The sequence below is a fragment of the Esox lucius genome, chromosome 2, assembly GCF_011004845.1.
Source record: "Esox lucius isolate fEsoLuc1 chromosome 2, fEsoLuc1.pri, whole genome shotgun sequence".
In the NCBI taxonomy this organism is placed as follows: domain Eukaryota; kingdom Metazoa; phylum Chordata; class Actinopteri; order Esociformes; family Esocidae; genus Esox; species Esox lucius.
Genome location: NC_047570.1, coordinates 8,673,938 through 8,791,799, shown reverse-complemented (window position 1 = coordinate 8,791,799; position 117,862 = coordinate 8,673,938). Strand labels below are relative to the sequence as shown.

The following is a 117,862-nucleotide window of genomic DNA, read 5'->3' as shown; positions in this document are numbered from 1 at the left end:
ATCTCCCCAGCCAGTCGCGGAGCCGTTGTCTCAGGCATAACAGAGACGTGATAGCTAAGCAGCTGTGGGTGACGGAAAAGCAGACGCAAGGTACTACACGAGCACCCACATTTCATACAGTGGGTCGCAGCGCAGCCCCCTGGGTCTAGCGGGCTGTGATGTAGTCTGTACGGCAGGATAGGCACGCATTCAGAGGGAGAACACTGACTCGTGTGAGCATGTCTAACAAACAAGCCAAGAAAGGGCACAACACGCTACTGCAGTACATTGCATTAGTCGAGTGTTCAATCCAGTGAATAACACCACAACTGACTGTAGTTAGTATTCTTCTTTTGTCTGTTTCAAGACATCTTTTCAAGTTTATTTCTTTCTTTGCAATTTCTAACCTGGAGCAACACGGAATTGTTTTAGGCTGGTCACACCATAGATGTCTTCAGAATTTTCTTTCCTGGCATGCCATTTATGCACTAATACATTGCATACCTTTACAAGGAAACCAAACCTTACCTGCACTGTACAGCAACACCACAACTATTTGTGTGTTCCAGAGTCTACTGACTCTACTGATGTATTTATTAGTTGGTAGTTCCAACCATCAGAATGTATTGTCTGCTTTTGGGACATGACACGTTTAGGAAAAAGGCATTACTGGACCTAAAACAATTTTAATGGTAATGCCTCTCAATTTGTATTTAAGAATCACACGAATTGTGTTCACTAGACTATGTCCTTTTTTAATATATAACCAACATAAAACTAATAGGTAGCTGATAAATGTGGGGTATTACAAATGTTTTTGCGACTTGTTTTTTCCGGAATGTTTTACTCACTCGAACGGACATTCTATAAAGCAAATTCATTGCCACATATTAATTCCTTATACTGGATAATTTTGAATAGTGGACATGGTAAAAAACAAAAAGACCAACAAAGACACAATGACGTCATGCTGTCTCATGGGTGAGACTTATGGACTTTTAAAAAAAAAAAAAAAAAAAAAACACAGCAAAGAAAAAGAAGCAAAAGAAATTGGCTACAAGAGAAGGACTTTCAGGGCCTTTCTAGGGCCTGTTTCCCCATCAAATGAATGAGTGTTTGACAAGGGCATTTATATGTGTTACACAACATCCGACAAGGTCCTGAGTGCTCTATACCCTCCTAACATAAATCACATCCTGTAAAAGACAAAGCCTACTTACCTCTTTTAGCTCCCTCATGTCCGCTAAAACCACTCCTCTAACAAATGGCAGAGGTGGACAATGACATTAAGGTACTGGATGCGTATTAGGACCTTTTGCCACATTTACTTTGCATAAGACATTATTACCATGTTCTGTATGGTGAGGGAGGGAATCAACAAAGGGGCCAGTGATTATTTCTCATCAGTGTCTGATTAATTCTGGACCACACCCCTCCTCGTAGTTATGGATGGACTGCATTAAACTGGCAAAGCCGAGGGAGAGGCAGACTTGCTGTGTGGTCGCTGCCTGTGGAAATAAAAGGGATGCTCGCTGCATAGAGAAACACTTTGCCTGTAAGCAATGCACCTGGGCAGTATGAGGAGACAATGATCATAAAGACATTGGAGAGAGTTACTGAGGAACATTGTTATGTGCATACTAAGAAGACGTGTTGGTGCATTAGTTACTGTATACCTAAGAATGCACATAAACCGACAATGGTGCATTTAGACCTTCTCTCCTTAATATTGAATTCTCTCATTTCTATAGGTTTTCAGAGCACACCACACTGACATCCGACACACAGCCATCAGCGTTGTGGAAGACAGGCAATCCAATCTGGCCCCAGTTCATTTACGTAATTATAATTTATGAACAAAAACACTTAGCAAAAACCTAGTTTGGATGCAGCAAGAATGATATAACGGTCAGTGACAAAATGCTGTAGCAAAAGGTAGCCAAAGCAGTTTTACTGGTTGAAAAGGATAATGCAGTTGACTTGAGATGATTACAACCGTTATGCTAAGCAAAACATTCACAGAAGCTAATTTATTAGTACAAGCTCGTAAAAATAGGTGAACAAAATCATTTTAATTGAAGGCGCTCTATGGAAACTCATTGTGTTCTGCTACCGACATGGTGTACAACATGACATTTGCAAACACAGAAGGTTGGGATTATTTAACTCTGGTCCTCAAGGGCTGAAACATCATTTGTTTTCATCCTCTCCTATCAATAAGGGACTGACAGTCTCGAGACAGCAGGTGTGTGCTATTAACTACCAGAAACAAAAAGTCAGTGCTAGGGACCTCCAGGACCGAGGATGGCCTGCTAAAAGGCGTATATTCGGGAACAGCATAGTTCAGTCCCTCACTGCTGGGTATTCTTGATTACCATGATTGTAAATGCAGTGAGATTTGTAAAGGGTTAAATTAGACATAGTTTCACTATTATACAGATTTTGTGACCAATGAAATCTGATGGGCCACATTCAAAACTGTCAGAAAAATGCTTCAGAAGGTTCTAACATTCGCCGTGATCACAAAGAGTTCTAGACATACACATCTACTGCAGAATTGGGACTACTGTGTTCAGTATCTGGTCGGTAATGCAGAGGGTAAAGACATGTCAAATGTGTATTATTTAAAAGGTACAGGAATAATGAGATAGATAAAGACCTCAGAATGCTGCCTGGGGCATTACATACACTTTTTCTCTTTTCTTTTTTCTAGACAGCTCTCAGATTTATCAGTGACCAAAGAGCATACAGACACAGATACAGCAGCAGAGGAAACAATAGAATCCTGATCACACTTTTACTGCAGTGCGCGCGCGTGTGTGTGTGTGTTTTTTTGAAGCTCTACGTACATGGCGATCCTTCATCTCAAACAGTCGACATCACCAGAGATGACGCATCCTCGCTCTGTCCCTCTGCGATAAAGCCGGGAGTTAAATAAACGGCGCTGTCGACGGTGACAGAAGCACAGCGGAAGCGTAGCCATAAACAAAACCTTTAAACCGTCATGTGAGGCAGCGACCTCCACGGCCTGCCTCAGTAAAAAAAATATATATACTGGTCAAATTGACACAGCCGTATCAGCGCCAACCACCTTAGAGCAGCGTCCGTGCCAGAACAGACCGTGATGGAACCTGACACCGGCCCGGGAGCTGGCCTGCACGTCTACCCACTACACTGATTCTCCGGGCTAAGCAGGCCAAAGAAATGGACAACTATGAAGACCAGTGGACCACAGGTGCTGCCCTTTGCTTATGTAGAATATTCTCATTGGCTGGAAACCTGACCAACATGAGTTTTTACTGTATTGGGACCAGTGTTGGGGAACGTTTCTTGTGAATGTAACTAATTACAATACCAGCTGTAGTCTGACACTGTACACTGTTAAACATTCCTTGTCAAAAGGAGAACTTCAGGCACATTGCAGCATGCAATTTGTGGTCATGGACCACAGCTAATAACCATCACAGCCGACACAAAAAATTAAGAAAATGAAATTCAAGATTGAAATGCCTATTCAAAATTGTTGTGCTAAAAATGTTATAATGTTACCCATCAGTTTGGTTAAAAAAAGTCACCTTAAGTCTTTTCTTAAGTCTTTTAGGCTTTCTTTAGGCTTAATTAAGTATTTAAAAGCCAAAAGCGTATTTTCTCGCCACCAAAAACGATGACAGTATCTCAGTAGGAGCGGTCTCTCGAAACGTCTGTCTGAGAGTCGTTGTCTCTTCGGAGTGAGGACGAGATCCCCAAGGCTTAAACGCCTCTTCATAGGCCCACTGGATGGAAATGAAGTACTATACTCAAAACGTATCTGCTTGATCCCAGAGGAACGAGTTTAGCCAATCCTTCTCTGGAACCAACCTCTGTGTCCGCTGTGAAACTGTCAGTTGTGTCCCCCTCAAATGCAAAAAAACCTCGCAGTTTCTGCCGGCGGTGCTCGTAACACTGGGGAATTTGAATGGTCCTGTTCTGTGGGGAGCGTGCGAACCTCCGCAATAAGCAAAGTCTTGATGTGATCATTTCTGCCCTCCTCTTTCACCCAGCGTCGCTTAAATTTTAGATGGGCCACAGCAGCCAACAAGGCCTCGGGAACTGTCCAGTTGAGAACCCTGTTTTGATGGCCTGCAGAGTGCAAGATGCTATATTAGCTGGATGAAAAAATGAATAAGTGCTGAAGCTGTCCAAGTTGATTCATTAGACCAGGGTGTCACAGGCCTTACATTTCTCCCCTGAAATTACCACAACAACTGGCAGCATCTATTTGTATCTCATGTATATCTAAGTAGATGGCTGCTGGTGTATGATCCCGTAGTTCTACCATCTCCTATCATATGTAAAATGGAATGGCTCAGAGGCTTAAGAAAAACACACTAATGGATAAAAAAAAATGAACGACGTTGATCATTTTAAATGAATCGCAGGCAATAACACGGTAACTTTGACAGCCCCAAATGCATTATCATTTCAAGGTTGAACAGCTGAATAGGGTGAATGTTAGATATTTAATATGGCAAGAGGAGGCACAACATTAGACCAAGAAGAAAAAGGCATAATCGGCCTAATGCATACCTGGACAATGACATCTGCAAGGTCAGCTGTCGCCCGGGTGAGCATGTCCTTCAGTGCCATAGTTTTGGGTAGAGAGTTCCATAGTTTTCGGAGGAGGGTGCCGTGGAAACAATTGTCTTCTACCTGATGAATGACCAAGGCCATAGTGAGTGGTTAGGGTGGGAGAAATATTCTTTAGGAAAATATTATTTACGCTCAGTTGGGCGCAGAGACTGTTTAAGTCTGCCATGGGGATATCAGTGACCCCAACCAGGGCATCAATGACCCCAACCAGGGCATCAGTGACCCCAACCAGGGCATCAGTGACCCCAACCAGGGCATCACAGAAAGAGTTCAATCTCTTAGACGTGGGGACCAAAAGTTACGCCTGGTGACCTCTACATACTCTGATTTCGCTGCACATCTGTGACAATCGGGCCATCGTTGTCGACATGAGGATCCTTACGGAGACTGTCAACTAGGCATTTCAATGCCTCCCATTCATTTTCAGTAGAGTCAGGTGAAAGTGTGTGCGGGGCTTCGTGGGATATCTGGCAGTGCGAGGCTGGCATGCTATAGCTACATGAGCTGTTAAATGTAAACATCCTGTGTAGATAACAAAACAACCAACTTTTATCAAACAGCCAAACATGCATACCCACAAGTGGCTAGCAACTAGTGAACAAAGCGTAGGCACATGAAAAGCAAAAATGTGAATGGACAATAGCCAGTTTTTCACCAATTTCATGGCGCTTTGTTTGCTCTCCAGATGCTTTGTGAGATTTGCTGTTGTGTTCTTAGTGGTTAATGGGCACTTCTCCCCACAGCACAAATGTCCTTTTACTGATGTGCTCCTGTCATGTTCACGGACAAACTCAAAGTAGTGGGAATACATCCACCCAAAAATGTTTATGTGTGGAGGCTTAGGAGGGGGATCTGGGACTGCCATCTTTTCGTCTTTTGTTGCCACAAGATACTGGAGAAAAAGGAATACTACATAAAAGCTATAGTTGTGCTCTTAAGTTAGCATACCCTGGCAGAAATTGTGAAATTTTGGCATTGACTTTGAAAATATGACTGATCATGCAAAAACATAATCTTTCATTTAAGGATAGTGATCATATGAAGACATTTATTATCACATAGTTGTTTGGCTCCTTTTTAAATCATAATGATAAGAGAAATCACCCAAATGGCCCTGATCAAAAGTTTACATACCCTTGAATGTTTGGCCTTGTTACAGACACACAAGGTGACACACACAGGTGAAAATGGCAATTAAAGGTGAATTTCCCAGACCTGTGGCTTTTTAAATTGCAATTAGTGTCTGTGTATAAATAGTCAATGGGTTTGTTAGCTCTCAGTGGTTACTGAGAAGCTAACAAACCAAGCTAACAAACCATGAGCCATGGGAAGCATAAAAAAACTATCAAAAGACCTGCGTAACAAGGTCATGGAACTTTATAAAGATGGAAAAGGATATAAAAAGATATCAAAAGCCATCACAGTCTCCTGACCTTAATAGCATCGAGCCACTCTGGGGAGATGGTACATATGGTACATATATTACCAATTCTCCAAGGGTATGCAAACTTTTGAGCACAACTGTGTAGTCATCCGACTACTTGTACAGATTGATTAACAAAATGTTTTGGAATACTGAACTAGTAAGTGATTACCTAGATTGAATAACTAACGCTTTGCGTTACTTGTTACCTAAAAAAGTCATCTGACTACTGGTACATGTCAGTCCCAACACTGATAGGTACATCCCTCCTATATCCTACGCGTCAGTCCCAACACTGATAGGAACATCCCTCCTATATTGTACGCGTCAGTCCCAACACTGATAGGTACATCCCTCCTATATCCTACGCGTCAGTCCCAACACTGATAGGAACATCCCTCCTATATCCTACGCGTCAGTCCCAACACTGATAGGTACATCCCTCCTATATCCTACGCGTCAGTCCCAACACTGATAGGAACATCCCTCCTATATCCTACGCGTCAGTCCCAACACTGATAGGAACATCCCTCCTATATCGTACGCGTCAGTCCCAACACTGATAGGTACATCCCTCCTATATCCTACGCGTCAGTCCCAACACTGATAGGAACATCCCTCCTATATCGTACGCGTCAGTCCCAACACTGATAGGGACATCCCTCCTATATCGTACGCGTCAGTCCCAACACTGATAGGGACATCCCTCCTATATCGTACGCGTCAGTCCCAACACTTATAGGGACATCCCTCCTTGTCGTTGAGGAGAATTACTGAGCAGATTTTGTTGTTTTACTGAAAGAGTTGCTGTTGTCACTACGCTTGTGACGTGGCGACCTCTTTAGGATGTAGAGGATGAGAGACACTTGTTTTTCAGTGACGGAGGAATGTTGGAGGGTTGTGGATCAGGGGGTTTAGTGCACACAGGCTGATATCACTGAACATCTGGCAGCACAGACCAACAGGGAGCTGGTGACATTGAATGACAGATCGCTGACTACAGCTCCTCAAGCTGATTGGATTGCAGCAGGTTGAACAGGAACAGAGGGTTGAATCGCAATGGTTCAACAGTTTCTCACTGACGATAAAATGAACAGTATTGGCCAGAGCGTAAGGCTTATGATTTTCACTGAATTTTCTTTGAGTTTTTTTCTCTGGTCACTCAGGGCACACTGTATTTGAAAGCTCTGCCGCACTGTGTAAATAAGTATTACATGTAAATAATTAACATAATTATTTTGCACTGAAAGAGAACAGCAAATGAGTGACTAATCATCCAGTGATGACACCTCCCCCTCTCCAAACACATGCACACACTGAGTAGGACGTTTGGACAGTTTGCATTCAGAGTAGGTAGGTTCATTTTAAAACAATTCTTGATGTAAAACAGTTGACTAATTCAATTTGAGTCATTGAAAATGACTTAATTCCTTACATTCTCTTTCTCCTCCAAACCCAGACATTTTGGAATAAATCATCCAGTGTGCTCTGGGAGCACGGGAGCAACATTCTGTAATTAATTTCAAACCTGCAGGATTTCTGGAGAACTCATTTGCACTTGTGATTACACATGACATTGGGCTAGTGGAGATTATGAACGTCCTTCTTAGGAAGAGACAGGAGGCTTAAGCCTGATGCATGGTGTGTAGGACTTTTTTTTATCACGGGTAGCTCAGTGGAATTATTTTTCATTATTTGATTATTTACCTTCTCTAGCTCAATGCCCAAATCACATAAATGTGTCCTGAAATCTATTGTGGGACTATTTCAGCCAGAACCAAGTGAAACAGATCCCTGAACAATTTTGATAAGTATTAAAAAATCGTTTGGAGACTAATTCTGAATCTATTTCAATGCAAGTGTGTGGCACCACATACTTAAACCCAGAAGGTCTGGGGTATATGGCCAATTTACCACAGATACGGTCTGTTCTTAGACACGACACAACGTCATAACCGTGGTATATGGTCTTAAAAACAACTGCTTCAGCCAATCAGCTTTCGAAGCTCGAACCATTCAGTTAATACATTATGTTAATACATAGTGCTCTGAGTACTGGGCATTTTTAATGTATTTCCAATATTCCAGAGGTTTATGGGTGTTGATGAGCTGCCCATCGTCCGGCACCAGTTTCTGGACTGCAACAGCGTCTTTTCATTGTCCATTGCCTGACAAGGGGAGAAAAATAAGAAATGTTTAAGTGTGCATACAGCCATATCCAGTTTCTCCTACCGCAACCTCAGGTGTACAATATTGGCCATACGGGCTTGTCTATAGACTCAAGCAATGAGGGTTACACCTCATTTCCACTGCTCAAATGTATAAAAAAGAAAAGAAAAAAGGATTCACTCACCCCATTCAGAGGCTGATACATTAAATGCTGTAAAGTAAGCGACTTTGTCACGATTTTGAGAGATTTGAAACCTCTCTAGAAACTTTCATTGGTAAAAGAGTATTTTGACAAATTCAGCTTAGTTTTAAGGCTGCCCTCATTTCAGCTTCTTTGTTAGGACTTGTGGGAACTGTTTGAGCACAGGGCCCTCATCTTTAGGCTGCAGCTTGTGTGATCACCAGTCACTTGGGCCCCATCTCACGCCTCTCTCCGTTTCCAGCCTCCCGGCCTCCTCCGCACAGGCAGAGAACAGAATTTGCCAATAGCGTTTGTTTACAGCAAACAACGCCTCACACTGTTTAAGTGACAGAGAGCTGTGTCTTGGCAGCTGAAATTAGATTTTTTTTTCCCAAAAGCAAATAATAATAAAAAATGTGGCTACTCCTACTCATGTCATTCCACCCACAGTTAATCCACGTAATATTTCAGAACCCTTGTCCCTCTTTAGCCTACTTGGTTATAGCTATCGGCCCACAATTACAGGATCTGTAGGGAAAGCTCCCGGTCCACAGGTGCTGCGGTGAGTGGATATTAAACAAAAGGAAATCCGTTGCTCAATTTGTAAAAACTAATTAGAAAAACTAAACGCAAAAATAACTACTATAGCTTGACGAAGTAACTGGCTTGCCTCAAACTATTCAAGTCCCCCAGCCAAACTGATGTGCTCTCGTCTGCTTTTAAAGTGAGGCTTGAGTACCGCCCAGAACATCTAGAAGGGAATGAGATTCCCTCCCTTCATGAGAATGGAGATTCTTTGCAAGGTACCTATCCGTCACAAATTTAAAAGGCAGGGTTGTACCATTAGGATCTAAAAATAGCTCAGTTTACTCCTAGAATACCAAAATGTATTACTTATTTTTTTTTTTACGATGTAAAGGGAAGAATTTTCGTCCAAAAGAAAAGTCTTATGCTTGGGACTAACAGGAAACAATACATTACTGTATCAAGCTCATGTGCATGCTTGTTTGTTTTAACCCAGAGCCCGAGACAGCTAACTGCAGTGACTAATCAATAATTAACTGTATGATAGAATTAAAAAGATGCAGTCAGGGACTCCAACAATTAACAATATATATATATTTTTGACTCCCATTTCAGGCTGGATGAATATGTTGTTTATATAAAAAATCTGAACTGGAAAAAAAAGAACTGATTTTACTAAAAAAGAAATCGATTGTATCGATTGTAATAAATAAGAAGAACTGATTGTAATTAAAAAGAATATTGCAATAAAAACATCAAATCAATATATATTTTTTAAATATATATGTCCAATTGTTTCACATCTTTCTGCGGGGGGGAGGGGTGTTCTTCTGTCTCCTCTCACCACAGCTCGTGGCCGAGCCAGCATTTACCGCAGTGCCAGTTCCCCTCTGGCACCGCGTTCAACTCCAGGAAATGAAGATGAAACCACAGTTCACAGAGCTAGCAGCACACCCACTCACACATCTCCCCATTGTTGCCTGGCTGGATGTTCCGGCGGATCACACGGTGACCTGCGTTGAGCTCTGCCACGCCGGCCGATTACGCTCCCTCTTCCTCTGTAGCTCTTTATGCCTCGGGGGACTTCGCCGCTTCCTTCTCTCTCTCGCCCCCCCAACCCCTTCCCGCTGGATAACCATTTCACTGAAGTCATCCAAAGTGATGGCACTAGCAGGCGGGGGAAGGCGACCGCGTCACACGGGTGGTGCCCGCTGGCACCGCCACCACCTCCGCCGCGTTGTCCCCACTGAACCCGACCACCTCTCTAGACACCGGGGTCTCCTGCTGATCCGTGATCGGAAGAAGCAGCCGCTCAGCGGGGCACTCTTTGGCGAAGAAGGCCTGCCACTTCAGGAAGAGCTGGACGTCCATGTACCCCTCAGGATAGGCTCCACGGGGAGTAGGTAGGGCTGGGGAGGCAGCGGGGATGATGACAAAGGAGGGGGTGCCGTCATCTGATGCGCTCCACGGCGCTGTTCCGCTGCCCGTAGGTGTTTTTCTGAACCCTTTGGCATGGACATCACTTTGTCTTGGGCCCAAACCGGGTCCCATCGCAATTAAAAACTAGTTTGGGTTTGTCTCCAGAACCGTGTTTCTTATTAGACGGGTGAGGGGTTCGTAGATGCCGAAGGACCCATCTAATGCCTTCGTCGGAGTCTCCACGGACCCTAGTGGGCTCGAGGCTTGGCGGAATCCAGCTTGACAGTTCAGGGCGGCGACTCCTGAACTGAGACCACCCGTTGTCACTCAGACTGTGATGCATGTTGACAACCGTGGGTCATCCGCTCTCGTTGATGACCGCTAAAGCGAGCAGCTAAATAACCACTCTTGACAGAGGGAACGCATGGTCTGCCATCCACTTAATGCCATCCCACCAGCTTGCCTTCCTCTTCAGGTGTAAAGGCAAGGTTTGGATGAGGGGTTGGGCGTACGTTTTTATTGGATTTTTCCTCCAAAGTGGTGCAGGGGATTACAAACCCACCAGCCCCCTCAGGCTCCTTCCTGCATCAATTTCTTTCAAAGCGCTGTCCAGGTGCCCGGGGGGTGGGGGTAGTGGGGGTAGCATTTCTTTCTAACTCTGGGCTTTTTCTATTAAGATGAAATACTTTTTGGGGGTTTCATGAAACATCATTTGTCAAGATTGTTCCAAGGACATTGACCTTGTCTTGCAAATCGGCTTACTGAATGTCAGTACCGTATGTCTTAACGTTTCTTAATGTGTGTAACTCGTGTTTATCCTTATTAATGTGTAACCTATGCGAAGTACTGTAACGTGTGAGCTCATTGATGTCAGACAGTAAATAGTTAACTTTAGCATTAACACTGTGAGCCATCGTGACGGACATCTTAAAGTGAGTTATTTATATTAAAGGTTTGACCATTTGGGGGAGCTGGATGAAGAGTTAAGTATACCGACACAGTCTCCATCGCTCAGTACCCTTTCCTTCCCCCTCTGCCATTTTAAAACGCAACTGGTGGCCCTCCTTCACTTGAATCTTCCAGGGATTGTTCAACTGTACAGAACACTGTGAAAGCACTGTATACATTTGTTTTGTGAAAGCCATTTCTTCAGCAGTTGTTAGAAAGTGCCAGTGTTGAAAGGTGCATTCTCCATCAACCCCCCCACTCCAGTCCGGGATGCCAGAGCACATTTATTCACACACAAATATGTAGGCACACAGTCAGGGACACACACACTGGGCCCAAATGCCTGTCATATTAAGTGGCCAAACCCAGACAAATCTCACCACTAAAGAGGGCTAGGTCATGAATATCAATCTCCAGCACAAATGTCTTTCCCTGAATGTATGTTTATGCAGCGCCTTGTCTCTGTTCAGTCGAGCACATCATCTGTGGCAGGTGTGTGGAGTTTCACGTGGTTTAAAATGCAACCCTTGTCTACTACACCCAAGTTCAAGGCTAAAGTCAAATGCTTGCGAATGGACAAAAAAACTTTTACAAAAAAAAAAAAAAGCATGGCCTTCTCTATATTTTACCCTAGAGCCCTATTTTAACTAAGTGATCATAAAAAATACCGTATATGCGTAGATATAATGACGATCTATGTTAACCCATTAATTGGTTGTTAAGGATCTACTGTTATTACTCGATCGTTACATCAGAAGGCTTTTAGAGCTCCCCATCTCTCGCTGTGTGATGTTTTTACCTAAAGCACGTTGGTGATTTATGAGGCAAATCCCAGAGAAGCGGCAGAACAGATGAGAGAGAGGAGAGAGAGGGTAAACCATGAAGGAGCTCGATGGAGTGATTGAGAGTGGCAGGTGAAGCATAGCTACAGGACACACTTTACACTCCTGAGCTCTTAAACATAACAGGTCTTTTTATTGTTTGGGGACAAAGTACAGAAGTGAATAGTAAAGTGCATGCATTTCCATAAACTTGACTACTGAGGAAACAATTATTTATTTTTTTAGTAGGCTATAAGAAGACTTTGTGGACCTACAACAAAATGAAAGCTTTTGAGCGATTCTTTTAGAAGACTGTTAAAGAAAACAAAGGTGGTGTCTGTTGTCCAAGTGGAAGTCAAAGAGAATAAGATCTGTCTGGGTTTGCAAAAGACACAACAGTTCCTGGCTGAAGGGTAAATGTACCTTGGATGCTCTGAAAGCACACCTCTTGAATGCAGCCATCGTATGGCTGCCATCATACGGACGCAGGTCAAGGGAAAACACAGAGGAGGAGGACGACGGATGAGGACGCAAGAGGAGGACGAGAGGCAGCACATTTGGAGCAGAGGAGCAAGGTGCGGATGCCAAGAGGAGCACTAGGAGGGATCAGGGTGAAGACGTGCCACTGAAGGACGTTGGTGTCATTGCAGCACCTGGGGCAGGTTCCAACATGAATCCCTATTAGCTCTGTTCCCAGGGACAAGGCTGTCTCACAGCAAAGTTGTCTCAGTCCAGACTGTTCCAGGTGTTCTCGCCCCTTCTTTTCCCTCTCTAAGGAAACGTCTTCGACCACTTCCACTATGAGACTACAGTGCCCAGTGGCTTCATGGGGTTTGCCATCATCCCAGGGCCCCTGAAAACCCAGGTGACATTCAGACAACTCACACCTGGTCACACCATCCCAGTCCGGTATTGCCAGATGGGGTAGTTTCCAGTGTGTGGGCAAAAATTTATGGTTTACAGTCAATCAAATCTGGCAACACTGCCCTCGTCAACAAGTGCAAAAAATCTATGTGTATATAAAAAGATAGCTGCACGGCATTTGCTGTGTTTATCTCTCCCGTTTGGATGTACTTTTTAAACACTTAATTACCATCGTCCTCATTGTCGGCACCAGCTGAATAAAATCTTGGCATTCAGAAATATGAAGCAGAGACGTGGGCTACATCATCAGGTCAATCTGAGCCGTGTGGGAAACTCGAGAAGGGAGGGAGAAATTCAACAGCAGATGAGTGGGAAAAGTTAGTGGGGACTAGCTGAAATTAGCATAACTCCATAAAGAGCATATAGGGCATACATGCATGCATGATCTGCATTTGTGCAGAAGACTTTAGAAGATCTTTATTCTCTAATGTTCATTCAGATTAAATTGTCTGAGATAAAGGTCAGTTCTTGCTAAGCAGCATGCGCGTCATCACTTTTACATTTTGGAATTTTTTCCCCCTGTTTTACCGTTTAAAACCAGTGCATTGAATTTCATTGTATGAGGCCTGTCTGTGTTTTAAAGTAACCTTACCAAAATCTGACTACATATATTAGGGAATTATTTTATGAACACCGGCATGCCATCCAGAATGAATGTCTCTCATGTTTTAAGCTTTCTTTTACTGTCAGGAAAAAAATGGCATGATCAAAGTTGTATTAGCAACCCACAGTAGTTCTTTTATCTTTAGATCACTGCCCTTTCTACATTTTAAATGCATATGCTTATGTCAAATGAAACCACTCACATGTTTGCTATGCTTTGAAAAAGGTGTTTTCCCATCAGATGCAATACGCAACATTTGCAAGAAGACTACTGCTACAGTGGGGAGAACAAGTATTTGATACACTGCCGATTTTGAAGGTTTTCCCACTTACAAAGCATGTAGAAGTCTTTTTATCATAGTTACTCTTCAACTGTGAATGACGGAATCTAAAACAAAAATCTAGAAAATCACATTGTATGATTTTTAAGTAATTAATTTGCATTTTATTGCATGATATAAGTATTTGATACATCTGAAAAGCAGAACTTAATATTTGGTACAGAAACCTTTGTTTGCAATTACAGAGATCATACATTCCCTGTAGTTCTTGACCAGGTTTGCACACACTGCAGCAGGGATTTTGGCCCACTCCTCCATACAGACCTTCTCCAGATCCTTCAGGTTTCGGGGCTGTTGCTGGGCGATACATTCTTTCAGCTCCCTCCAAAGATTTTCTATTGGGTTCAGGTCTGGAGACTGGCTAGGCCAAAATTTAATACATTTTTTAAGATATTTTTCTCGTCCCCCCAGTGTAAGAGATCCCAAGTAAGATGGAAACAGATGTTTTCGTCCCACCTCTGCTACATGTTTCCCATGTGACTGGGCATCGCGACTGAAGCCTACATTTGAATAGTATCACAACTCATAACCGGTCACCTGTAAGTCCTCCACTCTCTTCAGATCCCACTACAGTCGTGTCAACATTTTTGGGAAGGAGAACAGAGGAACAATTCTAATATGCACTAGACTGGGTAACTTCCTAGTCATGTCATGGGGACAATATGTACAGTATTAGTAACACAGAAAATGAATTAAGGTGGTCAATTTCAGAGAGCCTATGAGAAGGCGGTGAAACACGCAGTCCATTTTTATGTCTTTAACACGTTGTCCTGCATACTAACTGGGCCTGGCTGTGCAGAGCAGACCGGGTTCCCAGCGGCACTCATCCACGCAGCCTATGATTAAAACGGAACCAGATTCTACTGGGACCGTAGAGCGCAACCCAATCTCAAACCTGTTAAAGGTTCATTAGAGCTCACTTATGTATTTTCCACTTTCCCATGTGCTTCTCCTTCATCAACTGGCCCTACTTTGTCTCTCTATCGCTGTTAGCCACAGCATGTCCTATTACCCTGTCTCTCTCCCTAGATTCACCACCATCTCAGAACTACATCTCACTGTCCTTTTATTCTGTCTGCAGGTGCTGCTTATCTAAAGAACCTGACGCCAGTCACCTTAAGCATTTAATGAGCTGCTTAATTAAGAGGTCATTCATTTGTTACAATTTTATGCATGTATTGAAATCCCAAGCTGCCCAAAGGCTTTGAACATATCCTGTTTTAATTTTATTTTGACCCGAAGTTGAGAGGGTTTCATCCAGCGAATAGAGTTGGCGCGGAGGAGACCCACTGTTTTGACTGTCCTCGTGTCATTAAAGAGCGGACCCCACGATGTCGGATACCTGAAGCACTATTAACATCTGCGTGGCAGTAGCGGGACCTCCCACAATCCGGTCTGATGTCTATGGATGCTGAACTCCAAAGGACAGCCGACCCATCAACGGTACTCCAATCCCCTCAGCCACTCGACTGGCACACCGTGTCGTGCAGACGGGGCATTTACCCACACATCAATTCACGCTCCATTTGTTCCTTCCATCTGGCAGCCGTAAAGCTTTGAATAATGCCACCGGTGCCTATTCACCCGCCCCCCGTCGGGCAGCCCTGGCATGAGTCGCTCCCCCACTGTGCCATATAAACATTCTGTTACAGGACAGTCGCTGCCCCTTTATTCTCAGAGAGAGAGGCAGAGAGAGACAGGGAAATACAGTGTCCGAGAGAGAAACAGAGAGACAGATAGAGGAGGCTAACTTATGTTTCTTTGATGCTACCGGCAAGCAATTTAAAAGCCCATTTGGCAAGAGTGCGCCGTCAATTCCATCCACAATTCTAATGATGGAGGCGTTTTAACTCCATAAACAGAGCTGTGTCATTGGGAGGCCACTACGCGCCCCACTAAGTGATAATTCTAATTCTGTTATTTCTTCTTGTTAGAGAACTGCCAGTGGAACAAACAGAGGAATTCAGCGATACCTGGCGATCGACGAGACCAGAATATTTGATTAGCTATAGGTTTGGTCTTTGCTGTGACAGGGCCGGTTGCTGAGCCATACAATTGCAGGTGCTAATTTAGTCAGTGTAATGTCCCCCCAATCACAAACCTGCTGTAGCTGCTGACACTCCATAACACTCATTGATTTTACGATGACTGAAATTTCTAATCGTTAAAGTTGCCCTTTTTCCCCCAAGCGAGATATGCTGTATAAATTCCTGGATCCATAACCTCAAGTGGGCCTTCCATAAGACCTGTATCATGGCTACCGTAAAAAGGCATATAGTACAATTACACCTACACATAGATTAGCATAACATGCAAGTGTATTTTTGTTTTGTTATGTAAATGTACTAGAATAATCTCCTTACCTACAATGACTTGATTTTCACACCCACAAAACACACGCACGCACAAACTCTCAAACAAATGAAAATCCACCCTTTATGCCCACATGCACCGCAGATTGATGGGAGAATTATCAATGCACTGAATAAAGAAAAACTTTGGTGGGAGATTTGCAGAACGGACAAACCTAACCGTCCCAGAGAGCCATTATCTGCTGAAATCATTAAGTGGTCCATTTCCAGTTGAATTGCTGTCAAGTACAACCAGAGCAAGGACTGTTCTGGACACTCTACCAAATTCTCCTGTCCTACATCACCTAAAGGTCAAGGAAAATAGACTTTCTTTTTTTTGGTAATGTTCATCACCTCAGTGTCAGTATAGGTCCTCACAGCATAGGATTGTGCAAGACAGTCACCTGAAAAAAGGAAGGTTTGTTCAAATATATTGCCTCTGTCTTCCATCTCTTTTTCCCATTTGTTTTGTGTCCAATCACTGCATTGAATTGCACCTATTCTGATTACATTGCATGTATTAATTCTCTATGACTAGGTCTAAGAGACAGTGATGTGATACTCATGGTCATAGGGCAATTGTGAATGCAGATAGAGATAAGAGGGAGTGGCTAATAGCTGGCTATTCAGATTGTAATCCTACTTCCTGTCATTACCCAGTAGTGCATGCCTGGAGTCTCTGGCCTCTGCAGGAATATAATCCCTTTAGCTCTGATTATCAAGCATCTTTATCTGGGCCTTTCACTAGCAGGTCCACTTTAGCAGCACTATCTGCATAGGGTCTCGCAGTTATAAGCCAAACACATCATGAATACATATCACCTAACAGGACTAGTTCAAATAGAGAATTTTACATTGTCTGTAATCAAACCCCTCCTTAAAAAGAAAATACTGATTAAAAACAGTGCTTGTATTAGTTACTGCACCTGCCTGACATTGTTAAGAATTTTACGTGCGGTCCGAATGAAAATTTAGCACAAGGATTTATTAATATGAATTGATAAGTCAAAATACATGAAATACACTGCAGCGGTCAAATATTTGCTCAACCCTCGAGCTTTCACAAAATATTTGCCCCGAATCAAGATCGAATATCGCTGTCCAATGAAGAAGGGCATGCTCTAACCTCTTCCCATTTGGGGTTATTCTCGGTCATAGATCAACAGGTTCTTGCATACAGGTGTGGAATCTTAACCAGGTTACAGTAATTTACATTCTGTTGTCCTAACCTAGATTAGAACATCAGGGGGCTGGAGACAGAAGGTCTCTTCGTGCTGTATAGGGGGCAGTTTCATTTGTATGTTAATTGTGGGGTTTTAATCCTGTCTCTCTATCTGAGCCAGGTGTGAAGTCTGAGTGAGTGTGGCTGAGTGTAATGTATGGAGTTCTAAACTTTTTATGGTTATTGTATTCAATCATATTTCCCTAACCTGGCTGCAGCATACAATTTAATAAAACAAAAACATAAGAATACATGGTTATTAAATCAGTATTATTTAAACTTAATTTAACTCAACACATACCCATGAAGTACCTTATCGTATGTGCATGTTTCCAGGACACTTTTAAAAACAAACATTTGCTATTTACAACATAAAAGAGTTCTTATTTCCACATAGAATAACCATTTGAAGACCCCTTTTTGGTAGAATTTGTTTTGTTTCATATAAAACCTGGTACCAACGATTCTTCCAGAACCATAAGCATTCTCCTACAGTGACATCTGGAAAAAAGATTTAGAAGTATGGTCTCATTAGTCTTCCCTCTATGTGTAGATCAAGTACCAAAGCTGCAAGTACCACAATTTGTGAACCACTGATCTATACTATCTAAAAAATTACAGGCCCTTCTCCTTTTACTATCCAAGATAGTAAAGAAAATTGTTGCTCAGCTGCTTCCCTGTTCAATATAAATAGTATGTTTGAAATCCTCCATTCTGGATTTCAACCATGTAATACAAGATTGCACCAATTAAAGGTATTACATAATACTCTCCTCTGACAGTTGCCATATCGCTCTTCTTGTTGTTTTAGACAGAAGCTCACATGAGATTCACAGCTACATGATGCCAGATTTGCAGATTCTGCATTTCTTAACAGTGTATAAAGGTGAACATCTAAACTGTTCATCGTTGCCTTCCAAGGTAACATGGAACACTAGCGTATTAAATATCAGTCTGCCAGCATGTTTTCATGACAATAGCTCCTTTTAATTAACTGTGCACATTGCAGCATTTGGTGGGAAGGGAATTTGTTAAAACACATGTAGACTAGCGAACTCAGCATCAGGGAGTGTCAAAGTAGTAAAAATATAAGCTTAAAATGTTAAGCGTCAAAGAACAACACAAGTACATGTATGTGTGCATTGAAATTGAGCCTGCTAAAGTGTTTTATCTCCATGCAATCACAATGAAAACAGCTGGAAAACATTTCTTTAAATTTTTATGATTGATTTAGAAATATGTGTGATTTTATATTTATTGAAATCAAGTGTAGTTTTGAAATGAAAATAACTGACCTAAACAAGCTAGCTATCCAAATATTGAGCACAAAAATCTCAAGACATTTTTGTAGATGATGATATAATTAGTGAAAGCATGAGGCACATCTTTCAGCAGATTCAGGACATGATCACAATGAACTGACAATGAACTGAAAAGGCACATGACCAACTCTACTAATGGCTGGTAAAATCCCAGCTAGTAAAATCCCATTAGCATATGCACAACTTTCGTATAGTTGGTCAGACAGACAAACCGAACAGTTAGCTTCAGCAAGCAGCTGGGGCAGTTTTCATATGAAATTAGAAACACAAGAAAACATCCAACTAGTTAGCTGACTACACAGCTAAACATTGCCACTACTCATTCCATTACGAGACAGAGCAAGCAAACATTTGAGCTCCACAGCTGATGTGCACGTTTCTCAAGTGATCGTGACAGGGTTGCTATTGTCATCTAGTAAAATATATTTCAAACAGTATCAAACATGGACAATAGTGAACATATCTGTTGTTTATTTGGGTTACTCACCTCAACATCATTAACCCAATGACGATTCCAACTCTGGATCACCAAACAGAAACAAAATTCTAACGAAAATCAAGTCTTAAATTAGATTTATACAAAACATTCAGAAAATAATATCAATACAACATTTTTGTTGCTGTGTGTTTGTTTTTTTTATGTATTCTTATCTCTCTTTTTGCTTCTTTTATACTTGCACTGTAAAAGACTGATGTGATTTGATCTGTAAAGTGAAAAGTGAAAACCAGCTGGCTATTTCCACCGGTCTCGAGGGAGGACACATCCAACTGTAAGCAAAGCCAGCGGTGACCAAATAACAACACCAGATGTGACCTGAGGCCTCATATCATTTTATTTTCAAGTGTTTGTCTGAAAGGAGATGGGCTGTCTTGGTACATAGATGGTGTAATAATAACAATTGCAGATTACCTTTTATTATACATTAACTGCACAATTTATCAGAAACTCTTGGTTTAGAGTATTTTGTGATCTAGGCCGACACTGCAACATAATGCTAAATGAACTCACACTGTCATTTCACTAACGATCCTTCTCTAGTTGTATAAGCACACCCACTAACTACCCATCTCCACACATCCCTTCTCTCCATCTATCTAAAGCGCCTGTGCACTCAGGAGGCATTATCGTGTTTGGCAAATTGAATTCACGTTTTGATGTTATTTATTGCCTGGTGTTTAGCATCCCAACGACACTTCTCATTTTCTTCAAAACATCCATTATGGTTTGGAGAAATCATCGACCCCACCCTCCCATCCTATTTCTGCCTCTTTGTGTTTGGATGTGCATAATCATATCTAGATGATTCGGTTGGGATGAGTGGAGGTACACCACAAAAGCATTATGGTTGGCCACGCACCTCCTGCTCAGACACTCAGTGACACAAGGAATTAGAGGGACCTCCACTCACTGGAGAGTTGGGGGGGGGGCTGTACATAGTATTAATTTCATTTTGACACCGTGATGCTTCTATAAAAAAATTACCAAAAATATAGAGCAGACCTTTCATTTTGTTTTGGCTCGGAGTCCTTACCATTTTCCTGTGGTCTCCAAATTGGATTTAGGAAAGTGAAATTGGAACAAAGTAATGGGTTGATTCAGTAAACCGCTATTATTTTTCTATGCATGTAAGCGGTGTGGCGGTTAAGATCCAGCCACTTTGCCCTGAGGGTGAAAGAGAGCAGGTCACTCCTAATGACATGGTCGGTGTTCGATCCGCGAGTGTGACTGTTCACATTGCCCGTTGCTTCTCCCCCTTGATCTCGATTCCACCACCAAGGCTGAGCTTTAGAGAGGGTGTCAGTGCAAAAAAAGGACGAAATCCTGGCATTTCGTGACAATTAAAAATGCCCCTGGTTGGTATTCCTTACTTTTTTTTAGATGGGCCCTTTTTGTGATGGCTTTGTAGGGCTCTGCGGCGGGGTTTAGCCCTAAGCCCACTCTACAAAGCCATTCGTTTGTCTGAAATATGGTAATCCGCAGACTTATCGGTGACTACATCAGGCACTCAAAAGCCCAGCTGGAGTGTTCAGTGTTGAGCTAAGAGTGTGCGACAGGTGCCCACTGCGCTGTGTAATTTAATCAACGTTATACAGACAAAACACAGTGTGAAGTGAAATGAAACACAGGTAGTCTGCATTGTGAGTGTGTGCCCGTGTGTGAAGACTGTGGGAGTTAATGTAGTTTGTAGTAGAGATAATATAGGGTGTAGATGTACACTTCTGGCTTTTGCTGTGTCATTTCAGTTGCAAATCAATGGAAAGGTATGGGCCTATTGTTTTACATGAAAGTCAAGGGCGAGTGGACACATCAAAATACACACAGTCAATTCATCCTGGCCAACAGGAGGTTTTTGCTCGCCCTTGAGGTTTGTTAGCAGCCTGTGTAGAACTCAGTATTGATTGTCAGCAACTCTAGCAGTGTTATGAATTATGCCAATTATCTGTTATTTATGATTATTTTTGTATTGTTTCTGGTCCTGAAACAAGTAAAGTTTTCCATCTCTGTGACTTATTTTGTTACACATTTCTCTGTTCACCTTCACATATAGACATGTAGACTGCCCAAATTATGCTATTAAGTTTGTTCCTGTGATTATACTAACAAGCAACTTCATTTACATGTTGCGATTGTCATTGCATGAACAGTAGTGACCACTGTTTGAGCACGTACAATGGGGTTTAGATGTCAGAACATGAACAGTAGTGACCACTGTTTGAGCACGTACAATGGGGTTCAGATGTCAGAACATGAACAGTAGTGACCACTGTTTGAGCACGTACAATGGGGTTCAGATGTCAGAACATGAACAGTAGTGACCACTGTTTGAGCACGTACAATGGGGTTCAGATGTCAGAACATGAACAGTAGTGACCACTGTTTGAGCACGTACAATGGGGTTCAGATGTCAGAACATGAACAGTAGTGACCACTGTTTGAGCACGTACAATGGGGTTCAGATGTCAGAACATGAACAGTAGTGACCACTGTTTGAGCACGTACAATGGGGTCCAGATGTCAGAACATGAACAGTAGTGACCACTGTTTGAGCACGTACAATGGGGTTCAGATGTCATTACATGAACAGTAGTGACCACTGTTTGAGCACGTACAATGGGGTTCAGATGTCAGAACATGAACAGTAGTGACCACTGTTTGAGCACGTACAATGGGGTTCAGATGTCAGAACATGAACAGTAGTGACCACTGTTTGAGCACGTACAGTGGGGTTCAGATGTCAGAACATGAACAGTAGTGACCACTGTTTGAGCACGTACAGTGAGGTTCAGATGTCAGAACATGGCACTTGCAAGGCCAGGATTGTGGGTTTGATTACATACACTCACGACTGTAAGTTGCTCCAGAAAAGAGCATCGGCTCCATGGCAAAACATAGAATATTAACATTACATTTGTAAACTATGCAAATCAAAAGTCAAGAAAACTACAGTAGGAAGTTCCCTGAAGCCACAACTTTTACTGCAGGGCCTTGCGCATTGCTTCATGAGCATTCGCTAAAGGCCCCCAAGCATCAATTTTCATAGGAACTTTTATTTTACACATATTTTCCATAACAGTTTGATGGAAGGCAAAAAACCTACTGCAGGGGTTCAAATTAATTTGTCAAATGGACCGAACAACACAGAAACATCCAGCACAATGAAATTCTTGTGACATGGCACCCAACAACTACCTAGTGAGAGTTAAGAAGAAGAGTATATAAGCAAAAATATACATAACACTGTACACTGTACAATAGCAGTTTAAAAAAGAGTACTGTAAACTAGCAGCAATCTGGGTAGTATTACTGATATAGCAGAAATCTGTGTTGTATTATTGAACATTCAGACATGGCAAGTATGACAGTAATATACAGAACAGTGTGAACTAGCAGCAGTTGGTAGAGTTATTGAATATTATAGATACATATGAGTGCAATAAGCTAATGAATGGTGGCATAGCACACTACAACTACGTAATGAGAAAAAATATAGCAAGAGGATAAAGCAATATTATACATAACACTGTGCATTGCAGCAGTTTAAAAAGAGTACTGTAAACTAGCAGCAATGTTGGTAGTAGTATTGAATATTGCAGATATGGCAAGTATGGCAGTAATATACAGCTGTGCTCAAAAGTTTGTATACCCTTGGAGAATTGGTAATATATGTACCATGAGTGAGCAGACAAAACTTATTTATTTTATTTCTTATGGGATTCATATTCAACTGTAGGTTATAACTGACAAACTCATTGACTATTTATACACAGACACAAATTGCAATTTAAAAAGCCACAGGCCTGGGAAATTGACCTTTAATTGCCATTTTAACCTGTGTGTGTTACCTTATGTGTCTGTTACAAGGCCAAACATTCAAGAGTATAGAAACTTTAGCTCAGGGCCATTTGGATGATTTCTATTCTATTATTATTATGATTTATAAAGGAGCCAAAACATTATGTGATAATAAACGGCTTCATATGATCACTATCCTTAAATAAACAACAATGATTTTGCATGATCAGTCATATTTTCAAAGTCAATGCCAAAATTCCACAATTTCTGCCAGGGTATGAAAACTTATGAGCACAAATGTACATAAAAAATTTAAAATAGCATACATTTTGAAAGAGTAGGACATTGAGTATTATAGATACAACTGAGTGTAATATGCTTATGAATGGTACATGCAAAGGAATCTTCTATTTCCCATTGAAAGTACCTAAAAGGACATCAGAGCATCTCAAATATTTGTGTTTGATCAGTATGATCATGGATCAGTGTTGCTGGTTGAGTAGCCTTATGGCCTGAGGGGGGGGGGGGGAATGTGTGCGTCTGGAAGTGCGTGCTCTGATGCTCCGGTAGCGTCTACCAGATGGCAGCAGTGTAAACAGACAATAGCCTGGGTGACTGTGATCTTTGATGATATTTTGTGCTTTCCTCAGTCATCGTGTATGGTAGATGCCTTGCACGGAGGGGAGATGGCAGCCAATGATGCACTCCATAGACTTTACCACCCTCTGGAGGGACTTGCGGTCTGCAGCTGCCGTACCAGGCAGTAATGCAGCCTAAGAGGATGCTTTCAATGGTGCACCTGTAGAAGTTGGTCAGGGTTTTTGAAGACATGCCAAATTTCTTGAGTCTCCTCGTGAAGTATAGATGTTTTGGGGCAGTTTTCACTGCTGAGTTTTCTTGTCTAGACCAAGTGAGGTCATCCTTGATGAACACACTGAGAAACCTGAACTCAGAGACTCTCTCCACTTCAGCTCCATCAATGTGTATGGGGACAATGGGTACTGGGATAAAAAAAAAAGAGACAACACAGACAGAAAATGCATAGCAACTGCAGAGTGCCTACAACAAAGACATTAAAAGTACATAGAAAGACATCCTAGCAGGAGACGATATAACACAATACAGCAGGACTCGTACGTGTTTAGACGATAAACAAAGACATCACCAGGACAACATAGCAAAACTACAATGAAGAGGCACATCGCATGAACCAGTTACAGGTGTCAGAGAATGTGTTAGATACTGTGCCTTTAAACGTGGCACTGGTGACAAAGGTAGTTTCATCTGCAAATCGAAAGGAGAAGAGGCCCAGAGATTTGTTTGCTTTAGGGATTTTTAACTTGATGTGAATAGTAGAGCGGGTGCTTTATGTGGAGGAGGGCTTAAGTAGACATCTCAGATAGGGGGGATTGAGGCCTAAGAAGGTTTTGTGAATAAACATTAAACAGTGGATTTTGCCTCAACTAAATAGTGATGGCCAGTTTATGAAGGTGTAGAGAGTGCAATGAGGTGTCTTGTAAGGAAAAGTGGGGGTAAATCTGATGGCTGAATGGTAGAGAACATCTAGCCGCTCAAGAACTGCCTTACCCACAGACCAATAAATTACATCTCCACAATCTAAGAGGGATAAGATGGTCATTTGAGTTGACAATAATAATTTTTGAATACATGACCATTTCACAATGTTTTCTATGATCAGGTTCTCTGATTATATCAGCCACTAACAGTGATTGAATAATGTCACGTCAGCTAAAATCATATAGCCTAGCCTGGATTGGCAAATTAGTGATAGAGAGATTACTGACAGTGTCTAGCTTAGGGCTCTCGCTAACCTGGTCTCGCTTAGGGCTCCCCGCCATAGCAGTATTATTAAGCTATTGAGTGGACACCAAGCTATACCAAGGGACGTAAAAATATGAATATCCACTTTCATCCTGGAGGCATGGTAATGCCTTCTTTCTGTACTCTACTGACACACATGCCATATTAAAGACAGTTCCAACTGAAATCCAATTATGTTGTATGGAAAAACCCCTACAAACCCTCTCAAATCCTTCCAACAGTGGATGACATCTGTGGTAAAATAAAAAAGAAATAACACATTAATATGATGATCTAGCTATGATGTTTCTATAACTCTCTTTGGCATTCTCCATATACAATTTCCAGATTTGTTACAACAAAACAAACGCAAACTTACTGTGCTGAAGATATTCACAGTAAACCAGCACACCTCATTTCTCACCAGCAAAGGGATGTGTAGATGTTAATGCAATCCTCCTCTCCAGGTGAGATCAGACTGCATTCACATTACAACGCTAGATTGGTTGGTGGAATTGTAATGAACCACGCACTCTCAGAAAAAAAAAATCCAACCAGGTTCTGTGGCTCTCCCTGTGAGGAAAGCCTTTTGAGTAACTATTTTTTGGGTTACAGCTAGAACCCTTTTAGTGCCAGGTAGAACGGTTAAACCCTTTCCACAAGTGGTTCTAAAACCACAAAAGGGTTTTACCGGCAAAAAAAAATGGTTTTCTAATGAGCACAGCTAAAGAACGCTTTGGGAAACACAAATATTTACTGATGTGTCCGTGTTCATGTATTCAATGTTTAGGTAAATTTAAGAACGTACCGTTCATGTATTCTATGTCTAGGTAGATTTAAGAACGTACCGTAAGCTCACATTAAAGTTAGCTTGAAATTTTGCTGAAGGGGCTATTGAGTAGGAACCCTTTGTACAGCTCATACAGTGGGCGGTCACACGTGTTTCAAACCAGAGGACCCTAGTTTGTGCCCTGTGGGAGACCATAGGAACTGTCAGAGGAGGAAGCTATACTGTTAGCAACAGTATGTTGATGTCGATTTCATAGACAGGCATGTGTCTGTGTTCTTGTGCCTGTGTTCATGAGTCTCTAGGTTGGGATAAAGGCAGAGTCGCATGAAGCAAATGCTCTACTTTATGTCAATGTGTCCATCTGCAAGGGCAACCTAAGGAGATAGAACCAACTGTCGTCTTAGAATGAGTGGATTTTGCCGTATGTCCTCAACCCTTTGATTGAAAACAGCATGAATCATTTCTGTACGCCTCAATTTGGAGTTCACCTTCCATTTCAATATATTTCTGCAATCAGTATGTGGCCTGAAAGAAAGCAAAATAAAAGTCAATGTTTTTACTTTCTTTTTAAAATTTTCCCCCCACCTCCAACTCCCCCCTTTTCTCTCCCTTCCACAATGTTGAGATATCCAGTTCTATCTATGACCCTGTGTCACTCTAACAACTCCCAATGGGTATGGGAGAGTTGAAGATCATGCTATATCTTCCTCCAAAGCATCTGCACCAATCTGTTTTTTCACGCAGTGCTCTGCATCTGCAACCAAAAACTCAGTAAGATCAGCAGATGTGAAGACACATTCACTTGACTAACAACAACTTTTTTACAGATTCCCAAACCAGCTGAAAGATTAGAGTGTATTGACTAGTAGAGTGCTGATCCTGTCATACTCATATCCGTGATGAACAGAGGTGTGCTAATCCCGTCATACTCGTATCTGTAATGAACAGAGGTGTGCTAATCCCGTCATACTCATATCTGTAATGAATAGAGGTGTGCTAATCATGTCATACTCGTATCTGTAATGAACAGAGGTGTGCTAATCCTGTCATACTCGTATCTGTAATGAATAGAGGTGTGCTAATCCCGTAAAACTCATATCTGTAATGAACAGAGGTGTGCTAATCATGTCATACTCGTATCTGTAATGAACAGAGGTGTGCTAATCCCGTCAAACTCCTATCTGTAATGAATAGAGGTGTGCTAATCCCGTCATACTTGTATCCGTAATAAATAGAGGTGTGCTAATCCCGTCATACTAGTATCCATAATGAGTAGGGGTAGGCTGATCCTGTCATTCTCATATCAATAATCGCATCCATCTGATCCTACTTCATACTTTCATATTTTGTCATGATTGGGAAATCCGGAATTTCACTTTGTATCAAGGTGAAGCTTGTAACTTTAGTGTGCATTACTGCGCTATCACTCAGAACGCATCTCGGAGGCTTGGAATACGTCCCTCTTCCTTCAAGTAATTACACGTTGTTCAACACAAATTAATGATCCATATATTCACTTAATTACAAAATATATTACCCTAAATAATGCATGGCTGGTTAATGGTGCCTTCATTTATTGCAGACAAAGATTAACACGTCTGCCCATGTTTGTCACTTCTGAGAGTTGCAATCCTAAACAACTATGCCACAACTTCTTTACAATCAAATTTAAATATCTACATTATTCACACAGTTTTTCCCTGATAGCTCTGTACCTATGCCTGGGCAAGCCTAAATTATTACACTTGCAAACAAGCGAGAGCTCAGCTCACACTATAACAAGATGTTAGCAGCAATATAATTACGACAGAGAAAGCAGGCAACTATCTGTAACTTCGAAAACAGGAAAAACAATGAAATGGCCTCAACAAAGTTGACAGAAAATACAACTAGATGGAGGGCAATAACTAGCCTACATGGAATTCACATTCACACAACTCGTTTTTGAGGGAGAAGGGGAGATATGCTTTCAGTGTGCCAACAGAGTGGAGCTGTGCGTGCGTGCCTGCGTGCAAGTGTGTGTGCGTGTGTCTTGGGGAGATGAGGGAGGGTTAATGCTACTTGTTCTAACCCAATTGTGGCAGCAGGCTTAACCCACATCCCAACCGTTTCTTTATAGACACCAAAACTGTCCAGTTTTTAGAGGTTTTAGAACGACAGTGACCTGCAGCAAAAAAAATGTCTATTGATCATGGATGATAAAAAAATATACATATCATTGTTGTGTTTCCAATAATAAAAAAAATTTTCTGAGTACTCGGCACACCTATAATGATGATTCAAGAACATTCCTGCTGACAGTGCTGCCCCTCATCATAGACGATGCTTGGCCATTATGCATCACCCCATTAAGATCCCAACCACTCTTCATGCGGCGTCACAGTAAAGGCTCAAACCTAGAGTGTGGTGGGGAGCTTGGCACTAATAAGCAATGCTTTAGACCGCTGCGCCACCTGGGAGCAAGGAGTTAATGTGTCTTAACAGAACTGGCACCAAGTGCATTTCAATAATTAAACTAGCGCCTACAGTCCTTTAGTAAAAGACATAAATCACTGAGTACATTTAATATCAACAATAACTGTAGCCAATAATCCTTTGGCTGGTTAGAGCTTTACAGACTGGAATACATTTCTTACAGTAAGATCTAGCAACCTTGCATGAAGACACATTTCCTACCTTGGAAATGTTATGAACTGTAAATGTGACCATGTGTTCACCAAGCCTCATAACCCTGAGCACTACTCCACTTATTGCCAAACAACAGAGTGGCTATTTTAACAATTACTGACCACAGAGGTTAGACTCTAAAACTTGCAGTCTTCTGTGAAGGAGAATTCTGTGAAGGTGTTTTCTGTGAAGGTGTATTCTTTGATGGAATATTCTCTGAAGGAGTATTCTGTGAAGGTGCATTATGGAAAGTGATCAATGTAATCAATCTAATCATTGCAGTAATGCCGATGCCAGGAAACAATTCTGCTCAACATGTATGACTTTGCTGAAGCCTGTCGCAATGTATTCATATTTCCACAGCATTTTAATTCATTTATTTTTTTCTCTGAAAGAGCAGTTGCTTTTAGCAATGTTATGTACTGGTATTTGGATTAACCTCAGAGGTCATTCTCTTCAGTGTGCCCTGCCCTGTGGATAACTCAGTAAGTTAACCCAGGCATGTGGAGGGAACGTGATGTTCCAAACATGAGGAGCTGTCAGTGCCAAGCACAGAAATACCCTCAGTGGCCCTGTAACCTTAGGACAGTCCAAAAACGCAACCGCAAATGCACTCTCGTGTTAAAACACGTTCAGAAAACATATGTGAGACTGACAACTAGATAGATTCAATCTACTCCGGTGGTTGGTAAAAGATGATAGACAAGTGACTCCTCTTGATTTCATCCGGTACTTCGAGCTGGCATCCGGTCACACGACATGCCAACGACTCTCACGCGCTTCTAGAGCCGCGCTTTTAACACACAGGTGATCACTCGAATGAACTGACGCAACGACAGCATGTTATCCTGCTGTCAGATATCCTCATCAACACTACTCATGGATGCAGTGCCTTGGGTTGCTAGACTGCACTACTGACATTATGGGGTTGGTCTGGCTTTATGCAATAGACAGTGGTCAATGTATACCAACCACACAGGTACAGAAAGGGCTAGCTTTTGTCATGTCCTGTAATCACATGGTTTTCTGGACAAAAGTGGACAGCAATTTTCAATTGCTCTCAAAGTTAATGTGTTCTGATGTAAAAGCGCTGTCCTCTCGAGCTGAGTGTGCTGATGTGTATAAGTGCACGGCTCTTCAAGCTAATGCGTGTTGATATATTGGCTGTTTGTGTATGCATGTGGGTTGGATGCGCATGTGGTCTTTAAATATCAGGCAGAGGGCATGTTCCTATAGTGTTTACTGCCCCACTGAGTCTGAGTTTGTTCCGACTAAGCACAGGCTGTCGGGCTGTTGGGCTGTCGGGCTGGCTACAAGCACTGCACAAGAGCCATTATCAGCCAGCCCCCGCACAGTGTGTGTGTGTCTGTGTTCTGTCTGTGTTTCTGTCTGTGTGTTTTCCTCTATCACACAGTGCCAGATATGTGCTTTGGAATAGAAAGGTTTCCATATTCTTTTCTTTTTTTAAATAAATACAAAATACAAATAAAAAAACAATGATTTCTTGATTCCATAACATTGGAAGATAGGTTTTGTTTGGCAAATATGACAGTGAAAGTGTTTACAGGTATGAATGCAGCTCTTTGGAAGAATATTGCAAACAGTGTGGGTTCTAACAATGAATCAATTACTACAATTCGATGTGTAATCCTTTAATAATGACACAAGTTTGTTTTCTGGTCCCTCTTTGCCTATCAAAAAAAATGTGCATCAAGTACCATGCATATTTCGGACATTATCGCATCCCTGCAAGAACGGACAGTCTAGCAAATGTGGTGTCAGGCTGCCCCCTGGAGGACAATCAGCAATAAATACAGAGCGACTTCGGGAAAAGATGCCTTCTATGCAGAAAGATAGCCAGAAAGAGAGCACATGAAGTAATGTGGGAAAATGCCACACATTGGAAACACTGTAGATTGTTATCTTGTCTTGTGAAACGGAAGCAAACAACCTCTTGTGTCTCGGATGGATCTCACACTTTATCCCATCTTCTGTCTCTTTTATGATATTGTCGTCACTTAAATTCAGGTCTCTGAAATTATTCAGTGGGAATTTTAATGGGAGCAAAAAGTTAACAGAACACTGTCTACTCGTTTCGTTTTTAAGTCCTCCAAGACAAAACCACAGATTTTTACAGCAGGCTATAAGGTTTTATTGTCGTTGTCAGGGAGATTTGTTCTGCTCATTCGTAATTTTTCTACTAGGCAAGTTTAACTGAGAACACATTCTCATTTACAGTAACAGCCGGCTGAGAAATGGAGTTCAATGCCTTGATCAGAGACAGAACAACTAATTCTTTCTGCAGTATCTTTCAGGTACAGGATAGATGCTCTAACCGCCAGGCTACCTGGCTGTCCAAGGTGGAGCAGAGTTAGGGACAAAGGCGAGGGGAGCGAGGCCAAACCACTTCTACAGGTCTTTACCGTTCACACATTCGGCACGCTCAATGGCATGAAAAAAGGCTGGCTAAAATTTCAGATGAAAGCTAAAAAAAAAATATTGTCTTTTTGCTGTATGGCTGAACAACCACATCACTTTTCAGCTGCTCTGGGCTGATTACGTCCCAAAACAAGGCAAAACAAATGGGACAGTGGTATTGTAGGCTTTTAAGTCAAATAAAGCGGTGCAACAATGGTATTAATCCGTCTCTCCAGATCAGGAATCTACAGTTAGGTCTGGGAATAACTGGAAACTGACCAAGGTTTTGTTATCTTGGCTGTTTACCAAAATATATTTCAGATACAGTTAAATAATGAATGTTTGCTTAAAGTGCAGTCTCTCAGCTTTCAAGAATTACTGCTCTTTAATATGTTGCCTCCTCTTTTTCAAGGAACCAAAAGTAATTGGACAATTGACTCAAAAGCTGTTTCATGGACTGGTGTGGGCTACTCCCTTGTCATTTCTTCATGAATTAAGGAGGTAAAAGGTCTGGAGTTGTTTCCAGGTGTGGAAGCTGTTGCTGTAAACCCACAACATGCAGTCAAAGGAGCTCGATGCTAGTGAAACAGGACATCTGTCAGAGAGATGGCAGGTGCATTAGGAGCGCCCACATCAACACTGTGGTACATTCTGAGAAAAACATGGTGAGCTCTGCAACACAAACAGGCCTGGACATCCATGGAAGACGCCAGTGGTGGATGATCGTAGGATCCTTTCCATGGTAAAGAAAAAACCCATCACAACATCCTGCCAAGTGAAGAACACTCTCCAGGAGATAGTCATATCATTATCCAAGTCTATCATAAAGAGAAAACTTCACAAGAGCAAATACCAAGGGTTCACCACAAGGTGCAAACCATTCATAAGCCTCAAGAATTTAAAGGCCAGAATAGACTTAGCCAAAAAACATCTAAAAAAGCCAGCCCAGTTCTGGAACAGCATTCTTTAGACAGATGAAACTAAGATCAATCTGAAGTGCATGGGGATTTTTAGTCTGCTTAGATTCAGCCCGATTTTGCGCAGTTGATTGGACAGCGCTTCACTTTACAGATGGACAATGACCCAAAACATACGGTGAAAGCAACACAGGGGTTTTTAAAGGCAAAGAAGTGGAATATTCTGAAATGGCTGAGTCAATCACCTGATCTCAACCCGATCAAGTATACATTTCACTAGCTGAAGACAATATTTAAGGTAGAAAGACCCACGAACAAACAACAACTGAAGACAGCTGCAATAAAGGCCTGGTAAAGCATCACAAAGGAGAAAACCCAGCGTTTGGTGATATCCATGCATTCCAGACTTCAAGCAATCATTGCCTGCAAAGGATTCTCGACAAATTATTAAAAATGAACATTTTATTCATGATTGTGTTAATTTGTCCAATTACATTTGAGCCCCTGAAATAAGGGGATTGTGCATGAAAATATATAATATTTCCAGACCTAACTGTATATTTATCCACTGCAAACGTTTCCATTCACCCTTCAAATGACGTTGTTTTCTCTTGAGTTCATAGTGTACTGAGTGCCTGTCCGTCACCTCCTACATCCATGAAGTCAGCATCCTATAAAATGTGTTTCTATACCACAGCAACACCCAGCGATGGTTCCGGGTGACTTAGAGGCCTGATCCGCTATGACAAACAGGAAGCCTAACAGCGTTCTACGATCTGTCCAGGAGATTCCAAGAGCAGGTATAGTCCCTTTAGTTCAGTCGAGAAACAGCTCAAATCAGGAATTAGGTCAGCCTAATTCACATGTATGGCCAGTTCTTGGCATAAGAGACACACACGGTTGCTTAGGGCCCCCCAAAATAAACGTTTGCTTTGCACACGTGCATAAAAAGATCTGGACCTTCAGCAAATATATATCACGATCCCGCTTTCCTCAAATATCCCTATCCATAATCCACACCTACCTCACATACTTTCCTCACACCTACCTCATACCCCAAGCACACAGCATGACGGTAGCAGACAGTTCATCTCAATGCGGTGCACATAGGGTACATTCAGCGCCATGCAGGAGTGGTTGTTGCACACAGCAAATCAGTATCGGGATCACTGACCTCGGAGAGCATAGGATTTTGCTACACTGTCAATATACTAATAGTAGTAATAAAAGTCATAAAAATATCACACTCTAAAGGATTTACCTCAGCATAAACATAGCAGCTAATCAGTGGAGCATAGATATGCTCATGACACACATGGAAATGGGGTCTAGGATGACTGTCGCAGAGACCATAGCAAAAATACAAGCTAATCAATGGGGAAACAAATCAAACTGATTTTGAATTGTTGTTGTGTCACCAATTCTCATGACAGTAAAACCAGGCTATAGACCTAGTACAAGCTTGTGAAAGAACATATACAATTTCAATGAAATGACTGTTCCATAGAATCCCTATTGAATATTGTGTCGCAACTGATACAACCTGCTTCAATTTGGGTCTCGAGGCAAAACTAGTGAATGGTAAATTGGTAAAACTGGTAAATGTATTTTTATACTTTTAGCAATTGTAGGATGTGATTAAAATTGTCAGTCATGGCAATATTTAATATGCAGTAATTGAGAGTTTGTTTAGCTTACAGTTATATTTTGCTCATATTTCTAACATTGTCCTTGAGATACTCTCTGTGTTTCTATTTTATATGTGAGCTTTCATGCTTTTTAGATAAATACTCCTCCAATAGATGTGCAGTCAGTACAGCAGTTTACTGCCCATTCAGTAAACAAACCCCAACTGGGTTATAATTAGAAGTCTGATCTAACAAACTGAGGTAACCTTGTGCTCCTGAAAATGTAAAAACCTGGAGGACAGAAAAAAACTAAGCGTAAATACAAATATGCCCAGCAGAGTTACAAAGGCTGAGGGCCAGTACATATCAGGTAAATTAAAACGGATCTGTGACCTTCAGAATGACACGTCAGAACACAACAGCATAGGAAAGGTCTAATCTCCCGGGCGTCCGTAGAGTACATGCTGTAGAGTGGAAGAAGGCAAAAAGGGACTAAACCTAATCATGCTATCATGAGTCAATTTGAGTTTTGAACACAATGAAATCAATAGATATATTGAGACTTAATTTGGACTTCCTATTAGTTCATGAGACCAATAAATTAGTCTTGAAGGTGAAAAAGAATCTGACACAAGAACACATGCAGTCGTCTAGAAAAAAAGGGTGCACACCTGATTCTAATCATTAATGCATTATGGAAAGTTTATCATTTCAATCACCTTTGGTGTGCTAGGGTGAAAACCAACGTATACCCGCTTGGGAATCCCACGACCAAGATTGAGAAACAAAAGGATAAATAATAAAAAAAATATTTAAATAGGATATTCCTGTCTATTATTTAATAAATTAACATTTGTTTTTGCTTTGTCATTATAAAGATATCGTGTGTAGATTGATCAGGACAAAAGCAATTTAATCCATTTTAGAATAAGGCTGTAATATAACAAAATGGTGATGTAGGGGTCTGAATACTTAATGCACTCAATATGGCATATAACACTATCAGTTAGGGTTCTCCAATTTTATGTTTTCTCTGTGAAAGAAAATGTGTTTTTCACATACATGTGTGCTATTTAACAAACGTCTATCAAATTGAGTCTGCTTAAACCCACTTTTACCTGTTTAATTAGAAATACTATATATTTTTAATGAGAAGATCGTGAACAATGACTTTGCAACGCACAAATAAACCAGTTCTATTGGCTTTTTTGACCAGGTTTTTCATTGTTTTGTTCCACAAATCTTTACTTCTCTTAAGTATTCTATTCCCCAGTCCATTTATGAGCAAGAAGCAGGGTTACGGTCCTTACAGAAGGGAAAGCACCGAGACTGTCATTAATGGTACACTTGAGAATCAAAGAAGTTAACAAAAAGAAAGCTTAAAAAATTGCAACACGAAGAAGTGCTTCCGAGCCTGTGGGGTAAAACGATTTGCCGGTCATTTTAAAAGAATGCATAGGTTTTAGTTAGATTTTTTTTTAAGTAGTCATGATCTAAATTTTGTATCCACTATGTTTCGGTTTTATATTTGTAATTAAACCCCGCACAGTAGGTGGCGGCAAACCACCCTTTTAACGAGGTTGTAGCCTGACAATAATATCCCAAGAAGAAGCTTGTGTTGCGAGCCTGTGTGACACATGTAGCCTACAAATCTAGCTAGTCAACGCGTAACGTGCCTACAACAAGAAATATGGAGGGTGAGTTTCCTTAGTCTAATATGTTTTTAATGTCTAAAGGAAACCGCTAGCTATACTTTTACTGAAATATATTACACATAATTAAAATACTAGCTTCTTAGCTACCATGTGGCTAAATGGCTAACCTACTGTAACCATGTAGTTGACTAAATTTGAGTCTGTGTTGTTCTTAGCTTACTACATCAATCACACTGTATTGGGCTAAGATGCTGACTGATAGAAGAACATTTGTTCTCTTCTAGGACTCCTACGAGCTAAAATACCTTCTGATCAGGGACACATTTTGGGTGTTGTGGTAGGTATTCAAATGATGTGATGTTTTCATGCTAAATAATCACCTTTTCGCTAAGTAGGCACATAACCAGAATTGTACATGGTGTCGCTAGTGGTAAACAACATAAAGGGTATGAATATTCTAAATCTATGCAAAGGTGTCATGCACTTATCTACAGTGGGTGGTGAGCTTGTATGAGAATGGGATAGGAGTGTTGAGAATAAACTACATTTTAATTTAGTAAGCCTGAAAGGGATGGTTTGTCCAAAAATCATATTTAGTATTATTAGCATCGTACAAATCAATGAATGAAAATGGTATGTACCGCTATTGCAAAGCTGCATTGCAAGAGAGAACCTGGGTCACAATCCATTTGAAAATGACTGCTCAGCAAAGGTCCCCATCCAACTCGTAGGAGCTCTAGCTATTTTGCAAAGAAGAATGGGCAAAAATTGTTGTGCAAGGCTTCGTATAGTCTTTTCCAAATAGACTGTAATTGCTGAAAATGATGCCTCTAACAAATATTGACTTAAGGGGTTTAATACATTTGCAACCAATTATTTTCTGTGTTGTGTTTATTTATTTGGGTTAGGGTTAAACTTTTGTGTTTATCTTTGCCAACATTCCTAATTAAATTAATTTTGATTACATATTGTAACACAATAAAATTTAGAAAAGTTAAATGGGCGTGAATACTTTTGAGACTCTTACAGATCATTAAGTTTACAGCTCATTGTAAATAAGAACGTAGCCCATTTCAGCTTCTGAAACTTGTCTTTGTCAGTCTAGCAATTAGAGCGCTGGGCGTGAAACCAAAAAACTTGCTTGTTTGGATCCCGAACTAGCAAGGTGAGAAACCTGTAATTAATGCCCTTGAGCAACCAACTTCGCCATAACTGCTCCATAGATGCTGTCAATGATGGCTAATCCCTTATCCATCAACTCACACACAACATTTTTAAGAAGAGTCAGTGCTTTGAGTGCATATGTTTGCAACCTAGCCAGTTGTGATATTTTGCTTAGATTGGTCTGTTCTGGTCCCCTTACAGTCTCAAAGTGAGAAGCACGCGGATAGGTTCACAAATGCCTTTCTGAAGAACAGCTTACCGGGTATGTGCAAGACAGAAATCGACAAGTTAATGCTTCACAAGGCTGTGATTCTGGACTACTGTAGAAAGAAGGAGAAGAAGACTAAGAAGAAGACCAAAGTTCTCAGTGCAAAACAGAGGAGGCAGATGAAGGTCTTTCAGCTGAAACCAGAGCATCAAAAGTTTGTACTACCATCTTTTGCTCTAAATCATAAAAGGTGCCCATATGCATTTTTTCTGTGTTTTTATTTGGGCATTTTTCATTTCCACAGATATGAGCTTTTCTTGCCATTGCATGAGCTATGGAAGCAATACATCAGAGATCTGTGCAATGGATTGAAGGCAGAGAGGTAACAGATGTTTGTCTTGACTTGCGTATGGCCATGTTTGGTTTTAGTTTGCTGCGTTCCCTTTGGTTTCTCTCAAATGGTAGATCCTAAGGAAATGACATCTGTGTTGCAGCAACCCACAGACAGTTCAGCAGAGGCTTTTGAAGGCCGACTTTCATGGTGCTGTTCTCACAGGTGCCGTTCTCACGCAACTGTCACTACTGAAGCTGGCATGTCAATGTGTTCTTTTAAGTTTTTCTCCACTTACAGTTGTGCTCATAAGTTTACATACCCAGGCAAAATGTTTGATATTTTGGCATTGATTTTGAAAACATGACTAATCATGCAATTTTTTAAAAATGTTATTTAAGTCTAGTGATCATATGAAGCCATTTATTATCACATAGTTGTTTGGCTCCTTTTTAAATCATAATGATAACAGAAATCACTCAAATGGCCCTGATCATAAGTTTACATACCCTTGAATGTTTGGCCTTGTTACAGACACACAAGGTGACACACACAGGTGAAAATGGCAATTAAAGCTTAATTTCCCAGACCTGTGGCTTTTTAAATTGCAATTAGTGTCTGTGTATAAATAGTCAATGGGTTTGTTATCTCTCACATGGATGCACTGAGCAGGCTAGATACTGAGCCATGGGGAGCAGAAAAGAACTGTCAAAAGACCTGCGTAAGAAGGTCTATACCATCTTTATTACTTTATAAAGATGGTAAAGAATATAAAAAGATATCCAAAGCCTTGCAAATGCCAGTCAGTACTGTTCAATCACTTAAGATTTGGAAAATTTGGGGGCCTCTTGATACCAAGCCAAGGTCATGTAGACAAAGAAAGATTTCAGCCAAAACTGCCAGAAGAATTGTTCAGGATACAAAGAAAAACCCACAGGTAACCTCAGGAGAAATACAGGCTGCTTTGGAAAAAGACTGTGTGGTTGTTTCAAGGAGCACAATACGATGATACTTGAACAAAAATGAGCGACATAGTCGATTTGCCAGAAAGAACCCTTTACTGCGCCAACGCCACAAAAAAGATTGGTGACAATATGCCCAACAACACGTTGACACGCCTCACAGCTCCTGGCACACTTTAATTTGGAGTGACGAGACCAAAGTAGAGCTCTAAGTCACAATCATAAGCGCTATGTTTGAAGAGGGGTCAACAAGGCCTATAGTGAACAGAATACCATCCCCACTGTGAGGCATAGTGAGGGCTTGCTAATGTTTTGGTGGTTTGTGAACTCTGAAGGCACGGGGAATCTTGTGATAATTGATGGCAAGATGAATGCAGCATGTTATCAGGAAATACTGGTAGACAATTTAGACATGGGACGCTCTTGGACTTTCCAGGACGACAATGACCCTAAGCACAAGGCCAAGTTGATCCTCCATTGGGTACAGGAGAAAACAGTTTTGGAGTGGCCATCACAGTCTCCTGACCTTAATATCATCAAGGCACTCTGGGGATATTTCAAACGTACGGTTCTTGCAAGACGACCAAAGACTCTGGATGACCTGAAGGCATTTTGCCAAGATGAATGGGCAACTAAACCACCTGCAAGAATTTGGGGCCTCATAGACAACTATAACAAAAGACTGTACGCTGCCATTGATGCTAAAGGGGGCAATACACAGTATTAAGAACTAAGGATATGCAGACTTTTGAACAGGGGTCAGTAAAAAAAAAAAAGACCAACATTTGAATGTGAATCCCATAAGATATAAAAGACATGTTTTGCCCGCTCACTCTTGTTTTCTTTACAAATGGTACGTATATTGCCAGTTCTCCAGGGGTCTGCAAACTTTTGAGCACAACTGTAGGTAGAGTAGGCCAATGGGGAAAATGTATATGGATTTTCACAAGTCGAAAGTAGGAATAGAAAAGGGGGGTGGGTGTTTGTATCCAATGTTTAAGCGGACATAGTTAGCACGTCGTTAGCACAATGTACATAATCAGGTCTGCTTTCTGTGTGAAACAGTGGCCAGGTCCAAATGCCCGTCGTACATTGGTGCCACGGGGATCCTGGTGCAGGAGATGAAACATGTGTTCAAGATCATAACTGCAGAGGACAAACTCAAGGGTCGGTACAGTACGACAAGTCTCGCTACCTTTTGTTAAGGCTACCAATCATTCTCCCTATTCTGACATCCTGTTTATTTATCTCTCTGTTTCTTGCAGTCATACCCAAGCGAAATAGCGTTTTTGCTGTTGAGATCGATGGCTTTGTCTCCCATATCTACGGTAGCAAGTTTGAACTCCGCTCAAGCGAACGCTCTGCCAAGAAATTTAAAGTCAAAGGAACCATAGACCTGTGATGATGCTGATTCTCTGGGGGCGGTAGTCTGGTGGCCAGAGCATCTGACCAGTAACTGAAAGATGGCTATATTGAATCCAATCTCGTGCTGGCGAGATGAAAAATCTGACTGTCTGTGCCTAAACGAGGCTGTTAACTAATCGTTCCCAGGTGTTTTTTGCTATAATACCAACTGTTTTTTCAGTAAACCTATCTGGTTCAATGAGGGTGAAAGAAAAGACAAAGGCACAGTAACCTATGCAAATGACTGATGAGCGATGACCTGCACATGGAACTGAGTTTATTTAATTATATGTTAACGATTGGATATTGTTTATGTACCACATAAAATGATAGTTCAGTTTTTTTGAAAAACACTACCCATGTCCACAAGGTGGCGCTAAATCAGTTTCCACTGAAACAAAAAATACACAGTGCTACAATTTCAAAGATATTACAGTTCATATAAGTAAATCAGTTAATTGAAATAGATTAATATGGCCTTAATCTATGAATGTCATATGGCTGAGAACACAGATGGAAAGTTACTGGGATGTTTTATTTCAGCTCTTGAGACATGGAACCAACACTTGTGTTTACGTTTCTGTTCAATGTACTTATGTGTACAGCCCTGGAAAATATTTCAGTAAAATAACAGATTAACACTGTCCTAAGTTTGCCCAGCTTATTAACACTGCTGGTGAACATATCCTGCTGCATTGGTTCAAATCCACCCCACTGCATTTTCAGCAAAAACTCTCCTCACTTTCCCCTCTGTCACAAAAATAATGAAAATGTCCCATATGTATATTTTATATATATGTATGTGTGTGTTTCTTTTTTATTAGTAAACATGTTTACAATCACTTTTGTAAGAGTGCAGTGGCAAGACAATACAAGTGTACTTTGGAAAATCTGAAAAATGTGCCTGTTCTGGTTGTAGAGTTAAACATCTTGTCAACATTTGGGACTTTCCAAGCTGGCCTACTTAATTTTAGAAGCAGCTGACGTAGTTTAATAGGTGAAGGTAGGTGAGTGGAGGTAAATTATTCACTATTGTGATGTTTGTATTTTAAGGTTGTTGACTTGAGACATTATATAGGTCAACCCTGAAATAGAATTGTTAAGTTTTGGAAAGCTTGATGTATATTTTTTGTGTAATCTTAGTTATTAAAGGGATTAATTTATCATTGCACAATACAACCAAGACAGCGCTGCCTATTGTAAAATGTTATTGTTGTGCTAATCACCCTTCACTGAATGTATGACGTCAATGGATGAATGTGCAATACTCCCAGATCAATGAAAATGTAATTAAGCTATTATATAAACATAATACAAATGATATAGGCTACTTACCACATGTGTTACTGTTTTTCAATAGGAGATTCAGCTTATTGTCTAGGGTAATTCATCAAATTTAAATCGAAAATGTATATCTACAATATTTTATTAGGGAAAGAGTAACTAAATCGCCCATAAATCCTATCGTCTCTCTTTGAATTTTCTCTGCTTATTTTACTGAAGATTAATATTTTACAAATGTATTAGGCTAAATAATTATTCACAAAATGAAATTCCAACGATATTTTGTTTCTATCTTTTTCTAATAACTCCTCTCCATTTGTCGATAATTTATTGATTTCAACTATAGAGAAATATTATATGCCTGTTATCTAGGAGACTAGAGCTATGCATTGGCATTGAGATCAACTCGATAGCACCACTCCAAACCGCGGTAGAGACCTGCGAAGATGCTGTTCACAGCCTATTCACAACCTAGTGTTTTTCTATTAGCTCATTTCGGCTTTTCGATAACGTTTTTATGTCACCTATAGAAAAATCCTGTATGCCAATAATCTAGAAGACTAGACCTAGGCAATAGCATTGAAATCAACCCGATAGCCCCAATATTGCGATTCACTGCCTATTCATTTCGGACCTCTTCTTTTTCTATGTATTTTTTTTTTGGTCGTTTTTTAGTATGAGACTTTCAATACAAACACATTCTTGTATTTTTGTCATTCATAGAATATTCTATATAGATCGATAACGACCTAGTAGATGAACTGATGCTCTGGCTGGATGGTGATGCTGTGGTGGAGAATGTCCATGCTAATAGGGACGATTCGTATGCTAATGACGCCAACCGGCGTTCGGCTCTGGCGGTTATAGAGGGTAAAAAAGGCCTGGCGGTTCTAGTGTTAATGTGCTTCTTCTTGAGCCACTCCTTTGTTGCCATGGCCGTGTGTTTTGGGTCATTGTCATGCTGGAATACCCATCCACAACCCACTTTCAATGCCCTGGCTGAGGGAAGGAGGTTCTCACCCCAGATTTGTACATAGCCCTTTCCATCGTCCCACTGATGCAGTGAAGTTGTCCTGTCTCCTTAGCAAAAAAACACCCCCAAAGCATGTTTCCACCTCCATGTTTGAGGGTGGGGATGGTCCTCCTCCAAACATGGCGAGTTGAGTTGATGCCAAAGAGCTTGATTTTGCTCTCATCTGACCACAACACTTTCACCCAGTTCTCCTCTGAATCATTCAGATGTTCTTTGGCAAACATCAGACGGGCCTGTACATGTGCTTTCTTGAGCAGGGGCACCTTGCGGGCGCTGCACGATTTCAGTCCTTCACAGCATAGTGTGTTACTAATAGTTTTCTTGGTGAGTATGGTCCCAGCTGCCTTGAGATCAATGACAAGATCCTCCTGTGTCATTCTGGGCTGATTCCTCACCGTTCTCATGATCATTGCAACTCCACGAGGTGAGATCTTGCATGGAGCCCCAGACCAAGGGAGATTGACAGTGCTTTTGTGTTTCTTCCATTTGCGAATAATCGCACCCACTGTTGTCACCTTCTCACCAAAATCAGCAGGGGGTCAAATAATCTTTCCCTCACTGTACATGCCAGTCTTGTCAACAATTGTGTTGCTCATTGCAACCATTCGGCCCAATGCTGTCAGGGACCACATCTCTGCACTGTGAGCCCTTTGCTCTGAGGATGGTCAAACTCTTCACAGGTGCTGGAGCTATTTCAAACAACAAGAAACAATAGATATGAATGATGTTCTTGCCAAGTAAGCCTACTCTGGAGTTTTGAGAAGTCTGGGGGAAATGTTAGTTATCCCACAAGATGCGGTTATCTCTATTTGCAACAGTGATCAAATAAGTGGGCCATAAAGATGGGCAACATGCAGGAAATTACAGATATCGAGTTAGGTTTGGTTTTCATGCCAATATAATCACTTAGCAGATGGTGCATTATTCATAATACAGAAGTCCTACATTTCAGAGATTGACATTGTCTCCCCACAGTATTTAGCGTGTTTTCTACTTGCATTCTAATAACCTCATGCTGTATACTCATTGTTTATATCATATTATACTGTATGCTCACAACCCATGCCAGATATACATTGGTGCCGTGTATTTTGTCTTCATAGTTTCTGACAGCAGAACATTTACACAATTTTTTTTTTCTCTAACTTGATCTGTCTTTTTGCCAGCAGGACATCAGTTATAGCCTATGTCCTAGGTAGTTCAAATGCATTAAAATCTTTCAATTTCTTTGAGGTTCATTTGAGTTGCACTGCCTGGGGGGAAAAAAACAAGTTTGTTGATACCGTGGGACACATTCAAACCCCTAAGTAGTATGTAGTCCATAGAGATTATCAGATCATAAGGGGTTTTATTGCCAAGTAAGTTTCACAACAAACAAGGAATTTGTTCTGGCTGTTGGTACGACAGTTAATTCAAAAGGAATAAGGGCAGTAACAACAAATAAGAACAGTGGACTGAGCATAAAAATAGTAGACTGCATTTATAAATTCCTAAAAAGTATATGTAAGGTGCAAGATTTTGTCCAGTTGAGGGTTGTATGTATGTGGGGAGGGGTAATAGATTTGTCCAGTTGAGGGTTGTGTGTATGTAGGGAGGGGTAATAGATTTGTCCAGTTGAGGGTTGTATGTATGTGGGGAGGGGTAATAGATTTGTCCAGTTGAGGGTTGTGTGTATGTAGGGAGGGGTAATAGATTTGTCCAGTTGAGGGTTGTATGTATGTAGGGAGGGGTAATAGATTTGTCCAGTTGTATGTAGGGAGGGGTAATAGATTTGTCCAGTTGAGGGTTGTGTGTATGTAGGGAGGGGTAATAGATTTGTCCAGTTGAGGGTTGTGTGTATGTAGGGAGGGGTAATAGATTTGTCCAGTTGAGGGTTGTATGTATGTGGGGAGGGGTAATAGATTTGTCCAGTTGAGGGTTGTATGTATGTGGGGAGGGGTAATAGATTTGTCCAGTTGAGGGTTGTGTGTATGTAGGGAGGGGTAATAGATTTGTCCAGTTGAGGGTTGTATGTATGTAGGGAGGGGTAATAGATTTGTCCAGTTGAGGGTTGTGTGTATGTAGGGAGGGGTAATAGATTTGTCCAGTTGAGGGTTGTATGTATGTAGGGAGGGGTAATAGATTTGTCCAGTTGAGGGTTGTGTGTATGTAGGGAGGGGTAATAGATTTGTCCAGTTGAGGGTTGTATGTATGTGGGGAGGGGTAATAGATTTGTCCAGTTGAGGGTTGTATGTATGTGGGGAGGGGTAATAGATTTGTCCAGTTGAGGGTTGTATGTATGTGGGGAGGGGTAATAGATTTGTCCAGTTGAGGGTTGTATGTATGTAGGGAGGGGTAATAGATTTGTCCAGTTGAGGGTTGTGTGTATGTAGGGAGGGGTAATAGATTTGTCCAGTTGAGGGTTGTGTGTATGTAGGGAGGGGTAATAGATTTGTCCAGTTGAGGGTTGTATGTATGTGGGGAGGGGTAATAGATTTGTCCAGTTGAGGGTTGTATGTATGTGGGGAGGGGTAATAGATTTGTCCAGTTGAGGGTTGTATGTATGTAGGGAGGGGTAATAGATTTGTCCAGTTGAGGGTTGTGTGTATGTAGGGAGGGGTAATAGATTTGTCCAGTTGAGGGTTGTATGTATGTGGGGAGGGGTAATAGATTTGTCCAGTTGAGGGTTGTATGTATGTGGGGAGGGGTAATAGATTTGTCCAGTTGAGGGTTGTATGTATGTGGGGAGGGGTAATAGATTTGTCCAGTTGAGGGTTGTATGTATGTAGGGAGGGGTAATAGATTTGTCCAGTTGAGGGTTGTGTGTATGTAGGGAGGGGTAATAGATTTGTCCAGTTGAGGGTTGTGTGTGTATGTAGGGAGGGGTAATAGATTTGTCCAGTTGAGGGTTGTATGTATGTGGGGAGGGGTAATAGATTTGTCCAGTTGAGGGTTGTATGTATGTGGGGAGGGGTAATAGATTTGTCCAGTTGAGGGTTGTATGTATGTGGGGAGGGGTAATAGATTTGTCCAGTTGAGGGTTGTATGTATGTAGGGAGGGGTAATAGATTTGTCCAGTTGAGGGTTGTATGTATGTGGGGAGGGGTAATAGATTTGTCCAGTTGAGGGTTGTGTGTATGTAGGGAGGGGTAATAGATTTGTCCAGTTGAGGGTTGTGTGTATGTAGGGAGGGGTAATAGATTTGTCCAGTTGAGGGTTGTGTGTGTTTGTGGGGGAGGGGTTATAGATTTGTCCAGTTGAGGGTTTTGTGTGTAATTGGGGAGTGGCCTATAGTCAATTTGGTCCTGCGGCATGTTCATGAGACCTACTGCTGCAGAAAAGAAACTGTTCTTGGCTCCCCAGTCAACTGTGTTGAATGTTGAGAAGATACATAAAGGCATGTGTAATGAAAAGGAATTCTGGCTGGGCCGAAACACATTTCTCATCAACAAAGGCACATGTAATGCCTTACTAAAGCAGAACCCCTGCAAAGCAGCAGGCCTGACAGTGTCTCCCCATCCACTCTAAAACTAGTGCAGATCAGCTTTCTGCTGTGTTTACTGACTCCATCATCACCCCAAGAATCACAGGACTTCACGACTACAGACCCGTCGCCCTGACCTCTGTGGTTATGAAGTCATTTGAGCACCTCATGCTGTTCCACCTCAAGACCATCACCGACCCTCTACTAGACCCACTGCAGTTTGCCTACAGAGCCAACAGGTCTATGGACAACGGAGAGAGAGAGAGAGAGAGAGAGAGAGAGAGAGAGAGAGAGAGAGAGAGAGAGAGAGAGAGAGAGAGAGAGAGAGAGAGAGAGAGAGAGAGAGAGAGAGAGAGAGAGAGAGAGAGAGAGAGAGAGAGAGAGAGAGAGAGAGAGAGAGAGAGAGAGAGAGAGAGAGAGAGAGAGAGAGAGAGAGAGAGAGAGAGAGAGAGAGAGAGAGAGAGAGAGAGAGAGAGAGAGAGAGAGGAGAGAGAGAGAGAGAGAGAGAGAGAGAGAGAGAGAGAGAGAGAGAGAGAGAGAGAGAGAGAGAGAGAGAGAGAGAGAGAGAGAGAAAAGTTGCCTACTGAGCAATACGCGAACAGCAATGAGCTCAACACCTGAAGGCCACAACGAGGCGGAAATACAACTTTTTAGGGATACTGATCCATTCTATGACAAAACCCTTAATAGATAACCATGGACACACTGACACTCGTCACCATCTATATCAATCGATCCAGCACAAAAATATGACCAATGCACGGACCAGCACCACAAAGGCAGGATGATGAAAAATGCTTTCACTCACCAAGGCTGAGGGCTCACTTGAAGAGAAAGGTGGAACGGCGGTTCTTCGTCCCATGGTATTGCGAGTGAAGGTTTTTACCCTCTGTAGATGACCACTAGCAGTGTTTTATTATGAGTATCCTGTTTTATACTGTTATTTCATGGGACTTTTATTTTGACATTATGCTATCTGCATGGGGGACTAATCTCTCCACGCTCTCGCACACACACAAAAAAATAAAATAAAAAAATAACAGGAAGGCATGGGAAGGCACGTTACAAGACGATGCACGTTCCAACCGCCAAGTTAAGTTAATGGCGGCAGCCTTCCCTGGATCACCACTCTTTAGCACCCTTTGATATGTGGAGCGAGGTATGTGTTTCATTGTAATGTACTATTTCATATAAATTAATTTCATACGTTCATTTCACATGATACCTGTTGCCTGCTATGCTGTTATCAATGTGATGCTAGCTTGCTAAAGTGCATTTGTCAAAGGAAGAGCGAGCTGTCAACCAGCTTGGCAGCAATCAGGTGGTCACATTGTGAAAACCTCTGCTCCACCTGGGAGATGACTGTGTCGCAAGCCTTCTTCATCACCGGCGCTGTGTTGGTTACTCGTCGGCCTGGCTCGTCTGTTCCATCGTGAACGGTGGCATATTCTGGACATTCTCCTTGAAACAGTTGAGCGAACTGCTTATACCAGATGCATCGATGCTCCGTTTTTGCAGTGTAGTATAAAACATTACATTCTGGCATAAGGAAGAAAAAAAATTCCACCAGTTGCAGAAAGGCTCGGTCCCGGAGTTATTTGGACAGACCGTATGCCTCACTTATAGTGGCCTCATCCCATCCCGGTTCTGTGCGTATGTCCTCCATACACAGATGCAGCGCAGCGCAGTTTTCCCAAACTGCATTGACAGTTCTATAACTCAATGACAGTTCCATCGTACAGCGGGTGGCCTTGGAAGGCGTCTCTGTGTTGCCTCAGCGTCACTGTGTTTGGTATCTCCTCCCAGTAGACTTCTATACAGTCTAACAGTTCGTTTTGTACAGATGTCCCTTTGAAGATGGGCTGAGCGTCATAGTGCCTGTGAAGTCTCGAATCGCCCTCACACACAGTCTCGAAAATGCATCTTCCAGGATTCAGGGAGTCCATCGGCAGTGCAGTTTCACATTTTCCACGCAGTTTAATACGTTATCATCCGACTGAGAACGTACCTGTTTTCCTCCACCTGTTTGTTATGCTGCTCAATGGAGCGCCTGTATGCACTGTCAACTTGGGCTGCGACATTTACCCTTCCAAGTAAGAACAATTTCACAGCATTTTCCAGATTACTCCCGTTTCAAATCTTTGTAACCCGTCCTCGACCAAATACCATCTCCAGAAGAGTGCCTTCTTTTGTATGCTAACCGTTAGCCACTTTTTCTTCAAAAACCACTCCATGTTCAACCCGCAGTTAGTTGTCCCAGGAGTTTGAGTGATTACAATATCCCGTGGCTGATGGGCACCAAGTCGCTTTACTTCAAGTTTTTACTCCAAATTAAGGGTTTCAAACCGGAGCTCGAGTATGAAATCCACTTAATTTTCTCAAGTTATCTGGCGTTTGTGAAGCTAACAAGCTAGTTAAAACAATCTACCCTCCTTGCTCTTCTTGCCAACTAATGTTGGCGCCAGACAGACAGACAACCAATCAGCGTAACGAAATTACGCTATAGTGGGGCTACCGGCTGTCAGCCCAACTTGGCATCAATTTTGTGTGATCTACAATGATAACACTAACATTCTGAGCATGTGTATTCATATTTTCACACGTACAATGTATATTGCATTGTGAGAGAGGGGCTAGCAAGGCAGGGACCAATGAACATGAAATAAAATCCTAACACAAATGATATGCTATATTCATAGATAATAAATTATAGGAAGTAATCTTTGAGAAATAAAAACAACTGCCCCTAATGACCAGTCGCCCCTGACCATGAGTATGAATTTGTCAGTAAACACATTGTGTTCTGTTACAATTACAGAGTTATTAACGTAATTCTTTCATTATTCTTGTAAAACAAAACACAGCTTATATTGTGAAACATTTCACAAAAGATCTTCCTAGTAAATATTGTTCTGAGTAGTTGTGATGCAACTTTATTTCCTGTTTTTTCACTCAGACTGTCAACATTTGTGTAAGTACGTGCTTTCCAACACTTACAGAGAAGCCAGAAAGTTCCTGATTCTCTGAAGCCTGTTTATATTTCCCATAAGAAGGTCCTGAAGGTCTTTGCAGGGGCAGGGCTGTCACTGCTGACTGCTCTCAGAAGGGTCTGGGAACCTGCCTACATGAATTTGGCAATATCAAGTCATGTCGCTGGCATCAAATTCAAAATGGGCATGTTCAAGAACAACACAATTTCTCAGTTTCAACATTTGATATGTTGTCTTTTTACTATTTTCAATTAAATATACGGATGAATGATTTGCACATCATTGCATTCTGTTTTTATTAGCGTTTTACGCAGCATCCCAACTTTTATGGAAACAGGGTTGTGCATTCCCAGCTGTAAATCAGCCATTCTCTGTCTCCAGCCCAGAGATGACCAGTGTAAACATACCAAAGTTGGTGTGGATTTAATTGCTTGAATGATGTAGGAGATGCTTGTCTTTCTACAATATTCGTCTTTTTCCCCATTCAAGTCTGCCACCTTTGTTTCACATTGAAACACATTGGGAGCTCTTTTAAATTTCTGCATCCTCTACCAGTGAGACACAGGGAACATACACATTGCAGGTGACAAAAACGACACAAATCGCTTTGCCCTATGCAGGTAGTGTGTCATCTTTCAGATGAGAATTTAGTTTGTCCTGATTACAATAATTAAAGATCCCATGGCACTCTGGCCCTCATATCGTCATGGACAACTACATCCTCAGCTTTTGTCTCATTCTTTGTCACACAAAAAGTATGTAATATTTTTAAAATACTAGAGGCAATAAATGTCTGCAAACATATACACCAATCAGCCATAACATTATGACCACCTGTTTAATATTGTTTAGGTCACCACTTTTTCCGCTAAACAGCCCTTACTTACCAAGGCATGGACTCCACTAGACGTCTGAAGGTGTGCTGTGGTATCTTGCACCAAGACATTAGTAGTAGATCCTTTAAGTCCTGTAAGTTGCAAGATGGGGCCTCCATGGACTGGTTTGTCCAGCACATCCCACAGATGCTCAATTTGATGGAGATCTAGGGAATTTGAATTTGAAGGCCAAGTCAACACCTTGAACTTGTTGTTGTGGTCCTCAAACTATTCCTGAACCATTTTTGTTGTGTGGCAGGTCTCATTATCCTGCTGAAAGAGGCCAATACCATCAGGCAATACTGTTGCCATGAAAGGGTGCACAATGCTCTACAACAATGCTCAGGTAGGTAGTAAGTGTTAATGTAACATGTACATGAATGGCAGGACCCAAGGTTTCCCAGCAGAACATTGCCCAAAGCATCACACTGCCTCCGTCAGCTTGCATTCTTCCCATAGTGCATCCTGGTGCCATGTGTTCCCCAGGTAAGTGACACACACGCACCCGGCGTGCATCATTTGACTGAAATAACCACTCGTTACAAACTTTCTATCAGTACCAGCATTAACCTTTTCAGCAGTTTGAGCTATAGTAGCTTGTCTGTTGGATCGGACCACGTGAGCCACCCTTTGTCCCCCACATGCAATGAGTCTTGGCCGCACATGACACTGTTACTGGTTCACCGCCATAGCAATTTGTCCCTTGTCAGTGTCGCTCAGATCCTTACACTTGCCCATTTGTACTGCTTCTAACACATCAACTTTAAAGACATAATGTTCACTTGCTGCTTAATATATCCCACCCACTGACAGGTGCCATGATAACAAGATTATCAGTGTTATTCACTTCACCTGTCAGTGGTCATAATGTTATGGCTGAGTAAGTTGCTCAGCTAAATTACAACAGGTACATGTAAAATGTATGTTTATTGGTTTCTCCCTGGAGTCTTGGCTCTCTATACTAAGGAATTTCCATACAGGGGCAGAAACAATTGCGATTTATAAGGGACATATATTTTCTCAAAAGTTTTAAACTTCCATAATCTCTGAATCTCATTTTCTGTCTTCCTAGAAGCCTTTAGCACATTATACAACACCCTTGAATTATTATCTCAATTTCATTTGTAATCTTCCTCTGCACACCTGTTTTATTTAAATCCTGCTGAACCAGATCCACAACACTGTGGCTGTTTTCAACACTGGCTGATGACAGTCAAAACATTTTCTATGAGAAAGTTGCCTGAGGGAACCCTGCTGAAGGAACTCATAATTGCATGAATGTAGATTTGATTGTTTTTAATGGTTTCCCATCAGTGGATTGGTCTTCATCTAGGTGTAAGTCAGGCACTGATTGAATACCGATACAACGAGAATAGAGAGATTAACCGAAGTGAATGGGGTGTGCTTGCCATCGTGTTTATGTAAAAAGTTAAAGAAATTTTTATTGGATCCCCTAAACGTGAAGAAGACTGGTCTCTCTAGCGATACTGTTTTACAGTTAATTAACACTAATTATGGACATTAGGCTAGTTTATATAATCATAGTTGTTAACTTTTTGACATTTTTATTTGGTAGATTTAATGGTTTAAATAGCTTATGGTATTTAAAAATGTCATAAACATTCAATAGATTTTCAATTGAACATGGCTTTAAAGTTGGTATTATAGCCTAATTGAACATGACCATTTTAAATGGAAACTACTGTATCCTTTTGTTGCTAATTCAAACCCATGTTAAAGTTTATACATTTTTAATGCTTACTGTAAGGTTTAGAAGTGAAGTTAATTCATATTTGAAAGTTGTAAGGCCCAGAATTTAATATAACTTGTATTTGAGTTAATTTACTAGAAATGTATTTACAATGTTTAGTCAGTTAATCATTTACATATTTGTTACACAATTATTAGTTACATACTTACATGTTTATATAAACTCACCTAAAGGATTATTAGGAACACCATACTAATACTGTGTTTGACCCCCTTTCGCCTTCAGAACTGCCTTAATTCTATGTGGCATTGATTCAACAAGGTGGTGAAAGCATTCTTTAGAAATGTTGGCCCATATTGATAGGATAGCATCTTGCAGTTGATGGAGATTTGTGGGATGCACATCCAGGGCACGAAGCTCCCGTTCCACCACATCCCAAAGATGCTCTATTGGGTTGAGATCTGGTGACTGTGGGGGCCATTTCAGTACAGTGAACTCATTCTCATGTTCAAGAAACCAATTCGAAATGATTCAAGCTTTGTGACATGGTGCATTATCTTGCTGGACGTAGCCATCAGAGGATGGGTACATGGTGGTCATAAAGGGATGGACATGGTCAGAAACAATGCTCAGGTAGGCCGTTGCATTTAAACAATGCCCTAAGTACCAAGACATAGTTAATAAACTTTGATAAGATGTGCCGATTCCTATCAACTTCCAGAAATAAAGCATGGTGGCCATCAAGCTGTGTTGCTGTGTTAATTTGCGAAAGCTTGAGTGTTGTGCTTGTATCATGTTTCTTCACCTCCAAATGGCTTTTGGTTTTCACAATGTTATTTATCCATGCCCACTAGCTAATGAACAGCTGATGAATGGAATAGACTGTTGGGGAAACACAGCATTCAGATTTGAGCAGCCACAGAGCCATGCTTTTTTAAATATCAGGTCACCAAGAATTAACATACTTGACTAGATTAAAGATGGATTCCAGGATTGTTGCCCAATATTAGTAACAGTAATGTCGGAAAAAAAAGGGTCCCAAACAATGTCATCAAAACTACTCACTTTCAGACAAGGAATTTCCTGGCTAACAGGTATGATAGTGATTATTCTAACAGATGATGCACTGGTACTGTAAATAATATATTTATCATCTAGCCCAAAATAGGAGATACAAAAATCTTCATGTTAATACTTGGTCAAATCATCTTTGGCACTAAGCTTCAGGGGTTTGTAGGGATAGGTGTCCACAAACTTTGCACACTTAGATATGGCAATATTAGACCACATTTTATATTGGATTTATGTTGAGACTTTAAGTGGGCCATTTCAATGCTGAGGCACTGACAACACTGCACACATTTGTGGATTTCATGATCCACATACTGATACTATAATTTTTATATTGTATGTTGTCAAAGTCAAGATCATTGAATTGTGTTTTAGTTTAAATAATTATTATTACTAACCATCATCATCTCTGTATTCCTAAAATGTATAGACATTTAGTTTTTAAATAGTTACTTTTTCTTTCTTTGACAGCCTAGTTTGGGAACTTCCCATAAACCCTGGCTAACTGGGCAAGCCTGTTTGTCCTTTTTCTCTTGTTCGTACTACTATTACTCACTGTCTCCTCTCTCTCTCATTCTTGAGTAAATTACCACACAAAGGGCTTCAACAGGAAATGTGACTTGCACATATAAAAGGACCTGTTGTGGAACCTCTCTCCAAACCGAAAAAACTATTCACACTACTGTATGTTTGTCAGACTGGAAAAGTTACTTCTACCTTAACAGACTGCTGGAGTATAAACAAGTTATAAATCACAAATAGCAACAGAGAGACTGAAAGGTAAATTCAACTTATATTTCTTACTATCCATTGATTTAATAGAAAACTGAAGATGGCAAGGGCACATTTCTGGCTTGAATCTTTTAGTATGTAGATCATTAGTAAAAATCCAGGTAATTTTGACAAAAATCTAGTTGTATTATGTTAATCATTCCTGACATACAATTTTGTGTTCATATGCATACACCTTAATATATCATTTTATTTATTTGGGAATTGTTTTAATATTTTTTTTAATCCAGCTCATCATGGTGGAACAACTGGCTTTCACTCAGGAGAACAAAGAGAGGATCCAGGCGGTAGAAAACTCTTTTGGACCCTCTGGGAAACCCCTGTTAAGACCAAATCGTTTTTTGGTAGGCGAAGGGCGACTGATGAAGCTGTGCCGACGCCGAACCCAGCCCAAAGTCTTTTACTTGTTCAATGACATCCTGGTGTATGGCAGCATCGTCCTCAATGGACGCTGGCACAAGAAACAGCAGGTGATCTCTCTGGAAGATATCCAACTGGAGGACCTGGAGGACGGGGTCATCATGAAGAACCAGTGGCTCATACGCACCCCGCGGAAGTCCTTTTACGTGGCGGCCGCTTCTGCTGAGGAGAAACGTGCCTGGATGGAGCACATCGAGGACTGCCGGTCCAAGCGGCTGCAGCTCGCCAGCTGCCAGCCCAGGAGCACCTTCGCCACCACCTGGATCCCCGACCAGGCGTCCGCCATCTGCATGCGCTGCTCTGTTGCGTTCACGGTCAACAGACGTCGGCACCACTGTCGCCGCTGTGGCTTTGTCGTGTGCAACGCCTGCTCCAAAGAGCGGGCCATTATTGAGCACATCTCTTCAAAGCCAGTCAGGGTATGCCGACCGTGCCTCCTCAGTCTGCAGAGCGAGGAGCAGCAGGCCATTCAGCAGGTGGAAGGGTGTTCACGTTGGGACAGTGATGGTACGAACTATTCTGACCAAGACATCCGCATTGTTTCTGAGTATAAGGAGCCCAGTGACAATGAGTCGGTAGAGGACCAGGCTCCAAAGTACTGGTGTGAGTCGCAGGAAAACACTTTGTCCCAATACGTCTATTTCAACCCAGAACATCAAAATCCCATGGTTTCGGGATTGTGAAGTCAATTGCCTTGACTTTTGGACACAGTGAGAGGACAATGTAGCCGATTAGTGAAGCGTGTGCCACATCAGAAACATGACTACACATAATCAGTTTTACAGAGTTTACGAAGATGAACACAAATCTCAACTATATGTTCTGGATCTTTATATTCCTGTTGATATACCTGTATGTGAATTAGGGGGCTGAATTGTTTTCCTTATTTGATGGTCAACTTGTAGTATGGATTGTAGACTGTGTCCATTATAAACAAAAACAGTCTGTTTACTTTATAAAACATTTTGCACAAAATACTTATGTTTTTTTTTTACAATATTTATCTTGGTACATTTATATTTATTTTCTATACCTGTAATTATTACCTGTAATTGTATTTAACTTTATTTAGCTCATTTATATCAGCCATGAATGTACACCTATGAAATAAAATACTTTAATAGCAACATTTGGTTGTCCTTGTCTTGGAGGACTGTAACTGGCTTTTCATCTTATTCAGAGTTGTACAAATCCCAAAGACCCAATATTGACTAGTGCTCTCTAGCCTTTTCACGCGTGAGTTTCAAATATTCCTTACCGACCCCCCAGCGTGAGTTTTTTTGCGCGTGACTTCAGTACTCCCTCCAGCATTTGAACAGTCACCTTGCTAGGTAAGGAACACTACATGCATTGCATTGCAAGCTTCTCTCGCTGACTCGAATTCTAAGAGCTGCAAAAGTTGGTTGATTTATAACTGTAGCTAGCTAGAAAACGTCAACTAACCGCTAGCAAACGTCAGCTACCCGCTAGCTAACAAATCGTGACCAGTAATTCAGTGCAGTGAAAATGAATAAACTATATAAAATGCATACAATGGGTAACGTAACTTCTACAAAGTTTTTGCAATGGTTTTGATCGGTAGTAGTCGCTAATATAATTTGTTTGTGTATTAGTGTTGGCTGTCTGTTGGTACGTAAGTAACCCTTCTTGTCCCGATTTGAATGCTTTCTACCTGGTTAATATCAGAGTATGGTCTTGAAACAATTACAATCAGGAAATAAAGTTATAAACACCGTTTGAGCTAAATGTGAGTAAATAATAGCGCGGTTTTACCAGCCATTGTTACGTTACTTGTAGCTAGGCATGCTAATGGTGCGTTCTAAACAAGACGTACTAATCACACCAGTGTGATCGTACGCTTCAGGGACCACTCTAGCCTGATCACACTGGTGTGACCGTACGCGTCAAACGGCTAGAATTATTGGCACCATGGGCAAATATGAACAAAATAGACTGTGAATATTACTTACGGTTTTAAATCAGCTTGATTTTACATAAACAAATACATCTGAACTTTTAATTAATCCCCCAAAAAATCAATCATAGAAATGATTAATTAATTTAAAAACAAGCATGCCACAAATATTGGAACCCTGCATTTAGTACTTTGTACACCCAACATTTGAAAAGATAACACCTCTTGAGCTGTCTTTTATAATGTTTGATGACGTGACAAACCAACATAGGAAAGGACTTTTTGTCAGACGGAGTAAGAAGAGCTGGCCAAGAAGAATGTCTCTTACGGAGTGACTGACTGACTGACTGACCCCTTGTTAAATAGCGTAGTGGTTAGAGATGCTGACTATGGAACAAGTCCTGTGTTTGTCACAGTCAAAGCTAATTATGCATTAGGATTTGTTCCATTAAGATAAAAACTTTGCTGGCTATAACCTTCAGTATCTGTTATAGTAAGTCTAAAATAAAACTGTTTGCAGTTATGATGCAACTATTTTTGGTGGATTTTCGAAGTCATCCACCAAAATGACTTCGGGTCAGGATAGACAAAAACTTTGCTGGCTACAATCTTCAGTAGCTAAGTTATAGTATGCCTAAAATAAAACTGTTCACAGTTATATTACGACTATTTCTGGTAGATTTTCGAATTACGCACCCGTGCATGCTTTTTGGGGTAATATAGGCTAGATCAAAACCCCTTGGGCAGTAAAAGAATAGGGGTTTCCACGATTCTCTTGTCTTTTCATTTGATGAAAAAGTCATTTATCGTCACCTATATTGATAGTAATTGTATCAATGTCATTAACGAATGAAAGAAAAACTAACACTTTTGCACCATGAAATAGCTTTGGCTGTGTTAAGTTCAAGTAGTAAAGTTAGATACTAGTAAGATTATTACTGGCTAATAAGCTGTTAAAACAGCCTGTGGCAAAAGCCATATATTACATAGATGCTATTTGTGGTGGTGGTAAATATAATGAAATATTCAAACTTGGCGCAATGTAAATGCTTGACAAAATGATCTAATCTCGAGATGCTATACCGACACTATCCAAATGTATATCCCTGTGGTGTAGTGGTTAAAGTCACTTAGGATACCTGGGTTTGAATCCTGCGAGAATACCAACATTTATCACTTTTAATTGCGGGCCAGCTGAACTAGGCTTGCCTGGTTTCTTTTTCTGGTTTTCTTACATAAACTCCAGAGTCCTTTGTCTTCGCTTTTTCACCCCACAGGGTTTCAAGGGATTTTGGTCATGATCTGTGATTGCAAAAGCTTGGAATTATGGTCAGTGAATCATTTTTTGTGTGAATTTGGAGGTATGCTTTGCATTTTGTCTTTATATAAAACATTGCCGACCCAAGAAATATATAATTCTGAACCACGCACCAACCCGGAGGCTGAAATAATGTTTTTATTCCACTCGCTCAATGTTTCAGTTGTGCGTCACCTGCAGGGAACTGCAGACAACCGACTAGGACTCTAATGCATAGCTAACTTTATATAGCCTTTGTCTGATTTGTGCAGGTCAATAATATTTTGTCTCATTTTATTTGTTTATTTGGCTTTTTAAATAATGATGGAGAATAAGGGAATTTAGCCTGTGTGTCACTTAAAATGTTTGTATCCCAGCGAAACAGGATGTCATTAGTTAAGATTAGATTCAGCTTTATTGTCATTGAACAGTACAAGTACAGTAAACGAAATGCAGTTAGCGTCTAACCAGAAGTGCAAATAGAGGGCAGAAAATGTACAGATATTTACATGTATATTACAAGTGGAATGTGCAGATGTGCAATGAAGGCAAATTCATTGCAAATGGCAATACTAAATGTGCAATTAAGACAAATAGAGGAGAGCTGAAAGTTCACAAGTTTTAGGTATAGTGAATGTTACTAGTTGGATAATAGTTGTTTGGGTACAAATGGTAGTTTCTAAATGGCATTCTAGATGTGCAAACGAGGCAAATGAAGGATTGCTGTAGTAGGGTAGGAAGAGCAACCGGGAGGCAGAGATGGCAGCACTAAGGTCCCCGAGGTAGGCGTGTGTATAACAACTGTAAAAAAATTTTTTTTTAAAGAACATGCTTGCACAATGGTTAGTATAAATGTGCAAAGAGGCAAATTGAATGTACAAGGTGCATGTGCCACTGAGATGCAGGGATAGAAGCGGTGAGGTTCTTGAGGTTGACACATACCTGTAACCACTGAAAAACTTCCATTATCAGGGTTGCAAGGCAGTGTCAGAGTAGTACTAGGGAGTAGTGCTACAAGGACCTGAGTGGCAGGGGCGTTGGTTCTGGTAAGCGATGGGTCAGAGAGTTCACAGAGTTCTATGAGTCACAGAGTTCAGCACAGTTACAGTCATGGATAAACACAAAGTAGTTTCTAAAAATATATAAACTTTAAAAAGTACAATCTTAATCGAAAATCATATTTTTTGAATTGAACTGTTTCCACTCAATTAATGGTTAGATTAAAAAAAGCAGATTATCAAGCTTGGCAGTGTCAGAGAAGTACAAGGGAGTTGTCTATTTCCTACTTTACATTTGGTCTTTGGCAATACTTAGTCAAACAGCCTGATAACCTTTTGATATTAACTTTGGCTGCACCATTAATATTTTAAAGGAATTTCAAATTAACTGCCTTTTTTATTTCAGAAGTTATACTAAGAAATTATACCAAACATTTGTTTTACAGTCCATACAACAAATCAAACTAAGGTGGTGATCAAATTCCATTATTTGAATTTAATCCATACAAGCAAGACTCTTAACAGCAATCTATCAGAAGCTGTTTACATAAAGGACTGATCTCAGTTTATTAATTTGATACCCAGTTCTTTTCTTTTTGTTTCTGTTTGTTATTTTCCATTATCTTGAATGTAGCTTTATGTCTTTTGTTATTTGTCCTACCTGTTTTACACACCTGTTCCCAATTAGCATTCCTTATTTAGTCTGTTCAGTTCTGTTCCCTCATTGTGAGGTATTGTTATTTGTGACTTGTCACTCAGTGCGCTAAGCCCGTCTAGATTTTTTAGTTTAGCCTTCATAGGGCTAGTTTCACAGACACTGATTAAGCCTAGTCTAGGACCAAAAAATCCAGTTCAATAGAAAACTCCATTGAGCTTGTTGTTTTAGTCCTGGACTAGACTTAATCTGTGTCTGCGAAACCAGCCCATAGCATACCGACATAGTATAGCTAACAGTTTGACTATTCTGCCGGCCTTGTATTTTTGCCTAACGTTTTTGACTCCCCGCCTGCCTAGTGTTTTTGGTACCTTTGCTTACCTGTATTGGATTACTGTGTTCTGACCAGCCTGACCAAGATTCCTGCCTGAACCCTTTATTAATTAAATCGGCCTGTTGCACTGCATCTGGGACCAAACACTTTTGCTTGTGCTCAGTGATTCATGACACCCAGACTAAAATAGTTAAGATACATGCATTTATTATATCTTTTAGGAGAGTTGTTTCTATTCCCTATGGCTATGGCAGGGGATGAAATTCCAATATTGCTCAGCGTTTAACATTTCTTTTTTTTCTTCATATATTTTTACATTTGCCAGGATATTCAGGTTGGGAAAGACAGGGCTTATGGTATGCGCAACATAGTACATTTGAGACCAAAGTACGACTGATGCTTTGTGTGGTATGACAGAGAAACAAGCCTCTAAACAGGGGGCTTGTTTGGGTCATTGCCCCCAAGTTAGAGATCAGAGATCATAGCCAGTTGTGTTGTTGTCAGATTGCGAGGACATCTCCTCTGCACAGGCCTCTTCAGATCACCCCACAGATGTTCACTTGGATTCAGGTCTGGGTTCTGGCTGGGCCATTCCGAACCGTTAATCTTCTTCCGGTGAAACTATGCTTTTGTGGATTTGGATGTGTGCTTTGTGTTGTTGTCGTGCTGAAAGGTGAACTTCATCCTCAGGCGTTTTTTTAACGGGCGTTTTTTTGCCAAAATTGCCTGGTATTTGGAACTGTTCATAATTCCCTCCACCCTGACTAAGGCCCCAGTTCCAGCTGAAGAAAAACATCCCCAAAGCATGATGCTGCCACCACCATGCTTCACTGTGGGTATGGGGTTCTTAGGATGATGTGCATTGTTGTTTTTGCGCCAAACACACCTTTTGGAATAATGGCCAAAACGTTCAACCTTGGTTTCATCAGACCATAACACATTTTCCCACATGCTTTTGGGAGACTTGATGTTAGTTTTTGCAAACTTTAGCCTGGCTTGGATGTTTTTCTTTGTAAGAAAAGGCTTCCATCTTGCCACCCTACCCCATAACCCATTCATATGAAGAATACGGAAGATTGTTGTCACATGTAGAACACGGCTAATACAGAAATTCCTGCAGTTCCTTTAATGTTGCTGTAGGCCTCTTGGAAGCCTCCCTGACCAGTTTTCTTTTCGTCTTTTCATCAATTTTGGAGGGACGTCCAGTTCTTTGTAATGTCTCTGTTGTGCCACATTTTCTCCACTTGATGATGACTGTCTTTACTGTGTTCATGGTATATATAATGCTTTGGAAATTATTTTGTACCGTTCTCCTGACTGATATCTTTCAAAAATTAGATCCCCCTGATGCTTTGGAAACTCTGCGGACCATGGCTTTTGCTCTGAGATGCAATTAAGAAAAGGTTGGGAAAATCCTACTAGAACAGCTGAGTCACTTTAAATGATGGCAGGTGTGTAATTACTTCTATTTAACATGAGTTTGAATGTGATAGGTTAATTCTGAACACAGCAACATCTTCAGTTATAAGAGGTTGTGCACACTTATGCAACCAGGTTATTGTATGGTTTTCATTTTTCCCTCTTGAAGATTTCAGTTTGTTTTTCAATCCAATTGTTCACATTATAGGTCACATTAAAAGTGGAAAAAGTTCTGACATGATTTATCTTTGTCTCATTCTTTTACATCACAAAAACCTGGCATTTTAACAGGGGTGTGTAGACTTTTTATATCCACTGTATGTAGGGGGGGGTTGTAGATTTGTCCAGTTGAGGGCTGTGTGTGTATGTGGGTAACGTCTATAGATCTGTCCAGTTGAGGGATATGTGTGTATACAGGTGCTGGTCATAAAATTATGAATATCATCAAAAAGTTTATTTATTTCAGTAATTCCATTCAAAAAGTGAAACTTGTATAATGTATACATTCATTCCACACAGACTGATATATTTCAAGTGTTTAATTTTGATGATTATAACTGACAACTAATGAAAAACCCAAATTCAATATCTCAGAAAATTAGAATATTGTGAAAAGGTTCAATATTGAAGACAACTGGTGCCACACTCTAATCAGCTAATTAACCCAAAACACCTGCAAAGGCCTTTTAAATGGTCTCTCAGTCTAGTTCTGTAGGCAACACAATCATGGGGAAGACTGCTGACTTGACAGCTGTCCAAACGACGACCATTGACACCTTGCACAAGGTGGGCAAGACACAAAAGATCATAGCTAAAGACGCTGGCTGTTCACAGAGCTGTGACCAAGCACAATAATAGAGAGGCGAAGGGAAGGAAAAGATGTGGTAGAAAAAAGTGTACAAGCAATAGGGATAACCACATCCTGGAGAGGATTGTGAAACAAAACCCATTCAAAAATGTGGTGTACAATTCATTGTCATGTTCAAGAAACAAGTGTGAGATGTGAGCTTTGTAACATAGTGCGTTATCCTGCCGAAGTAGCCATTAGAAGATGGATACACTGTGGTCATAAACAGATGGATAAACACCATGGATGTGCATTTGACTTATTTGCAGGAACTGTGTGATGCTGTAATGTCAATATGGACCTGAATCTCTGAGGAATGTTTCCAGCACATTGATGAATCTATGCCACAAAGAATTAAGGCAGTTCTGACGGCAAAAGGGGGTCCAACTTGATACTAGCAAGGTATACCCAATGAAGTGGCCGGTGAGTGTATATTCCAGTGTTAATTCAGACACTAAGGAAATTAATATTTAAACCAACATATGACAAGTCCATCTAATGTTTAATTATCTTTCTCTAATGTAAAAAAAATAATCCCTTTTGGTCCCTACAATATTTGACAGCCTCACACCCAGAGCTAGGGGGGTCCAAATGAACATATCCAACTCAAGGTTGTTAAACCGTAGATGGTGTAGTTTCTCACAAGTTTGTAAAAATCGGGCAGCAGAAGTTGGGAGCCAGAGTGAGGAGGTCCAGTTATTACCATCATGCTGCAGTGTTTTTCAGTATCCTGTATGGATTTTTGTGTGTTTGTCTATTAACCTTTTATAAAATATAGTAGCTGTTCAGTGATATTTTGCATCAAACCTTTCCACACTATTTGAAATAATCCTTTATATATTGTATTTCTAAGCAGAATGTATTACAATTAACAGGTTAAAAGTTAATTTGTGGAATTTCTTTCCTTAATGCATTTGAGCTGCAGAAGATTAGTTCATTTGAGTGACATCTCAAATGCAAAAAAGAGGAACTACGTAACTATTTCATTTCTATTGCTGAACTCTTGCATAGTGTTGTTTTTCTTCCCTAATACAGTGAAGTATGTGTTCTGGTAGCATTTTCATTACACTAGTGAATTAACCGGGGAAAAAATTCTAGTTAAATGACATCCTCACCATAACTTGAACAGCTGCATCATTTTAAAAAGGAAATGTTTTGATACTCTGGGCAAACCTAGATCTTCAAGGAAAAATATCAAAATGTATTGTAAAGGGCTGTTTACACCTGTTACCCAAAGAACCATATGAATGAACTACCCATTCACACATGTAACCCAAAAGGTTTTTCAAATGGTTCTTTCATAACCATTAAAAATGGGTTATTTAAATAACCCCTTCAAAGAGTTCTTGGAAGAACGTATATTGGTTCCTACACTGTTTCAGTATGAACTTCCAAGAACCTGCCCTTTTTAGAAACATTCTTGATAAACTGCCTGGCCCAGGTGTATGTGTGTTGATGAGGGGACACTCAGGGTGGACACAAAATGTACTATTCCTAAGGAAAAATGTAACCCTCCAGATAAAGTTAACAGTTCACTTGATTTTACCATCTTGGCTGTTGGGAATGCTTGGGCTAACTACTTAGGATAATGAGTTTTATGAATATTATTTGCTTTGTCACAAACACTTTTTAAGTAATATCTGTTTAAATCTTCCACACATATTTCAGAAAATAACTAACTTTTATTCAGATACTACCAATATGGTGGTGACATCAAATAATTTCAACTGGAAAAAGCAGCTGAGAAGCAACAATCTCTCAGAAAATGTTGACATTGCCATCCTATGGTATTCCCCTGATGTTATGCCAACCTGGAGTCGTAAAAAATGCAACCATGGGACAAATGCCAAAGTGCTTCAACATCTTACAACAATTCTATATAATACAAAGATAAACATTTCAGATGTTAAAAGAGGAAAAACATCGTTATTGCATGTATTGCTATAGCGATTACTGATGTCATTCTAAACCAGTGATGCATGTCTGTAGTTGGACATCCCTAACATTATTGGTGAAAGGCAATTAATCCTATTGTTCTAGCTAAATTATGTCATACTAAATAAATGACATAACACATTGAATGGCAGCATGATGAAGTTCTCTGTGAAGTGACTCTTCCAGGTGTTTCACAACCACCTCGTTTGGAACTTGAATTGTGTGTAGTTCACAGAGGTCTGTAACAGAGTTCCACACATGTTGTCTGGGCAGCGTGTAACCCTACTAAACAATAACTAGGCAAAATAGTTAAAAAAGTTGAACATAATGGATCACACTACTGTGGTTTTCACTACCCTCAGACCCAGACTTGAAAACATTACCCCAATGTAAATGGGGTGTACGCCGGCGCATGCATAAAGCACATTCACCTTTATTTCAATGACCTGGATTTTCATATGGGGTGGCTTTTTTGCCATCAATCTACACATAATACCACATAATCGCAAAGCAAAAATATGTGTTTTTAGAAATCTGTGACATTTTAGTGGAAATTAAAAAAATGAGTTAATAACTAAGTCTTCGATCCTGTTTATTATGAAGGAATTAATTTGTGATAAAATATTTATATAGCATGGATTTATTGCTGTCCCAGGCACACCTAAAGAAAAAGGGATCAGGTGCTTTTGTCATTGTCTTACAACATGATTTTATTATAATATTTCATGTGTACATTTCAGTTCGTAAATATTGGCAACAAACAATGAAATACACAGGTTGTACTCTTTTTAAAATGTACATCTTGGTGTATCTTACTGTATGAGAGAAACTGCCATCACACTGCCATATTCAGAAATAATAATGTAGGATCTAAAACAAAAATGTGTCCAGTGTGTAAGGGAAGGAAGTCATTCAGACATGATAAGACTAGGGAACATGAGAAGTCTGACACCATTCTCAACTGATCAACTTGCTTAACGTTGCAGGCGGACGGAATCTTTGTACCTCCATATTTTGTTGTTTTTATTTTTTACCGGACTGCGTGAGCGGAGCCGGCCAAAAAGACTGACAGATGGACCATAGTTAAGTAACGTAGTGGTTAGAGACAAGGACCTGCAACTAATAGGTCCCATGTTTGAATCTCATCACCGTCCAAGTAGATTATGCATTAGGATTTGCCCCATATAGATAAAAACTTTGCTGTCTATAACTTTCAGTCTCTATGTTATAGTAAGCCTAAAATAAAACTTCACGGTTTTATTGCACATTTTTCTGGTGGATTTTCAAATTACGCATCTTTGCATTATTTTTGCGGTAATATAGGCTAGATCAAAACCCCTTAGGCAGTAAAAAAGTAGGGGTTTCCACGATTCTCTCGTCATTTCACTTGACGAAAAGGTCAGTTATGGTCACCTATGTTGATAGTTGTTGTATCAATGTCATTAACAAATGAAAGAAAAACTAACACTTTTGCACCATGAAATAGCTTTGGCTGTGTTAAGTTCAAGTAGTAAAGAGTAGTAAGATTATTACTGGCTAGTAAGCTGTTAAAACAGCCTGTGGCAAAAGCCATATATTACATAGATGCTATTTGTGGTGGAGGTAAACTTAATAAGAAATGAAATATTCAAACTTGGTGCAATGTAAATGCTTGACAAAATGATCTAATGTCGAGATGCTATATCAACATCTAACAACCATATAGCACTGTGGTATAGTGGTTAAAGACCCAACCAATCACTTAGGAGGCCGGGGTTCAAATCCAGTCAGGGTGGTAACCACTTCTAACACATTTAGCTGAACTAGGCTTCCCTGGTTCCAACGAGAAGTATTTAACCAATGAAAAGTATTAAAAAGAGCTTGTGACTAAACTTCATAACTCCATTGGACCCTAAAACTGTCTGCCTCCATATTGAATGAGAGGTTCTGCATACAGCAGAGTTGAAGGTAAACAGTGACGAGGTGGTTTTGACCCACTTCATCTAAGGTGCAGCATCATTTAACTTTATTATGGACTACATGTTTTATATCTATGTATTTATTTTATTTATATATAAATGCATATGCATGCATATAAATAACTATTGTTAGATAGTTGATTAAACCTGTGAGTATTTTGTATATTTAGCAAGGCTAAATAAAGAACTGGTTGTTTGAATAAGTACAGCATTTCCTTTACTAAAGAAACACAAAGTCTGTAAAGGCTAATATTTTATGTATTTGATGCCTGAAATCTGGGAGTGGAGAAGAGTGTACGGTAGGTTGGACTGGAGTACAGTTTAGTCTAGCATTTGCCGTCAAGTCATAGCCTGTCTTCAATAGTCTGTTCAAAGCACAGATTTTGGCCAAATGTATTCAATAACAGGAAAAACTGAGAGCTCACATAGCTACAATAAAATTTGTAACCTGTAAGTTGATGATAACGTAATGGGGTGATCTAACTGCCTCAGAGGCAAACATTCTAGTCAATGATGGAAAAAACACATATCTCGCCATTCGCTATTTAAAAACCTCTTAAATTCATTTGAGCTCTGTTTTGATTAAATATTAATTATATAATGAAACTTGAAAGCATCTGACCATACATAAAGAAACAATAACAATTAGTTTTTTTCCATTTCCTGAAAAGGAACGTTTTGGACAGGTTTCAGCTCGACAGCGACGGCAAGGCCTTGCTCAAAGAACCTACAGTGATCTAAGTCTCAGAAAACAAGCTCTGAAACGCAGTACAAAAATCTTTATTTTTTTTAAGTGATTTTCCTTCCCAAGGTAGCCTGTGTGTGGATTCTAAAGAAATCCTTCATCGAAAGTCAGTCTTTGTAAGATCAGTCTCCGTATCTAATTTGTGCATTCAGCTCCTTTGTGATGTAACCCAGCAGAGCGGCTGTGACCTGCTGCTGGAGAGTAGCGTTCCCCATGACCAGGGCGGTCAGCTGGGCAAGGTCTGTCCAGTCCAGTGAGCCCAAAATGGCCATGACGTCAGTGTAGAGCCTCTGCTGCTGCTGGGGAGGCAGCTCCATGATGATCTGAGGGAGGGGTCTGAACTCTCCACTGGTCATCCACCACCCCAAAAGACCGCCAACAGCACCACCTAACGGGGGCCACACAAACGAGGTCTGTGTCACCTCATGAGATGACAACGGAGGATTGTTCTACCCTGAGTCCCTCATGGGCTCTATGCAGTGTAAACAAATCGAAAATCTCATAGCATGGCACAATTGGTTTGAGAGATGGTAAATAGCGCCACCATGTGGTTGAAGATTGTAGGCTCCTTACCAACAGCAATCCCCGGTGGACCGCCCAGTAGACCTCCTAAAAATGCAGCCCCTCCTGCCACAGCCGATCCTTTGCCAGAATTGTTCACTGCTGCTTTTATCTGCTGATTTGCGGACAGGTCACAGCACAGTCGCATGACATCATCCATATGAGGAGCCATTGACTGCGTTCCCTGTTGGGAGGATAATAGTGGTACATTGTTACTGCTGTTATACATATCACATATCGATCTGTAGTGGGGAGTGTGTAGTTGGGATAGAAAAACTGAAGCCCATTATTTAACCAAGACAACATATCCATCTGTAGTGTGTAGATCTGTATGTATACGTAAATAGTAACTCCTGCTTTTAAACTAGATGTAGAATTTTTGTAAAATAGCTTATTTGGCCAGTGGAACTTCATGGCAAGATCAAACAGGGGCCCGTGTTTTTAAATCGATTAAACATCTTAACTCAATACAGCTGTCTGTTCATAAATTTTTTTAATGTACTTACATATTTCACTCCCATTGGCTCTGACTGCCTACTTTCCTAGGTTATGCCCACTCGCTTTCACGAAAGCTGCGGGCTATCTTGGTTTATTTGTTAAGAGTTTAGGCTACACTGTAGTATGCCATCTTTCAACAATGAACGTCATCACGCTGCTGAGTATAGCCAAGCTTTTTTTTGTTACACGTATTCAAAATGGAGACTCAAGTCAAATTATATAGTATTTATTAGCAATTCAGTAATATATAACGATTCAGACTATGATTGCATCAGTAATAACGACCGCATGCATTAGAACAACGTTAAATGGCAAAACAGTGTTCAATAACATTTGCATGACATTATATCGGTATCACAACAATCGCATTCAGACGTTTGCCTGAAAACCTGGTTGCGAATCCTACCGTCTGATATCGGACTTCGATGATAAGTTGTCCTCTAACCTGTGTATTATGTTTAAGTAAAATTACGAGCGATGTGAATCATGTGACATTCGTTTAGGACAAGCCATTTCCGGTAAAACCACACAATGTTTTGAAGCTCTTCAGCCAAGAGCACAACGTGTGTCTGAAAATAGTGTGCCAGAGAGAAGCAGAGAGTGGGAGGATCCAGGCCAATGTTAGGACAATATCTTTTTGAATTTTAACCCTTGTGCACCCCTCAAATGTACTACCCTTTGGACACCTTCGTGGACAAAAATGTACACGTACAATAAACTGACATAAAATATTCATACATTAATATTTTTTCCAGCTTTTTTTTCCATAAATCTCTTAAACTTGAAACCTGCTCAAAACAACCAAACATTAAATCATTTTCAGGATTTTAACCCTTTAAATGCCAGCATGATTGTTTGAATTACCTCATTATTTATTACAAAAAATCATTAAAAACATTATATTTTCCATATAATTGCTCACCCTTTCCGTTTCATTTTAAATTCCAACCCACTGTTATGCATTTGGCCTGTTATTTTGTTATATGGACTATTTGAAACACAGTTGATTCAAAACATAATTATGTCGTAAGGGACGATACTTTTATTAATTAGACAGGTTCGGTTTAGTTGACAAACAAGCTAGGCTAGCTCATGCTGTGTCCATAACTAAAATTAATAACATGCAACTAGGGATATTAACTTAAAAGTTCCTTCAACGAGTAGAAAAGCCTTCCACGAGTCGAGACTGTAAAAACGACTATCTGAGGGTAGTTAATAATTACTACATAACTTTGTAAATGGTAATAGGTTATTTTCAAGCAGTCCCCTGACTTTAACTTGATAACAGAATGTTTCTGCAATACAATGCAATAACAAAATATATATTCATAAAAAACAAGCGATTCATGGCGAATGCATACTTGGCCAGTGTTTTTCAAACTCAACGTATGTGAATGTATTTCGAACTTTATTATCACTTAACAGCGGGTAATTTCTCAACTGCCACTTTACAATGAACGTAGCAATAAGGAAGGAAGACGCGTTTTCGGATTCTCAGGTTTTTTCAATTGTATTTCCCAAAATGGTACATTCCCACTTCCCATTTGGTAACGAACGCATAATTGCGCAACTGAGGCTCCGCCTTCGTTCGAGGTGGTATTTGTTTACGTATTACCGACAAAAACAAGGGAGTTGATGTTATTCATAAACAACTATCAGAACAGTTACATATCAGTTTGGTTTTTTGATAACCATCTACAACCCAAATATACACATTTTCTCATACTGCAGGTAAGAAAATAGACATAGCAGTCTTCGCTGTGCGAGTGCTCGTAGACTATTCGTGAGAGCTTTTGTGCTTGTATAGCATGACAATAATGTACTTAGCCTACTAGATCAATTACGATGTTTCTACCGATTTCTGTTTCTGTTTTCAAAATGTATTTTTCTTATAAAATAATGTGATTCCGACATGTTGCATTGTGTACGTACGTGGTTTGGTCTTCTGTCAGTTCAGTGCTTATTATACTATTTAAGTTTAACCTCAATGTTTACCATATAAAATTATCCCAAGTAGGTCCTAACGTCACACCTGAAATTGTTTCTATTACACATTCATTAAATATTGAACAGGACAAAAGTACCTTGTAGGGTTAGATGTAATTAGTACCGTGCGGGTTTTGTCTGGGCATCTACCCTTGTTGGCAGGCTGTGATGTAGCTATTTATTGACCCTATAGGCAGACAAGTGACAAGTCCACCAAGGTATACAAAGACCGTGGCTGTCTGGAAAGTTCAGTCTAACTGGGTTGTTTCGTGTTCCGTTCAATCTACTACACTGCAATCTATAAAACAGCTACATGTATAATTTTCAAAGCGCTATTTCACCATTGAATCAATTCAGGAAAAGATTTACATTAGAAATATCATGTCCTGATTTTTTGTAGAAAAAAATAAATCATCAAAATCTATCCAATTGGTTTCATTTTATCTCAAAATCGTTTATTTTAAACAAATATTTAAGTTCAGATATAGGCTTGAAATGTGCTTGATGGTTAGAAAGGACACCATTTTCTATCAGCCAGTAGATGGCGTCCAAGGGGCATGTTGTGACTTATGGTCATTAAGGTCAGACGAGAAAAGGTCATAATGTAATGCAGTCTGCTTTCCAGAAGAACTTAAGATCTCATTTCTGTTCATACAGATCTTAAAATACCCAAACATTTTCTGGTGCTTTATCCTGCATCAACTTCATTATGGCAGTACACAGTATAAACTTATATTAACACTTTTTTTTTTTTTTTGCAGACTGCAAAAAGCAGATCAGGTGAGGAAAAAAATAACATATACACAATGATTGGAAAGATATTTGCCCATTTTCTTGGTAGCACAGAAGTAGATTTTCCTGCAGAAGACAATGAAACCTACAAGGAGCTCATCGAGGTTGAGAAGGGAGGATGGGTAATCATCAACATTCAAGGTAAACTGATACAATTCTGGTACCTAACTGTCGAAATCAAAGGTTAATTAAACTGATATGAACATTGTTGTCTGCCGTTGTTTTTTTCTCTCCAGTGTTAACTATCAGAAGTTTTTAAAGTTTTTTCTGCTTCGCACTCGGTTTGGTAAATTAATATGGTCTGATGTTTCCAGAGAACAACCTCCTGATTGAAGACCCTTTTGAGAACCGGCTGATTGAGAACCCCAGTATGTCAGTGTATCAGGTCAGATGCCTTGCCAGCGGTGAGGAAGACCAGAGTTCTGATGAAGAAGAGTCGCCGCCTGGGTTTGTTTTGTTCATCCAGTCAATCCCTCGAGTCAGTGTGATAATAAAACTCTTATCCTAGGGAAAGAAGCCTCACTTGACATTTAAATATTCCTCTCTGTGTAGGTTTTTGCCAGTCAAACATTACATGTCTCGGAGGCTAGCAGCCTGGGGCAGCTCCCTTCCGTCCAACGCCCACCTACTTGCAGTGCAGCGAGCCAGAACCCACAGGGAGCGCAAGACCAGGAGTGCTCTACATAAGCAGAGTCTTGCCAAGATGCGCTTCCCCCCCTCTGACAGACGATATGGTCACTTTAAACAACCCTGCCAGCGTGTCTATAACTACTGAGTGTCTGCAGAGTAACCACTCACTGTCTAAAGTCACTGAACACACAGCTCGGATATTGTTACCATGTCATTCCCTTCACCAGATCAAGGAAGTGTAACAACTGCTTACAAAGAGTTCTCCCTTATCAGAGTATGTTATTAACATATTGTACCAAGCCCAGTTTTACAGTGAATGCATCAAATGTGAAAAGTCTGATAACTGGCTTATTTTTACTTTCAACATTATAATAGCTCTGATGGAAACTACTACTAGGAGCTGTCAATGGGCTAAATTAGTTGGATAGATTTGTTTTAATTGGATTTGGATATTACCTACTTTTTTCAACTTTGTGTGCCTTAATACACCCCTCACATTTTAGCAAATATTTGATTATGTCTTTTCATGAGGTGAAAAGATATATATGCCATGAGGTGCCATGTTGAACTTCCAGTGACCAGTATGAGGGAGTGTGAGAGCGATAATATCAAATTTAACACACCTGCTCCCCATTCACACCTGAGACCTGAGGAGGGAAAATGGCTAATTGGGCCCAATTTGGACATTTTCACTTAGGGGTGTACTCACTTTTGTTGCCAGCGATGTAGGCATTAATGGCTGTGTGTTGTGTTATTTTGAGGGGACAGAAAATTTACACGGTTATACAATCTGTACACTCACTACTTTACATTGTAGCAAAGTGTCATTTCTTCAGTGTTGTCACATGAAAAGATATAATCAAATATTTGCAAACATCTGAGGGGTGTACTCACTTTTGTGAGATACTGTATATTACTTTAAAGATTTGATAAATTTCATACCTTTGTGTTTTGTGATGAATGAAAGAAATCACTTGAGTTATTGGACAGTGTATATTTCTCTACATTTTAAGAACAATTACAATATATGCACAGAACCAAATAATTGTTAACCATTTTCAATGTACTGTATGTTTTGTATTGAGTGATTCCCTTCAGACCTTTTTTTACCGTCTTTCTAGTATGTTCTTCTACTGTCACAAGCCTTGTTTTTAAATGTAAAGATTTTTGGTATTTTGGGGTATTCGTATAGATGTCAAGGGATTGAGTAAAGCTCTTGATTAAATATAAGATGCATTAAATTACATAGCATTATACATTTATCAGTAATGACATAACACAGCCACATCTGTTTAATTGTTCTACATTTAATGTTTTGAACAGCAATTGTGGATTTCATTTTCGAAGTGCATGCACCTTTCCCATGAACCTTTTCACTCTCTCTGCATCAACAGCATTTGCCCAAACGCCTCCTTTTTTAAAATGAGAGCCAATTATCATTGCACTAGCATCAAGGTATTGTTCCACATTGTCGCTGGTCACTCCTGAGCCAATCAGTACTGGCAATCTCACCGACTCTGCGACATCTGCAAACAGACAAAAAGGATTTCTGATGAAAATATTTTGCTGATGCTATATTATGTTTAAACAGAAAATCATAATAGAAAGCTGTGCAAAACGTCATCTAAACACATACGGCGAAATGGCTGGATTCGAAAATGCATTGCGTTGAGTGTCAAACATTCTCTCTTATAAGTCGATGGTAATTGCATGTGTGGAGATGAGATGAGGACAAACACGAGGAAAGAGATAAATCCAGACGCTGGCAGTTCCACGTACCATCTGACATCAGAGCCGGCCCAATGGAACCGTACAGAGAAACCACAGGCACACCTCCAAACTAGGCAGCAGGGTTGTCTGGCCTGGGCCTGCCTGTGTTCATAGCCTTGTGTGTGAGTCAGCCATCTGGAGGCCCCGCTTAAAAATAGCAGACCATGTTGGTGTCTACTGTATATTAGCCAAACGGCTGTGGCAGGCAGGCAAGAGCAGGACTGGGATACAAGCCAATGGTCAGCAGGATCCAGACTGGGAGGGGGACTGTGAGGCTGCCATGCTCTCCCCAGACGAGGATGCTCTTTCTAAGGCCAGCAGCAAGGCTTCGCAGGCTTTAGGAAAGCTTAACCTCTGAGCTACTTATAAAAAAAAGAAACTACAGGAGCTATCTGAGAATGTGGTATGCAGTGGGAGTGGTGTGGGATGGAGGTGACTATACATACTTTTGTTAGAATTTGCGATTGTGCATGAGATTAAGGCCACTCCCTTATGGGCCTAGACCATAAAGGTGTGTGGAGGAAAATAAATAGGGAAAGGAAAGTACAGTAAGATGTATGCTGAGTAGTCTTTAAAAGATACACAGTCCATTATGCCTCAAATGTGTAATGGAAATGATGTGTCCGTTGCCCTCTGATCTGAAAATAAAGCCACATTTCTCTAGCAGGGGCCACAATCAAAATTGCCAGCAATGATTTACTGTGTTGCGAAGTGTGACTACTATTGTCAGTAAATTAATGTGGTAATATCAAAGGGACAGAAAACATTATCTCAGGTCAGTCTTTAAATGCTTTGCTCATCTGGATTGTTTTCCATAATTATTTCCCAAAATCTTCTTTGGGATCGTGGTTGGACATCAATTTTCAACAAAGTCTTACCAAACATTTTAAAACATGTCAAAACTGTAACCTGGCCAGTCTGAAACATTAACTGTATTCTTGGTAAACCACTCCGATATTTTGCCTTATGTTGTTGGTTGTAGTTTGACTGAGGTGAATTTCTCTCCCAGACTCTGATGTAAAGTAGATTAAAGCAGGTTTTTCCTTTAGGATTGTGCCTGTGTTTATCTGCATACCATTTCTTCTCATCTTAGAAATCTCCCAATCTTTGTAGATGTCAAACATACCATTGCCATGACACAGCCACTAACATGCTTGAGAATAAGATGAGAGTTATTCTGTAATGTGTGGATCATTTGGATTTGTCCCAAATTAACAATGTACAAAAGTAATCATATTTAGTTTTTGGTTGCATATCCCAAATGTCTATGAGTCTGCAATCCATAGATATCATCAGACGCTAAGTATCTTCCCCAGTGGTGCTTTGCCAGGCCTGTACTGCAGCCATCTCTACTTCCTGCTGCTTTTAGGGCATTTCTTCCTCTAGTCTTGTCTTTAGCATTTGAGAAGCCAGTCAACAACCTTCTACTTTTTGGCCCAGAAGGTAGCTAAGGCAGTGTGTTTGGCATCACAGTTCTGCTGTAAGATGAGGGGCTGTCAAAGGAGTTTAAATTAGTTTTATCTAATTTAGCATTTAGTTTTATCTGAGCAGACATGTTTCTTTACACTTCATAAACAATCCTGCTGCCATCAGCTGTATCATTATCAATGAAGATGAAGTTGGCTAGTTCCAGTGGCCAACAAAAACACCAGCATAATAAGAAACATCTATTTGTGTAAACATTTCTGGTGCAAAATTTCAAAACTGTTAATCCAATATTGATGAAAATACCCGGAAATTGGCGATCTTACTTTACTAACTCTGAATTCATTGTAACCTTTCCATTCTTCCTCTCACTGTAATTTAGGTCATTATTGTAGACTCAATAAAGAGTATGCACAGCTGTCACCAAGGCAAAGGATGGCTACTTTGAAGAATCTAAAATGTTAATGCATTTTGATTTGTTTAACACTTTTGGTTACTAAATGAATCCATGTGTGTTATTTCATAGTTTTTATATTTTCACTATTCTACAAGGTGGAAAATACAAAAAAATTAAGAAATATCTTGACTGAGTACTGCATCTGTATCCAAAGTTTTGACTGGTACTGTTTGTTAATGTGTTATACCATATATGTTATGTGATGTACAACTGTTACCAAAAAAGTTGGGCCTCTGTGTAAAATGCAAATAAAAACAGAAGGCAATGATGTGCACATCATTAAACAAAAGATAACATATCAAATGTTGAAACTGAAAAAAATTATTGTTTTAGGAAAAATACATGCCCATTTAGAATTTGATGCCAGCAACACGTTTAAAAAAAAGTTGGGACAGGGGCATGTTTACCACTGTGTTGCATCACCTCTTCTTTTAACAATACTCTGTAAGCGTTTGGGAACTGAGGAGACCAATTGTTGTAGTTCTGAAAGTGAAAAGTTGTCCCATTCTTGCATTATATAGGATTTCAGCTGCTCAAAAGTTTGTGGTCTCTTTTGTCATTTTTTGTGTTTCATTATGCGCCAAATGTTTTCAATGGGTGACAGGTCTGGACTGCAGGCAGGCCAGTTTAGCACCCGGACCCTTTTACTATGGAGACGTTGTTGAAATATGTGCACAATGTGGTTTGGCAACGTCTTGCTGATATAAGCAATTGTCTGGATGGCAGCATATGTTCCTCCAAACGTGTATATACAGTAATATATGTACCATTTGTAAAAAACAAACAAAACATGAGTATGAGTGAGTCTTTTATTTCTTTCAACTGTAGGTCATAACATAATGGCACAATCATTAATCAATGAACCGCAGAGTGGCTCGATGATATCAAAGTCAGGAGACTGTGATGGCCACTCCAGAACCTTCACCTTTTTCTGCGGTAACCACTGGAGGGTCAACTTGGCCTTGTGCTTAGGGTCATTTTCATGCTGGAAAGTCCAAGATTGTCCCATGCACAGCTTTCGTACAGAAGAACGCAACATGCTGCATTCATCTAGCCATCAATTCTCACAAGATTCCCTGTGCCTTTAGAGCTCACACACCCACGAAACATCAGTGAGCCACCACCATGCTTCACAGTGGGGATGGTATTCTGTTCACTATAGGCCTTGTTGACCCCTCTCCAAACATAGTGCTTATGGTTGTGACCATAAAGCTCTACTTCGGTCTCGTCACTTCAAATTACAGTGTGCCAGAAGCTGTGAGGCGTGTCAAGGTGTTCTCAGGCATATTTTAACCAGGCTCTTTTGTAACACTGGTGCAGAAAGGCATCTTTCTGGCTACACGACCATGGAGCTCATTTTTGTTCATCGTATTGTGCTCTGTGAAACAACCACACCATATTTTTCCAGAGCAAGCCTGTATTTCTCCTGAGATTACCTGTGGGTATTTCTTTGTATCCCGAACAATTCTTTTGGGAGTTTTGGATGAAATATTTCTTTGTCTACCTGACCTTGGTTTGGTGTCAAGAGATCCCAGAATTTTCAATTTTTAATAAGTGATTGAACAGTACTAACTGGCATTTGCAAGGCTTTGGATATCTTTTTATATCCTTTTCCATCTTTATAAAGTTCCATTACCTTGTTACGCAGGTCGTTTGACAGTTATTTTCTACTCCCCATGGCTCAGTATCTAGCCTGCTCAGTGCATCCACGTGAGAGCTAACAAACTCATTGACTATTGATACACAGACACTAATTGCTCATTAAAAAGCCACAGGTGTGGGAAATTCACCTGAAACTGTCATTTTCACCTGTGTGTTTCACCTTCTGGGTGACTTTTTTTTTCCTTTTAAGGGTATGTAAACATTTGCTCAGGGCCATTTGGGTGATTTCTCTTATCATTATGATTTAAAAAGGAGCCAAACAACTATGTGATAATGAATGGCTTCATATGATCACTATCCTTAAATAAAATATTTATTTTTTTGCATGATCAGTCATATTTTCAAAATCAATGCAAAAATGTAACATTCTGCCAGGGTATGCTAACTTATCAGCACAACTGTATTGTTCAGCATTTATGGTGCCTTCACAGATGTGCGAATCACCCATGTCATGTGCACTAATGCCCTCCCTACCATCATGGATGCTGGCTTTGGAACGGTACGCTGATAAGCTGGATAGTCCCTCTCCTCTTCATTCTGGAGGATGCGGTGTCCATGATTCCCAAAGATTATTTCAAATTTAGATTTTTCAGACCATAAGACAGTTTTCCACTTAAATGAGCTGGGGCCCAGAGAAGTTGGCAGCGGTTCTGGATCAGTGTTTATATACGATTTAATCTTTGTATGGTAGAGTTTTAAATTGTGTATGCAGCGACGTCTTCACAGACAATGGTATTCGTAAAGGTTAATGCAGTGCTGCCTGAGGGCACGAAGATCCCGGCCATCCAATATTGTTTTTTTTAATTAGAGTCTTTTAATTACATCATGTACCATAGATGATGCCATCTCCAAATTCTTTGCAATTGTATATTTTTAGAAACGTTATTCTTAAATGGCTGCACTATTTGCCCACGCTGTCTTTCAGAGTGGTGAACCCCTCCCCATCCCCACTTCTGACAGACCCATTCTCTCTGGAATGATCTTTTAATATCCAGTCATGCTATTGCCAAGTGACCTAATTAATTATCTGATATTCCACCAGGCTTAGTTTTTCCATCCTTATGCTGCCTCTGTCACAACATTTTTGTGATGCTTTGCCAGGCCTTTACTGGAGCTGTCTTCAGTTGTTGGTTTGTCGGTCTTTCTGCCTTAAATTTTATCTTCAGCAAGTGAAATGCATGCTTTTTCTGGTTGAGATCAGGTGATTTGGCCATTGCAGAATATTCCACTTCTTTGCTTTAAAAAACACCTGGGTTGCTTTCGCAGTATGTTTTTGGTCATTGTCCATCTGTAAACTGAAGGGCCATCCAATCAACTTCACAGAATTTGGCTGAATCTGAGCAGACAATAAATCCCTATACACTTCAGAATTTTTATGGCTGCTTCTGTCTTCTGTCACATCATCAATAAACACTAGTGACCACATGCCATTGGAAGCCATGCATGCCCATGCCATTACAATGCCTCCACTGTGTTTTACAGATGATGTGCTATGTTTCAGATCATGAGCCATTCCAAGCCTTCTCCATACTCCTCCCATCATTCTGGTACAGGTTGATCTTAGTTTCACCAGTCCAAAGAATGCTGTTCCAGAACTGGGCTGGCTTTTTTTAGATGTTTAATCTGGCCTTTCTATTCTTGAGGCTTATGAATGGTTTGCACGTTGTGGTGAACCCTTGGTTTTTGCTTTTGTGAAGTCTTCTCTATATAGTAGACTTGGATATTGATATGCCTACCTCCTGGAGAGTGGTTTTCACTTGGCTGGATGTTGTGAAGGGGTTTTTCTTGGAAAGGATCTAATTATCATCCACCACTGGTGCCCTCCGTCCCTTTTTGTGTTGCAGAGCTCACCAGTGCGATCTTTTTTTCTCAGATTTTACCAAACTGTTGATTTGGCCACTCCTAATGTTCCTGCTATCTTTCTGATGAATTATTTTTAGCAGCCTGAAGATGGCCTGTTCCACTTGCATTGAGAGCTCCTTTGACCGCATGTTGCAGTCAAAGGAACAGCATCCAAATGCAAATGACACACCTGGAATCAACTCCAAACCTTTTACCTGCATAATTAAAGAAGAAATAATGAAGGAATAGCCCACACCTGTCCATGAAACAACTTGTGAGTCAATTGTCCAATTAATTTTGGTCCCTAGAAAAAGATGGGCCTACATATTAAAGAGCTGTAATTTAAGCCCATATTCATTATTTACCTGTAACTTGAATATATTTTGGTTAACAGCTAGAATAACAAAACTTGTGTCAGTGTACAATTATTTCCGGACCTAACTGTATTTTTCAAGAAACAATTTAATGTCTCAGTTTCAACATTTCATATGTATAATTGTATATGTATAATCTTCTATTGAATATAGAGATTAAATGATTAGCACTTCTTTGCATTCTGTTTTTATTCACATTTCACGCAGAGTCACAACTTTTTGGGAAACAGGGTTGTAAATTAAACTTTGAAAGTTGATGCTAACAGTTCCTACAGGCGTCCCAGCTTTTGTTGATTACTTACACAACCTCTGTCTGCAGTGTTGGAACAAACTGTGTTACTGTACCCTCTTAATGATTATTTGGACACTACTGTACTGCAGGAAGCAGTATATTGCTATCATAATGGGGGGGGGGGGGCAATTAACAAAGGAAGACAGTTTCCTATACCATCAAAAGGCACTTGGAAACTGGCGAAAACTCTGACAGGAAGAGGTCTGGCATACCCAAAGCCACAACAGAATCAGAAGTGAAGTTTCTGAGGGTCAATGGCTTGTGTGATAGGCAGATCACAGGACAACGTCTTCTAGAAAAGCTAAACACTGGTTGAAGTAAGCAAGTCTTAGTTTCAACTGTGAAGAAAATATTTTGAAATAATAATATAATAAGAAAGCTGTTGCTAAGATGGCAAAATATGAAAAAAGGGCTTGCCTGGGCCATGATGCATCGCCAGGGGACTACTGAAGACTGGAAGGTCTTATGGATCAATTAATCAAAGTTCGAATTCTTCGGTTCATTCTGAAGGGTTTTTGTACGCCGTCGATTAGGTGAAAGGATGGTTCCTCAGTGTGTGATACCAAATGTCAAACATGGAGGAGGAAGCATGATAGTCTGGGGCTCTTTTACTGGATCCAAAGTCGTCAGCTGACACAGAGTGAGTGGCACCCTTAACCAAAACTGCTACCACAGCATTTTGCAGCGCCATGCCAAACCCTCTTGTGTACGCCTCATTTGTTAGGGGTTCAAACTACAGTAACAAAATGACCCAAAACATACCTCCAGGCAATGGAAGAACTACCTTATTAGAAAACAAGAACAAGACGGGAGGATTCAAATCATGCAATGGCCAGCCAAGCATCCAGCACTAAACCCCATCAAGCTGGTTTGGGATGAACTGGGCAGAAGGGTGTAAGCAAAGCAACCTGCAAGTGCAACACATTTGTGGGAACTTCTGCAACAGTGTTGGAGAGAACTTTCTGAACAATGTCTGATTTACACAGTAGAAAGAATCACAGTAGAAAGAAGTTTCTTTGGCTGATATATCTGCAAAAGGTGGCTACTTTGATGAGTCAAATGTTTTGATTAAATTAAACAAAACTATTCGGTGATTAATATTTGTATTATTAATTATATATCTTATTTATTTGTTCTATGTTTTAATTTCAGAGTACATTAAGACATTAAAAGTGTGTCAATGTCAATGGAAAAAATGTGGTGTTCTAAAACTTTTGACCTGCAGTATATGTCTGTATGTGTTTGTGTTATATTAAACATATCTGTAAGTGTTATTGCTATATTATACATGTCTGTACGTGTTTGTGTTATATTAAACATATTGGTAAGTGTTATTGCAATATTATACATGTCTGTATGTGTTATATTATACATATCTGTAAGTGTTATTGCAATATTATACATGTCAGTATGTGTCTGACACACCTCTGAGTTCCTTAGGATCTGCTTGAACCCCTGTGGCCGTTCCAGTGATGACGAGCCCATCAGAGAGGAAGAACTCAGCTGCTCTGGCTGACTCCACGATGCTGACATCTGAAGTCAGAGCATGTGAGCTGGGAAGACAGACATCCCCACAAAAAACATCTAATTACACATATGGCAATGATCAGAATAATTACTTTCATGTCTCCATGCAGTTCTGTTTACTGGTACCTGTAAAACGTATGTTCAGAACCTACTGAAATGCCATTGTCTAGAGGATTTAGCCAGCTGGGTCGTCTGACTGGAGTATTTTGAAACAAATGCTCACCTATGCTTCTTTTTGATATCGGTGAAGATCTGCACGTGTTCTGCATTTATTTGCTTGCGATACCGCAAAAGGTCTCCAGCACATGCATTTAAAAGGCCTTCATCAGCAATATGTGAGAAGACATATCCTTCTGCTCTGATAAAATCCATACCTTTGAATAGAAGAAAAAAAAGAATACAGAAACATGACAGGTAGCTAACCATGTGCTTCTCTGAACCGAGTAATATGGATTGTGCATCTTATCAGAGATTCCAGAGGAATGTATACCCTCATTAACCATGCACGCATTAATTAGTTATTGACTAGCAAGCTATTTCCACCTGAAGCTAGCGCAACAGCAAGCGCAGAGCTGTTTGCTGCAGAAAGGATCTGAACACCCATAGGCAGAGACGGACAGACGCCTCTCACAGCTGTACACACAGCTGTCATGGAGGCACACACCTCTGGTCCAACTGAGAATGTGTACGGAATGTCATGCATGTTCTCAACTATTAGCCCATCCTGTAAAATAAAAAAAGCATTCAGAAGCCACAGCAACAGAGTTAGTGTGTCCAAGTAGGCATTGTGTTCTTATACTTACAATTCCAGCATTACGGTATAGTTCTGCTTCACCACATGCCTCCTCAATAATCTGAGGAATGGCCATGCGGTGTAACGGTGTACCTGAAAAACATGAATCAATGTTGAAAAAGAATGAGTAAATAAGTGCTAAATAAAAGTTGCCAATAATCTTTACCCGGTAAGGCTTGAACATGGATCATTCCAATAACCACAGATTTAACACGTCCAAAAAGACCAACAAACTTCATGTTCAGGCTGTTTAAAACGAGTGGCCCAGTGGCTGCTGGGAGAGAAGACTAGTTGCAATGCAGCTGCCACTAGCTTGATCACGTGTCTGGTCAAAGTGTACGTTTACGAACTAGAACCCTGATGGTCACCCACAGCAGTTTTTTGTTGTTGCTGTGATGTATGAAACATATTAAAACACTAGTTTTGGAGAAATACGCATTTGATGAAGTCTGATGCATAAAATCCCCGAATGGATTTTACTGAGAAAAGGTACATAAGGCGAAGATCAGTCTCATTGTTTCCATTCATAATTTACAGTGATCAGAATTTGTTATTAATTAAAATATTGATTCATTAGATGATGAAGACAGGAGGAAGGAAGAGGAAGTAAGCCACTGTTTGGGTCCCAATGGCTGGGCGCCATCACCATTCTCGTTCAGCTCAATGCGCGGCATTTATTTATTAATCTCGGAAAATAACATACCTCTTGAATTATGAACAATGACAGTCCGCTCATTCGGTTTGATAGAGAAATATAATCAAAATGTTCCTGAAAAAATCGACATAACAACCCAAAATGCCAATTTTTGAGAGCGACATATTATTTGTTTACATCTGTCTTCCCTAGCCACGCGGTAGTTTGTGGTTCCGGATTCTAATCGCCGCCCCCGACCTGTCACTGCACCAGCCACGCCTCCATTTCTGCCTGTAAAATAGTATTTGGAATACACAAGTACTAGATACATATTTATCAAACTACATAACATTTGGCTTAATGTCATTTTCACGTATTAATAGTTAATGACTTATAATAAAGTCATTTGAAATCTCGCAGCAAATTATTTCAGAACTTCCTCGTTACCGCGAACTTTTTAAATCACCCGCTTGGACCGCCCCTGCAGTTTATAAGCCAAGGCGCAAAACTCACCGCGCCAGCAGAACGAGACCAATCCAGTGCAGTCATATAACCTACATCTTTGGTACCAACAAAGGCCACACATGTACAAATAGCGTAAATTGTAGTTATGATGTCCACTTCAGAGCATTAATAACTAAATCGTTGTTACATCCTGTTATCCAAGAGTGGACTGACCGGGCAATCTTTTGTGGTAAGATAGCAGCAAATGGAAACATCTCTTGTTAGCTAGATAATTGTAGCTATACAGCTAGCAGTCTTGCAACTTGTTGAGGTGCTAGCTAACTTTTCAACCAAACTTCAGTTTTTTCGTTCATGTTGTTCGACTTGACCCGTAACACAGTAAATACTCAGGTTAAAGAGAAGGACAAGGTCGGATGGCTAGTGAATATAACAGTTTGTACGCGTTTTTAAGGCTTGTTGAACCGGGTGAATGGTAAATCAGGAATACTTCATGGCTCGGCCATTTTCTCACCAACTTCTCTCTCATTTAAAAAAAATTAACCAGTGCCCAGTCATTTTATATTTCACTGTTTAGTTCAGTTGAAAGTATGGAATCTGGCGTCTGTGTGTGTGCTTTTTGCGACCATTGTTGCAGCATTTCTCATTGTTTGTCGTCCTTTAACGTTGTGTCCCACTTCATTTCCCCGCGCCCAGATACTTTCCGAGCTGGCTTACGTGGGGGGTTGGGTGTGGGGGTTATTGCCTAAATGTGATCAAATTAAATAAAATGTTTGCATTTCGTGTTAACAGGCAAATCTATTGAAGGGATAAACGTGGGATATAATGCCAAGAAAAGCAGGGTGAGTTTCAACATCGCAGAAATTGACCATGTCTTGTCATTCAATGTTGCTAGTTGGCTACTAGCTATCTTTGTGACGAAAAAAGTTGTCACGTTAACTGTTATCATAGCTACTTAGCTTAAGCGGTAACAGCTGCTTAGATTATTTATGATTAACACGTTTTTCAGTTCTGACAGGTTGCATGTTAAAATGCATTGTTTATGTAGTTACAGGCAAAACGTGGAATCCAAGACAACTGACCATGCCATGCCCAAGGAAACTGCAGTAAGGTCCAGAAAAAGAAAAGCAGATGTTGCCATTGTAAGTTATTCCTATCTACACTTCTGTTGTACAGTTCTGTGGTGGCTGAATATATCTTATAGCGGTTTTTCCATCTTAAATCCTCAGCATTTGCAAGACCCGGATGAAGAATTGGCAGAGATGACGAAAAAGAAGTCATGTGGATCTCTGGTAGCTAGATTGCATTCACCATTAGTATATTCAATTGTAGCACATTAAAATGTTTCTGGTCTGATTTGTTCAGCACACACAAGTGGTGTTACATTGTGTTATCAGTCAGTAACCTTTTTCCCCTACCTCTCCTGCTCTTCTTATCGCTGTCTCCTGTTCAGAACTGCTGGAATCAGGACACAGGTTTTACAAGCTTGTGTAGACGCATCCCCTCGCCTGACCACGGAGTCGATCGACCGGTTGCTTTGAGTGCCACTGGGTTTGCTGCTCAGTACACTTTCAAAAACATATTTTTCACGCCCACCCGGTCCTCCCCTCTTCCCGTGCTATGGTAAGTCACAGCGGGTAACTGGGTTGATGTGGTCAATGTGCAGTGACACTGCTCGATTACACCTGTGGTTGCTAGCCATGCTAACGCTCAGTGCTTTTCATTCAGAGAATGTGAATCTGAAGTGAACGCTACGTAGTCGGTCTACGTTGACCGATAGTCTGTGTGGTTCTTAGGACTATTGCCAGTCAGAGTTGGTTGGGGTGTTGCCTGAACAATGCCATGTGTCCCCCTGGGGCCTCTTGAACTACGTAATATTAATCTCCTTTTGGTTTATATTTAGTCCTGCTTCTGCACGCTGAATGTGGAGTTAAGGGGCGCTTGATTGTTACCTCAAATTAGTTATGCAAATTAACCCTGTGCTAACCTTAACTTTATTTTATAGCTGGGCGAGCAAAGATGATGTATGGAACAACCTGTTGAAGAAAGACAAGACATATTCCCGAGACATCCACATGATGGAGAAACACCCACACCTCCAGCCCAAGATGAGGGCTATTCTTCTGGACTGGCTAATGGAGGTTTGTGGCTTTCACCTTCATCAAAGCCCCGGGACCTTATCAAGATTAATTTGTGTGTAAACCATGCGTGCCACCATTTCTCCCAGTGTTGGACTTGTTTGCTTGAGTGTTTGTAAATGTACCAATGTTGTTTGGGAATGTGGAATCGTTTCTACGTGAAATTGATAAGAGGCCTGTGGACTCTCCCATCTGTGGCTTTCATCCGAATCCTCATGTTTCCTTGTGCGACCGATGCGGTCTTTATCATAGTCTTCTGGTCCTGTGTACCACTATTGACTCTGTCTCAATGTTTTCTCTCAGGTGTGTGAGGTTTACAAGCTACACAGGGAGACGTTCTACCTGGCTCAGGATTACATTGACCGGTTCTTGGCCACCCAGGCCAACGTGTTCAAGTCAACACTACAGCTCATCGGCATCGCTGCTCTGTTCATAGCGGCCAAGGTGGAGGTATGTCGAAGCCTCTTGAGCCTGAATTTAAGTCAAAATTCAATGACCCGTAATGACAGTGGGAGCAGAGGTTCTGTACACGTTTGCTCTCCCCTTTTCAGGAGATCTACCCTCCGAAGGTGCACCAGTTTGCCTACGTCACTGATGGCGCCTGCACCGAGGATGAGATCTTAAGCATGGAGCTGATCGTTATGAAGGTAGGCTTCTCCTGCACTTTCGGCATGCTACCGTTTTTTTACGGTATGGTTGCGCGGGGCCCTGGCTTGCTGTGAATGAGCTTTTCTTGAACCGGCCGACGCTCCCCGAAGTGTGTTTGAAATTGTGGCTTGTCTTTATCCTTCATCCAGGAGCTGAACTGGAGCCTGTGTCCCCTGACGCCGGTGTCCTGGCTCAACATCTACATGCAGGTGGCCTACCTGAAAGAGTCTGACCAGGTGCTCGTCCCACAGTACCCGCAAGCTACGTTTGTGCAGATTGCAGAGGTGCGTGTAAAACCATGTGCAGTTCCCGTGATCGATTTCACAATGGTGCGGTTTCTGGATGACTGCGCCATCGCTTGTATGAGATTAGCGAGACGGAATAACCCTTGCTGTTTTCGTCCGTAGCTCCTGGACCTGTGCATGTTGGATGTGAAATGCTTGGAGTTCCCGTACGGGGTGCTGGCCGCCTCAGCCCTCTTCCATTTCTCCTCGTTGGAGCTGGTGGCCAAGGTTTCAGGTAATGTTGTTTTCTTTGTGCTAATTCCGGTCTGTGCATCTAACCCCCCCCCCCCCCCCCCAGGGCTCTCTGGTGCTTTGACTTGCCTGCAACCAGTGAGATCTGTATGCTGTGCTGTTTTAAGCCTTAACACCCCCCCCCCCCCCCCCCCCCTTGATCTGCAGCTCTGAAGTGGTCCGACGTTGAGGAGTGTGTGAGGTGGATGGTGCCCTACGCCATGTCCATCAGGGAAGTGGGCAGCTCCGCCCTGAAGACCTTCAAAGGGGTCACAGCTGACGATGCCCACAACATCCAGACCCACGCCGCCTACCTTGACTGGATGGTGAGAGCCGTGTTGGTTATTTGTGTAGCTTTTAACCGCTGCTTCCCGTAACCTTCATCAGACTGTGTCGATATGCATATTTTTTGTCGTGGCTTGATTTGAGACCGCTCCTCCTGTGTTCTTTAGGTCAAGGCGGGCTCCTACCCACAAGAGGATGTCGATCGTAGCCGGAGTTCCCCTGTGCCATCCGGGGTGCTCACACCACCCCCCAGTAGCGAGAAACCGGAGGCCTCCGTGTCCTGATCTTCCCCCTGTGGGTTAGTATGGGTACCGGCTGGAGAAATTGCAAGTCTGGACGAAAACATGGCAACTTGGGAGAGTACATCGGCATTACACCCACCAGTGCTGTCAGTAATTTTGTATGCGTGCAGGGTTTATTCCATGGCTCTTTTTTGTGCTGAATTGGATGTTTCTTTTGGTATCTCTGCGTTTTGAGTGACAGTTTTAATTGGGATTATGCCAAGCTGAACCACCTGCCAAAAACCCAGAGCTGTCAGTGGTTCTGAGTGCTGCTAAAGATGGTGGACTTGGATTGACGCAGGAACCGAGGACTGATATGGGAGTGTGCAGCTCACTCATGCCATTTTGAGAGAGTGAATACTGCCAGGTTTGTTTTCCGGACTGGTAGCTCAGCTGCCAAAATGGACAAGTGGAACTGCCTGCTTCAGAAGCTGAAAATGGATTGTATTTAAAATTTTAACTCAACTTTATTTGTTCTATCCCGAGATGAGGGAGGGGGGGTGGTCTTACCAAAATGAATGATTTGTTTTGAGATCAGATGCTGCTACTTCATATCTTATTTTTTAAATAAAGTCACTGTCCCAGACAGCTTTTATGTTTTACAATGAGCTCTGCTTTGTTCAAGGATGTTTGCCTGTTTGAATCTTCCTGGTTGCTTTTTTCACATGGTTTTTATTTTCGCATCCATTTCATGTGACTAAATAGTCCCCCCCCAAGTCATTTTAACTTAAAGGATTTGTCCATTTCTATCTGAATGATAGTGGCCCTACTCTTAATCTGTGTGTAAGTTTCATGCTAAGCCAAAGTTTATGCTTACTGTGCATGGGAGAGGTAAGCGACCCTGTCTAGAAAATTTGTATATTAGACACTACCTAAAATTCAGCAATAATGTGGAAGGTGAAAGGATTGGTCAAAGATGACTAAAGTGGTTTCCAAATCTTTGTTACAGTCTGAACTGGTTCACTGGCATAATGAAAGACTTCAGGAAATTGAACGTGGTGTGTGTGGCACTTAATTTTACTGTCAGACTTTATACATTCCCCTTAATGGCATATCAGGGATAATATATCTAATCTGAACAAAAACAAAATGGAGCATTGGACGGCCTCTAATGGCTGTCTCTTTCATGCATTTGCTGATAGACAGTGCCCTCTGCTTGCAGTCTAGGAGTTTGTTCTTGAAGATGCACAGTGCTGATCCACTAGATGTCAGTATGCGGCTTTCACTGTCAAGGCTTCCCTTGTTAATTGTCAAGGCTTCCCTTGTTAATTGCCAAGGACGACCACTCCGCCGAAGAGGAGTATTCGTGTGTGTGTAGTTCTCCAGTCCTGGACTTCACCCTGTGTCCCACCGGATCGCCATTGTCCCCAGTGGGTTGTTTTTATTACGACTGCTGAAGTGAACATCTCTAATGGTTGTCTTGTGTCTTTTAATGGGACACTCAACCTACTTATCAAAAACCGACTTAAGCGCTGATGGCAGGTATACTGTGTGTACCAAACATGGTCTCAGGTCAAGCTGTGTATTTTGTCTGTTTCAGATGGAGGGAACATCAACTTTTCCTTTTCTTCCGTGGTATTCTAACCGGCCACTGATTGTTCTTCATTGTTTTATTGTTGAATGCGGCAGCGGCGTCCCTTTCTGTCTCTTTAAAGGTGGGGGTGGAGCTCCCCCTCCAGACAGACCCTTGGTGCACGGGGCCCTCAGGCAGCCAGGCAGGCAACAGCTGTTACGCGCTCAATGGCCCCTTTGTTCTCACGGCTCACACGCTTGTGGCGGCAGCAGGTGCCCATTGGCTGAGCCACCAGTCGCCACCCGAGGTCACGTCTTGATAGGAGGGTACAGTAAGATCCTACGGTCATAGGTCAGGGTTTCTGCCTTAATGGCAATGCGTCCTTAAGCACTTTAATTAATTTGACTGCAGGGGATAACATTTGTAAATCTGGAATATTCCGTGGAGGGGCTTCCTGGCACTTTGGGTCAATGGAAACATGTTGTGTTTGAAATGGGTCTCTGGGGGACATGTTCTAGCCCTGAGGCAGAGGGGGACATTGATATCCATCATTCCAATAGTCCCACCTGCAGTTCTTCATGATGTAGTCATGTCAGTCATCCTATTCAGTTTACAGGTGTATACGTTCAACTCCTTTAGTGTTTTATCCATGCTCTTATAAGTGTATACTTAGGTTGTTGAGTAATTTTTGGTCCTCAAATGCAAGCCTTTTCTCTTGGTCTTTGTGGGTCTGAAGTGGCTAGAGATGTCAGATTGTCTCAAGTGCAGCAATGTTAACTTTCTGTCTGAACAACAAACAATGTGTATTCTATTTGTTTTTGGAACATTTTAAATGTTCACTGTGTTGAGGTGTGAGGGGGAAGTTCAGTTTATACCGTAGGCCCATCCTGTAGGCACTCGGATCAGGCTGTTGTTAGCAGCCCTGTCTCATCAAAGCCCACCTGCTGTCTCTTCAGGAGGGGGTGCTAAACCACATTCCACTGGAACATTAATTTAAATTACCCTTTAGGTAACACTAAAATACAGTGCTGTGAGAGGTTTGGGGTATGACCAGTCTATCCACTGAAATAGGCCTAGACTCTATTTTCCCTGTTACAGAAATGAAATATGGGTGTATTGTTATTACAGTAATGTTCAATGTTACACCTATGTGGGACATTGTAATTGGTTATAGAAGAGGTTTTGATGCAATTTTGCATTATTATTTCCAATCCAGGTGTTGAAGTCGGCTCCCGTTAGTGATTCTGTCCTGTGGCCACACTGAACAATCAGTAATATGAGTTGATCAATTAACAACACAGACAAGAAATACAGCCTGATAAAGATGTGTATTTCTAGATACTTCTGTGAGCTTATTCTGAGCTGCCATAGTTATAAGGAAAGAGCGCCCATAATAAAGCAGACGACCACTTCAAAAAAATGAAAATTACCGAGCATGTTTGACTGAGGGAGAAAAAGGCAGAAAGCGAGCGCGAGAGATCCTTCTGTCACTGTCAAAGTAGCTGTCAACAAGGGACCACGTGGCTTGGAGAATGCATGCCAATGTTTACACATGTGACTAGACGGAACACTCACCCTCGTTCTCACCACGCCCACCAAAGGAGGGGCGGAGAATCGCTTTTTAAATAAACCACGCCCCCAACTTTTTTACGGAATGAAACACGAAAAAGTTTGTCCGGAAGATGCCCCGGAACGATGCTTTGAGTTCGAAGTCGAGTACGACCTAATATAGAATTGTGTCACGTAAAACTGGGATGTGAAGTGAATGCATGCTCCACTTTAATTCTAGCTAACGATTGAATCACAGACTGCACATATATAACTGCCAGAAGTACAGTTTTCCTGACCATGCTTGAGAGGGTGGTGGTTTTCGAGGAGAAAGCATAGCGAGGAAGTGAGTCGCCATTCCTCAAGGTAGTGCCGAATGAAATTAAAGTATGTTATAACAAAATGTGGCCCAAAGTGAAACGTGTTGCTCCTACATACTTGTAATGTAGCCTACAAGCAATGGGTGTACAAAGTGGTCACAAGCGCACAAGACATATCAAGCTCGCGATTTAAATCATGATTATGTAAAAACAGTATTTTTATAAACATCGATGCGGTGTTAATTTGTAATATGTGCCTAGTGAGAGAAATATTGTATTTCAAAAGCATCTTAATCGTGGATGCATCGCACTGTCAGAATAACCTTTAGCGCTGGCAAAAATAGTAAAATAGTTTTGGTTATTGGTGGGTTCAATTCCGTAATATTGTCCTATAAGCATATAAGTTTTAAAATATTTGAGATATTTCATAAATGGTAAATATTAAATTAATTTATTCGTCAGTTGACTTCCGTTTTTAACCCAACCCCCTAAACAGTTAATTTGTCTGTGACTTCAGCCACAATGGGGACATTATCAGGACGTCATAGAGATAGTAGCACAGACATTCTTAGCAAGTCTCGAACAAAATGGCTGGCATTCTAATTTACCTATACTGGCTTATTTATACCCCTAGCATTTTACCAGTCTTTATCCGTCTTCCCCAAACTGCTGTACAAACTGCAAGTGTCTACAAAATGTGTTTTTACTGCTACATGTTGCCCGGAACTGTCAGAAGTAGGTTGAGGGTGGAGGTGGGTATGATACGTCCTAGAAAATGCTGCCGTTCTCTTTGCTGGCATTTCATATTTCCCGAGCAAGAGGCTGTTCAGCACTTGTTTATGGTTGCTAATAACCAGGCTATTCCCTTCAGAGACACATTAGCTCTTGTAAACAAGTTGCTACAGTGTGTATGCTTTGATGTCACTGACTCAGTTTCTTTTCTTACATTTCAATATTTTATCAACTTTATTCATAATTACAATAAAGCTATACTTATGGAGATATTAAATTAATGTAACACCTCAGCCTATCACCAATTCAGCTTATATTTAGGCAATGGAATTAAGGTTTTAAGGACCGCAAGGTTTTACCAAGGTTACTTGAATATTTGAACACAAGATTTACAAGTTTCCCATGAAGTATTTCCATCAAGCCACAGCAGTCCATTGCAACTAAATTGCAGTATAATATGCTACATTGTTGCTAATGTGTTTGCTTCATTATACTCATCTCCTTCAAATAAGTAGTCTGACTGAGATAGCAGTTGCCCATCACCATAATACAGAATGACATCAACATTATTTTTCTTTCAACGCAAACCTTGATTTGATTATGATGTGGCTATACGTCTTGTGATGGCTTATCTCGCTGACATATTGAGGAAACATTAAGGGTCGTCCCATGGTAGAATTAACCTTATGATAGTGGTAATTGTTATTAATGACAATAGTAATGACTGTGTTGGTAAAGGAGATTAATGCAGAGCTATATCAAGCTCAGCGAGGGCGATTTTATTTATTACTAATTTGATTTTCTGGAGTAAGACGATATCGAATAATATGGAATATATTCAGGAACCAGTGTGATGTTTTGCCTTTGCCACATGTGGTTCTGTATGTCATTATGTCCACCATTGAGCTCTACCGGTGTGCCCGACAGCTGTGAGCACTAGAGATCTGATCTAGTCTGTGTAGTCTCTCTAGTACTCTTGAATTCTGTGAAATCTCTGTCGAACAGACAGCGGCATTAGAGGCTTTGCCTGCTGTTTTTGTCATGCTGTTTAAGTGTGCTTCTGCCACCGCCTTGTGGCCTCTCACATTAACTACAGGGTCAGTGGAGTAGCCATGGCTGTCTTCTGTACTGCATATTTAAATCCGTTCTGAAAAGTCGTCCGGGAGGGAAATTGTGATTACCCGGGAGATTATTTGTTCCTTCTGCACATTTGAAGTTTAATATTACTCTTTCCTTTCTTACATTTTTAATGACAGACTCATACGTTTCTTGGTTTTAGTAGGCCTGTGTTCGGCCTCCGTTGTCTTTGGACAAAAGTGTTTGGTTTAAGACTTCTGCTAGTATTGTGATTTTGAAGTAAGCTTTGATGTGTAACCTAACCTTGGTGTTCATTCAATTTTAAAAGGAAACATATTTTCCTCTGACCCTGCCAGCTAGTTATTTTCTGTACTTGCCCAAAACAGCCAGCAGGGTAATTAGTTGTGTCATCTTTGTTAATAAGGCAGCAAAAAACAAAAACTATCATATGAAAAGTATACATGCTGAGTACATCTTTTATTGGTCACATCTACCACAATGATGTAAGTCGGCGTAGTACGAGTCTTTTTCCGTACGGTAAACATTTCGATTGGCACGAGTGGATATGATCAAATCCCAAACTAGACTGTACAGTGCTGTGCATAATAAAGCATGGGAGAATTATAGGCTTATTAGAAAGGGGAAACACAAAGGCCGTCTTGTTCCTTTAAGGCTTTATGTTCGGAGGGAGTGTGTGTTAAACACGAGGGCCGCTTCCTGTCGATTCTGTTCCACATATCCCCGGTTCCTTTCCAATGTAATTCCTTTAATTAAAGTGATTTTATTCACAGGCACACAGCTGGCATCGGCTACTTTCCATTAGGCATCTGGAGTGGCCGCCTCGTTTGCGAGAGGACCCGCGCTGGGGCTCCTTCCTAGGGAGCACAATACTATTTTCATCTCCCCTCTGAGTTTGTTGTGTGTTTTTGAATTTATTAATCATTGATTTTAATGCGCGCCTCTTGACAGTGGCAGCTACCCGCGCATTAATTAATTCCAGCTTCCCTGTTTTGCTAAATGGCATTTAGAAACAATGTGAGGTCGCCCGCCGGTCTTCCCTATGACCTATAAAGGAAGGTGTTGAATGCAAAGTGTTAAAATTAGCTCCTATTTGTTCTTCGCCGGGCAGATTCGCTGGCACTGTTTATTTGATAGCGTAGATATAAATGAGGCTATTTCTGCTCCATTGAAATATCTGTAAATACAGTTAGCTTTTAATATTCAGCCGTCTTTTGGTAGGTCACAAAACACAATCATGTCTCTTTTGTACAGCCGCCTTCTTCAATACACCTGCTTTGCATGCGGCTTCTGTCAGTTGCTGAACGGCATATTCTCAAAGGAATTGTCGGTCTTAAATTGAGAATAAAGGTGCTTTGCCATCAACAATAGGTGGGCTATGTTTATCCTTTGAGGTCTTAAATAAGTATGTTCAAAGATTGCCTTCAGTGCATTTCCCGAGGAATAAAAAAAATGGGAAAGAAAGATAAGATCTCACATTAGGCATATGGTGTTTGAATTTGAATTGGGTTAGGATTTGAATGTATTTATGTATCATTTTTAGTTTTTTTTTTTTATTAAGAAGCACTAAACTATTCATCCGTTTAAATGAGTGACTGGTCGGTATGGTTGAAAAGATAAAAGCTGGCTCATAATCCTTATTGACACGAGGGATGCGTCCAGACAGCCGGGCCTCTTCCTAAGTCCCAGACATGCCCTGTGGATGGGGGCTATCCATATTCAAGGAGGGTTTCTTAATGCTAAAGATTTCCTGACAGATTGTTTTCCCCGGATTGATTAGCAAACGTTGTTAGTAAGCAAACTGCCTGTGTGTGTGTGTGAGAGGCGTACATGACAGAAGGAGAGACGAGGAGGGTTGATCGCACGCCTCAAAAAGCATTCTGAAAATTAAAAAAAGCAAACAACCACAGCCCTAACCTGATGGCATTTAGCTGGCACCCTGCTGGGGTTTAGCACAACACGAACTCTGCTGACGACGGCAAAAGATAATGCCGGGAACAGATTCCGGGTTCACCTCACTCACACTCAAATTGCAGTAACTACACAGTAGTAGGCACTAAATACATGTATTTCTTTAGACATGTTTCTGACATGTTTCTCGTTTAGTCAAAGCAGTGCAATGATTGCAGGTAGTCCGCTCGCAGGTCTCAATAGTCCGTAGTTGACGCGATAGCTGTTCCCTGTTGTATGAAGTAATGGTGTGAAATTGCTCGTATGCAAATACACTGCATTATAGCGTGTTCAATTGGACCCTTGTGATGAAACGAATAGAGCTTTGAAGAAGGTTCCCACTGCTCCCGCACCTACGGAGCCTATAGTGGGCTGACCCCCCCCCCCCCCCATACACACACCCCCACTCTCCCCCCAAAGGGGGATAAGAGAGGAGAGGATCCATCGATCAGTGCCGATCGTTCAGCGCCCTGCCTGCACCCTGCCTCTCATTGTTTTTTATCTTGTCTCACAAGCAGGGCAAACCCTGTTGCCATGGCATCCCCCACACACTGGAGATGGCACTTCAACCCTTTTGCTTAATGATCTCTTGGATGATAGCCTACTTGTCAGGCATTCATGTTCTGTGGAGACGCGGTGGCTTTCCAGCGTTGCATGCTAACCTTAGTGTGCTGTGCAGACGCTCTGTTCTTTACTTTCTCAAGTCAAAGTGAGCTTCCTCCCCTTGTAATTATTTCAAGTGTTGCATTTTATTCCCTCTACTGGTTGTGTTCTCGAAGATGGACATTCCAAATGGGAAGAAACCAATTTGCATTCATTTAGTGTCTGTTTTGGTTTTAGGCATTACTTTAAACCATCACTCTTTTGGCAGTTCAGTGCTCTGTTAGGGATTATTGCTCATATAAATAGCTGCCATTGATTTGGAAAAAAAGAGACCACATGTCATTATGAAGGCAGAAAATCCTAATTTAGAAATGTGAACAAAAAAAGCTGAGCGTTCAATTCAATTCCATAATCCTCCACATTGCATGAAATCAGGGGTGTCGCGTTACAATACACCGTTTTAGTCAATGCAGCGATGGAGACAAAGGTAGCGCCTGCAGCCATCATAGTGTACTGAGCACGGAAATGTGTTCGGAAACGCTTTCATTTTATTATTCTATATCTGGCAACTCCCATGCACTGCCTTTACCACGTCTACACGCATGTGGCAAGGCTTCATGCGTTATGTGCTTTAAATGTTTCATAGAAGGCATTCAGCGTGATGCTTAAGAGCCCCTGTTAATTAGTCGAATGTATTTCCCCCCTCGGATGCGCGGTGGATGAACCGATCGTGTCTAATCGTATATGACTTTGGGGAGACGGCGCGTGCCACAATGCCATCACGTTTCCTGTTATTTGAATATGGAATCGGGCGTCTCAGACATTAGTGACCACTATTGATTGTGATTCCGGGAAGAGCTCGTCTGGTGTAAACGGCGGTCTGTTCGATCACTTCTGACCTATTGTCCATGTTCCAAAAGAAAGGGGAGAATAAGATGGTATGGGGTGGAAAGTTTGGACGTAATTGGGAGGAGAGAGCTGTTGCTTTAGTCTTGTTCAGAATTAATGTCATCGCATGGATCACTCGACAACAGTCTCCAGATGACAGTGTGAGGGGCATGTCGGTGATTTTTCAAGACCTGCATTTTGTGATCTTTGAAAGCTACCGGTTTAACAGTGGAGGAGCTCACATTTGCAGCACATTTAGTGTAGTGTTTCTCTCATTGGTTGTTTTTGTCTGTTGGAGGCCCTATTGAGGGAAGGCTAGCTTCTGTGTCTGTCAGCACATAAGCACAGGCAAGTTTAACCCCGCGTTTTACAGTGGGGTTGAACGGCTGCTCGCGTAATTACGTTTTTATCAGAAACGACCGACTTCAGCACCCGAAGAATAGCCCGCATTTACACTGAACATTGTCCTTTGTAATTGCAGGCTATTCTTTGGGCGCTTAAATGTTTCGTCTTGGATAAAAACGTCATTTTATTTGACATCCAGGATCCAGTCCGGACCCACACTAGTCGCGACCCAGCCCCATTGTTAAACACGGGTTGGAGTTAACTTGTTTATTTGAATCCCCATTAGCTGACGTCATGACAACCGCCAGTCCTCCCTGGGGTGTCCGAGCTAACTTGGCTACCATATGCAGAGTTGATATCAGAGACAGTGGTCCGGCATTACTTCCCGAGACTGTGGATATTTGAGCATCATGATGGAGGACTTCATCTGTAAACTTGTAGGCTTCCCCAATCCCTACTAATGGGTAACACTGAACCTTTGCTTCATTGCTCTCGAAGGCAAGAAAAATGCTTTCCGTGTCTTTTCCCAAATGATTACTCCCTTAAAGGCTTTTAACCAATTTGTAGCCACAATGTTTGGTAGATAGGTTTTAACCTGTCATCTAGACAAGTGATCTAATAGCTTAGGTGAAGGTGCTGGAATGCGATGTGGCCTTATAGCCCATCTTATTTAGTCTATAGTATTCTATAGTCTAGGTCAATGTCACAGTTTTTCTAACGTCCCAGAAGACGTTTCTCTTCCTATCATTCCCAAGGTTTCATAAACACTTGCTTATAATGTACTCTCTCAGTAGATGCTGTGTCTGAGTCTTCTGTGTAAATGTGCATGCTGATATGTATAGACTCGCCTTTTTTAATCTGGAAGATTTTGTTGACGGAATGCAAGGATGGCAAGAAAGACAAAGTTATATCTGTCTGCTGTATTCCATTACTGAGTGTGACCTCTGACAGTGTGTTCTATAGATAGAACTGTCCTCTGACAGTGTGTTCTATAGATGGAACTGACCTCTGACAGTGTATTCTATAGACGGGACTGACCTCTGACAGTGTATTCTATAGATGGGACTGACCTCTGACAGTTTATTCTATAGACGGGACTGACCTCTGACAGTGTATTCTATAGATGAAACTGACCTTTGATGATGTGTTCTATAGATGGGACTGACCTCTGACAGTGTATTCTATAGATGGGACTGACCTCTGACAATGTATTCTATAAATGGAACCGACCTCTGACAATTTATTCTATAGATGTGACTGGCCTCTGACAGTGTATTCTATAGATGGAACTGACCTCTGACAGTGTGTTCTATAGACGGAACTGACCTCTGACAGTGTATTCTATAGATGGGACTGACCTCTGGCAATGTATTCTATAGATGTGACTGGCCTCTGACAGTGTATTCTATAGACGGGACTGACCTCTGACAGTGTATTCTATAGATGGGACTGACCTCTGACAGTTTATTCTATAGACGGAACTGACCTCTGACAGTGTATTCTATAGATGGGACTGGCCTCTGACAGTGTATTCTATAGATGGGACTGACCTCTGACAGTTTATTCTATAGACGGGACTGACCTCTGACAGTGTATTCTATAGATGAAACTGACCTTTGATGATGTGTTCTATAGATGGGACTGACCTCTGACAGTGTATTCTATAGATGGGACTGACCTCTGACAATGTATTCTATAAATGGAACCGACCTCTGACAATTTATTCTATAGATGTGACTGGCCTCTGACAGTGTATTCTATAGATGGAACTGACCTCTGACAATTTATTCTGTAGACGGAACTGACCTCTGACAGTGTATTCTATAGATGGGACTGACCTCTGGCAATGTATTCTATAGATGTGACTGGCCTCTGACAGTGTATTCTATAGACGGGACTGACCTCTGACAGTGTATTCTATAGATGGGACTGACCTCTGACAGTTTATTCTATAGACGGAACTGACCTCTGACAGTGTATTCTATAGATGGGACTGGCCTCTGACAGTGTATTCTATAGATGGGACTGACCTCTGACAGTTTATTCTATAGACGGGACTGACCTCTGACAGTGTATTCTATAGATGAAACTGACCTTTGATGATGTGTTCTATAGATGGGACTGACCTCTGACAGTGTATTCTATAGATGGGACTGACCTCTGACAATGTATTCTATAAATGGAACCGACCTCTGACAATTTATTCTATAGATGTGACTGGCCTCTGACAGTGTATTCTATAGATGGAACTGACCTCTGACAATTTATTCTGTAGATGGGACTGACCTCTGACAGTGTATTCTATAGATGGAACTGACCTCTGACAATGTATTCTATAGATGCGACTGGCTTCTGACAGTGTATTCTATAGACGGGATTGACCTCTGACAATGTATTCTATAGATCGGACTGGCCTCTGACAGTGTATTCTATACACGGGACTGACCTCTGACAGTGTATTCTATAGATGGGACTGACCTCTGACAGTGTATTCTATAGATGGGACTGACCTCTGACAGTGTATTCTATAGATGGGACTGACCTCTGACAGTGTATTCTATAGATGGGACTGACCTCTGACAGTGTATTCTTTAGATGGAACTGACCTCTGACAGTGTATTCTATAGATGCGACTGGCCTCTGACAGTGTATTCTATAGATAGAACTGTCCTCTGACAGTGTATTCTATAGATGTGACTGGCCTCTCACAGTGTATTTTATAGAAGGAACTAACCTCTGACATCGTATTCTATAGACGGGACTAACTTCTGACAGTGTGTTCTATAGATGGGACTGGCTTCTGACAGTGTATTCTATAGATGGGACTGACCTCTGACAGTGTATTCTATAGATGGAACTGACCTCTGACAATTTATTCTATAGATGGGACTGACCTCTGACAGTGTATTCTATAGATGGAACTGACCTCTGACAGTGTATTCTATAGATGCGACTGGCTTCTGACAGTGTATTCTATAGACGGGATTGACCTCTGACAATGTATTCTATAGATCGGACTGGCCTCTGACAGTGTATTCTATACACGGGACTGACCTCTGACAGTGTATTCTATAGATGGGACTGACCTCTGACAGTGTATTCTATAGATGGGACTGACCTCTGACAGTGTATTCTATAGATGGGACTGACCTCTGACAGTGTATTCTATAGATGTGACTGACCTCTGACAGTGTATTCTTTAGATGGAACTGACCTCTGACAGTGTATTCTATAGATGCGACTGGCCTCTGACAGTGTATTCTATAGATAGAACTGTCCTCTGACAGTGTATTCTATAGATGTGACTGGCCTCTCACAGTGTATTTTATAGAAGGAACTAACCTCTGACATCGTATTCTATAGACGGGACTAACTTCTGACAGTGTGTTCTATAGATGGGACTGGCTTCTGACAGTGTATTCTATAGATGGGACTGACCTCTGACAGTGTATTCTATAGATGGGACTGACCTCTGACAGTGTATTCTATAGATGGGACTGACCTCTGACAGTGTATTCTATGGATGGAACTGACCTCTGACATCGTTTTCTATAGACGGGACTGACCTCTGACAGTGTGTTCTATAGACGGAACTGACCTCTGACAGTGTATTCTATAGATGGGACTGACCTCTGACAGTGTATTCTATAGATGTGACTGGCCTCTGACAGTGTATTCTATAGACGGGACTGACCTCTGACAGTGTATTCTATAGATGGGACTGACCTCTGACAGTTTATTCTATAGACGGGACTGACCTCTGACAGTGTATTCTATAGATGAAACTGACCTTTGATGATGTGTTCTATAGATGGGACTGACCTCTGACAGTGTATTCTATAGATGGGACTGACCTCTGACAATGTATTCTATAAATGGAACCGACCTCTGACAATTTATTCTATAGATGTGACTGGCCTCTGACAGTGTATTCTATAGATAGAACTGTCCTCTGACAGTGTATTCTATAGATGTGACTGGCCTCTCACAGTGTATTTTATAGAAGGAACTAACCTCTGACATCGTATTCTATAGACGGGACTAACTTCTGACAGTGTGTTCTATAGATGGGACTGGCTTCTGACAGTGTATTCTATAGATGGGACTGACCTCTGACAGTGTATTCTATAGATGGAACTGACCTCTGACAATTTATTCTGTAGATGGGACTGACCTCTGACAGTGTATTCTATAGATGGAACTGACCTCTGACAATGTATTCTATAGATGCGACTGGCTTCTGACAGTGTATTCTATAGACGGGATTGACCTCTGACAATGTATTCTATAGATCGGACTGGCCTCTGACAGTGTATTCTATAGACGGGACTGACCTCTGACAGTGTATTCTATAGATGGGACTGACCTCTGACAGTGTATTCTATAGATGGGACTGACCTCTGACAGTGTATTCTATAGATGGGACTGACCTCTGACAGTGTATTCTATAGATGGGACTGACCTCTGACAGTGTATTCTTTAGATGGAACTGACCTCTGACAGTGTATTCTATAGATGCGACTGGCCTCTGACAGTGTATTCTATAGATAGAACTGTCCTCTGACAGTGTATTCTATAGATGTGACTGGCCTCTCACAGTGTATTTTATAGAAGGAACTAACCTCTGACATCGTATTCTATAGACGGGACTAACTTCTGACAGTGTGTTCTATAGATGGGACTGGCTTCTGACAGTGTATTCTATAGATGGGACTGACCTCTGACAGTGTATTCTATAGATGGGACTGACCTCTGACAGTGTATTCTATAGATGGGACTGACCTCTGACAGTGTATTCTATGGATGGAACTGACCTCTGACATCGTTTTCTATAGACGGGACTGACCTCTGACAGTGTGTTCTATAGACGGAACTGACCTCTGACAGTGTATTCTATAGATGGGACTGACCTCTGACAGTGTATTCTATAGATGTGACTGGCCTCTGACAGTGTATTCTATAGACGGGACTGACCTCTGACAGTGTATTCTATAGATGGGACTGACCTCTGACAGTTTATTCTATAGACGGGACTGACCTCTGACAGTGTATTCTATAGATGAAACTGACCTTTGATGATGTGTTCTATAGATGGGACTGACCTCTGACAGTGTATTCTATAGATGGGACTGACCTCTGACAATGTATTCTATAAATGGAACCGACCTCTGACAATTTATTCTATAGATGTGACTGGCCTCTGACAGTGTATTCTATAGATGGAACTGACCTCTGACAATTTATTCTGTAGATGGGACTGACCTCTGACAGTGTATTCTATAGATGGAACTGACCTCTGACAATGTATTCTATAGATGCGACTGGCTTCTGACAGTGTATTCTATAGACGGGATTGACCTCTGACAATGTATTCTATAGATCGGACTGGCCTCTGACAGTGTATTCTATACACGGGACTGACCTCTGACAGTGTATTCTATAGATGGGACTGACCTCTGACAGTGTATTCTATAGATGGGACTGACCTCTGACAGTGTATTCTATAGACGGGACTGACCTCTGACAGTGTATTCTATAGATGGGACTGACCTCTGACAGTGTATTCTTTAGATGGAACTGACCTCTGACAGTGTATTCTATAGATGCGACTGGCCTCTGACAGTGTATTCTATAGATAGAACTGTCCTCTGACAGTGTATTCTATAGATGTGACTGGCCTCTCACAGTGTATTTTATAGAAGGAACTAACCTCTGACATCGTATTCTATAGACGGGACTAACTTCTGACAGTGTGTTCTATAGATGGGACTGGCTTCTGACAGTGTATTCTATAGATGGGACTGACCTCTGACAGTGTATTCTATAGATGGAACTGACCTCTGACAATTTATTCTGTAGATGGGACTGACCTCTGACAGTGTATTCTATAGATGGAACTGACCTCTGACAATGTATTCTATAGATGCGACTGGCTTCTGACAGTGTATTCTATAGACGGGATTGACCTCTGACAATGTATTCTATAGATCGGACTGGCCTCTGACAGTGTATTCTATACACGGGACTGACCTCTGACAGTGTATTCTATAGATGGGACTGACCTCTGACAGTGTATTCTATAGATGGGACTGACCTCTGACAGTGTATTCTATAGACGGGACTGACCTCTGACAGTGTATTCTATAGATGGGACTGACCTCTGACAGTGTATTCTTTAGATGGAACTGACCTCTGACAGTGTATTCTATAGATGCGACTGGCCTCTGACAGTGTATTCTATAGATAGAACTGTCCTCTGACAGTGTATTCTATAGATGTGACTGGCCTCTCACAGTGTATTTTATAGAAGGAACTAACCTCTGACATCGTATTCTATAGACGGGACTAACTTCTGACAGTGTGTTCTATAGATGGGACTGGCTTCTGACAGTGTATTCTATAGATGGGACTGACCTCTGACAGTGTATTCTATAGATGGGACTGACCTCTGACAGTGTATTCTATAGATGGGACTGACCTCTGACAGTGTATTCTATGGATGGAACTGACCTCTGACATCGTTTTCTATAGACGGGACTGACCTCTGACAGTGTGTTCTATAGACGGAACTGACCTCTGACAGTGTATTCTATAGATGGGACTGACCTCTGACAGTGTATTCTATAGATGTGACTGGCCTCTGACAGTGTATTCTATAGACGGGACTGACCTCTGACAGTGTATTCTATAGATGGGACTGACCTCTGACAGTTTATTCTATAGACGGGACTGACCTCTGACAGTGTATTCTATAGATGAAACTGACCTTTGATGATGTGTTCTATAGATGGGACTGACCTCTGACAATGTATTCTATAGATGTGACTGGCCTCTGACAGTGTATTCTATAGACGGGACTGACCTCTGACAGTGTATTCTATAGATGGGACTGACCTCTGACAGTTTATTCTATAGACAGGACTGACCTCTGACAGTGTATTCTATAGATGGGACTGACCTCTGACAGTTTATTCTATAGACGGAACTGACCTCTGACAGTGTATTCTATAGATGGGACTGACCTCTGACAGTGTATTCTATAGATGGGACTGACCTCTGACAGTTTATTCTATAGACGGGACTGACCTCTGACAGTGTATTCTATAGATGAAACTGACCTTTGATGATGTGTTCTATAGATGGGACTGACCTCTGACAGTGTATTCTATAGATGGGACTGACCTCTGACAATGTATTCTATAAATGGAACCGACCTCTGACAATGTATTCTATAGATGCGACTGGCCTCTGACAGTGTATTCTATAGACGGGATTGACCTCTGACAATGTATTCTATAGATCGGACTGGCCTCTGACAGTGTATTCTATACACGGGACTGACCTCTGACAGTGTATTCTATAGATGGGACTGACCTCTGACAGTGTATTCTATAGATGGGACTGACCTCTGACTGTGTATTCTTTAGATGGAACTGACCTCTGACAGTGTATTCTATAGATGGGACTGACCTCTGACAGTGTATTCTATAGATGCGACTGGCCTCTGACAGTGTATTCTATAGATGGGACTGACCTCTGACTGTGTATTCTTTAGATGGAACTGACCTCTGACAGTGTATTCTATAGATGGGACTGACCTCTGACAGTGTATTCTATAGATGCGACTGGCCTCTGACAGTGTATTCTATAGATGGGACTGACCTCTGACTGTGTATTCTTTAGATGGAACTGACCTCTGACCGTGTATTCTATAGATGGGACTGACCTCTGACAGTGTATTCTATAGACGGGACTGACCTCTGACAGTGTATTCTATAGATGGAACTGACCTCTGACAATGTATTCTATAGACGCGACTGGCCTCTGGCAATGTATTCTATAGACGGAACTGACCTCTGACAGTGTATTCTATAGATGGGACTGACCTCTGACAGTGTATTCTATAGATGGGACTGACCTCTCACAGTGTATTTTATAGACTGAACTGACCTCTGACATCATATTCTATAGACGGAACTGACCTCTGACAATGTATTCTATAGATGGAACTGACCTCTGACAGTGTGTTCTATAGATGGAACTGACCTCTGACAGTGTATACTATAGATGGGACTGACCTCTGACAATGTATTCTATAGATGGAACTGACCTCTGACAGTGTATTCTATAGACGGGACTGACCTCTGACATCGTATTCTGTAGATGGGACTGACCTCTGACAGTGTATTCTATAGATGGGACTGACCTCTGACAATGTATTCTATAGATGGGACTGGCCTCTGACAGTGTATTCTATAGCAGGGACTGACCTCTGACATCGTATTCTTTAGATGGGGCTGACCTCTGACAGTGTATTCTATAGATGGGACTGACCTCTGACAGTGTATTCTATAGATGGAACTGACTTCTAACAGTGTATTCTATAGCAGGGACTGACCTTAGGGAATATTGCAGGTTGTTGAATTCACTTAGAAAGGATCATCCTGACTTGTGCATGAAAAACGAACCTTCTCTTTTATACGCTTTTATCTCTGTGCATACTAGAGCCCACGGAATCAGCTTGATCTCTCTTCACTCTCATAATGTGATCTGGCAAAGGGCTTCCTGCTTGTCATAAGGGATTGGAAGGTAAAATTGAATTGAACTAAAGCTCTCTGAAGAATGGGACGGGGAAGTACTCCACTTTCGCTCTTTTTGACAATGGAGGATTGCTGTAAATTGACCCTGGAATAGTTCTTCCCGTGCCCTCTCCAGTGACCCCTCAGACGGATAACTTGCATATTAACCGGCTCATCGCAAATTCTGTCGAAATGAGGCAGAATGCGGTGAGACATCCATCCATTCCTCGTTGAGCGCTTCCCTTCATCAGCGTTGGGTTATTTTCATTGATGGCTTGTGACGTAGGCCAATTAGCTGACCTCTTTGTGTTGCCCTCTCTGGCGAGACCAACAGAATGTGTTTAGTGTGACAACATTTAGCCTACACCTTCATAGTTTTTCTCAAACGGAATTAGTACTTTCTTGACATCCTTCTGGGTTTTGTGCTAAGGGGATTCAGTCTCCTCCTTGAGTGGCGACTGTCTGGGAATATTGTTGTGCATCTGAAAAAAGAGATGCCTTGAATATACACACTATTAATAATTAACTCCATACTTTATTTCCCTTTGAAAGTTATTATGCAGGATTAATATTTCATACGGGTACAAGCCTTTACATGACAACTGTGCCAAGACAATGGATAGTAATGGCAGAAAGTTTGACGAGTCTGTGTAGGCTTGCTCTAAAATCATTGGCCTTCATCATAAATTCAGGAGAATGCAATGGTGGATCTCTTTTTTTATTTTTTTTGGTTCACTTGCTATAAATGGAGTCTTGTTTTTGTTTTCTGACTTTCGCGCAAACATGCAAGTGTCCTTACGTCTGAATTACAGCCGAGTGTTTCGCAGAGTTCGAATTCTTACGTTTGGAGTCATGAGCCTCGTCTGTTTGGATACGAGACCCATGTTTCCTGCTCTTTTTTGACGGAGTCCACCTGCAGGGGGAAATAACAGGCTACAGATGACTCCGTCCTGTTCCCGGTCTACGTTGCAGGATCGGGGTCTGGTGTGTGTTTGTCCAGTGACATCATTGCCCCCCCCACCCCAAACACACACACGCGCGCACACACTCTCTTCGGTCCGTCTCTCTTTCTCCCACTCTCTCTTGTCTCCTGATGTGCCGCAGAGAGACACAATTATCCACTTCATTTGAGTCGCGGCGGTAATGTTTCGCCCGCCCCTCTCTGGGAAATAGGTAGCAGTAATTGTAAATTGTATAATGAGTGTGGAATCGCGACCGTGCCGGGCGACGCCATTATAACCGACCCGCTCATGACCCCCACCCCAACGAGTGAGACCCCCGGCCTTTTAGTGTTCATGAGCCGCGGCGGAAATGTTTAGGCTCCGAGGCAATTCATCCCGAAGCGATTGTGCTTTCTACCTCTTTCATTTATTTCCATTTCACTCGTTTCTCTTTATTTTGCCCCGATTATCCCCTTCTCTGACGTGTTCAAGGGTCTTTGCGCGGTGTGTACCGTGGAGCGCTTGTGCCGTTTGATAAACGGGGTCTTCATAGTCCTCCTCTTCCTCGTCCTCGGCGCAGCCAAAGCTGTTACTTGCACAGGGGGTCGGATTGGAAAACGAGACATCCTGCCGCGATGACACCTCTGCACCTGTGCCGAGACAGGTGAGCGAGCTCGGTGACGCGCCCCAATTATCGCAAGTGACATTGTGTCAGTGAATTATCTTGGTTAAAAAGTCTGGAGTGCTGGGGAGCAGCGGGAGGCCAAGGAACCTGAGGCACTATTAATCTGGGAGCGTTGCCGTTGAAACCCACTTCTACTGGTGTGTGATGAGCCGCTTATCATGGATTCCTGCTGTTTCCGGGTGGGGAAGCGGTGGGCTTTCTTTAAAATGCTTTGTGTTAATTAACCCCCCCCCCCCCCCCCCCCTTATTGTAGCTTCCTATTGTACACGGTGTCATTTGAGTTTTTTTGTTCTACACTCATGGATCTGTAGTCCTGTAATTTTCCGGGTCAGCAGTTTTAGTTGTTTCTGAGGTTTACTCCAGTGTGGCTGCCCCACGGGCACTTCTGCTAGCTGTCTACCTCCTCAATGTGACGACGGACGGGAGCCTGACCAAAAAAATGAAAAGGATTTTCAAATTGTTCTCTTTTCCCCAATTTGGAAGTATCTCATCACGAAAACTTCTGACAGATTCAGGAGAGTTGAAGATTGTGAAGCTCTCCTCCTAGGCTACCACAGGGCTTAGCATGTTCACCTAATGACCTCCGTTTGCTTTAGAGGTGCCTGTGTTGCTTAAAAAGACATTTAACTGCTGTTCTCTTTACATATATGTTTTGTGTTTATATGGTAATTACATATTATGTGCCATCAAACGCATGACAAGTGTTGACAAGTGCAACGCATGACAAGTGTTAGAAACGGTAGAAACGGGCCATCTACATTTTCTGGCTGTAAGCAAACCACAATGTCCGGAATTCATAGCGATGTCCAGCTGTTCTTGTAATGAGGAATCATCAGAAGCAGTCGTTGCAATCTCAGAAAGAATAGCTAGCTAGCAAGCTCCCTACAATCTGTAAAACTAGCACCGTTTTGAAAAGCCTACCTTCGAGGGTGGGAAGAGGGCTCCTGTCAGGCTGTAGACTTAACAAAGCCTATCCTGGCTCTTCAGCACTGTTATAGCCAAGAACTTTGTTGAGACAAGTCCTATTGTACAAGAACCACATCTATTTGCTATTAGTATGATTGAGCAATCGTCAAAACACAAAGACAATGATGTCATTGGTTGAGCTTTCGTGGTGCAAAATTTTCAAATTACAGCTGTGGTGCATAATTATATCTGAAACACCTCCAAACACTCATAATTACGAAAAACAACCCAAATAGTGTCGACCGGTGTGTTTTTTTTATTTGAGAGTTGAAAGTCCACTCCCCAGGTGATGCATGCCTTCCCTGCTGACCATGCCTCCCCACTCCCCAGGTGATGCATGCCTTACCTGCTGACCATGCCTCCCCCCTCCCCAGGTGATGCATGCCTTCCCTGCTGACCAAGCCTCCCCCTCCCCATGTGATGCATGCCTTCCCAGCCACTCGTAAGCTAGTGGTCAGCTTGGTGCTTTGAAATGACACCTTAGTCTACTGTTCCACCTGGTGGCCATAGACACTTGCTGTCTATGACCACACGGGCTGTTATGTTATCTGTTAAATAAACATAGAAAATTAGACAAATTATATAGAACTTTTGACTACCCCGCTCTTCAGAATTTGGAACCCGGTCTTTAAAGATGTGGTCCACAAGAGACAAGGGCTGTGCCACCGAATGAGACTTGAGGGCAGATCCCCGAGAGGAAGAGGAGGTAGAAGAAGGTAGCCATCTGCTGTCCAGCTGAGCCCCTCCCTACGCCCCTTCAGCCCCCAGCACGCCCCCCCATTGTCATATGGCAGGTCCCAGGAGGCTCTGCTCCTCCAGTGTCTCTGAGCTGAAGGGGAGAAGCAGGATGTAGACCGACAGAAATCCTGTCTATCACACTTACTGTCCCACTCTCACCCGTTCCCACGGGGCTGTATTACTTCTAATGTCTGAAGAGCAGGCTGTAGTCTGTCCCCCTTCTATTGGAGCAATTCCCGCCAATGCCAGCAGGGGGTGGTGTTGCAGCTGGTTTAACAGGCACCTGTGGGATGGGGAGCGGAAATGCCAGTACAGTCCAGGGGGAGGAAAGAAGACGCACACATACGCATCAGACATTTGTTATTAACAGGAGTAAAGAGAGCTGGTGTCAAGGTCATTAGTGAGTCAAGCGGTGAGATTTAATTGTGTTACCATTGTAAGAAAAAGACATGAATAGACATTCATCTCAATTCCCTTAACATATGTGTTTGATCAGGGGGTATGGCATCGTCTAAATAAATCATGGTAAATCATTGTGGTCTCAAAACACTGCTATCGCTTTCATACTATTCCGTTCTTGTGTAACACATACAGCTTTTTAGCAAGTGCGTATTAAATTACCCATCCTTAAACACATTGATATAGGCTAATCCAGATTTGGTCAACCAAAAGAGCCCCCACCCCAAACCCTGTTTCACATTGATCGTAGTTAAAAATATGCCCTTAAAAATGCTATTCCACCGGATTTCAACTGGGTCAGGAACATTATCAGGCTGGGCTCAGCGAAGCAAAAACATTCCATAACCTCAACCTTCTCCCTGACCCCTCCCTGCTTTTAACAACTGCCGACATAGTTTTGCACTGTTATGTGATCATGCTTGGATGAAATCTGTCAAACAGCTCCCTGAGTTATTAGGCTGTCTGCGTCTGACCTTTCCGCAATCAAAGATATATGACTTAAGGGCTCAGATTTGCCATGGCAACGGGTCCAATTTGCCGCCGTGAGAAAAGGTCTAATTGTTGCAGAAATTTAATGATCTAGCGCGACATCAGGGGCTGTGAGATTTTATGAACTGTTTACGCTATAATTTTCTTTTGTTAATGCATTCCGGCTTAACCCTTTCCCCGTAGATGCCTGAAGGGAAGAAGGGGGGGGGCACAGTGCTCCTGCTGTCTCTGTGCAGTCTGCCTCAACCTGTTTGCATGTCTCACTTCTGTAAAAAGGGCAGTTCTGTCTTTAAGAAGAAAAAAACAGCAGCATTATCGCCTCGGCGATGTAGACATCAGTAATATATTCTACAAGGTCAAAGACAACTGAGATTAAAATGTCTAATCAGTTAATTTGTTTTATTGAGAAGGACTGGTGTGTGATTGGACACAGAGAGGGAGAGAGGGAAAGAGAGTTAGAGGGAGGGAGAGAGAGTGAAAGAAGGGAGGAATGAGACAGAGGGGGCGTTTTGAGATGCTTAGATATGCACATTGGTATTTTGACTGTGCGTGATGCTGGAAAATATGGCTGTGGCATTCTGTTCTAGAATGTTGATGAACCTCAGTGTTCTGCTCCCTCCCCCAGCCCTGGTCCCTCTTCCACTAGCTAACCATTCATTTAAATCTATGGCACATTCGTACAAGACTGATTTTATTAGTTGCTGAAATAGACTTATATTGTATATCTCATTAAATATTCAAAATAAATTCAGCATATTTGAGATGTTCATACATATTCAGTTTCGGTAACAAGGATCAGAATATTTTTGATTGAGCCCGTACAGCGAAGACATTCTGAATTTTCTTTCTTTTTTTTGTGCCAGATAATTCCATTCAGAGGAATGAGTTGAATCACAATTGATCTCATTGTTTTATTTTCCTCTCACCATCAAATGTGAAAGGGCACATTTCGCATGGCCAGACTAGTGTAAGCTTATATGTATGTTTTTGTTAAGCGTTAAACTGTTATTGATCGCTCTTGTTCTTGTTCATGCACACCTCAAATTGATATATATCACACTGTCAGTCAACATTTCTTAAACATAGTCCCAGACAGCACTAGAACGTTCCTTTCCTATCCATATCGGTTTTAGAACAAAAGTGTGTGTGTGTATGTGTGTGTTGGGCAAATGAGTCCCTGTGAATGTGACCCCCATTAGGTCCTGGCAAAGAAGAGCCGTCCAGCGATGTTTGTTTTGCTTTAAGTTGCGGGAGTGGTGAAAGGCCTTGATTTATTAGCAGTGTGTGTCCAATGACCATGATGAAGTGGATTTCCATTTTAAAGGACTTTACAGCTCAATCTGGAAAAGTTAAGTAGAAGAAACATCTCGGCCAGAGGAGGAGTGAGGGTCGGGGGGGTGGGGGGTGGAGCGCGATTGAGCGAGCGAGCGAGGGAGAGGGACTGTGTTTGTTGAACGGACATTGATGTTTAATATTTAATCCTGTGTGCAGTAGCTAACATACGTAAGATGGCAGATTTAAGGGGGGAAAAAACCCATTTAGAGCGGCCGATGCCAACATTTGCAGTCATACAAGGGTTTTCTAATGAAAATGTTGTCCAGCCTGTGTACACGGTCAGGGCTGTGCTACCTCACATTGGCATGCTAATGTGGCCACATTTCTCAGCCCACAAGTTCAGCCATTATCTCACACAAGTGATTTTGTATCAAAGTGTTATTTCCGTGGTGCCCGAATAACTACGCTATATAAGGTTTGACATTGAAAGTCAATTCTACAGCAGCATATCCCTACTTTGTGTAACAAACAGGCTTCCATCCAGGAAAGTGATGAAGTGACTGCTGAATGAAAATACACCTGTCTTTAGGAAAAAATATGTGGCGCTAATTACTTGTCTAACCTAAATCTCCTGGCGCCAGATGTTGCTAAAGTATATGGAGACAGAGACAAATTGCACAATGCTGTTTTAGCTCTTCACATAAATATAGATGTTTAAATCATGTTTTCCTTGACCCGGTTTGGGAACTGTTCAATGTGAATCCAAAGTGCGTCGGACACGGACGGAAACTAATAGTAAAAATACTGTAGGTATCTACTAATCTCTGCCCTCTCCGTCTCTCTGACATACGGTAAGAAGGATTACATTTGGATCTTTTCCCCTTCTAATTCAGATTTCTATTTCAGTTATGTTGACCCCCCCCCATCCTTCTGCTCCTCTCTATCCTCGTCTTGGCTCGCATATGTTAAAAAAAACGACTTGACGACTTGTACAAAGTGGCGAAGAATTTCGAAGCCGCCTGAGTGGGATTCGCAGAAGACCTTGAGAAACTTTCAGGTGTAAGTTACAGTAACTCAATAAGAAGCCTTTCATAAGAGGCCCCGGCCCCACCTTCGTCTGACTGACTGTCTGTCTGCTGTAGCAGCCAAGCCTCTAGCTCCCTCCCCTCCCCTGGCTCGCTAGCTCTCTCCCCTCCCCTGGCTCGCTAGCTCTCTCCCCTCCCCTGGCTCGCTAGCTCTCTCCCCTCCCCTGGCTTGCTGTCTCTCTATTGCCTGACTGTCCATATTTGAATTATAAGTGAAGAGGAAATTATGCGCGGGCACCACAAACACCTTGCCTCTCCCTTTTCTTTAAAAGACTGGATAATGAGACGGAGTATCTATTTGCACAGCGTAATGTGTGTGTTCCAACTGACGTTAAGAGACTCAAACGTCTTCCTGCAGACATGTGCTTCCAGCGGGATAGAGTCTGAACAAGAGGCTGGGTGGGTTGGGGTGGGGGGGCGTCGATTTGCATTACAGTGCTCTGTGGTTTCTGTAGGTGGGAGAACAGTGCAGGTGTAGATCTGCCTTTATGTGTCTATTTTTGTCCTGACTTGGACAAGCCAACCTCCCCTCCCCCTTATCTCGATATTCCTCACGTCAATGTGGATGTCAGGGAGTCTCGGCCTATGGCCAGTAGGCGCGTTGCGATTGGCCGGTCGGCCCGCCAGTCTTAATCAGGGCTAACTGGAACGGAACAGAGGTAAATATGTCCATTAGCGGCCGCAGAGGGAGGGATTAACCAGCCGACGGCCTCTTAAATGCAGATTTTCCCAATCGGAATGCCGTACACAGTGTCCTCCTGTGTGATATCAGTCATGAGCATTCATCCTAATTATTTGGGCAAATGTACTAATTAGCTATCAGGTGCCCCCCCCCCATCATCCTCCTGCCCAACATCTTTTGTATTCAAAATAGGTTCCGCAGCATGGGAGTTTTTCAGGCCATCGGCAAATATTTACCCGTTCCATCTCATTAGTTTCCGAGCGCCGGTTTTGTGGTAAAAAGCTGGCCGTGAATATCTTAAGGCGGCGCACATGTGCCCTAAACTTTGCCCCGACCTTTTCCCGCCGGCCGGCTGGCCGACAGCACCATTGGCCGCTCATGTGTGGATACACGCTGATTCCCCACACCTGTCTTACTGCTCGACTCTAGAGTTAACACTGAAGCAAACTGAGGATTACACATAGAGCAACCCACCCATAACCAGTCAGTAATGTCCCCACCGTCGGGCCCGGGGTTTGATCTATCCATTAACAGACGTCCCATATAATTCAGCTTTAGTACAATCAGGGGAAATGCTGACAGTTTTCATTCCTTTGGCTTAGTGATTAGCAAGTTGGGACTTGTCAATACAATAGTAATGAATGATTCGGATAAACGTGAATTGGGGCCATAATCATTTTTTTGTGATAGTTTGATATTGCTGGTCTGCATTTTTGCTTGAAAAGAAAGTGATTAATCAATAATTAATTTGAAGCCAGCACAGTGATAGAGGCAAAACGATATAAACATTTCCCATAAATCTGTGCTTTATTACCAGTGCAATTGAAATATGCGTAATAGAAGCCCGTGTCTCATGTTAAGTATGTTTTGAGCATTCTGTATGGTTAGCAAAAGTCCATGCTCTTTCAAAAGCTTAATGCGTCTTGTTTTCCTACTCAGAATCTCCTTACACAACTCTGTGTGCTTATTAATTGCATTTGGAATCCCAAGAATTGTCTCCCGCTCTCTTAAATTTTGAAGAGTCTTGGACGCAGAGACGTAGGGCTGTTCTGGCGTTGCCGATCAGTGAATTCTCTGCCACCACTTCTGGTGGATATGCCTTCTGGTCAACCCTCTACAGCAGAGGGTTGACCATCTCCCTTCAGATAATCCTGACTTCAGCAGTCAGTGGGTTTCCATTTTAAAGGATAGTTTAAAAAAACTATAAGCGAGTCCAGTACAAAAAGGAAGTCAAGTTTGCCAGGCTTATCATGTGGCGCTAGCTGTTTTATCATAGTTGGCATCCAATCACAATGTCTTCTGTTTACAGGCTGGTCATTCATTCAGTGAGTCAGATGAGAGGGACTGATTCCATTTCTGTAAATGTTTTAATAGTAACTGTAATTCACTTTGGACATTTTACCCAATATCCAGGCTAGATAAAGCAGATATACATGTCTGTCGGCATCAGTGTTTCACCAGCAGTGTCTTGAGTGATAAAACAAAAAGAAAGTTTTAGCCCAAAATATACGCCTACATCATCTCCACCAACGTATTGAGGCGTGTTGTGTTGAAAGACAATGCTCTGCTTTTAAAGACAATGCTGTGATTTTAAAGACAATGCTGTTTTGGTGCCAGAGCTTTGATGATGAAGCCAAGTCCTCTCTCTCACAGGCATATTTATTGAAGCTTTTCCTACAGCATTGTTAAAGCCGATCTCCGTACATTTTGATAACTGCATTGTTGAGCTCTGTGGATAAAAAAAAAGAAAGTATTTTCATTTTTCTTTTTCCGACAGCGTGGCGTTTCGCACCGTGCTCTCACCTGGAAATGTCTAGGTTCTTATTTTCTTATTTTTAGCCTTTGAGTGTGCAGACTGTAAAGACACAACATCCTCTTCCTCTTTGCGAAGAGATTGTGATGACCGCATGGATGTCTAGCTTCAAGGCCCCCTGACCACATGGGGACTTCCGATGGTAGTGCGTGCGTGTGTGCGTGCGTGCATGTGTGTTTGTGTGTGTCTCGCTCTCTCTCACTCACCATATCTCAATGCGTTAGTTGGTTTGCATTTCCGGGATGTTTTCTGAAGTGACCATCACGGAGACCCGGAGGAGAGGAGAGAGGCAGTTGTTGCTGCAGCCATCTGCTCGCCTCACATTGCGGAGCGGCAGGAGAAGGTGAGGTCTGTCTACACCCCCAGCCCCCCCCCCCGCCCCTGGCCCCACATCAGAAAGGCGCCGTTGGCCCCTAGCGGGTCCAGCCCGACCCGAGCTGCCCCGTTTGATTTAATGAGTAGGGCTCGGGAGCCATGCACCGCCCCCCCCCCCCATCACACGCCCAGGCCAGTCACCCTGCCATCTCGCCCCAACCCCCCGCCATCCCGAACAAGGCCGAGCTCACAGGTACACGTGGAAAGTCACACAACCCCGGGGAAGTCACGGCTGACAAAAAAAAGCCAAAAGAAAACGGAGCGAGAGCACACCCTTGCGGATTTCCCCACCTTTATTGATTTTCGCATATTTGTAGAATTTGTAACTGTTTATAGAAGGGGGGAGGAAGGGGGGGAATGCAAATAGCGGGGAGCGCAAAGCCTGCCTCGTCTCTCGCCCGGCCAGCAAGTGTGGCAGTGTTTTAATGACGCATCTGCTCATGTCAAATGATCCTGGACACATGGCAAACCCTCGGCTGTCGGTCTCTTTGAAGCCATCCGAACACACTCAAACGCGTGCGCGCGGGCGGGCGCACGCACACACGCGCACGCACTCACAAGCGGCTATGTACCGGGCACCGGTTCACTTGGGCTCCCTCTGGTGCTGTGGTGGCTGGTTTTAATGTCCCTGCCTAATGATCTGGCACGCCTCGAAAGGTAAATGATAATTTGCTTTAAGTGGAGCCTTTAGGCGGAAAAGCCTTGTAGGGCTTAGCTCTCTTTTTTTGGGGGGGGGGAGGGGGAGGGGGAATGACAGTGTTTACCACAAGCAACCAACAGATTTTTATTTCAAATGTGATTTCTGGTAGGAAAAGGCGTCACATCGCAACGCCACACTGCCGACTGTCATTTGAACGGACCGAGGATGTGAACGAGGATTCCGTGAGATCCACCATGAAGGCTGCTAAGCTGTGATTGAACAGGCTTCAGTTGAATCCTGACTGGTGGACACAGCAGTACGAATTACAGAGAAGAAATCAGTCATTCTGGTAATGATGGAGAGAATTCTGTGAAAGAGCATTCTGTAGAGACTACGTGAACATGCAGCCCAGTGTTGTCTTTGTAGAGGAAATCTGGGCGATTTCAAATGAGCTCTCATCACTGAAAGGGACTCATTATCACTTTTGTATACTCTCTCCATTTCATTCTTCATCAGGCCTTTGTAAGCATAAAAAGTGCTAAAACAGTTTTTGCCCGATTCTTTCTACTTTGAAACTCAGCTCACGTGATGTTCAGAGGAAGGGACAATTTCCTGTTTTTGACATTTGACCCATATTGAGTCACTCCCCCAGCTCTCACCTATCCATTCATTATTCCCTGTTTCAATACATGTTCCTTTTAAATCAGCGTTTAATACAACTGGTCTCTGAATAGTGCTGGGTGTTACTGCTGATGAATATTTAGCGTGAGTTTAACTCTGTCGCTTGACAACAGCTGTTAGATGAGCGAAGGGTTTGTTTGTCCCCAATCATAACCTTGGTCTGTGGTGTAAAACCTGCTGTTGAACGGGGCAGAGCAGTACCAGTCATTAGTACCAGTAGTACTAGCAGTACCAGCTGTTAGTACCAGTAGTACTAGCAATACCAGCTGTTAGTACCAGTAATACTAGCAATACCATCTGTTTGTACCAGTAGTGCTGTCAGTACCAGCAGTTAGTACCAGTTGTACAAGCCATAACTACCAGTACTACTATAAGTACCAGCTATTTTGTACAAGCCAATAGTTCTAGCAGTACCAGTAGTACTAGCAGTACCAGTCTTAACTACCAGTACTCCTGTTAGTACCAGTACTGCTAGCAATACCAAACGTTTGATCCTCTAGTACCCATTAATTTAAGCAGGACCAGTTGCAGTACCATTAAAGAACTATCCACCAGTACCAGCAGTACAATAGTGTTACCAGCAGTAAACTCCATAGGAAATCACTACCAGTCAGAAGTACAGAGCAGAACATGCTTTAGACCAGTGTTCCTCAACACTGGACGCCCCCCAGCCCTGCATGTTTTAGATCTCTCCCTGCCCTAACATACCTGATGTAGCTCATGAAGGACTTGATAATGAGCTGATCATTTGAATCCGGTGTGACAGAGCAGGGAGAGGGCAGGGAGGCGCCCCGGAGCAGGGTTGAGGGACACTGCTGCAGACGCTGTACTTGAGCCATACTGGCAGAACAGCACCAGTGCTGATGTAGCATCGTTCTGATCCTTCTGCTCTGACACCGACCGTGAGACAGAGCAGGGAGATAAAACCAGTGCGAGTGTGTGGTGCACGACAGGGAGCAGATCTCCAGGGCCCGGTAATTGGCTGGGTGGATGGGAGTCGAGAACTCCTTTTGTCCCGCGCTAACATCAGAGGAGGAACGAGGTGCTGCCCTGGCCCCTATGTTGGCTTGTTCCGGGCGGATCAGAGGAGGGACGAGGCAGAGCCCCTCACCTTCATAACCCTGTCTCCTTAGGGCTCAGATACCTCTCATCCTTTCCTCCTCTGGCTGTGGAGGCCAGACTGACTGAAACACACACACCGACCGTCTCAGTAGCACATCTCCTTGCCTCATATGGACATGGGCAAACAGAGATGGAATATTGCATTATTTTTCCCAGGATAGAGCACCGTAAAGAGACTTGACTAAACGGTTTTAGTCCTCTCCCATTGTCTTCATCTTTTTATTTCTCTTAAAATTGGCAGGGAGAAAAAAATAAGCTTTTAAGAATTGACGGTGTAAAGTGATGGCGGAAATGCGATTCCCAGGCATTAGGCATGAATCTGGGTAGCTTGAGGGAAAGAAAATGGGGATATCTTGGGTTGTTGATTCCTGCCTGATATGGGAGAGTAAAGCCCTAGGGGCGAAGCCTCAGGAAATGTCTAGATTGCACTTAAGAGGCCTTTCCCTCCTGGCTTCTAATAGAGTTACACAGACAACTGCATGTGTGTTTGCTGCACTAAGTACTCCTCACGTTCCGTTTGCTTTAGTGGATTTGTTCTTGAGACCGAGATTGAGAGGCGATGCGTGAAGGCCCCACAACTACTTTCTCACGGCCAGTGTAGAAATAAGCTCTTATGGACACATCCGAAGTTTCCGTCAAGTTATTCCATAAACAGGAAAAACAAGTCAGTCGCGGAGGACGCTTCGCCCGAACCCAGTTCGTCGGCGCCATTTATTTACGTGAACTGAGATGAAATGAATGAGAACAAGAAAATGTGTGTTATGTTTGCAACGGCAAATATGTCCGCCGTTTGCGTCTTTCACCTACGCTCATTCATATCAACACATTGGAGTCACTCAAATTACATGTGACCCTTCTTTGATATGCTGTTTTCCTTTCTTTGTCGGCCATCTTGGATTCCTCGGGTGATCCGCCTCTCTTGCACACAGCTGCCTTCTTGCTTGTTGTTTTTGGCACCGCATTCAAACTCGCCCGCCTGCTCTCGGCTTTCAGTGGCGTACTCAAAAGACAAGCGACATCAAAAAGCTTGGAAATGCCTGCGACATTAACATAGCTGAACTCCTCTTTCTGAAAGGGCCCGCAAGTGCAGAAACCTTGGCTCTTTGTGTGCAAATGTGTGCGAGAAGCTGGGCGCACTCTCTCCAATACAAAGACCCCAAGGTTACCTGGGAGTCACTGATCGCCTTCCAGGAGCAGAATTCCTCCTGGTTCCATCTCACGCCTCTCGCCGTTTCTTGTCCACAAGCCTGAAACAGGTGCTGTTTGTCTGACCTTGGCTGTTTGTGGAGATTATATATTTACCGGCTCCTCTTGATAAGCGCTGTCTTGCCTGTCTCTCTCCCTCTTCCACTACAAAGCTCCATTATTCAGCGACTGTCTTTTTTCTCCTCCGTTACTGAATTACATCGTGGATGGATGAGCGCAAGACGGACGCCGTGGACAACTTGGACTAACAAGCACCCGTACCCCCCCCTCCCCCTGTAAGCGTGCGTTCTTGTACCACGGTGGGGTCAGTAGGTTTTAGTTACTTGGCTTCAATAGGATGAACTTGTTGAGGTCTCGTGTGCGGGCATTCCCTTTGATGTGACCGCACGTGGTCCCCCGTCGACTTGGCCCGGGGTGCGGGTATGATGGGCTCCTGTTCGTTCTCTAAGGTGAAGGAGGCTGTGTGGAGCACTACAAAGTTGCCACCCGATTTGTGTCTGCTGAGCTTTCCCAAAGTCTTACCTGTTAGCGTGGCGTGGTTTAGCTTTGCACTGTTGTGGCACAGCCCCTGTGGCGGGATAATAAGGCTGGCAAATGAGTAAGGAGTGTGTATGTGTGTGGTGTGTGTGTGTGGGGGGGGGGGGCAGTTTGGGGGTTAGATTGGATAGTGTGTGGGGGGGCTACGCGGTTACCACGGAAATGGATGTGTTGGCCTCATCAGCGGGCTCCCAGCTGGCGAGGGCTCGGAAGCGCATCTTGGCAAGCGCTCGGTCAGGGGGGAGTTTGCATCTGTGCTGCCTTGGCTCTCAGCTGGAAGAGGGTAGGAGCTGTTCAACAGCCCCCCCAACCCCCTCTCAAAACACCCCTTCTCTCAGGTCTTAAAGGGAACCCAGCCACTGTCAAGGCAAAGCCTGGAGCCACACATCACCGGGAAATAGGTGCTCTGTCTCTCCCTGGGTCTTTCTCTTCCCTCTCTGTTCCCTCAGTCTCTCTTCACCTCCACTTTTCACCCCATTATTCACTCCGCTCCTCGCCCCTTATTCATCGCTTGTCTCTCCCTTCCCTCTTCCCCCTCTGTCGGTGTCGTTCCCGTTCTGTCTCCTTGTTCCCCTCTTGCTGCACCACCCACTTTTCTATTTTTCTACCCCCCCCCCACCCCCCTTAACCCGCCCCCACGCCCTTGTGCCCACCCTGTAGAGACATCTCGGTCGTCCTACAGATGCTTTCTGTGTCGTGTCTTTATTTGATTTATTTCTCATTTACTGCTTGGGGTGTTTTTGTTTTAGGGTGAGATTTAAACGGTTCTGCAGGATTGCTGTCACCCCGCCTCCCCCCTCCCGGATGTGCTATGGATTAAAGTTCAGTTGTCCCAGGGAAAGGCCGTTAAACATACTAGTTAGCCTGTCTAAAACGCGACGGCGTGGCTGAGTGGCATATCAAAGACGACGGTGTAATTCAAGCACTCGGGAAATGAGCTGGAACGTAATTCAGTGACCTCCGAACCGTCTACCTTGTTCCCCTGCCGTGTATTTCAAGGGGATTGCGGGTCTATTAGTCTTTGATATTCCGGGTCAGTTAGCGCTGTGTAGCTACTGTACAGGAAGACAGTGGAGGCTGCAGCACTGCAAGGATCGGATATATAGAGGGAAGGCCTGGCGGCGACATCATGGGTGACATCACACATGAGCTAGTCCGACTGTCCCGCCCCCGTGCACCTGCCTGTCCTCTGGAAAGGGCGAACGTCCGTCAACCCAAAACCCCTCGCGAGCTCCACATCAAAGATACGCCGCGCATTCTTTGTATTTTCATCTGTCCGGGCCTCTGTCAAGCCTTGACTTGAGCTTAATGAGAGACAGGCCGTAAAAAAAAAAAAAAGACTCCGGGCTTGTCACAAGGGAAAATGGACGACAAAAAAACTTCCCGATGACAGTTGTGCACGGAAAGAGTGAACGCATTTGGGAAAAGTGACTAGGGCGCGACCGAGCCGGGCGATACACTCTGTCCGTCTGTGTCAGACTGGGGTCTGTAACCCAGCTCGCGCTGCGCCCTCCTCATGTCGTCCCTGACGGACGCGGGGACAAGGCCAGCTTTTGTTCCTTTTCTGGTCCCCCCCGCATCTGCTTCTAATATACTAGAACTCCACTGTATCATCATGTTCTGGCTTTAATATCCCTTTCAGATCCAGTTAGGCTACGCGGGACACGGTCACATGTGGAACGGAACATTTCTCTGGCTCTGCACGGCGGCACAGGCCTCCTATCAAAACCGGTTAGCCCTCTTATCGGTTGTAGACCGCGGATGAAGACGCCACGCTCGGCCTGTGTGATCAGGCCGTGTTGTCCTTTGTCTGCGGTCGGTTCGTGTTGGCACACTGGGCTGGCAAGTGAAAGGGAGGCATCTTGATGGCGTGAGAGCGGCGCAGAGTAGCACTTCAGTGAAGATGGTGTCCAGCACTGCAGATCTGAAGGCAGCACAAAGAAGAACGTTGTCACAGACTAACAGCGACTAACTCTCTTGCTTTCTGTCTTTCCTTCCATCTCAAAGTCTCCCTTTGCATAGAGGTACGGTATACTGTTTAAGGAGTGGCGCCATTTCTGACATTGGGAAGTTTTCCCAGCCCCCACATCTGCCTGTCCCCTCTCTCAGCGGACTGGGACAGCCGCCCTGGAGCTTTCGCCGTGTTCAACAGCATGTTAGCGTGT

General features: G+C 41.9%; 6 protein-coding genes across 9 annotated transcripts; 4 read left to right on the top strand and 2 right to left on the bottom strand.

Annotated features, from left to right (window-relative positions):
- The first annotated feature begins 34,983 nt into the window (after positions 1-34,983).
- On the top strand, positions 34,984-40,299 carry pop4 (POP4 homolog, ribonuclease P/MRP subunit). Its single transcript, XM_010891418.2, has 7 exons — positions 34,984-35,089; positions 35,332-35,384; positions 36,413-36,633; positions 36,724-36,801; positions 36,914-36,975; positions 38,778-38,879; positions 38,978-40,299. Exons 1-7 carry the CDS (start codon positions 35,083-35,085, stop codon positions 39,112-39,114), a joined length of 660 nt encoding a protein of 219 aa, XP_010889720.1. The 5' UTR covers positions 34,984-35,082; the 3' UTR covers positions 39,115-40,299.
- Positions 40,300-51,958: 11,659 nt separating this feature from the next.
- plekhf1 (pleckstrin homology domain containing, family F (with FYVE domain) member 1) lies at positions 51,959-53,862 on the top strand. The gene is made up of 2 exons (XM_010891417.3): positions 51,959-52,323; positions 52,566-53,862. The coding sequence occupies exon 2, from the start codon at positions 52,572-52,574 to the stop codon at positions 53,436-53,438; it is 867 nt and encodes a 288-aa protein (XP_010889719.1). The 5' UTR covers positions 51,959-52,323; positions 52,566-52,571; the 3' UTR covers positions 53,439-53,862.
- An 11,015-nt stretch (positions 53,863-64,877) lies between these two features.
- Positions 64,878-68,105, bottom strand: LOC105022737 (protein C19orf12 homolog). 3 transcript variants are annotated; one of them, XM_020051292.3, is made up of 3 exons: positions 68,002-68,105; positions 65,432-65,603; positions 64,878-65,246 (listed from the first exon to the last, which is right to left on the bottom strand). In XM_020051292.3, the coding sequence occupies exons 2-3, from the start codon at positions 65,589-65,591 to the stop codon at positions 64,981-64,983; spliced, it is 426 nt and encodes a 141-aa protein (XP_019906851.1). In that variant the 5' UTR covers positions 65,592-65,603; positions 68,002-68,105; the 3' UTR covers positions 64,878-64,980. The 3 variants fall into 3 exon arrangements, with proteins under 3 accessions (XP_019906851.1, XP_010889718.1, XP_010889717.1); XM_010891416.4 differs by lacking the exon at positions 68,002-68,105 and adding an exon at positions 66,324-66,531; XM_010891415.4 differs by lacking the exon at positions 68,002-68,105 and adding an exon at positions 65,926-66,317.
- On the top strand, positions 67,494-69,947 carry si:ch211-260e23.9. The gene is made up of 4 exons (XM_010891414.4): positions 67,494-67,648; positions 68,665-68,836; positions 69,010-69,142; positions 69,248-69,947. The coding sequence occupies exons 1-4, from the start codon at positions 67,553-67,555 to the stop codon at positions 69,468-69,470; spliced, it is 624 nt and encodes a 207-aa protein (XP_010889716.1). The 5' UTR covers positions 67,494-67,552; the 3' UTR covers positions 69,471-69,947.
- Positions 69,948-70,616: 669 nt separating this feature from the next.
- On the bottom strand, positions 70,617-80,496 carry zgc:162297 (uncharacterized protein LOC555865 homolog). Of its 2 annotated transcripts, none has more exons than XM_010891413.4 (6): positions 80,171-80,496; positions 79,478-79,560; positions 79,218-79,398; positions 78,898-79,048; positions 78,573-78,700; positions 70,617-70,851 (listed from the first exon to the last, which is right to left on the bottom strand). In XM_010891413.4, exons 2-6 carry the CDS (start codon positions 79,541-79,543, stop codon positions 70,661-70,663), a joined length of 717 nt encoding a protein of 238 aa, XP_010889715.1. In that variant the 5' UTR covers positions 79,544-79,560; positions 80,171-80,496; the 3' UTR covers positions 70,617-70,660. The 2 variants fall into 2 exon arrangements, with proteins under 2 accessions (XP_010889715.1, XP_019912335.1); XM_020056776.2 differs by lacking the exon at positions 80,171-80,496 and adding an exon at positions 79,634-79,730.
- Positions 80,497-80,604: 108 nt separating this feature from the next.
- Positions 80,605-85,035, top strand: ccne1 (cyclin E1). The gene is made up of 12 exons (XM_010891412.5): positions 80,605-80,795; positions 81,356-81,405; positions 81,612-81,705; positions 81,793-81,855; positions 82,017-82,186; positions 82,569-82,704; positions 83,005-83,151; positions 83,253-83,348; positions 83,499-83,633; positions 83,757-83,868; positions 84,033-84,190; positions 84,317-85,035. The coding sequence occupies exons 2-12, from the start codon at positions 81,389-81,391 to the stop codon at positions 84,431-84,433; spliced, it is 1,245 nt and encodes a 414-aa protein (XP_010889714.2). The 5' UTR covers positions 80,605-80,795; positions 81,356-81,388; the 3' UTR covers positions 84,434-85,035.
- The last annotated feature ends 32,827 nt before the right edge of the window (positions 85,036-117,862 follow it).

Coding starts and splice junctions, on each gene's coding strand:
- si:ch211-260e23.9 (XM_010891414.4), top strand. CDS start 67,553: ATGTTATTCATAAACAACTATCAGAACAGTTACATATCAGTTTGGTTT. Junction 67,649..68,664: donor CACATTTTCTCATACTGCAG/GTAAGAAAATAG, acceptor TTTTTTTTGCAG/ACTGCAAAAAGCAGATCAGG. Junction 68,837..69,009: donor GGTAATCATCAACATTCAAG/GTAAACTGATAC, acceptor TGATGTTTCCAG/AGAACAACCTCCTGATTGAA.
- zgc:162297 (XM_020056776.2), bottom strand. CDS start 79,706: ATGAAGTTTGTTGGTCTTTTTGGACGTGTTAAATCTGTGGTTATTGGA. Junction 79,049..79,217: donor TGCTGTTGCGCTAGCTTCAG/GTGGAAATAGCT, acceptor TTCTATTCAAAG/GTATGGATTTTATCAGAGCA. Junction 70,852..78,572: donor AGATCCTAAGGAACTCAGAG/GTGTGTCAGACA, acceptor GTCTGTTTGCAG/ATGTCGCAGAGTCGGTGAGA.
- plekhf1 (XM_010891417.3), top strand. CDS start 52,572: ATGGTGGAACAACTGGCTTTCACTCAGGAGAACAAAGAGAGGATCCAG.
- ccne1 (XM_010891412.5), top strand. Junction 82,187..82,568: donor TCCCCTCTTCCCGTGCTATG/GTAAGTCACAGC, acceptor TTTATTTTATAG/CTGGGCGAGCAAAGATGATG. Junction 83,869..84,032: donor GCTGGTGGCCAAGGTTTCAG/GTAATGTTGTTT, acceptor CTTGATCTGCAG/CTCTGAAGTGGTCCGACGTT.
- pop4 (XM_010891418.2), top strand. Junction 36,634..36,723: donor CTGAAACCAGAGCATCAAAA/GTTTGTACTACC, acceptor TCATTTCCACAG/ATATGAGCTTTTCTTGCCAT. Junction 38,880..38,977: donor TGCAGAGGACAAACTCAAGG/GTCGGTACAGTA, acceptor TGTTTCTTGCAG/TCATACCCAAGCGAAATAGC.
- LOC105022737 (XM_010891415.4), bottom strand. Junction 65,247..65,431: donor TCCACCGGGGATTGCTGTTG/GTAAGGAGCCTA, acceptor GGCCCCCGTTAG/GTGGTGCTGTTGGCGGTCTT.